A 143367-nucleotide genomic window follows, 5' to 3' on the forward strand; every position below is an offset into this window, starting at 1 on the left:
GCTAAAGTGAGTCCTCCTTTAGGCTGAAATGAAAGGACACTAGTCAGTAACTTGAATACTTGAACCTGTATGAAGGAATAATGAACATGGGTAGAGGTAGCTACCTAAGTAAATATAAAGGGCAGTATTAATTTTTTTTCCTAACTTCTCTTTTTTCCTATATAATTTAAAAAGACAACTGTATAAAGCAATAATTAATATTTAGGTTGAGGCTGGGTGCCACGGCTCACGCCTGTAATCCCAGCACTTTGGGAGGCTGAGGTGGGTGGATCACAAGGTCAGGAGATTGAGACCATCCTGGCCAACATGGTGAAACCTCGTCTCTACTAAAACACAAAAAATTAGCCAGGCATAGTGGCATGTGCCTGTAGTCCTAGCTACTTGGAAGGCTGAGGCAGGGGAATTGCTTAAACCCGGGAGGCGGAGGTTACAATGATCTGAGATCACACCACTGCCCTCCAGCCTGGTGACAGAGTAAGACTCTGTCTCAAAAAAAAAAATTTAGGTTGATGGGCATACAATGTATAAAGATGTAATTTGTGGAAATACAATATAAAGGGGGTGGAACTGAATAAGAACAAAGTGTTTATATATTATTGAAATTAACTTGGTGTTAATCTAAACTAGATTGTTACAAATTAACATATGAATTGTAATCTCCAGGGCAATTATAAAGAAAATAAATAAATAATACATAGTTTACAAAGATACAGATTTAGAATTGTCCTAGAAAAGATGTTTTAACACAAAAGAAAGCAATAATGAAGGAATTGAGGAACAAAAAAGATAAAAGACAGAAAATGAGCAGCAAAATGACAGGAGTAAGCCCTTTTCAGTAATTATATTAAATGTGACTCTTCAATTAAAAGGCAGAGATTGGCCAAATAGATTTTAAAATCATGATCCAACTATTATGATGTCTACAAGAATTTCAGTTTAGATTCAAAGTCACAACAAATAGGTTGAAAATTAAAAGGTGGGAAAGATCTTCCATGAAAGTAACTCAAAGAGTTTGAATGGCTATATTAATACCAGACAAATAGACTTTAACACAAAACTTAAGACAAAGAAGGTCTTTATATTACAATAAAAGTCTAACCTTCATATATTTTTAATGCATTTCAACTCCTGATATGACACACTTTTAGCTTTCTAGTTCTCCTTGAAACTCCTGCCTCCAGCTATACATTGTCCTCCTTCATCTCTGATTATCCCAATTCTATTCATGTTCAAATTTTACCTCATGGCATCCTCTTTATGTGAGGCACTATGGCTTTGGCTAAGTGCCCAGATCCAGAGCAGATAAATTATGTGTTCCAAAAGTGGATGTCTCCACTTACTAGCTCTATAACTTTGGGGAAGTGACTTAACTTTTCTAAGACTGTTGTTTCCTCAACTGTAAAATTCCTTACCTATATCAGGTTTCCAGAAAGATCAAATTAGATCATGCATGTAAATTATAATGTAATTATTGACTCTACAAATAGTCCTTATCATACTATGCTGGGTTCCATGAGGGAAATTGTAACTACCTTTGGGGAAAAAGACAGGCCTATCCCTAAGGTGCTTAAGTGGTACTCATTGTACATTTGGTAGTTTTTTTAAATTTAACAAATACTTTTACTCACTTATCCTTGAATGAGAGACAGAGCTCTCAGGAAAACATCTTTTATAAAGCCCACACCTACTTCTTTGTCTTTTTAGTCCAAGCAGACTAAGAGTATCTGGGCTTCCTGACAGCTTGGGAACAAAGCATGTAAAGTCGCCTACTGTCAGCCTCCACACCACCATGAGACGGATGTGGGCTGGCTTGGGTGTGCAGTTGGTGAAGGAAATGCTATGCTTGACTCTGATTGAGTGCCACGTTCAAATACTCACGTATTAGTTATGATTTGTGTTCAAGCCTCCTTCCAAGGAAAGAACCAGTGGTGGACCTGAAGAGCTCTGCCTTCAAATGGATGATTCACTCAGAACAGGCTGCTGGTGACTAAACCAGCATGTTTAGTCAATGACAGGGTCATCCTTTGCACCCAGCTCTCCAAGGGCACCTTGCTTAGGGAGGCTAAGCTCAGAGCCAAAGTGCCTTTTGGAGTGCTAGCTTCTTTCTACCAACAATGGCAGATTTCCATCTGTGCTGCCAAACAAGTAAGTTCTTTCCTTAAGGAACACTTACAAAGTATGACTTCCAGGCCGGGCACGGTGGCCTGTAATCCCAGCACTTTCGGAGGCCAAGGTGGGTTGATCACCTGAGGTCAGGAGTTTGTAACTAGCCTGGCCAACATGGAGAAACACCATCTCTACTAAAAATACAAAAACTAGCCAGGTATGATGGTGGGTGCTTGTAATCCCAGCTCTGGGAGGCTGAGGCAGGAGAATCACTTGAACCCGGGAGGCTGAGGTTGCAGTGAGCCGAGACCATACCATCGCATGCCAGCCTGGGCAACAAGAGTGAAACTCTGTCTCAAAAAAACACAAAAACAGCCGGACGCGGTGGCTCACGCCTGTAATCCCAGCACTTTGGGAGGCCGAGACGGGTGGATCACGAGGTCAAGAGATCGAGACCATCCTGGTCAACATGGTGAAACCCCGTCTCTACTAAAAATACAAAAAATTAGCTGGGCATGGTGGCGCGTGCTTGTAATCCCAGCTACTCAGGAGGCTGAGGCAGGAGAATTGCCTGAACCCAGGAGGCGGAGGTTGCGGTGAGCCGAGATCGCGCCATCGCACTCCAGCCTGGGTAACAAGAACGAAACTCCGTGTCAAAAAAAAAAAAAAACACACACACACACAAAAAAACCCACAAAAACAAAAAACAGACTTCCTTTTCCCAGAAAACTAAGGCCCCCAAAAGGAAAATTATTTCTCCTTGGCTGTTCAGGAACAATTGCTCATCCCCTTTTGATTTTTTTACTTTTAGCTCCTCCCCAAGGAAGTTAAAGGATGTTTTCTGCTATTAGTAGGTTGTGGTTTTTAGAGGAAAATAGTTCTAGTATTGAGATATAAACTGGGAATTGCTGATTATGCATGGAACAAGAATTTTAAAAACAAGACCAGACCTTGGCTCCCACAGAGGTCATGGTTGATAGCTTAGTACCAAAGAACAAACATTATCTTCTGAGTGGGAAAGCAGGTATGGAGCTTCCTTGCCTACCTGACACCTCAGCCAACATGTGCAGAATTGGAGCCCTCCAAAACTTGGGCCTCTTCCAAGGTTCTCAAAGCCAATTAAGGGCATCATTGTGTCAGCATGGGTCCTCCTAGAGGAGACACCAAGGTAGAATTAAACCTGGAAGAGTTGATTGAGGAGAATGCCTGTGGTGAATAAAGAGGAACCAAAGCAAGAGTAACCAGACAGAATCTCACACCCTAATGCAGGTCTGACCCCTGTGAAAGGGGAGAGGGAAGGAGGGAATAGGAAGAGCCTCATACTGCAGAGCCATTCCAAGAAAGTGCTGGCCAGCCAGGCTGACAGAAAGCCCCAGAGGATGGGTAGCCTAATAGAAAAGTTCCACCTCTGGCATTCCCACTTACAGCATCAGATGCATCTTGTAGCATTTAGGATGGTATTCCGTATTTGACCGATTGTTTTATTACCTCACTCAGGTGTGTTTCCCAAGGGCAGAGACCACATTTATTTTTGCTCATCACTGAAACCCAGCATAAGCAGGATGAGCTGCATTTTGTAGTTGCCACAGAATATTTGTTGAACGAAGTATCTAAAAGGGTTATTTGATTTTTTCATGTTTATCTGAATCACACACCAGGTATGTTTCTTTCCTAACCAATGACTCCTAAGTTAGATGCTCTTTGCACCATGCTTTCATTCCATTTATATCATTCTTCAGCTCTGTTGAGTGATCGTCAGCTGCCCTGCCCCCCTACCCACCCTCTATTGCCTGCTTCTGTAGTAAATGTTGAAAAACACGCACTTTGAATGAAGAGACCTTCCAAACACGCTTTGTGTGAGCAACATGGCTGTTTATTCACCTGGGTGTAGGTGGGCTAAGGCCGAAAAGGGTATTAGCAAAGGAAAGTGGGATAGGAGTTGGTTTTATAGGTTTGGGTAGTTTTTTGGGGGGCGGGGGTGTTGCACAGTAAGTTCAGTTACAGTGGTGGGGGGTAGGGGCAAGGAGTATACAAGTTCAGTTATAATGGCAGGGTTGGGTGAGAGGTATTTACATTATCATAAGAACAGTTAAGATGGCAGGGTTGGGTGAGGGGCTTGTGGGAAGCTCTGCTGGGCGATCAGGGACAATGGCGAGCAAAGGCAGGGGGTGGGAGACTTTAGTGGAGGCAAGCAGGACTTCAGACTTTCAGGCTCCAAGCTTGCATATGGAGACCTGACAGTAAAGTCTTTTAGGACTGGCCTTGGACTTGGATTTTTGCTTCTTTTGTGTCTTCATTGGCTATCATTGCAGGCCTGGATAAAGTGCTTATTGCAGAACTTGCTACTGCACAAACTTTTGTTTCAGGGTTAAATCAGGAAGGGTAGTAAGGAAAACAGAGCTGCCTCCAAAGAGCTGGGATAGAAATCTGTCCTTTAGAAGTTAAATTACAAATCAAGCCAATCAGAGCTGTGGGAAGAGATGGCCAGGGACAGACCTGTGTTACTTATAGTTAAATTATCAGAAGCTTGCTTTGCTTTTTATATACTGAGATTTGTGCCACGGATCATATCCAAACTATGGTGCAGTAAAATAAAAGCAGAGATCAAGTGGAAACAGGAGGTCTACGGTAAAGACCATCAGAGAGCGCCCTACAACTGCAGAACACTGCGGTGTGGTTACAAAGCAGAAAAAACTGCTTTGGTCCCACAACTCTTCTCACCATAGAGTTTCTGTGAAGATCTCTTAAAGGAAGCTTATGCAAAAGACTCTGGCAAGTAATGCAACCTCTGCTCACAAGACTTGGGAGGGTCTTTGTAGATGGGAGCTAGTAAGCAGAGATCACCGAATGCCACAGGCTCTGCCTATGTTCTCAGAATATGGAGCAATTCTGATTGCTCTGCATCCACAGTGCTCGGGAGATAAAAACCCCCTTGATGGACTGTGTGTGGTCTGACCTTATAGTGCCTTATTCACTGCATCCGTCTTGCCAAAACACCTGGATAGCCAATGGGTGGTAAAATCTCAGTGCCCTTAGTTAGCATTTCTTTTTTCTTTTTTTTTTTTTTTAAGACGGAGTTTCGCTGTTGTTACCCAGAGACGGGGTTTCACCTTGTTGATCAGGATGGTCTCGATCTCTTGACCTCGTGATCCACCCGCCTCGGCCTCCCAAAGTGCTGGGATTATAGGCGTGAGCCACTGCGCCCGGCCTTAGTTAGCATTTCTTAGGAGAACCACGTTTGCTATTAAATGCTGCAGACACATGCTCTTCCTCCAGCCGTCTTCCTCCTCAACCCCTCTCCCCACAGCCTGCAAGATCAACAAGATAATGTACCCAATAAAAGCACATGAAGCCCAGAGCTGAATGCCAATAGAGTGTGTTGGACCCCTAGACCTACGCTGTAAAATTCTATTCTTGGGCCGGGCATGGTGGCTCACGCCTGTAATCCCAGCACTTTGGGAGGCCAAGGCGGGCGGATCAGCTGAGGTCAGGAGTTAAAGACCATCATCCTGGACAACATGGTGAAACTCCGTCTCTAAAAAAAAAAAATTCTATTCTTGTATCTTTGTCTTTATTTCTTTTCTCACTCCCTCAGCACCCACATACAGGGTTGGGCTGGTTCCCAGCAAGAGCAAAGATACAAAATGTCTCCATAAAGAAAAATAAGGGCTGCAAGACCTTACTGAGTAATGTTACTCAGTGATGCCTTGCCTATCTAAAAATGTGTCCATCTGAGGAGGGGTGGCCTGGGTACCACAATGAAGAGAGTCTCATCGACACAAACAGATGGTGTCCACCAGGCCCCATCTAGGGAGAAGAGCTGGCCAGGCCAGCAGGGATGAGTGAACAGTCCTCCCTACAGGTTTTGACCTGTGTTGTGGAGAAAGACATCCCACATTGCCGAAACCTGGTATCATTAAACATTTAAGTCAGACAACTCACTCTTCTGATTCTGATTTTAGGCTCACTAAGCCACCTTCTGACTACTGGGCTCCAAACTGCATGGCTACAAGAAGAGAATGTACTCATCAGGTGGCCTCAAGTCCAGTGTTCCTGACAGTCTTGCTTCTAACAGGAATGGCTAAGCTGCAGGTTTTGGGGTCAGATGGCCTTGATTCAAACTCTGCCACTAACATACATAGTAACTGTGTGAACTATGTATGTATGTTGGGATTTCCTTCATCTTTTTTCCCCCAACTGAAAAATAAATAGATTATAATATACCACATGATAGTAGGGAGAATTAAATGAGGTAATGCATGTAATAGCACTTCTGTAGCAAATACTGAAGGAAATCAGTAAGTTGGCATTCTGACTTTATACAACAGTGCTAATCAACTATGGAATACTGGAAGTCAGATGAAATTTTTGGTCCCACAAAGTCAAGGACCAAACCTGGATCTCGGGAAATCGCCAAGACGAAAGACTTCAGGCCAGCCTTTGCCTCCTGATGCTCTCTGTTCACATGTGTGATATCTATAAAAGGTAACCAGGATTTGGCTTATCTGCTTACAGCTCTACCTGTCTTTTCCTCATCTTCATCTTCCCAAATATAGTTTTTATGCAGAAGCAGATTTAACTCTACTTTGCTATCTTGGAGTCAAGAATTGTCCTGTAAGGATGAAGAGGCTCCAATGCTTGCCTTTTTTTATTTTGAGCCAGAGTCTTGCTCTGTTGCCCAGGCTGGAGTGCAATGGCACAGTCTTGGCAACCTCTGCCTCCCAGGTTCAAGCAATTCTCCTGCCTCAGCCTGCCAAGTAGCTGGCTACAGGCGCACGCCGCCACACCCAATTAATTTTTTGTATGTTTAGTAGAGACGGGGTTTTACCACGTTGCCCAGGCTGGTGTCAGACTCCTTACTTCAGGCGATCTGCCTGCCTCAGCCTCCCAAAGTACTGGGATTACAGGCTTGAGTCACCGCGCCTGGCCAAGGCTTGCCTTTTTTGTTTTTCTTTTACCTTCATACTACAGACTAAAAGTATCATCTTTTGGACAGAGAAACAGGCTGTTGTTTTTCGAATGTCATTTGGCCTGCCACACTTTCCCACCTGCTCTTGAGGGAATTATTGCAAGGACACATACAAGCCCCTATATCAGTCACAGACCAGGGCCTCCATCTTGCAAGGAATGTGCCCAAATTACAAACGGGTAAACCAAAGTGACTCTGGCCAGATTTAATAGTTTATTTTGTTTTCTTGTTCCAGTTATAACACACTGCTCTGTGTCTGCTCTATGGCAAACTTTCATGTTTGCTCTGCAATAAATATACACAACACAGCAAACTGTTTGGAGTATGATGTCTTGCCAATGTTTTCTAAAAGCAATAGAAATGCTTGCAAAAATATTTTCAGACCTCAGTGGCCAGTGCTAAACACCGCTGTAGGAATGTCCATCAAACACTGAGGCTGTGCTCTGCTCTAACAAAAACCTGGTTCCGTGGCATAATTGCAGGGACTAGTTGTCAAGGCAAAGTTTGAGACACTTCCAAAAAAAAATTGCAGGGCTTCCTCAGTCCTTAAACTCCAGATAATAATGTCCAAACTTTGACAACTATCCTGTTATCATGGAGACAGCTCCAAGTTGACGGCCTGGCCATTGGAGAATGTCTATCAAACATCCAGATAAACAATGACTTGGCTGCTGCTCTCAAGGAGCCCACCTAGAAGCTGACAGAAATTTCACGTATTTTCTTCCTTCTACTATTTCATTCCTAAAACTCTGGAAGTAATTATGATTATTATCCCCATCCTACAAGGGAAGTAACTAAGTCTAACTAGTTGAATATTTTGCCCCAAATCACAGACAATAACAAACAGCTAGACATTGAACCCTGGAATCTCTAAATCTGTAGATATTGATGGGCACCGCTTAGACCAAGGAGTCCAAACCTGAGGCTTGCTGTTCCAGTTTCTCTTATCGGATGAAGGGACCCGACGTCATTGACTTTTGGTTTCTCCGCTGACCCCAGATGAGGTGCCTGGTACCTCATGGTCAAGATCCCTCCAACGGGGGCCCCTCAGAGGCCTGGTCCCAGCTGCTCAGGCTGGCACTCGCCTCCTCAGGCCAGAGCCCGAGGCGCTGCCAGGGGTCAGGTCCCGGGCTAGCTGCCAGCCACATGCCCAAGTAGACGCTGAATCTCTGAAGGGCAGATGGAGGAACCTGTCCGCGTCGGCCGAGGCGGCGCGGGCGCCTTTCCACTTGCAGCGGGCCTGCCCAGCCCGGGCCAAGGTCCCGCCGAGGCAGGTGTGCGTGGCGGACTCGCTCGCGGGCACTCGGCGGGCCCGGCTCCAGCCCGAATGCCACCGGGCAGGCCACGCGCAGACCCAAGCCCGCCGACCCCGCCTCTGGCTGCCGGCCCGCGCGCTCGCCCCCGGTCCCGCCTCCCGAAGGTTTTCGCTTTCGCTTTCCTGCCAATGTCGTTGAGGAAAATGAAAGCGGTCGTGGCCTGGACTGGCGCAGCTCCCGTTCCCGGCAAGGGGCGCAGAATGCAGCGGCGACCGGCCTGGAGCGTGGGCCCTGAGGCCGCGGCCCGCGCCGGGCGAGGTAAGCGCAACCCCTTCGCGGCCGCCTCGCGGGCTCCTCCTTGCGGACCCGTCGGGCTGGACGCCAGGCGTTTGACGCTGGCAGGGTCGGAGGTCCTGCCGCTGGGGTGGGGAGGGCCTGAGACGCGGCACCGCTAGGTTTCGCGGCTTTGAGCCTCCAAACCGGGCTGGAAGACATGGGAGGCATCAGACAAGCGTGCCAAGGGTCTAGCAGCCCAGGGGGGAGCTGGGACCGTGGCAAGTCGGGCCACCTGAGCACACGTTTCCTTTGTGTAGAGCACCGACCTCCCTGGGTGTTGGTAAAAATCGAAGTGGGAGGATGTAGGTAAAATGCCGAGCAGGTATGCCTAACCTGAGCTCACAATCTACTCCTGCTTACCTGTCAGACGCCTTTTTCCCACTGGGCCGCACCCCATCCCTCGTGTAGTTTGCCTAAGTTTCCTAGATCTGGTGCACCTGGGGGCACTTGGGGTGCCTTCTAAGTGTTCCATGACCTAGCAAGCTGGCAGCTCATCTCCTTTGATCGTGGGCATGGAGAGCAACTAGGCCAGGATTTGGCCTCCTTGTCCTGGCCCTGCCCATGTGAAATGAGGGGCTCACTCTGCTGGGGCCTCCATCCTGGTGCTGGCATAGATGGTCAGGGAAGGGTACACTTACAGATGGAGTCCTTCCCAGACCAGGAAATTTCCAGTCCACTGCATCTGCCAGCAGAAGCATGAAAGATGCGTGCCACCTTGTCTTTGCCCTTTGTCAGGTATAGCCAACTCATTCTTGGTATGCAAGAAGGGGGTTCCACCCCAGGGCTGTGGAAACAGCCCCTGCCCTTAGTGGGTTCCCCATCCTCTGGGGAGAGAAAATGTGTATGCAAGTTACCCATAAGGCAGGTTGTGTAGAACAGGGACAGATGGGTGAAAGAGCTAAGAGCTGAGAGTAAAGTGACTAAATCATCAGGTACTTAACTTACATTTAAGTAATGACAGATTTCACAGGACAATACCAAGAATCCCCTTTAACTCACTTTTTGTCTCAATAATAATAATGAATTCAGCCTAATCTCACAGATCTGATCATAAGGTTTGATTTATGAAACAAAACTTGAATGATCTTAACTTTGAAAAAACCATCTGAATTTGACAAAAGATGGTCTGAGGTCCTAAGTTTTAAAACATGGGGTCCCCTGCCGCCCTACCCCAGGATGGTGTTGAGTACTGATTGCTTTTAGAAAATGCTGCTGTTTTAATGCGCCAGAAAATTAGATTCACTTCTGTTCACATTCCATTGGCATGGTCTAGTCTCATGGGTCTCACCTATTTGTAAGGTGGCTGGGAAATGTAGCCTGGTGGTGTTCCCAGGAGGAAGAGAACAAAGAGATTGGTGAGCACTAATAACTTCTTCCACAATCAACTAAAGTAGTGAATCACTTTATCATGATGTGTTTGTAATATACTTTTGGATTTGATTAGATAATATTTTATTTAGGAGTTTAACATCCATGTTTATAAGCAAAGCTATCCTGTATTTTTCTTTATTTGTACAGTCCATATTCCGCATTTCAAAATTAAGTAACGTCAACTTGGGAAATGTTTTCTCTTTTCTTCTATTTTCTAAAGCAACTCTATTAAGATAGAGATTTTCTGCTCCTTGGAAGTTAGTAGAAGGCACTTGTAAAATCTTCTGGGTCTGAAACTCTATGGGGAAAAGGTTTCAAAATTATTTCAGTCTCTTAAGTGGTTATTCACATTTTCGTGCCAATTTTGGCAATTTTTATTTTCTAGAAATTTATTCATTTCATCTGTATTTTCAAATGTATTATCATATATTTATATTATTTCTTTATAAATTTTAAAATGTCTGTTTTATTTGTCATTTCTTCCTTTTTCTGTAATCTTGTTTTTTTTTCAATCCTCTGTCAGTTATTCTTGATCAGTCTCACTAGAGGTTTATCTGCTTTCAAATAAATGCTTCAGGTTTTGTTAACCACCTTTTGTTTTGGTCCTCTATATCCTCTGTTTCACTGATTCTGCCCTTACATTTATTATTCCATTTTTTCATGTTTCTTTGGAAAACATAACAAACATGCTTTTTGTAATAGATTCAAACAGTGTAGACATTTGTAAAGTGAAAACAGGAAAGTCTACTTCTGCCTCTTGTAAACCCGCTCTCTATGGCCAACCACAGTTATCACATTGGTGTGTTTTTCTGGACCCTTTCCTGTGCTTATACAAATATTTTTCTACAACTTCCTAAACTGTAACTCATGGGCCTCTTTCTGTGGTGTATACACACACATACACATGCATACACACACATACACATCCATTAAAATTGAATGTGTATCATAATTTATCCATTTTCCATTCATGGGCATTTAGGGTGAAAGTCTTGGTCTTTTAATAATGGAATTTAATTCATTCATAATTATTTTGATCAATGATAAATGTGGTCTTATTTTTGCCATCTTGTTTTGCCATGTATTTATCATGTGTTGTTTTTTTTTTTCTTGTGACTCTATGTATTCATCAAAGTGTATTTGTCCCCTGTTTCTTCTTTCTTTCTTTTTATTAAGTGAGTTGAAAGTTCTGTATCTTACAATAGGCCATCATTTGGTTCTTAAGCTTAGATAAACTTGTATTTTCCTCTCTGGCAAAAATTAATCAGAACCTATAACCTCTTTCCAAACATAAGAAATCTTTAAGCATGTTTTTTCACTTCTCTTTTTTCCTCACCTTTTCCCCACAGGCACATACACACATAGGTATCTGCCCAGGAATTATTAAAATAATCTGGACAATTCCAATTGTTATAATTCATCATGCTTCAAAATACACTTTCCTTTTTCTATTTTAGAAATATTAATAATTGCAATATAAACTAACCTATTTGTGCAATTGCCTATTATCTAGGATAGGAAAGTTTAAACATGTATTTCTTTTGGATTTTTCATTGACTTGCTGAAAATTTGTAGCTAATTGTATGTTGAGTAATGCTTCTCGGGGTCTCTTATTTCTCAAAGTATACTTTGGAATCCATGCAGTTCTGATCCTCATTTGACCTTTGCGGCACAAAGGCATTCTGAAATATTTGCAAATGCTAAAGTCACTTCCTCGTGTTTTACAGAGTTTACTTTAGCTTGGTGAAACCAAGTGCAATATCAGTTTGTTGTAAGCTTACCACTAACTGAAGGTTTATAAAATAGTCCTGCCCTAGGGTCAGGAACTAGGTAGAGGAGCATGAAAATAGCCTTTGAAGATTCAGCTGCTGGATATTTTACACTAAAAAGCTGAAACGTTTTAACTATTTTAATATTTTTGTTTATAGTACTTTAATATTTGCGAAGGTGAAGTAAAATGGGCACTCTCATGGTAAAACTAACTTGGATGTGTTTGGGCTCTGGTTATCAGAAGCTCCTTAAAGTATCCATACGTTTTATCCCAGTTCTACTTCAAGAATATGTCCTAAGGCATGTTTTCATGTGGGGTTATTTCAGGTGGCGAAGGGTAATTCTAGTTGGGACCCATTTGCCACATTGTCTAACACTGACTCACAATGAGAAAGTTATTCCCCTGCTCAATTCCTTTTCAGCTTTCTGATCAAGGGAAAGAGAAAAACTTTAGCTTGGTGCTGGTTTGTCTTTAATACCTCTCTAAGCCTCTTTAATCTCCCATTTGATATAAAAGAATGAGCAAAGGGGTAGCAGTATTTTGACTATATTTTAACCACAGTGGTTTTTTATTCCAATGAAACATTCTTATGATTGCGTTCATTTATGGCATATGATGTTGGTTTTCCACTTAAATAAGGTAATAAGGTTTGCTTTTTTTTTTTTTTTTTTTTTTGACAGAATCTTGCCTGTCGTCCAGGCTAGAGTGCAGTGAGTGATCTCGACTCACTGCAACCTCTGCTTCCTGGGTTCAAGTGATTCTTGTGCCTCAGTCTCCTGAGTAGCTGGGACTACAGGCATGTGCCACCATGCCCCAGCTGATTTTTTGTATTTTTAGTATAGACAGGGTTTCACCATTTTTGCCCAAGCTGGTCTCTAACTCCTAATCTCAGGCGATCTGCCTGCCTTGGCCTCCCAAAGTGCTAGGATTACAGGTGTGAGCCACCGTACCCGGTCAGGTTTGCTTTTAAAATACATTTGTTTAAGGACAGAAATGAGTTGATATAAAGAGAAATGTTAAGTTCATTACAGATGGTATTTAATTATAGCAAAATAATAATGGCAATGCATGGATATAGGAAATAGGACCCTAAGGAAATAATCAGAGCTATACACACAAATATTCCTGTAGAAATATGACCCTAAGGAAATAATCAGAGCTATACACACAGATATTCCTGTAGATGAGGGATATTACTGTAATGCGTGTTGAAAAAATGAGCTTCAAACAGGCTTTGTGTGAGCAACATGGCTGTTTATTCACCTGGGTGCGGGTGAACTAAGGCCAAAAAGGGCATTAGCAAAGGGCAGTGGGATAGGAGTTGGTTTTATTGGTTTGGGTAGTTTTTTGGGGGGCGGGGGGTGTTGCAGAGTTAAGTTCAGTTACAGTGGTGGGGGTAGGGGCAAGGAGTATAAAAGTTCAGTTACAATGGCAGGGTTGGGCGAGAGGTATTTACATTATCATAAGAACAGTTAAGATGGCAGGGTTGGGTGAGGGGTTTGTGGGAAGCTCTGCTGGGCGATCAGGGACAATGGGGAATGCAGACAGTGGGTGAGAGACTTCAGCCGGAGGCAAGCAGGACTTTAGACTTTCGGGCTCGAGGCTTGCATATGGAGATCTGACAATAAGGAGGTTCCTCCCAATGATTTATGGTACCGTAAAGTTAGAAACTACTCAGCTGTTCAGCAATTAGGGACTGGTTAAGTGATTTTCATACTTTCATAGGATGGAATACTACCATTATGAAAAACTATATTTAATACATGGAGAATCATATACTGTTACATAAAACTTGTTATAAAAGTATATACAATATCCTAATTTTGTTAAAAATGAAGTGAGTATGAGTGTGTATGTGTGTGTGTGCGTGCATGCGTGCATGTGTGCCAAAATCAATGGGGAGAAAGACTGGAAGAAAATATTTCCAAATGGGTTATCTCTGGATCATTGGACTACAGGAGTTGTGTTTTCCAATAATAGACATATGTCACTTTGTCACCAGAAAATATATATATATATCTATTTTTAAATTAACTTCCTCCTACGCTAACAGGACTGCCTTGTATTTTGTCACCTACAGGCATTCCTGGATCCTTTCATGCTCTTACAATTCAGTTAGGTCCCTGTGACCTGCTTCAAAGTCATGGGGAAAAAGTACCCTTAAGAAGTCCTTGTCATCTCTCAATACAACCCAAGATACTTGGTTTTAGCGTGTGTATATTTATGTTTTTGGAATAGAATGGAGCAGCCAATTGACCATCCCTAGCTCACTTGAATCACTGTAATGGTGTGAGACGTTGACCACTACCTTCGGAGGTGTGGCCTGCAGACCCAGTCTCAACGACAGATGAATAAATGCACTCTCACACCATTACAGTGATTCAAGTGGGCCAGGAAATGTCGTCGGCTGCTTTTAGAGGGCGAAATGCAAGCAAACAACCACGATTCCCTCTACCTCCACACCTTTATTCATAACAGAGGTTCTAAGTCAACCCGCTTGTGGATAATTAACATGATTAAAAGTGGTTTTACGAATGATAAAAGCTTTAGGTTCTGGGCCCAGAGAAAACATTATTAACGGGTAATTTCCCTTTGATCTCCCCCAGAGAGTGTCATCCAGCCCAAAGTTTACATGAAGAAACTGTGTAGAGACAAAGGGAGGTGGGGTAAACAGACTTAAGCCGGGAAAGCCTTTCCTATGCTAATATAAATGAGGCGGCTGCCTTTAGCCTGTCCCAATAAAACCTTTCTGCCTTCCAAAAGGTTTGAGACTAACCTATAACTTTCCCTAATATTTCTTTAATATTTGCCAGCCACCCTGAGTGAATCTCAACAGAATGGGAGAATGTTTCTAAAATTCTTTCAAATAATTTTTATTGCTTTTTCTTCTCAACAGCCCCATTTTTTAAGTAGGTCTGGATTATTAAGCAAGAATAGATGCTGAGAGAGTTTTCTAGTTTCTTGTTTAGTCTTTTTTTTTTTTTTTTTTTTCGAGACGAAGTTTCTCGCTTTTGTTACCCAGGCTGGAGTGCAATGGTGCGATCTCGGCTCACCGCAACCTCCGCCTCCTGGGTTCAAGCAATTCTCCTGCCTCAGCCTCCTGAGTAGCTGGGATTACAGGCACGCGCCACCATGTCCAGCTAATTTTTGTATTTTTAGAAGAGACAGGGTTTCACCATGTTGACCAGGATGGTCTCGATTTCTTGACGTCGTGATCCACCCGCCTCGGCCTCCCAAAGTGCTGGGATTACAGGCTTGAGCCACCGCGCCCAGCGCTGTTTAGTCTTTCTTTACTTTCTGCATTTTCTGCTGACTGTGAAGTTTTTAGATGTTGGATTTAATCATGGTTCTGCTGGGTTGGAGATGTGTATGTTTAAATTTGGACACCTCTCTTCCAGAATTACAAAATCTCCTGGGGGAAAAAAAAAGAGTTCACTGCAAGGCTCAATGCTTGGCAGAAATCATTGCTACCTTTTGCCTAGTAAAAATTCCCAGGTGTTCTTTCTTAGGGCTTGTTCCTGGAGACTCTTGAACTGTTTTGTGGAAATGGGGTTGGCAGGTTAAGTGAGTAAATGGTGTGACTACCTGGGAGTGTTCTACAGCCCTGGTGCAAGCTTCCTCCTTCTGTAGAGGTGCTGGGCTCTAGCCAGGGCCTGAGCCTGAAAGAGGCCTGCTATGGCATTCCAGTAACATCTGCCAGATTGCAGCAAGACCTTTCACTGGCGGGCTCTTCCCCTGCTGGGGTCCTTCAACTCCACCACTCCTCTCCATCCCCACGGCCACCATGGTGGTACAAGCTCTCACACCTCTTGCCTGGATCACAGCAGCGACCTCCAGCTGAGCTCTGTCTCCCCTTGCCCTTATTTCCAGTCTGGTTTTCCACAGGAGCTAGTGTGTCCTATTCTTCTATTGCTGCTGTAACAAATTACCACAAAATCAGTGCCTTAAAATAACACAAATTTACTATTTTAAAAGTCCTGACATCAAGGCTTTGGCAGGGCTGCGTTCTTTCTGGAGGCTCTAGAGAATTGTTTTGTTGCTTTTGCCAGCCTCTAAAGGCTGCATTCCCTGGCTCAGGGCCCCTTCCTCCTCTTCGAAGCCAAATCTTTTTCGTGCCATATCACTCTGAGGCTCCTCTTCTGAAGTCACATCTCTTCCTGCTTCCCTCTTATAAGGACACTTGTGATTACATTGGGCCCACCTGGATAATCTCCCCATCTCAGGACCCTTAACTCAATCACATCTGCAGTGTCCCTTTTACCATGTTAGGAAACATACGCACAGCCTCCAGGGATTCAGACATAGACATCTTTGGCGGGGCCATTACTCAGCCTACATAGATAATCTCTCTCTTTTTTTTTTTTTTGAGATGGAGTTTCACTCTTGTTGCCCAGATTGGAGTGCAGTGGCGCAATCTTGACTCACCGCAATCTCCACCTCCCAGGTTCAAGCAATTCTCCTGCCTCGGCCTCCCGAGTAGCTGGGATTACAGGTATGTGCCACCATGCCCAGCTAATTCTATATTTTTAGTAGAGGCAGGGTTTCTCCATGTTGGTCAGGCTGGTCTGGAACTCCTGACCTCAGGTGATCCGCTCACCTCAGCCTCCCAAAGTGCTGGGATTATGGGCATGAGCCACCTTGCCCAGCCCATAAATAATATTTTAAAAGCACACATCTAAATGTGTTACTCCTCCGCCTAAGACCCTTGTGTGGTGCTCTAGTTCTCCAGGGTTAAGGCTCGAACTCCTCTTGTGGCAGTGAATGTCATGCAAGGGTTGTCACACTGCTTCTTCAGTCTCACCCTGCCTCCTCTCCCTGCTGACTGCCCACGATCCAGCCTGTGTATAGGGTGTGCTTGTGACCAGGGACACTGCTTGATACGGTTTGGATGTGTGCCTCCTCCAAATCTCATGTTGAAATGTGATTGCCAGCACTGGAGGTGGGGCCTAGTGGGAGGTGTCTGGGTCATGGGGCTGGATCCCTCATGAATGGTATGGTGCCCTCCCTGAGATAATGAGTAAGTTCTTACTCTGTTCAGGTGACAGCTGGTTGTTTAAAGGAGCCTTGGCACCTCCTCCCCTTTCTTGCTCCTTCTTGTGCCATGTGACACGACAGCTCCCCCTTTACCTTTTGCCATGATTGTAAGCATCCTGAGGCCTGACCAGAAGCCAAGTAGATGCTGGTGCCATGCTTATACAGTCTACAGAACTGTGAGCCAAATAAACTTCTTTTCTTTTTCTTTCTTTTCTTTTCTTTTTTTTTTTTGAGATGGAGTCCCACTCTGTTACCCAGGCTGGAGTACAGTGGTGTGATCTCTGCTCACTGCAACCTCTGCCTCCCAGGTTCAAGTGATTCTCCTGCCTCGGCCTCCCAAGTAGCTGGGATTACAGGGATGCACTACCACACCAAGCTAATTTTTGTGTTTTTTGTAAAGACAGGATTTCACCATGTTGACCAAGCTGGTCTCAAACTTCTGACCTCAGATCATCCACCCACCTCAGCCTCCCAAAGTGCTGGGATTACAGTCGTAAGCCACTGCACCTCGCCTTAAACCTCTTTTCTTTATAAATTACCCAGCCTCAGGTATTCATTTAGAGCAATGAAAAATGGACTAACACATTGCTGCTCCCCATACTCCATCTCAGGCTCCCCTAGACAAGGTCAGGCCTCCTTGAGATGCTCTCACAGGGACTGCATGCAATTCTGCTATCACACCTATCACAGATTAACATCTTTGCATTTATTTAGGTGAATATTTGACTAATAATAAACGTTCTTCTTATGTAAGTACTCCATACAGGCAGAGACTATGTCTATTTCTTATCCACAATTGCATCCTTGGCACAGTGCCTGGCATTCAACTGTGGGCAAGAAATTATATGGTTAGTAAGTCCTTGGAAATAAGTGCATAAATGAATGGGTATTAACAGCATTGTCATCGTGCTCTCTTTTTCCCTGCTTTTTCTTCTGCATGGCATTTGTCTCCTTTTCTATTGTTGCCTCCTTCCGCTAAAACAGAATCTTCATGAGACCAGGGACTTTGTTTATTTGCTTCTCTCTTCCCAGATCCTAGAGCAGTGTCTGGTCCATAACAAACACCTGATGAATTTTTAGGGAATGAATGTCTGCAGGATGCTGAGAACCTCTCACAGAGTTTCATATTTGACCCCTTTTTGAAACTGGCTATTATCAAGTTCTTCATTTTAATGATTCAGCATAATTCAGTAATCAGGCAAATTGGCAGAGACCTAAAATATTTACCCGTTGTTATGAGGATGAAATAAGTAAACAAGTATAAGTTTTTTAGAGCAGTATCTGGTAACCACAGCCCTGTGTAAGAGTTTGCTGCTGTTGTTAAGAAATGCTTGACTTCTTGATATCTTACAGTTTTTGCTGACTCTGCTGCCTGTGTTGGGATCCCAAGCAGAGACTGTTTGTGGCCCAGCAGGTATTGGCACTGGGTAAGTGCTCCTGGCTCTTGTCCCAGGACCCAGACCCAGGTCTTCCAGCTGCCTGAGGATAGGAGGGGCTTCAGGCAAGTGATTGGAGCCTTCACTTATGTTTTGTCTTTGTTTGACCTGCAGATGGCAGCACACCCTGGCCCACCTGGCAGTCCCTAAGGATGGACAGCAGAGAAACAAGAAAATGGACTCCCTGGCTGCTGGAGAGTTGAATGCCAGCCACCAGCCATGAGTGAGTGGAGAGCCTGACCATAGTTTTTCTCTTACTTGTTTTGCATTATTTGTGTTTTGGTGTATGAATCACATGTGTTCAATTTTGAGGCCATTTGTTTTTTGCGGTTTATTTACAAAAACAAAAAACAGCAGCAATGAAACCAGAATTCTTCCTGGAATGTTGCAGAGAGTATGAGGGACAAGGGCACCTCCTCTGCATTGTGAGTGTGACTTCCCTTCCCTTCTGCATCTTGGGCCCATCCCCTTTGCCATTCAGGGAGGAAGTATCCACCCAGAATAGTTCAACCAGTGTGTGGCAAGCTGGGAGTGTGAGGTGTTCTTTTGGGGGACCCTTCGGTCCTTATTCCAGTTGCTCCCAGGGTGGACTGCTGCTCAGGCCTTGCAGCCCCTTGGTGGACTTCTCCCGCTGACCCTCCCCTCCTCTCACCCATATTAATTTCACAGCTCTATCTTATTTATCCCAAGATCCTATTTGTGCTGCATTCCGAGCACTTGAATTGAGATTGTTTATTTTCTGTTTTGATCACATTTGTTAGCTTTGTGCTCAGAAGAAAATAATTTCCATTTCATAAATGGGAATAAGCATTTATGTCAAGGGCCACGACATCATTTCTTGGTGTCCAGTGAGGAGTCTAGTGAAGAGCTTCCCTGAATTTCAGTACCTTTCAAGGTCTCTCTTGAGAGAATGTGGAATTAATTTGGGTGGAGGCTTGTGCAGGGACTTTTTTCTGAGTGTATTTGGGCAGTGGGCTGGTGGGGAAGCAAAGGCATGGACCAGAGACAGGAACGAGGCAGAAGGAGAAGCTGGGGCTGCAGGATGCCATCTGCTGTTTGTACAGTTTCCCATGGCCATATGAACCCACCGTAGTGGCCACAGGGCACTGCCAGTAATCCTTTGTGTGACTGTTGCTTGCTGTTGGGTGACATGATTCAGAGCTGTGTAGCTCCATGTCCAGTTCTACTCTGCATCTCACTCACAAAGCTCTAGCATTGGGCTGTTGGTTTTTAGTGAAAGCAGGTGCTGTGACGAATGTATTGCAGGACAAATCAGTCCCTAAGGGACTTTGATAGACACAGTCCTAAAAACATTTCCGGGCTGGTTTCTTTTTTTTTTTTTTTAACACCAGTTAACCGTTTTCAGTTTAACTGTGTTTTCCTTCCTGAAACCTTTAAGTGAGACTAATTGGTATGATTTTTTTTTTGTATGCATTTTTTTTTTTTTTGAGACAAAGTCTCGCTTTGTTGCCAGGCTGGAGTGCAGTGGCACGATCTCAACTCACTGCAATCTCCACCTCCCAGCTTCAAGCAATTCTTCTGTCTCAGCCTCCTGTGTAGCTGGGACTACAGGTGTGCACAACCACGCCCAGCTAATTTTTTTATATTTAGTAGACAAGGTTTCACCATATTGACTAGGCTGGTCTCGAACTCCTGATGTCGTGATCCGCCTGCCTTGGCCTCCCAAAGTGTTGGGATTACAGGTGTGAGCCACAGCGCCAGGCCTGTATGTATTGTTTTTAGGGAGTTTGTCTACTCATCAAGTCTGCATTGGAGAGAGAGATGAAATGATTTTTTTTTTCCCACACAGACCAAGCATGCAGAAATGGGAATGATTTAAGTTTGTCTTTAATTTAATTTTTTTATCTTTCTCTTCCTTTCCTTGGGAAATAAAGGAAGTATTTGAGGGCATTTTCACCAAATTGTGACTTGTAACTTCACAGAAGCCCGTCAGCTGGAATTTCTATACATGTTTTAATGCCTGGTTGGGGGAGACATGAAAAGACAACAGATAGTTGCCCTAGAGGATCCTTTGTTCTGGTTGGGGAGTCAAAACTTTGTTCCTGCCTGTAAGTAACACCAAATACTTGAGCCTCAGGGGCAGGTCTCGTTGTGAGCACCCAGTTGTTAGTGCCTAGAAAAACCTGAGTCAGGGAAGACTGTGAGACCTGCCCCTGGGGCTCTAGTAAATTCAAAGAGAAAAGAAGGTGGATGGTGTTTCCAGGCACACAGATGTGAGGAGTAGGAAGCACCTGGGCCCAACTTGACCTTTATTTGGAGGAGTGCAGAGAGATTATATTGGGCAGGTTGGTTAATCAGATTTTAGTGGTCTTGGAGTTTGCCTATCAAGCCAAGGAGTTTGAATTTGATATCATAAAGAATGGGAGGCATGGTTAGCCCTCCATACCAGCAGGTTCTGTGGATATGGAGGGCTGACTGTGCTACGCCATTTTTTGTTTGTTTGTTTTTTGTTTTTGAGATAAAGCCTCACTCTGTCACCCAGGCTGGAGTATGGTGGTGCGATCTCGGCTCACTTCAACCTCTACCTCCTGGGTTCAAGCAATTCTCATGCCTCAGCCTCCTGAGTAGGTGGGACTACAAGCACATGCCACCACACCTAGCTAATTTTTGTGTTTTTAGTGGAGATGGGGTTTCACCAAGTTGGTGAGGCTGGTTTTGAACTCCTGACCTCAAGTGATCCACTCACCTCGGTTTCCTGAAGTGCTGGGATTACAGGCACGAGCCACTGTACCCACCCCTACACCATTTTTTTAAATAAGGGATTTGAGCATCATGGCTTTTGGTATCTGAGGAGATGTCCTAGAACCAATCCCTTGAAGATGCTGAGGGACAACTGTAGTAGGCTTTTGAACAGGGGGCAGACAACTGTTTTAAATAGAAACTTGTATTTCCATTTTACATCTGCTTTTCAAATAATTCTCCAAGGTCACACAGCTGGTGGGTAGGGGCTGGTTCTGCCAGATTCCAGAGTCCATGTACATGCTCCTTCACTGGCTTGCATTATCTTCAGACACAGGTTGGCTTGCATGTGACCAAGGCTCCACTCAGCCCTGACCTCGTATGACTCTGAGTCTATACATAGCTGCATTTGCATGTCAGCCTCACTCCCTGGACTAAACTGTGTATAGGGTGAAAGGGGACTTTGGGTAAGTCACTTCCCTGTCTTTCTGAGGCTCTAAGAAAGCAGGGGCAGGAACTCAGCTAGGCCTCCGTGGTCTGCACTGCAACAGCCCAGATAAATTCCAAGAGCTGCAGAGGCTGTCAGAGGAGCTTCAGAGCTACAGGTCCCTGGGCAAGTCTTTCCTCCAAAGTGAGAGCCTCAGGGCTGATGCAGATCCAGGCAAGGTGACAGCACAGCTGCAGCCACAGCACAAGTTGACTCCTGTTACTGCCCTAATCCTCCAGCATAAGCAGGAGAAGTTGGGGGTTTCAAGTTTGAAGTTCCAGGATTTGAACTTTGAAGTTCTCCATGCATTCCTTTGTCATTCCTTCACAGAGTATTCAGCAGATAGCTAAGTACCTCATTGTTCCAGGTCTGGCTCTGGGCCCTGGGCTTACAGCAACAAACAGAACAACCCAAGTCTCTGCCCTGGTGGCGCTTACACTCCAGTGGGGGAGACAGACAATGTGTAGCACAAGGTCAAGGAGCAGTGAAGTAGAAGAGGAAAGCAGAGAGGGGGATAGAGTACTAGGGCTAGAGACTTAGAGGTCCAGGCAGGCCTCTCTAAGAAGGAGCATTTGAGTAGAATCCTAGCATATGAGCTAGCCAGGGAGCTAGCAACGTGAATGTCTAGGTTGCAGGCAGAGGGAACGGCAAGCTCATAGACCTGAGATGGGATTGCCTGGGAAGCAGCAAGTAGGGCGACGACACATCAGGGAGAGGAGAGTGAGAAGAGCCGAGGCTGCGTGGAGGGCCAGACCTTGCCACCTTGCCAGCCATTGAAGAAAGCTGGGGTTTTGTTCTTTGCCCAGCTGTACGGTGTGTTTCAGGCATTGTTCCTGGCTGGTTGGCTCTAAATATGCAGCCCTCCCAGAGAGCCTTTGATGGACCCAGTATCCTCCTATGTCATCGCTGGCTGAACTAACCACTGTTTGTTCTGTTGTCTGCAATTGTGAACCTGCCTAATACAGAGCTTTGGAGGAAGAGGAGAGCGCCACCTACATTTATAATTGAATATTGACCAGTTTTATAGGGAAACTAAATATGTTTTTAAGGTTGGAAAAGATTCACTTTGATATTATATTAAAATGTTTAAACTTTGGTAGAAAGGGTTCCACCTTGGCCATGGAAAGGGGCTTTTGTCATTACTGTTTCCTCCCCTAGGAGCCAGGAGCCTGGGCTCGGTCTCCTCCTCACCTGCCAGCCAAGGGCCTAAGATGATCACCCCTTGCTTGACCTTCCTGGTCTCACCTGTATAATTCAGTTAGTCATATTATTCCTGCCTGAAGGGAAAGAGGAAGAAAGAAATGACTTACTGAGGTCTTTTCCATGATGGAGGTCTCTGATGCCGCAAATAAGTTCCACATAAGGTTCTTAGGGGGTTAGGACTGTTCCCTGAGTTATGTCCAGTGGCGGGGGGGTGATTTATCTTTATTTTATGCATCTTCCCCCCCGCTTTTTTTGCTTTCAAAACAGTTTTACTTCTGTCCTTGATCTCTGTAAAAGAGCTCTGTTTGCTATAGTGGTTAAGAGCATGGAAAAGCAGATATGGTACTGAGTGCGAGGTCCACCTTTGCTAACTTTGTCACTTTGGGCATATCCCCTAACCAGCCTGTTCCACAGTTTCCTCATCTGAAAATGGGCATGAAAATAGTAGCTATTGCAAAAGGTGCTGTGAGAATAAACGTGATAATGTACCCAGCGCAGTGCCTGGCCCAAGTACAGCCTCCCTGAAGGTCAACTGTAGTGATTATGATATGTAATGATTCCCACCCAACAGGCAGGAAAGCCTAGCCCATGGAGGTTAAGTGACTTGCCTACGGTCACCTGATAAAGCCAGAGATAGAAGCCAGGGCTCATGGAGTCCCAGGCCAGTGGTCTCTCCCCAGGATTCCTGTTGTTTTTTAGGAGGAAATGTTAATATAGACAGATAGTTCTGTCTGTGTCTAACCCCTTAGCAGCTGGTTCTGACTTTTGTAGGGGATTGGGGGGCAGGACTTCCTCAGCACACAAGATCCTCAATCCTAGGCATTGCCACTCTGAGAAGGGCATCCGTGGCAGCAGGGGATGGGGCATGACTCCCTCTTTGTTTTGTGAGTGGCAGAGGGGGTTAGGAGTGGTGTGCTCTCAGGACTCTTTTCCCTCCACTGTCACCTGCTGCCTGCCAGATCCTGCAGTCCTTCCCAGGAATTGTCACAGAGGCCTCTGGGAACCTGGAGTGGGGAGGGAGCAGGACAGGCAGGTCCTCCGTCCCATGGCAGGACTCTGTGGCTCAGGCCCGGGAACTGAGTGTGGGAGGAGGTATGGTCTCCCTAAATAGTTGCTCCCAGCAGGCTGTTTGGAAAGAGAAACAGACTTTTGCCCTAGGGGACAGTGGCAGAGATACCTGTCTGCAGCTGCCCCGGTCACCTTGTTGCCTGAGGACTGTTCCCACAGGTCTTAGATACAGAGTGGTGGCCCTTGCTCCTGTCAGAGTAGGTTTAACGACTACACAGGTGGGTTTCTGCCAGAAACAACAGCACTTAGAATTTTCCTTCAGGCAGCATAGCATAAGGGAGATAGATGACCACACATAATCACACCTGTGTTTGAATCCCGGCTCTGCCTTTTTGCTCGTGGGTGGGTGAGTGGGGGTATGCTTGGGAAATTATTCAGCCTCTTCAATTCTTAGTTTCTACATCTGTAAAATGGGAACAAGAATACTTACCTCAAAGATTTGTGATATGAATTAAACAAAATAACCTGTTTGAACTGCTTAACCTGTGTGCACGTGGTGGCTATATTTATCATCATCATCATCATCATCATTGTTAGGCATGTCGGTGACCTCTACCAGTCTGTGGGTGGAAGCAGCTTTCATATGTGGCTCAGCCTCATGGAGGCTGTGCATTTGCTGTGACTCAGGATTCTACAATGACTAAGCCAAAGATCTCAAACTTCTCTTTGCTATGTTGTTATTTGTAGTCACGCTTAGTTATCCAGGGTGAATAATTAAGTTTCTGTTGATGTGTGGTGCCATGCTGTTTATTTCCCTGTTTCTCTTCTGTTTAGTTCAGTGTCCTTCAGAGGAGACAATAGTTAAGTAGCCAAACTATATTGAGAACTTATTACACTAAAAGTGTTACATAAATTAGCCCCTTTCATTCACATAACCAGATTTAGAAACCTAAGACTACACTGCTGCCATGCAGCAGACCCAGGCTTCACATGTCCCATTCCAGAGCCCACATCGGCCTCTGTACTACCCGCTTTTAAACCGGACAATGGTTAAATTTGGTGACCTTGAGAGATCAGGTGCTCTGGTCTTTCTTACCTCCTTTCCAGACTGAGCTGAGCATCACAGAGGGGGAAATCTGTCCTACTTGAGAAACTTTTCAGTGAAAACTGCTGGCTCTGCCCTTGGTAGCCATTTTTAAGGTCTGGAGGGACAGTGGCTTCTTCCTAGAGCCCCTTGGCAGTGTCCCCTTGAGGCCAGCTGTCCATCCTTGAGAGCAATTAGGAGGTCCATGTTGAGAGTATGCTCAGCCCTCAGGTGGAAACCTGGAAACACAGACCATGAGGGTGGTGTCCCACTGGCACATGGCGGGTAGGGCTTTCTGCCACCCTGGCTGTGTGTGTGGCATCCAGTGCGAGTGGTAGCCAGACCTCATGCCTTCCTGCCTCCAGCAGAGCTGCCTGCCTGCAGCTGGCTCCTTCCTCACAGATCTGCATCCATCCGGCACTGGGGAGCAGAGGAAGTGGTCTGTGGGCCAGCTGGATCACCCAAGGAGCTGAGTCACTGGCCACGTTTGGCCTGCCCTGTAGTCCCTGGGGTGACTGACTGTGGTGATAGGGGAGAGAAATCTGCTTATCTAGGGGCCTTGAAGCTTGAGAACTCACACACTCCGGGAAGTTCCTCCATGCCACAAGCAGTTACTGAGCACCTACTGTGTGCCTAGAGAGGCCATGCAAGAGACCTCAGCATGGGAGTGGGTGTTGGGCTGCCTGGAGCCCAGGTGGCTGGTGGCCACCAGGGAGCTCCACTGCTCTTAGAAGGATCTCAGGCTGGCAGAGGGGCCAGATTGGTGTGCTCCTGTTTATCTGAGTAGATTCCATGACAACCAGGAGATAAATGCCTGAGGTCAAGCAAACCCTGGAACAAGGTTAGATGTCTGGGTAGGGTGGGACCTATACTGTGATTTGGAGGCCCTTAAGTGACCATATGGGTGACTATTAAGCATGCTTAATTAATTTGTTAATTAACTAATGTCCCATCCTACTCCAGAAATGTTTGAAAGTAACTCAATTCAGCAGGTGTCTTAGAGGGAGGAAGGCGTCCTGAGCTTGCAATGAGTGAAAAGCTAGGGTTTATTTAGGCCCCAGGAGGATCATTTACCAGCTGCCAGCCCAGCTCCATGCTCCTAGGGCTGGCTTCCATGAAAGCACAGCCTTTGCTGCCAAAGCTGGTTTGCAGCATTTCTGTGATCGCCTCCTGGTCTCTTTGCAACAAGTGGCCCCAACACCTTCCTGCCTTGACGCAAATCATGTGACTTAAGAGAAACAACCTGACCTCAATTACCAGGTGCAAACATCAGTCACTGAGAGTAAGCAGGAGGCCTCCAGTGTCTCTGGTTGTTTTAGCCTCCAGCATTAAATATTAAGAGTGAACTGTTCAGGGTGTGATAAAGGCTGTCTCCTACTGTTTATGATTTCCAGGAAACCAGAGGACTTAAAGGAAGGGCCAGGGACAGGTGAGAGATTCCAGACCTGGCCCTCTGCTGAGCTGGTAGAACAATTTCTGCAGGAATGGGGGAGGGCAGGGAGTGAGGCCACAGCTAGTAAAGATTTGCCCTGCTCTGTGGCACAGCTAGAGAGCCACGTTGTCTGCCCAGCAGGCCCCAGGAAGTGAGGCCAGTTTCTGCTCCCACCAGGTAGCTATGTGCACTCTCAGCATAGGGATATGGGAAAAGGAAGAAGTGTGTCATGTCCTCGTTGTGCTGGTCACTGTGCCTGCCTCCGGCTGGGCACATTCCTCTGTCAGTGTGGGCAATGGGCAGCTCCAGCTGCTCTCACAGAAAGCTGGAGGAACATTTCTGTATTCAGGGGGCCTGCAGACACATGGCCTGGGGTTGTTTAGCATCTAGCCTCCAATGGGGAAGTCCGGGCCACAAGGAAGCTGCAAGCAGGCAGTATATCCCACCTTGGCCTAGGAAGGGAACTGAGGTCTCCCTCCTACCCTGCATTGTCTTGAGGAGACTCCTCCCCAACTCCCTGTGGGAAGTCCAGCAGGCTCCCAGAGGAGAGGACACCTGAGAGGTCCTGGAGGCTGAGGAATGTTAGCCAGGAGGAGAGAGAGTGTATGTCCCAGGCACAGAGAGTGGCCTGTGCGAAGGACTGGAGGGCAGAGTAAGCAAATGAGAGAAGGATGCCGGAGGGTCTTAGAGATGGAACAGGTGGACAGGACCAATCACAGAAAGCCTGGAATGCTGTGCTCTGGAGCCTGAACCAGACACTGGAGAATAGCTTGTGGAATTAAGACAGATTTCTAAGGGCCCAAGTCAGCAGCTGGTAAAGGCTTGAGGAAAGGACTCTGAGTTTATGAGCCACTGTTCAGATCACTCTCTGGGGCTCCCTTCCCACCTGGGAGCCATCCCACGCGAGGACCAACACACTCCAACCATTTCCCAAATCAGAATAGAACATTCACCTGACCCGGGCACCCAGGCAGGAACACACAAGTATTTAAATATCCAGGTTAACACGTTTGACTACTTGGTTTTGGGGGAGCAGGCATGATGAGTTAAAACCTATTAATCTAGAAGTAAACACTAGGTTTTGCTTTTAGGGCAGGAAGACCTTCCTTGCAAAATCCCTTTCTGGCAAGTCTCACTGGGCTGTAAAATTGCGAACACACTGTTATCACATCCCAGTTAATGTATAATTTGATTTTAAAGTAAAATAATCTTGTGTTCATTCCAGTCTTACAGGGGACATACAGTTTTCTCCATCCTTTTCTCTTACTTAGCCTCCTTCTTCTGTTTCTCTCTGTCATCTCTAATCCCCAGAGTCCCTGGCTGTCTTTTTTATACACTCATTACTCCTTCAGAACACTCCAATATAGATAACAACACTTGATTACTTCAAATTTATCTCAACTATACGTGACCTGATGAAAACCAGGAAGTAAGCAATAAGCAAAACAGGCAGAGTCCAAAGTCCAAAGTAAATTAACATTTGTTGAGGACTTGTGGACTTACTATGTTCCAGGCATTATGCTAAGCTCATCACAGTCTCTATTTTGTTTAATCTTCTATTTGCTCCTGCAGATCCACACTCTATCCTCTCTACCTGCTCTGGGCTGAAAGGCTGACCTGAGTGGGCCACATCACTCATCTCTCTTGCCTCTGGATTCTGGGTTAGATTTGGTCCATGGGGAACGTTGGCAAGAGAGGAAGGACACAGGAAGATGAGATCAGGAGTCCCCCAATCAGGTCAAGTGGTTAAGTTATTCCCCCAGGTCCCCATCAGGTCACTTTAGGCCAACTGCATCCTCCACTGGAGCCCACAGCTCCTGCCAGACACCCTTCCAATAGCTGCCTCCTTTGGATCCCCTTACCCATTTATTCCCTTCTTTCATACCCTCAGGCTAGGAGGGGTAATAGTTCCCCATTGTTACTAGCCTCCAAATGCTTCAGTATCTCGTCTTGATTTCCCTAAGCCCTCCCCACACCTTTGTAAAAAGTCCCAGTTCAAGTTTGCCATCTGTTTCTTACCTGACCTGATGATATGATGAAGAAGCACTGTATTAGCCCATCTGAAGACAAGGAACTTGAGCCCCAAAGAAGTACAACTTGTCCCAGGACACACAGCTGGTAAACCACAGAGCTAGGTCTCAAATCTCAAGTGTTTCTGATTCCAAAGCGTGGACACATTTTATCATTATATCATATTGCTTCCCACACGCTAATGATCATCTCCCCCAGAATTCATGAAACATCAGTTTACGCTGGTATTTTTCCCAATCAACAACCATTTAAAAAGAGCAAACACTAGAAGTAAGTGCTTTCAAATAAATCGTGAGAGGTAACTGGTGGTGGTCTGGATGGAGAAAGACACAACAGCTATTCAAAATAGGCCTATGAACTTCAGAAGCCTGTGGAGTCCACACTTGTCCTCTGCACCTTCCTTCTCTGTGTCTTCCGCAGGGCAGCGGCATTGACATCACCATCTGTGGGAGCTCTCGTAAAGTCCTGAATTTGCCAAAAGACGTAACTTGAGGTTGCCTAACATTACCCCCACATACTCTCCAAATACTGGTTCTTATGTTGGTGGCTGGGTTTCATGTTTAGTTTGTGATACCCCAAAAACATGACAGAGGTTCTTTTTTTTTTTTCAAGTTCTGAAACTGCTGATTCAGTTTGCATGAGGATATTACTTTTTTTTAAGGAACTTTCAAAAACACCTAAAATTTAATTTTAGCCATAGTTTAGTTAGAGAATCCCTGGGTGCAGAATTTTCTCTACTTTCCAGCATTTACAGAATCTGATGTCACTTAGGAGTTGGAGGGAGACTTTTGGGGGAACAGCCAGGAAGTTGCCCTTGGGTCCCTGAGCCACCTAATTGAGGAGAAAGGGCCATTTTTACTCTGAAACCTATTCTATTCATGTACACTGTCCCAAAGTTTTCATGAAGACACTCAGCTCTTGACTGTCTTCATGACTTGTCCGGCCAGCTCTTCAACACCTTGGCCAGACGAGACCATAAAAGGCCTGCTTTACTTATATTTGACTGTTGGTAAGGTTGACCCTGAAATCTTTTACATTTGTATTTCTTTTGATAATTTTGTTCACATGTATGTTAGAAACTGCTCATTGCTCTTCAGTATCCATTCCTTCTTTCTTAGGGAATTTTTTGCTGAGCCCTTTTCTACCCAGCTAAAAACTATATTTCTCTGGCAACTTTGCAGCTAAGTATGACCATGTGGCTGGGTTCTGGACAATGGATGCAAGTGAGTGTCATTGGGACTTCGGAGCTAGCTCCTTAACAGGAGTTGCGGGGACCTCTACTCACCCTCCTTTCTCCATCCTACTTTCTTCAATGAGGATGTGGTGACTATCACTCTGGCAACTACCACGAGCCATGAGAATAAGGGCTGCACTTTAGGAATAGGGGCAGGATGAGCCAGAAGAAATGTGGGTCCCCGGTGACACCTGGAGCCACCAAACCAGCCCTGGACTCACCATTTCTGGACTTTTTTTTCAATGCAAGAGAGAAAGAAACTTCCATCTTGTTTAAGCCACTGTTGTTTTCTGTTTTATGTAACTGAACAAAATTCTAACCAGTACAAAATAATTTTTATAATACAAAATACCGTATTCGATGCTGTTTTTCTTTTTCTTTCTTTTTTTAAGAGACAGGGTCTTGCTTTGTCAATCCAACTGGAATACAGTGGCACAATCAGAGCTCACTGCAGCTTTGAACTCCTGGGCTCAAGCGATCCTTTTACCTCAGCCTCCAGAGTAGCTGGAACTATGAGTGTGTACCACCATAGCAGGCTAATTTGATTTTTATAGAGATGGGATCTTGTTATGTTGCCCAAGCTGGTCTTGAATTCCTGGGCTCAAGCAATCCTCCCACCTTGACCTCCTGAGTAGCTGAGATTACAGACACATACTACCATCTCGCTCCAGTGTTGTTTTTCTTTGGAGAGTGTCTTTTTCATTACTGATTAAAAACTCATCTGTGGGTTTTTTGGGGGGAGGTAATTTGGTTTTTGTGTGTATGTGTTTTTTGTTTTTTTGTTTTTTGATATGAAGTCTCACTCTGTCTCCTGGGCTAGAGTACAGTGGCGCAATCTCTGCTCACTGAAATCTCTGCCTCCCTGGTTTAAGTGATTCTCCTGCCTCAGCCTCCTGAGTAGCTGGCATTACAGGCGCAAGCCACCATGTCCAGCTAAATTTTTGTATTTTAGTAGAGACAAGGTTTCACCATATTGCCCAGGCTGGTCTCAAACTCCTGACCTCAAGTGATCCGCCCATCTTGGCCTCTCAACGTGCTGGGATTACAGGTATGAGCCACTGCGCCCAGCCATATGTTTTTTATATATGAAGGACATTTCCTTTCTGTCAGTGTTGCTGTAAATATAATCCCCTGTTTTTGCTTGCCTTTTGATTTTGTGTATGAGTTCTGTTTTTAAAGTATTTGTGTTTGTTTTTAATATAGTTAAAATTTCTAGTCCTTTAAAATGCTGTTTGCTCTTTTATCCAAAACTCTTCTTCCCTTAGATAAGTATTCACCAATATTTTTCTGGGTTTTTAATGACTTCACTGTTTACAATTAGCATTTTAGTCCATTGGTGAGTACTGTTGGGGAGTTTTTAATCTTTTGTAGGTCATAAATGTTTAGGCCTAAATACTCTCCTGAGTTCTAAAGTGGGAGCCAGCATCACCTCTCGTTTATACACCGTATGCTGGCCTGAGCCTCCTGAAGGCCCACACATTCAGCACAGACCCCTCTCACTCCTACCTTCCACCCACCCTGCTTCTGTGGGTCCCCTGCCCACTACTCAAGATAGCGCTCTTGGCTTCTTCTGGAACTTCTGTCTTCACCACCCTGTGTTCAGCTCTATTCCAGCTCATCTCTAATTTCTGTTTACCTAGACCAGGCCCCTGAGAGCCCTCCCAACTATTCTAGGAGTTTTTAGTTATTTCTTCTCTGGAAATACAATATGAATTGTATATGGATTTCCAAGTAGATATGGAGCTTTTTAAATTAAAACGTTGTGTTCTGACAAGAGAAGTGAACCATATTTATCATTTTAAGAAGTGGAAATATATTACAGAAAAGCACCAAACAAAATAAACACAACATAGAAAATAAAAAGTAAAAGCCCTACCACCTTCAAGAGGTGGCCTCTGTCAACAGTTGATGTATCTCTTTCCAGACTTATTTATGCAAACAAATGTGGATCTTTATAAATATACATATGTACAGTTTTGTTTATGAAAATTGGGAGCATGCTATATACTTTGTACAGCAACTGGCTTTTTATTTTTTATTTTTTGAGATGGAGTCTCGCTCTGTTGCCCAGGCTGGAATGCAGTGGCACTATCTTGGCTCACTGCAACCTCTGCCTCCTGGGTCAAGCAATTCTCCAGCCTCAGCCTCCCAAGTAGCAGGGATTACAGGCATCTACCACCACACATGACTAATTTTTGTATTTTTAGTAGAGACGAGGTTTCATCATGTTGGACAGGCTGGTCTCGAACTCTTGACCTCAGGTGATCCACCTTCCTCAGCCTCCCAAAGTGCTGGGATTACAGGCATGATGTAATGCATATATAAGAGTTTCCTGAAGGGGTTTTTTTGGGCTTTTAAACAGCTTATTTTTGTTTTTGTTTTTGTTTAGTTTTTTTATTTTATTTCATTTTGGAAAGATATGATTGTATTATGTGCAACTCAGTTGCCTACATTATAACTACAAAATATTTTTGGGTTCCTGAAAAAAAAAAAAAGAAAAAAGACTAATAAATGTGTTTGGCTGCTAAGCAAAAAACAAACAAACAAACAAACAAAAACCCTGCTACCCGCTAGCAACTGGCTTTTTACAAATAGCAGTCTATTGTATACCTCTCTGTATGACAGTACATAGAGATCTGCTATATTCTTTTTAAAGGCTGCTTGGTATGTATTCCACCACATGGATGTACTTCTATTTCATCTTCTCCCCTACAGATGACCATGAGGTTTTCCAATGTCCTGATAATATCTATAGGCTACTATAAACGTCCTCACTCTTATACTTTTATACATTTGTGCTAGCGTTTCTATAAAATAGATTTCTAAAATTGAGATTGTTGAGTTAAAGGGTATATACATAGTAAGTCATATATACTTCCAGTTGCACCTTGTTGAAACATTGTACCAATCAGTGCAGTGTCCTTTTAAATGGTCTTTTCATTGCCCGTTGCTTCCCTGTCTCCCCTACCCGCTGGCTCTTCACCCTGATGCTAGAATTGCTTTTATGAAATTCAGATCTGACCATGGCTTTCCCTATTTAAAATACTGCCAGCAAGACCCAAACATTCGTCCAAGCTCCTTCCCAGTTGGAGTCCTCTGGGAAGCAGACACCAAAACAGAATGAGAAATGCAGAAGATTTATTGTGGGGAAGAGGAACTAAAACCTATGAAAGATAAAGGAGAAAGGAGCAGAAGTAGGGAAAGAAAAGATAGCTTTCAAACTGCAGTCCAGATCTAACTCCTGGGACTCAAGAGAGGGAAGGATAGTTCGGTTGAAAGAGCATCAGACTGTGGTGTGGCTATAAGAATGTCTCAACCAGCCCAGCGGGGATCTCCAGCCAAAGATTGCCCAGGGGAAGAGTCCCACTTCAGGCAGAAATGGACAGGCCCAAGCAACACTGCCATTTTCTGCCGCTGGCTAGAAGCCATCCAGGAGGCAACATGGTCTAACTTGAATGGTATGGCGGATCCGAGGCTGCAGCGTGTCAGATGTGTGCACTCCATGCAGCAGGTCCTTTGAATGGCATGTGTTCATGGCTGCCATAAACTGCAGCCTGCCTTTTAGTTTTACGTCCTTTTTTCTTGTTCTCCGACCCCGTATTCTGGCAACACTGGCCTGACTACACACCGTATCACACATGACCAATTGCCCATACCACCCCCAACCCTGACCTTTGCTCAATCGGTTCTTTCTGCCTGGAATGCCACTCCTTCCCAGTTACACCCAGCAAAATCCTAATATGCTTTCAAGACCCAACTTAAAAATCTCACCTTCTCAGCTGGGTGCAGTGGCTCACACCTATAATCCCAGCACTTTGGGAGGCTGAGGGGGGTGGATCACAAGGTCAGGAGATCGAGACCATCCTGGCTAACACGGTGAAACCCCGTCTCTACTGAAAAAACAAAAAATTAACTGGGCGTGGTGTCGTGTGCCTGTAGTCCCAGCTACTTGGGAGACTGAGGCAGGAGAATTGCTTGAACCTGGGAGGCAGAGATTGCAGTGAGCTGAGATTGCACCACTGCACTCCAGCCTGGGCAACAGAGTGAGACTCCATCTCAAAAAAAAAAAAAAATTACCTTCTCTGGGTGACCCCACCATGAGGAATTAATTGTTCCTTGCTCCTATGTGTAGATTAATACTTCCCAGGTTGGAGTATTCTTAGTTGTTTTTTCCTCAGATATTTGTTTCCTCTAAACCTAGCAACACATCAGCACACAGTAAATGTTGACTGAGCTGTTTCCCTACTCCTCTGAAGGCATCTTGAGGTTACATAATTCCAACTCCTGGAATGGTTGGAAGCACATAGTACATGGTCAATAAGTATTTGTTGAGTTGTCTGGGACCTTGTATTGGTGGGGTGAGGTGGGCAGAAGGCTGCTGAGAGTGGATATTTACTCTTGTTGGGGCTCACCCAGTCTAGGGCCTCATATCGGTGGGGTGAGGTGGGCAGAAGGCTGCTGAGGGTGGGTATTTACTGTTGTTGGGGTGCATCCAGTCTGGGGCCACATTGGAGTTTTAAGACTGGAGCATGTCGTCCCGTTTTTATTTTCCTCCATGATTTGGAAAGACCCCAGAGGTGGGGTTTTTTTTTTTTTAAGTAATCATTTTATTGTCTCTGGTCAACAAATGAGAACTTTTATGGGTCTTCCCTTTTTCAATCACATTTTTATATGAGTTGGGAGTTTGCATTTCTTCATTACCCATTCTCCTTATGGGTATAAGAAGAACCATTATGATACCTGGGATGAAAGCTCCGGGTCAGATGGGTAATCATTTTCAGATTGGAGACTCATGGGATAGAGGGAGTTAGGAAGGTAGAAATGATACTTTTACTCTTCCTCTTTCCCACACCCACCAGTTAAAGAACTTCCCTAAGAGTGGACCTGTGGTAAGTGACCAAGGGTTTCTGGGGTGGGCACAGCAGGGAGTGACATCAGAACTTAGTGGGGATGAGGTGGGTGGAGAGAACAAAGAGGGACTCTCCACCTTTGTTTAGATCTGCCAGGATGTCCCTTGGCCACTGTCCCTCAGCAGAGGAGGCTAGAGCTGAGGTGGCCACACCCTTCGCTCATCTTCAACCCCTTCAATCTGTCAGGCCCTGAGAGGAAACCCTAGGGTTTCCCCACCAAGGTATAAGGGCTGTGTGCCTCTGCCTTCTGTCTTAGGGTTCTCGGCACAGGTGGAAGCAGGGAGGTTCTGGGCTGAGGCTTTGGTTGTCAGTGCTAGCTTGACAGCAATTAATAATTCTTTTTTTTGTTTTTGTTTTTTTAAATGTATTTTTCTTTAATTTTTAATGTCGTTAAAATTTATACATAATTGAAACCACTTCAATGTATACATACTGAAACATCCCTATGTACTCCATAAATATGTAAAATTATCATGTATTATCATTGTCTGGGACCTCATAATTATGATGTGTTATAATGATTATACATATTTATGAGGTACATAATGATGTTTCAGTACATACAATGTGTAGTGATCAGATCAGGGTAAAGCAGATCAGGGTAATTAGCATATCCACCATCTCAAACGTTTGTCATCTCTTCCTGTTGGGAACAGTCACTATCCTCCTTCTAGCTATTAGCAGTGGTTAGAGATTTTTAGAGGTTGTATAGTGTGAAGAAGCCTGTGGGCCAGAGGTTCTTATCACAGACTTTTCTTCAGGAGTTATGAACCAGCCTTCCCCAAAGCATTATCAAACTGTGCCTTTGGTGGAGGCATAGCTCTCATCAGATTCTTTTTTTGCCAGGAGGATCTGTGATCCAAACTACTGCTATGTTAAGTCAAAGAACAGCCTCCCCAATAAAGAAGAGAATGGGCTGGGCATGGTGGCTCACACCTATAATCTCAGCACTTTGGGAGGCTGGGCAGGCAGATCATGAGGTCAGAAGATCAAGACCATCCTGGCTAACATGGTGAAACCCCATCTTTTCTAAAAATGCAAAAAATTAGGCAGGCGTGGTGTCACACGCCTGTAGTCCCAGCTACTCGGGAGGCTGAGGCAGGAGAATCGCTTGAACCCGGGAGGCAGAGGTTGCAGTGAGCTGAGATGGCACCACTACACTCCAGCCTGGGTGACAGAGTGAGACTCTGTCTCGAAAAAAAAAAAAAAGAGGATGTGTTCCTGCAAGAGCTGGGTTTTAGTTAGATTGTTAGTGTGAGTGATAAAGACCTCAGAATGGCTCTATAAAGAAGCCTGGATCTCAGCTTTGCACTGTGATTGTCCCCCAGGAACTTTGCATTTCCCCTGTATGGGAATAGGAACCTGTGGATTCTGTTGCCATAGATCCAGAGATTGGACCCAGGAAAGTGAGATCAGGTGGTCTGGCACCCACCTCCAGGGCAGACAACCCAGAGACAGAGCAGGCCCCTGCAAGTGTAGGGGCTAGGGGAAGAGAAGACAGCTATGTTTACCCTCATAGACTAGGAATATCAGTATGAATAGAATGGTCCTAGGCTTTGAAATGAATTTTTAGCATTCGTTATTATTTGGTCATCCTAAAAACCCCTATTGTGAACCTTCACTTCAGAGAGATAGTTCTGATGTTCTCAGAAAATGTCAGGAGTGTATGGTGCACAGCAGTGGACAACAAAGGAAGAGAAAACCAGAAAAGGAGAAAAGTGAATAAAAAGAAACTTCTCAAATTAGAGTAAAATACTGAGCTCAGTTATGCAAGCACACAACTGTAACGTGACAACTTCTCCGATTTGATAGTCCCCCTCCACTTGTATTTTTTAAATCCTGGCCACAATTATAAATAGGGAACCATATCTGTTGAGACTTCCCAAGGGTTACATAAACAGTTTGGATGGTTATATCTTTTTAAACAACAGTTTCTGCAAGCACTGAAAAAATCCCACTTATTTAACAGTCTGGTGCTTGAGCCAACCCTGGGAGTCCCTGGGAGGCCTTGCAGAATCACTTCCTTCTAACTGTGAGTGGGGGCAGGGCCCTGGCTTCTTGAGAGCAGGGGAGGAAGAACCCAGTGTATGTGCAGGGTGCAGAGGGAGGAAGGAGGAGGCCTCAGACTGCTACTCACACAAGCAGCTGTGTCTTGTCACCAGGAGAGAGCAGGAACCCAGGATGGAGCAGACATAGGTCTTCTGGAGACTTGGCCCTCTCAGGAGGGAGCATGTGCTATAGGCATGCCCTTCCCATCTGACAATCTGATAGGATAGTGGAAACAGCGTCCCTGGACCCCTAAGTCATGTTGGGAATGTTTCCTTTTCTCAAGCCGGAAGAACTGAGGTTTATCTGAGAAATGCCCGTGTCTCTTTTGACACATCCTAGTTACCAACTCCTTGTTCCTGCTCCAGGAGCCTCCAAAAAGCCATCAAGACCAGAAAAATTGGTCTTGTGTAGTGGTGGGAGTGTCTTAATGTCATTCTCCCCTACTGAGGTATGAGCCGTACCTCAGTTTTGTCATTAGAAATGTAATTTTAGGTCAGGCGCAGTCGCTCGTGCCTGTAATGCCAGCATTTTGGGAGGCCAAGGCAGGCAGATTACTTGAGGTCAGGAGTTCAAGACCAGCCTGGGCAACATGGTTAAGCCCTGTCTCTACTTAAAAATACAAAAATTAGCTGGGCATGGTGGTGGGCACCTGTAATTCCAGCTACTTGGGAGGCTGAGGCCCAAGAAGCGCATGAACCCAAGAGGTGGAGGTTGCAGTGAGCTGAGATCACGCCACCGCACTCCAGCCTAGCGACAAGAGTGATACTCCATCTCAAAAACAAACAAACAAAAAGAAATATAATTTTAGTTAAGCATTCTCCCTTCCCAGATCCCTTTTTGGAAATGCAGTTAGCTAAAGAGATATAACTCATTACTGTAAATCAACTTTATCAAACTGATCCATGCACTTCTATTTAAAGAGAACTGGGTCCAGTAGGTCTTACCTTTTTTTGAGGTCACACACCCCTTCCAGAATCTAATGGCACACATAGACCCTTTCTCCAGAAAAATTCACAAACATCCAGAATTTTGTATGCCACTAGGGGATTTGAAACACCCCTTTGACTCCACCCTGGGCTTCTGTGTCCTTCTGAGAGGGTGCAGATGGAAAAAGTAGTGATGAGGAGCGAGGAACAGGGACAAACAAGGAACCTGGGTCCCTAAGAGATCACTTGGTTGTTTTACCCAAGATTTGGTGTGCAAAAATATCAGAAATTAATGTCTGCTGCCAACTGAGGTCATTGCATGTCCCAGAGAAAAAGTATGCCTTCATCTGCAGTGACACACAGCCATGGTGTTGGGACTTGTGCACTACATCTCTAAGCTGCCAAGAGCTTGACACTGGATGCTGGAGCTGGCTTTATGCTGGGGAGGTGGATGGCAGCTTGCGTCCATCTGGTAGGTTGAGGTCCTCTTGGAAAGCCTACAACCATCACCTCCCAGCAGAAGAGGTGGGGGTAGGACCCCACACTGCAAACTCGTAAGCTTGAGTCTGAGATCTCTTTTTTTTAATTATTATTTAGAGAAGTCAGTTGTATCATGTAGCTTGTGACTCCCAGGGTATTGTTCTACTCAAACTGGGGAAAACATGGGGAAAGTTTCTGGATTTAGAGTTCATCCACAGCATCACAGGGGATTTTGAAAGTGATACAACATAGCGAAATGAGCATAGGGATCGTTTGGAGTCTAGCGCTTGTTATTTGAAGCTCCTCCTGTCTATGTGGTGACTCAAGGAGGGGAGAATTTCCCCTTTGTGAGCCAGCTGGACAAGTGTCAGCACTGCTGTCTTTGCAGGCTCTGGCACAGAGGAGCAGGGCCTGCACTAAAGGGAATCTCCAGGGTTTAGGGGTCAGACCCAGCTTAACACACATGAAAACGAGTGGTCTTTCTCTTAAGCCAATGAGCCAGGGTCCCCCTACACCCCACAGAGCCATTTCTGCCACCTGGCACAGCTTCTGATCCAAACAGGGCACATGTTTGTTGCCCTGCCGGGAGGCTCAGCTCTCATCCATACTGCATCACAGGACAAGGCCCAGGCTTTGCACAGACAGGCAAGTGAACACACTCTTACGATTGGATGCAGTTCTCCCACACCCACCATCCAATTTTTTCCTTCACTTCTTTGTCTTTTTTAATATTAGTCATGTTTGCTATTATTTCTGTTAACTGGACTTCTTGGAATTAAGATTACTTAAGCAGAATACATTAGCCATAGATGAAAAGAGGGTAAATTGAATATTTATGAACTTTTATTCATAAAAATACTATTAAAGAGTGGAAAGACAAGCCAGAGACTGGGAGAGAAGAGGATATTCTCAACAACATACCCAACAGAGGACTGGGGCTTGTATCCAGAAGGTCCGAAGCAAATAGGCAAAAGTCTTAAACAGAAACATCTTTAAAGTGGATATACAAATAGCCAATAAGCAAATTAAAATGTATAAGATACCACTCTATATCCACAAAAAGGACTAAAATTGAAGATTGATAATACCAAATGTTGGCAAACTCTCATATATTGCTGGTAGGAGTGTACATTGGTACAATCACTTTGGAAAACTATTTGGTAGTATCTACTAAAGCTAAGACTATACCCATTCCATAAACCATCAGTTCCACCTCTAGGTATATACCCAAGAGGAATGAGTGCAAATGTCCACCAGAGGACATAAACCAAAATGTTTCTGTCTTATGTCTAATCATATCTTTTTTTATAAGAGCCCCAAATTAGAAACAACACAAATGGCCATCAACAGTGGAATGGTTAAATTGATTGTATCATATCCATACAATGGGATACAACACAGCAATCTTTAAAAAGAATAAGTTCTTCTACACATAATAGCATACATGGATCGTACAGATAATGTTGACAGAAGAAGCCAGACACCCAAAAGGTACATGGTACGATTCTATTTATATGAAGTTTAAAAACAGATAAAATTGTCCAGGTGTGGTGGCTTATACCTGTAATCCCAGCACTTTGGGAGGTTAAGATGGGAGGAATGCTTGAGACCGGGAGTTTGAGACCAGCCTGGGCGACATAGCAAGGCCCTGTCTCTTTGAAGTTAAAAAAAAAAAAAAAAAACACTGGGTATGGTGGCACATGCCTGTAGTCCTAGCTACTCTAGAGGCTGAGGTGGGAGGATTGCTTGTGTCCAGGCGTTTGAGGCTGCAGTGGGCTATGATCGTGCCACTGCACTCCATCCCAGACGACAGAGCGAGAGTCTGTCTCAAACAAAAACAGGTATAATTAATCTGTGGTGATGGAAGTTCAAACAGAGGTTACGGTTTGGGTAGGTCCCGACAGGGAGGGGCATGAGGGAGCCCCCTGTGGTTGGAAGTATTCTGTCTCAGTGCTACTCAAAGTATTGCAATTGCTGGCCACCTTGCTGTTCTCCACTGGTTCCTGGATGATAAGGATAAGGGTGCACCTTTGTCTGAACCCCAGTGCCTAGCACAGCCCCTGCCATGTAGAGCAGATCCTCAGCGGGCATTTATTCAAAGAAAGAGCGAATTGCACCAGGCACGGTGGCTCACTCCTGTAATCCCAGTACTTTGGGAGGTCAAGGCGGGCAGATCACTTGAGGCCAGGAGTTTGAGACTGAGACCAGCCTGGCCAACATGGGGAAACTCTGTCTCTACTAAAAATACAAAAATTAGCCAGGCATGGTGGCATGGCTTATATTCCCAGCTACTCGGGAAGCTGAGGTGGGAAGATGGCATGAGCCCAGGAGTCAGAGTACATCAAGATGAGTGTGATCTTGTAGGGAGACCTCCTGGCCCATAGCTGGAGATAGGCCAGCTCCTGAGCAGGTGCTCTGCAGCCACCATCCCGCTGCTGGGGCCACGATAGTCAACTCTGGGCTGCAGATCCCAGTCCCCTTGCTGGCTGGACTACACACCAATAGAGGGAACCTGGGGGCCTGCTTTGTGTCAGCCTATGCCAAACCAGAGGCTTCGGGGTCACAGCTACAGCATGCACAATGATCCACAGGGAGACTGGATGGGGCTGAGGTGAGTGCAGTGCCCTGCCACCTCCCCGGGCACCTCCTTCTTCTCAGAGTTCTGCCTGCCTTCTCCCATGGGGACACGAGAATTGGTTCACTTTCTTCTCACCCCCAACTCCCTTTTGCAAGAGAATCACCTGGAATAGAACTGTCAGTAAAACTGTAAAATATTTGAAGAGATTTATTATGAGCCAAATATGAGTAACCAATGGCCTGTGAAATAGCCCTTTGAGAACAAATGCCCGAGGTGGTCAGGCCACAGACTGGTTTTATACATTTTAGACATAGCCATCAATCAATGCATGTAAGATGTACATTGGTTCTGTCCAAAAAGGCAGGACAACTAGGTTGGTGGATAGAGGTGGTTTCAAGTCATAGATAGATTCAGAGATTTTCAGATTGACAAATGGTTGAAAGAGTTATTATCAATAGAAAGCAACAGAAAGGAATGTCTGGGTTATGATAAGGGGCTGTGGAGACCAAGGTTTTATTATGCAGATGAAACCTCCAGGTAGCAGGCTTCAGAGAGAATGGATTGTAAATGTTTCTTTTCAGTCTTAAAGAGTCAGTAATTCCAAAAGGGAAGAGGGAATAATGAGGCATGTCTGGCTGTCCCTTCCCATCATGGCCTGAGCTAGTTTTTCAGGTTAACTTTGGAATGCCCTTGGCCAAGAGGAGGGCTCCATTCAGATGGTTGGGGGTGCCTTGGAATTTTACTTTTGGCTTAGAGAGCACGGGCCTAGGAATGAGAACCATGTACTCTCCTAATCCCCGCTGTGTGACATGGGCAAGGCATCTAATCTTTCTAAGCCTCAGCTTTCTCATTTGTAGAATGGAAATAATGCCCCTGGTTACTTCATAGTGTCATTCAGAGGCACAGACGATAGAGAGGCAAAATTCTTGTCTTTAATTGCTCTGAAGCTTCATGGAGGAGTTGGACAAGTATACACACAATGCGTTGCATACTACACCAGAGGTATGTCTGGGGTGTGGTAGTAGCAGACTGGAGGCAAACTAGTCCTGCCCAACAAGAGGAAACTGCAAAGCATGGGGGATGGTGAAAGTAGTCCTCCAGGGCTTTGGACTCTAATGTTTCTTAAAACATTAAACACTAGCGTGTTGGCTGTATTAAGTTTTATTTGGTCCCCACAACAAATCTGTGAGGTAGGTATCATCATCTCCATTTTACATATGAGCAACTGAGGCTCTGAAAGGACCATACATTGGCCTGGCCTGGTATTTATGGAGCCCCTATTGAATGCTAAGTGGTGCAAATCTAAGTTCCTTCCTTGCGGAGCTCACATTCCACAGGTGAAATCACTTCCCCAAGACAAGATTGGAATGTCAGAGCCAGGATTCAAACCCTCATCTGGTGGCATCCCACCTTACCCCCAGAACTCACTAGCCCTCAGGACATCCTCTTACAGAAAACATAGATTCTCCCTGCCAGCCCCTGCCAGGAATTTGAGGATTTAGGAGCAAGCCTGGGTCAAAGATAGGAGAGGCTCTGCTATTCCTATGGAATCTTCTGTTTCCCTAGCATTGCCTAGGCAGCCCTGCCCCAACAAGAGATTGAAGGCCTTAACACACCAATGTTTTCCCCAGGGAGGGAGGCAGGAGAAGCTTCCCCAGGGGATTTCAAGGGAGGATGGAGGAGGTCTCTGTTCTGGGGTCAGAGTGACACCGTCTTCCTGCTGAGGTGGGGAATCCCCTTGGATTTCTCTGGGTTTATGGCAGAGACCTATTGTTTTCCTACAGATCAGGCCCTCAGGGGAGGAAAACTCAAGACTACTACGGCAGGTCATAGGACTAAATCAGCCTCGGGCGTCTGAGTGGCTCCTTAGGTTTGGGGCTCATTCCTGCCCTCCAATGCCCTCAGCCTCAGGCTGCCATGAGACCCGTGGCACTGCCACTGGGCAGTGATATCCTCTTTTAATCCAAGGAAACAAGAGATTGGCAAACCCCCTTCTCCAAGGAAAAAAAGACAGGATTGTTCATTAGAGCATTTGCTCATAGTAACAATCATGGGAAACAATGTAAATGGCTGATGTTTATGAATTAAATAAAATATGGTAAAAATCTACATGTAATGAAATACTGTGTAGCCATTAAAACTCATTATGTAGAAGAAAATTAGTTTCATGAGAAGAGTGCTTTATAACAGATTTAGTCAAAATTCAGATCATAAAATAATGTACATGATCTCATTTTAAAAATACATACACACACACACACACACACACACACACACATATGCATAGAAAAATGTCCAAAGATGCATCCAAAGTTAATTGTAGTTATCTCTGGGTAGTAGAATTATATGTTTTCTCCTATTTTCAATATTTCCAAGTTTTCTTCAGTGAAAATGCATGCATTTCGTAATCATAAAGGAAAAGTTCCCACAGTATGTATTGGCAAGAGAAGAGAAGGATTGTTTCCTTTTGGCCTTGCACTTAGATGGCCCAAGGCCCCAGCCTTGTACCAGGAATGCAGGTAGAAGCCTTGTTCCAGGAATGCAGGGGAAGGCTGGGAGCAGCAGAGGAAAGGCTAGCTTGAGGAGAATAAGCTGGGCATGGCTGTCCCGGTCTCATCCTAAATGTCATCTCCCAGAGAGGCACCTGACCACACAGCCTAGCAGAAGGAGATTACTCACACACTTACTCTCTACCTTTCACCCCAGCTTACTGTCTTCATAGCATCTGTCCACATCTGAAGTTACCTGCCTGCATAACCATTTCCTTGGTGATTATTTATCTCCTGCACAGAAGGCAAGCTCTCCAAGAGCAGAGTCCCTGTCTGTCTTGCTCACCCTGACTTCCCGTCAGGAGAAAGGACCCAAGCCAGATCTCGGTTGGCAAGCAACTCAGCAGCCCCAAGCTATGGGCGTTTATTCTAAGGCTACCCACAGCAGTGAGAAAAGGGAAATAACTTCATGGGAATCTAGAAATGGGTGGAGAGCTGGCTTACAGGACCTGACCTGGGTGGTGCTCAGCAACCTGGAGGACCTGGCCCAGTGTTAGTAATAACAGTGGCCATGTACAGGTGTTGAGGAAGTGCCAGCTTTCTGTTTTCCATTTTACAAATAAGGAAAGTGAAGGTAGAACCAATGTAGCTTAGATCCCTCTCCCCTCTGCTTCCAGCCCTCTTGCTGCCACCAGCCAACTCCATCCCTCAGCTCCCAACTTCAGCTCCTCTTTAGAAGCTGCTATCGTTAGGTTCTCATCCCAGCCGTTCCACTGAACCAGCCCTGACCAGGATCACCTGTGACTTCAAGATGCTAAATCCAATGGTTAGTTCTCTGTCTTCATGTTATTAGATAGTTGCCTATCACAGTGGACTACTCCATCCTCCTCGGAAGTCTTTCTCCAGGTTTCCCTCCTACTGTATTTGCTAGTCCTTTTCAGTCTCTTTTGCTGAGCTACCAAATGGGGCTCAGTCCTTGGACAGCTTCGCTATTGACATCCACCCTCTTGGTGATCTCATCCTGTGTCACAGCTTTAAAGAACTATGTGCTTGTGCTGAGCACTGACAAATACTCATTTCCAGCCTGGAGCTTTCCCCAGACTCACAGATTCACCTGCTTACAGGCTTCTCCACTTAAGTGTCCAAAAGGCGTCCAAAACTGCATTCCTTATCTTCCCATAAAACATGCTCCATCTGTAGGCTTCAGTTCAGAAAATGGCAATTCCATCCTCCTAGTTGCTCAGGCCACAACTGGGAATCTTCCTGCTTTGGTTCAGAAAATGGCAATTCCATCCTCCTAGTTGCTCAGGCCACAACTGGGAATCTTCCTGCTGCTCCCAGCCAACTCTGTCCGCTAGGTCACAGCTTCAGCTCCTTTCTTTTTAACCTGCCCCAGTCAGGTTCTCATCCCATTCTTTTTAATCTCTCACTTCCAATCCATCAGCAAGTCCTCCATGCTACTGCTCTGGTCCAAGCCACCATTGTCTCATGCTGAGATTTCTGCCATAGTCTCCTAACTGGTTCTAACCTTTCGTTCAGTTTATTCTCAACACAGCATCCAGAGTGATCCTGTTAAAATGTGAGTCACATCATGTCACTTCTCTGTAAAAAAAAAACCCAAAATCCTCTAGTGGCTCCTGTCTCAGAATCAGAGCCCAAGTTCACACAAGGACTTCCCTTGAATGCCGTGAACACTGTGGAGCCTCTCGCCACCTCTCTGATCCCCTCTTCTACTTCTCCCTTATTCACTCGACTCTGGCTGCACCACCCTCCTCACTGATCTGTTAACACGTCAGACAGGCCCTCACCACCAGGCTTTTGCACTTGCCATTCCCTCCACCTGAGAAGCTTCTTCCCTGTTAATTCTCAGGGCTCATGTCCTCACTTCTTTCAGGTAACTTTGTTCATAAGTTACCTTCTCAGGTGTCTAGCCTTCTCTGGACACACATTTTAGAATTTTGACACCCCTTCTCATCTCCTGCCCCAACATTCCCTACCTCTCTCTCCTGTCTTATTTTTTTCTCCCTAGGACTTAGCACTTCTGACTCCTATATTTTTAATTCATGTATGTTAGTTTTTGGTCTCTTCACCACCACCACCCACTTGCCCCCTCTGCCCAGTAGACTGCAAGCTCCATGAGGGCACAGGTGTTTTTTGTCCAATGCTGTATTCCCAGAGCCCTAGGACGATGCCTGGCATATAGTAGGTACTCAGTAAATATCTGATGATTGGATGTATCCATAGAAATGAATAGACTACTAACTGTTTATACAAGGCCTTGAGACGAAGTGAAAAGGGCACTGAGGTTTCTGCCAGTATAGGAGCATTAACAGCTCGAATGAGAAAGAAAGCCTCTGAGTGGAGAATGCCCCTGGGTGGAAGTGCTGGTGCCTGTGTCTGGCCTGGGCCAGCATGCTGCCAACTCACACCTCAGTGGCTTTCAAAGAACTCGCCACAAATGGGCTCTCATCTTTCAACTTCCATCCAGGCCCACCTTCAGTGCCTTGCTTTCCTTGTTTTTTGCAGGTGCCAGAGTTTGTAGCCTATTGGAGGAAAAGAACATCAAGGTAAGAAAACAATAAGACCATGTCTAGTTCGGGACTTCCCAATACTTAGCCTTGGAAAGTGTCCAAGGAAGACCAGGACACTAAATGTTGGCAGCTGGATAAAGGGAAAGCCCAAGGGACTTGTGTCGACTTTCTGGATAGAGTGAGAGTCCTGGGGACAGTGGGGCAGCTCAGTATAGTCAGTGATGGCTGTGAGGTCTTTAGACCTAGCAAGACAATGTTTCGCTTGGAAAAATGTGGCAGCCTCCCCCAAGCCAGTTGGTTGTAGGACCACAGCATGGGCTACCTGCCCTGCCTTCCCTCTCTCCCTCCAGGTCTCCCCTTCCTCACTTGCCCAGAAGTGCTGCCTGGACCACTGAAGACATAGCAGGCTGCTGCAGAGGGTCTAGGGCTTTTTTTTTTTTTTTTTAAGCATGACTGGTTTAGCTCTAGATCAAGAGGACTATACTAAGATCTTTCCAGCATAGGGCTTCTCTGATTCTGTGTGTTAAATCGCAGTCCAAATTTTGTTAAGATCCTCAGCAAATAAGTGGATGTGGGAAATGTGTGGTTGGGAAAGAGGCGGCTTTTAAAAATGTGTCTGGCCTTTGACCAAGCAATTTCATTTTCCAGAATTTATTCTAGGAAAATACTCATATTCGTGCAAAGTTTATGTACAAAGATGGTTATAACTGCATTGTTTATCAACTGCATTGTTTACAAAAAGGAAACATCCGAAAGCCTGACAAAAAGGAATTGGTTATTCCATGTTGGCACATCCATATGAGGGAATGTCGTTAGGCAGAATGATGAAGATACATATTCATTGATGAGAAAGATATTTAGATATATTATTTTTTAAAAAGAAGAAATGGAAAAATCTTATAAAACATTCAAAGAAAGTAGCTTTGGATTCAGCCTGAAGGGTTGAAATCCAGCTCAGTCTCTAAACCAACTTGGGAACTCAGGCAAGTAATGTGATCTCCCTAAACTTGTTTCCTGCCTGCACATTAGGCATAATAACACCTAGCTTGTGAAGTTGGAAGGATTAAGAGAGATTAACACATCTAAAGGCCTCAGGACAGACCAGTAGGTGATGATTGCTCAGTAGCTGGGTGCTTAGATGAGACACGGACTGTGATCCTATAAGCCTGGAAACATTCTGGAAATTCATATGCGAACAGTGGAGTTTTCTGACTGATCGAATCATGGGTGATTTTTAATATTTTCTTATTTTTCTACAAGACATTATCTCCTACTTATCTAAGGATAATGTAGTTTTAAAAAATTTAAAGATTAAAAAAGAAGCAGTGAATTTCAGCAAGTAAGTTTGCTAAGTAGTCCCTGCACAGAGCTCTGGAGAACTGAGGGAGAGGCGGGAAAGAAAGTGAATAGGAAGGACAGTGGGTGAAGGAAAAGAAAGAAGGGGAGGTCAGACCTCAGGGCTAGTGGCTAAGGAGATGTACCTCAGCAGTAATGCTGGAACCCCAGCAAGCATGTGTGTATCCTCCCATCCCCCATGATTGGCACCTCCCTGGGAAGCTCCAGGTAGATCTGGTAACCCAAGGCTCATCTGTCCCAGCTTCTGATGACATGAGTAATGAATGGAGGAAACTGGTTGAAATCCTCCCCAGGTCTCACCTCCTCACCCTGTCCCACACAGCTGGAGACAAATACACTGATCAGGAGAGAGACAGGCTGGAGGGAGGGCAGATGAATACAGGGATGAAAACAGGAAGGTAAGGAAAAAGTCTGAAGACTGAAGAGTGGGACTCAGCGTCCTACCCACTTACCTTGCCCCATCCTGCCCCAGGTATATATCACCCTGGATGAGAGTATGGTGAATTTAAAAGATGGTTGCAGATTCTTTGACATTTCTCCAATGGAGAGGTGGGTCTATGTCTCCTTCCCTGAACCTGCATGGATTTCTGACTACAGTGGAAATGAGTTATGTGACTTCCAAGGTTGGGACATACACAGCCATGTAGCTTCCATCTTCCTGGCCAGAATACTCACACCAGAGACTTGAGCTGCCTCGTAAGAGGTCCAATGACCAGACCACGGTGCTGGAGAGACCATGTGTAATCTCTCTGGTCAACAGTTCCAGCTGAGCCCAGCCTTCCAGCTCTCCTTGCCAAGTGAACAACCATCTTACAAGTGGACCCTTCAGCCCCAGCTATTCCAACTCCCAGTCATTCCAGTCACCTCCAGTCATTCCAGTCATCCCAGCCACTGTAGAGCAGAGAAGAGCTGTGCCCTTCTGAATCCTTGACTGTGGCCCCCCAAAATTATTGTTGTTTTATGCTACTAAGTTTTGGGGTGGTTTGTTATGCAGTGATTGATAACTGGAACTGGGAGTTAGAATGCTTCTCTTGAGAATCTGAATGTCTTCAGGGTGGTGGTTCTCAACAGGGTGACTTTGTCCCCGGGACATTTGGCAATGCTTACAGACATTTTGGTTATCACAACTCTGGGAGAGGGGTTACTACCGGCATTTAGTAGGTAGAATTCACTGCTGCTGTGAAACATTCTACAATGCACAAGACAGCCTCTGACCACAAGGAATTCTTTGACCCAACGTGTCACTAGTACCAAGGCTGAGGAACCTAGCTCTAGAGAAAAGGTGCTCATTAAAGGCTTGTTAACTAAAAGACTGGCTTGCTTCCTATAGTGAAGGTCCAGTTGATAAATTCTTCCCAAGCACACACAGAGTTTAGTTCAGCTTCTTATTGCTCCATTAATACCAAGATATTTGGCATTTAAGGAAAGCCTGCAGCAAGAAGAGATGGAGAGACAGAGAGAGAGAGAGAGAGAGAGAGGGAGAACAGGAAGAAGGAAGAAGAGGAGGAAGAAGAAGGAGGAGGAGGAAGTAGAAAAGAAAAAGAAGGAGGAGGAGGAGGAAGAGGAGGAGGAGGAGAAGGAGAAGCCACTGCCTCCTCCAAGCAGAAACAAAAACAAAATAGAGAATAGAATAATATTAAGACAAATGGACAAATAAAAAAAAATAGTTCTCAAGAGGAGTAAGATAGAGACAGTATATGCATAAAAAAGAATTTGATGTTTTTGAAAAAGAACAGGCAGAACAAGAATGAGTACTAGGATATTAAAAAAAGCAAGCCAAAATTAAAAACAAAATCAGCAGAAGGGTTGGAGTATGAAGTCTACTTTTCCCAAGAAAGTAGACCAAAAAGGCAAAGAGATGAAAAATAGGTGAGAAAATGTAGGGAAACTAAAACATTAATCCATATGATCCAATAGATAAAACAGAGGGAAGAAAATTATTAAAGAAATAAGTAAGAAAATCTTCCAGAACTCAAGGATGCTACATAACTCAGCAGTGATGAATATCTCCACATTCACTATTGAGTTAGCCACAAATTGTGTTATATTCTTATTAGGAGGATGGAGGGAGGAAAAGTGGGGATGGTTCTGTAGGAAACTTCAGTCCTCATCTATTACAAGAAGTCAGCAAATGCCTAAAATTGGTAGATCAAAAAATAGTATAAACAGAAATGGAAACTAATAAATGGTTGAAAGAGGCAGCCTGTAGAGAGGGGACTAAGAAAGGTGGGGAAGGATTTTTATTATGAACTTCTCAGTACAACTGATATTTAAATCATATGTATGGATTATTTTTTATTTTGTTTTTAATGGATACATAATAATTGTACATATTTATGCAGTGCAGTGTGATGTTTCTAGACCTACATGTAGTGTGTCACAATCAAATCAGGGTAATTAGCATATCTATCACCCTAAACACTTGTCATTTCTTTGCAGTTGACAACATTCAAAATCATCTCTTCCAGCTATTTTGAATTTTTGCATTATTTTGATAAATATGATAAAATAGAAATTAATTAAAAATGGGTACAATTTTAAAACTGCAATGTGATAGGAGCAAATTTAATAATTTGGAAAATTCACTTATATAGAAAAGCCATGCCCCTCTAAGAATGCTCAATGAACTGGCATGGGTGGGTACAAGCACCACCAGCATGGAAGCATTCCTCCTGATGTCACTGGCCACTAAGGTGGTTGGTGGGGTGGGGGTGGGGATGAGAGCCAGGCATGGCAGCCCTTAGGTGGTCACCGTTTCCCTTTCCTGGCAGGCTGTATTTGCTTGGGAGACCTGTCTCTTGGGTATAGATCCTACTTGGCTGCCAAAGAAGAGAGGTACTAATTCTTTTAGGAAAACTTCTGGGAATTCACTAGGATGCCCTCCCTGTCCTACTCAGGACATGGAAAAAAATTCTGGGTTTACCAAAGGTAGATGAGCCAGGCCCAGGACTAGAGTCCCAGGGCCTCTCCCTGGATGTGCTATAGTTAGGCTATGTCAGCAACTAAAAGAGGCTACACACATTTATTGTCATCAGAAGCTGGGACAATGAGCCTTGGGTCACCAGATCTCCTACCTGGAGCTTCCCAGGGAGGTGCCAATCATGGAGGATGGGAGGACACACACATGCTTGCTGGAATGGACACATACCTGCTTGTGGATGGTGGGGCTGCTGTACCTTAGTCCCACTATCCACAACACCTGGTCTTCCCAAGTCTGAGCTCCTCCTGCAGGGTTCCAGGGGTGAAGTGGCTTGCCTCCTGTCAGCATGACCCTCTATAAGCCCTTCAGAGACTTGCTTCCTCTATGTCAGTATCTTCCACCGCCTTCCAGCTTCCTGTAGTTTGCAGAACTCTTTCAGCCATTCATGTCTCCTTTACCATTCTCTTTGCCTTTGAGAGTTAATACTATTTGATTTTTTGTTTGTGACAGAGTCTCGCTTTGTCACCCAAGCTGGAGTGCAGTGGCACAATCTGGACTCACTGCAACCTCTGCCTCCTGGATTCAAGCGATTCTCATACCTCAGCCTCCGGAGTAGCTAGGACTACAGGAATGCGCCATCATGCCCAGCTACTTTTCGTATTTTTAGTAGAGATGGGTTTCACTACGTTGGCCAGGCTTGAACTTCTGACCTCAAGTTATCCACCCTCCTTGGCCTCCTAAAGTGCTGGGATTATAGGCGTGAGCCCCTGCACCCAGCCCCATTTGATTTTTTTGTTTGTTTGTTTGAGACAGAATCCCCCTCTATTGCCCAGGCTGGAGTGTAGTGGCGTGATCTCAGCTCACTGCAACTTTCACCTCCCAGGTTTAAGCGATTCTCCTACTTCAGCCTCCTGATTAGCTGGGATTACAGGGACATGCCACCACACCTGGCTAATATTTGTATTTTTAGTAGAGATGGGGTTTCACCATGTTGGTCAGCCTGGTTTTGATCTCCTGACCTTGTGATCTGCCCACCTTGGCCTCCCAAAGTGCTGGGCTTACAGGTGTGAGCCACTGCACCCTGCCCCATTTGACTTTTTTTTTTTTTTGAGACGTAGTCTCACTTGGTCACCCAGACTGGAGTGCAATGGTGTGGTCTCAGCTTACTACAACCTCCACCTCCCAGGTTCAGGTGATTCTCCTGCTTCAGCCTCCCAAGTAGCTGGGACTACAAGTGTTTGCCACCACACCCAGCTAATTTTTGTATTTTTAGTAGAGAGATGGAGTTTCACTATGTTGGCCAGGCTGATCTTGAGCTCCCGACCTCATGATCCACCTTGGCCTCCCAAAGTGCTGGGATTACAGGCATGAACCACCATGCCTGGCCCCCATTTGATTTTTTTTTTAAAGATAGGATATTGCTTCATCACCCAGGCTGGAGTACAGTGGTGTGACCATAGCTCACTGCAGCCTCGAACTCCTGGGCTCAAGTGATCCTCCCACCTCAGCCTCCTGAGTAGCTGAGACTACAGGTACATACCACCACACCCAGCTAGTTTAGTTTTTTTTTAGAGACTGAGTTTTGCTATGTTGCCCAGGCTGGTCTTGAACTCCTGGCCTCAAATGATCCTCCTGCCTTGGCCTCCCAAAGTGCTGGAATTATAGGCGTGAGCCATTGCACCTGGCCCTATTTGACTTCTAGACTAGCATTTTAGTGGTGCTTTAGGAGAGAAAGGAAACTGGAAATATAAATAACTGACACGTTGAACTGGAAGCCCTGTTGTACCTCTCTTGTACAGATCTATCTCTACATTGTGTTATAGTCTTCCCTGTCCTGTAACAGCTCGGTGAAGCAGTACAGTGACATTTAACCTTTTGTTGATCATTCAGAGTCCACTTTATGAAAATACTTGTTTACCATAGAATTATTAAGCTATTAAGCTATTACCTTGGAATTATTAAGTAGAGCTATTTGTTCCTCCATGATGAGGACCCCAGTCATTTTGCTGAAATTCTTTAAACCTTTCTTCATGGCCGCCTCTGTCCTTCCCTGCCTCTCATCTTATGTATTTGTGCTGAGGGTGCTGCATTACAGCACATTAGCTTCTAATGTACTCTTTCTAAATGGTCAGCCCAGGTGACTCTGCTGGCCATTCTTTGTTTGCCATCCGCCCACGCAGCCCTGTTCCTGTTCATTTTCTGCCCTTTCCCACACCTCCCAGGATTTGACCTTTGTGGATTCCATCAGCCAGGCTTCAGGTCCCCTTGCTTCCAGTTGGGTTTGGCCAATCAAAGAGCCTTCTCCCAACCAGAGGTTGGAGGATGTGAGGGAAATGGGAGGTGCTTTATCCCCCCAGCTCCCTCCCTTTCCAGGCCTCAGGTCAAAAGTGCCTGTGCTTTTCACCCCAAAATCACAGCCCCTGCCGGCAGCCACCTCCTACAGGTCTCTCTGGGTTCCAGGGGCCCTCCCGCCTCCTCCCTGGGGTTGGTGGTCACAGCTGTCACTGTTGCTGGCTTCAGGATGCTTCACTTTTCCTTGCGGGTTTCTCTTCATCCTGCTCACGCTTGGAAACAGTCCCTTCCTCAATCTCTCTTATTACCAGTGGAGAGTGCATGTGTTTCCTGCTGGGACTGTGATCAATACAGGAACCTTTTCTGATTTGCATCTAAACCAAGGATACTCAACTGGAGAGGGTATCAACATTTAAAAAAATAAAATAAAACAAGAATAAATAGTCCCTGAGTGAGCCCTGAGAGCCTGAGAGATACTGTCAGGCGAGAGTCTGGGTATGAGTTTTGTGACTTCTCTAGGTTACTTAAGGGCTTTTGTTTATTTGTTTGTTCATGTCCCATGTTTTTACCTATAATGCAGATAATAGAGGGCAATAGATTAGTGACTTCTCTTCTTACTGGGGTGATTTGAGAAGGAAAATAAGCATGTAAATAAAGGGAAGCCAGGAGAGAGAATTTATGATGACTCAAAATTACATGACAGGGTCAGGTGCGGTGGCTCACACCTGTAATCCCAGCAATTTGGGAGGTTGAGGTGGGTAGATCACCTGAGGTCAGAAGTTCAAGACCACCCTGACCAACATGGTGAAACCTCGTCTCTACTAAAAATACAAAAATTAGCTCGGTGTGGTGGTGCAAGCTGGTAATCCCAGCTACTCAGGAGGCTGAGGCAGGAGAATCGCTTGATCCTGGGAGGTGGAGTTTGCAGTGAGCTGAGATTGCGCCACTGCACTCCAGCCTGGGCGTCAAGAGCAAAACTCTGTCTCAAAAAACAAAAAGGAAGTTACATGACAAGCTTTAAAATATCAATTGTTTGGAGAAAGGACTAAATAGCTTCCTGGATAGCAGATCTCTGCTGAAAGGGTCAAATCTGGGTCTGGAAGGTGAAGTTGGATGTTTAGATTCTACCAGACCTGATATTAGGAGTCCCTTAGGTGGGACCCACCCCACTTACATGTTTCCAGGTCAGTTTTGCTTCATGATGCAAAAGTGTCATGTGCTTGTCTGTCCATGGGGATGACAGACAAACACATCAAAGCCCGGAGGCCCAGGCCTTGCCCACAGTCATTATTCACACACCCCAGATACCCGCAAGGAGCAGCTGGAGCCCCGCTCCCTGCACCACTCTCTTGCAAGGACATTCCCTGGATTCTCCTGCCTCCCTCCCTCTCCTGGCCCCAGTCAGCCCTCACTTTTGTTTAATTTGTGTATTTTGAAGCACATATATCTCTTCTATCTTATATCTCTAGGGAAAAAAACAAAATCAAGAACTCCTCCTGGCCACCTGTTTCCTGAAGCATGAAAAGGAAACATTTCATAAATGCTTCATAAAGAAGACAACAGGAAGGGGTAGTGTCACTGGCTGTCAAGAGTTGCTGTTGTGGTATTTCACAGACAAGGGAGGTGACGTGGCACATGAGGGCTGAGGTCCCAGCCAGGGGCCACACAAGTAGACTCCCCAGGGCCCAGGCCTCCCTCTGGCCTGTGGACCCTCAGCCCTACTGGACAGGAGGAAAAGGCCTGGGAGTCATTGCCCCCATTTCACAGAGAGGAGGCTGAAGCCAGTGAAGCAGAGAGTTGCAGCTTCAGTGGAGAGACACTGTTATGCCCCACCTGTCTTATTCATGCTTCTTGTACCTGTAGGAATTTTTTTACATGCCTACCCTTGAGTGATATAGCCTTCATCAGCTTAGCTTGTCCTCTTGCAGCCTATGCCACTTTGTGCCCTTTAGCCAAGCAAGCCCAAGTGAGGCTCCACAGCGTCCCTACCCAGCAGAGCTACAGGGCACCCCAGGCCCCTTCCTTTTCACTTTTGCTATATAGACGCCATGCAGGAACACTACCTGAAGACCCAGCCTGCAGCTCAGCCCCATGTACTGTGGATGGTGGAGGTCCTGGAGGGCCAAGGGAAGCTTATTGAGTTATCTCTGCACTGCCCCTCCCACAGCAGGAGGTCATGGTCCATGCATTTCTGGAAGGGTTGATAGGGCCCAGGTGAGTGGAATATCTATCTGTGAGCCCCATGTCCTGGCCTGTCCCAGCTGCCAGTAGTTTTACCCGAGTATGCTAGAGGTCAGCCATTGCTAGGGAAGCTGCCACTTACCACACAGAGAGGAAGGAAAATTCTCAGCCACAGCACTTAGAGCTGAACCCAATGTGGTCCTCAGCAAGATGTTGCAAGTTCCTAATCTGAACACAGAGGCCAGGGAGTAAGCATCATCTGGAGCCCAGAGCTGACTGTCACTACCCACAAACATAAACACCCTGAGTCAGGCCTTCTCCCTACTCTGCCGAGGTTGTCAGAGCCTCAGCACTGCCTCTGCCCTGGGTGGCAGCCCCTGGAAGCCCAGCTGCTACCTCTCTACAAATGGCCCTGTAGAAGCTGTGCTCAGCAATCCACTTCTCTAGAGCTGGACTGGGCCCACCTTGTTGCCATTACACCTCATTACAAACTGACGCAACCAGCTTTCAACAGACATTGCCAAGGAAGATACACATTACAGCAGCATGCTGCAATACCTCTGCCTGTGCAAGAGGCCCGCCCACATCCAAAAGATGGACATCTTCCCACCCTGGAGTCTCACTCCACTGAGCTGGAAATGGCCTTTGTCAGGACCCTTTGAGGCCTTGAATGGATTTGCTTTTCCCAAGATATTAAACCAGTGACCTTCAATCCTGGCTGCACATCACAATCATCTGGGGTGTTAAAAAATACTAATGCCTGGACCTTGCTCCCACCCAATAGAGTCTGACTGAATTGATGTGGGTTTCAAAAATTTTTTAAGGTTTTGTTAAAGGATGACATATATGCAAAAAAAAAAAAGCACGAACCATAAGTGTCAAGCTCAGTGAATTTTCACAAAATGAATTTACCCCAAGTAACCAGCATTCAAGTCATGAAACAGAACATCACCAGCAACCCCTGTCACCCCTTCCATTTACCACCTGGCTCCAAAGGCTAACATCCATCTGGCTTCTAATGGGGTGGAATCATGAAGTATATATCCTTTTGTTATGTTTGTGAGATGATTCGTTCAAGTCGTTACTTATAGCTGTAGTTTATTCACTCTTCTAGCTATAGAGTATCCCACACTATGGATATTCCTCAGTTTCTCTATCCATTCTACTTCAATGGATATTTGGATATTCGAGTTGCTATTTTTAGTTTGGAACTATTATGACTATGACATTCTAGTGTGTATTTTTGGAGCACATTTATATCCACTGCTGGGCAAGCATGGCTATGAGTATGCTCACCGTTAGTACCTTATGCCATATAATGTTCCCAGGTGGCTGCACCAATTTACACTCCCTCCAGCAATGTATGAGAGTTCTGGTTGCTTCACATCTTTGCCAACCATTGGTATTTTCTATCTTTTTCATGTTAGCCATTCTAGTGGATATGTAGTGGTATCACAGTGTGGTTTGAATTTGCCTTTCCCTGATGACTAATACAGCTGAGCACCTTTTCATATGTTTATTAGCCATTTAGATCTTCTCTTTGCAAAGTGCCTGTTGGAATGTTTGGACATGAGTATGTTTTTTTTTTTTTTTTGCGACAGAGTCTCCCTCTGTTGCCCAGTCTGGAATGCAGTGGCACAAGCTCGGCTCACTGCAACCTCCGCCTCCCGGGTTCAAGGGATTCTCCTGCCTCAGCCTCCCAAGTAGCTGGGACTACAGGTGCATGCCACCACGCCTGGCTAATTTTTTGTATTTTCAGTAGAGATGGGGTTTCACCATGTTGGCCAGAATGATCTTGCTCCCCTGATCTCATGATCCGCCCACCTCGGCTTCCCAAAGTCCTGGGATTACAGGTGAGAGCCAACGTGCCCAGCCCTATGAGTATTTTTTAAAAGCTTCTTAGGTAACTCTACTGTACAGCCAACATGGAAAACCACTGAGCTAAACCACAAATTAGTATCTGCAGCTCCCTTTCTTCATGCTTTGCCCTTAAACTTAGAGCATTATGGATCTAAAAGGACTTCATGGAGCTGAGGAAAGATGATCTCCACTCCCTACTAAGATGAGCCTATCAGGAAGAAGCAAGAGATTGGAGCTGGCAGTTAAGAATCTTTAGGAATGTGACCTCTGCTTCAGAAGGGTCCAGGGAGAGCCTGTGGTGTCCACAGCTGCCACAGACATTTCCTAACCACAAAAATGGCCCCTTGCTGGTCTCCCCAGAGCTCCAGGCAGTCATGGGGAGGAAGTGGAGGGCCCCATGCCAGGTACTTCCCAGTTTCTAGGCCAACATGAATGGGACACAGCTCATATGGGGTTGTGGTTAGACTAGGGACAGTGGAGCATGTGTTCTGGAGACCTGGGTGTGGCCAAGGGAGGCCTGCTGTCTGTGGCCTTTGTCCGGATGGGAAATCAGCCAGTGGGGCTCTCCTACATGGGTCCAGGCCTGGCTAGCTCTTGAATTCTGTGAGTTTGCAAGTGGGACCTTATGCATGCATCCTAGAGCAGGGTCCCGGGGGGCTACCCCATCCCTCCTTGACCCGTCACTTCTCTGAGCTGGGCAACACAGGGCATGAAATCACACACTGTGGCTTCTAATGACATTATGCCTTGATTACATCCTCATTGCATCATCTTAGCTCATCTCCCCACCTCTGGACTGTGACATCATCCCAGGGACTGCGACAGAGCTCCTCTGTGCTCCCCCACAGCAAATATAGTGCCATTTGGTAATTCAGTATAGCCTCTTCCTACTTGAGAAAGAAGAAGCAGTAAAAATACAGATCACACATGGAGTCAGCATTTCCTTCCCTAAATCTTGAGCTGTGCAAGCGTCATGCTGAGCTGCCCCATGTGGGCTCATGTTGGCACATGTCGGTTGTAAGGGGCTCTGCGCAGTGAGTCTGGAGTTAAACCACCAGCTGGGGGCTGGGATGCTAGTGCCTAGACTGAGGGTGCACAGAGGCCCCTCAGGCAGAGCCACATTGGGCGCTGAACCTCCTGGTGGAGTTCACTGCAGTAACCAGAGTTCAGTGGGAGGGGCTGGCTTATCAGCACCTGTCTAGTGTGCTTTTTGAAAAAAAGCAGGGTCCACCTTCTGTCAACTGAAGTACTGCCAGCTGCATGGCATGAGATGAGGGACAAGGTGGCATGTGAGCAAAGTTGACATTTTGGAGGCTGGTAGGCTCTGAGCCAACCCTGGGTGCTGTGTAATACCATGACTCATGGATTCAGGCCCATCTTGGAAATTGCTCTGGGCATAGAGCACTCATTTCTGATAGTCCAAGTGCAGATGTTGGGGTTCCCCTGATCAGCCCAAATGGTGGCCTGCACCAACCAGCAACCAGAGTGCTGTCTGAACCTGAAATGATAACAGGAAGAGCATGCCTCCAGCAGTGTAGGAGAGTTCCCCGTGCAGTGTGCTTCCCGTTCTTAACAACAGTTGGTATCTCTGTCTTTTTCACATTGGGTATCTGAGTCTCATAAAAAGACTCACCTGGGTGCAGTGGCTCACGCCTGTAATCTCAACACTTTGGGAGGCTGAGGCAGGCAGATCACGAGGTCAAGAGATTGAGACCATCCTGGCCAACATGGTGAAACCCCATCTCTAAAATAAAATTTAAAAATTAGCTGAGTGTGGTGGCGCATGCCTGTAGTCCCACCTAGTTGGGAGGCTAAGGCAGGAGAATCCCTTGAACCCGGGAGGTAGAGGTTGCAGTGAGCCAAGATCGTGCCACTGTACTCCAGCCTGGTGACAGAGCCAGACTCTGTCTCAAAAAAAAAAAAAAAAAGACTTGTCTCCTTCCACTGAGCCTGCATCCTAGCCTCTCCCCTTTCTGCATGCATCTCATGCCATGCAGCTGGCAGTACTTCAGTTGACAGAAGGTGGACCCTGCTTTTTTTCAAAAAAGGGGCCTCTCCCCAGCAATTACACCCTTCCATTTTCTCAACCAGGGCGTCTTCAGACTCTCCTTCTCCACTGGCTCCTGCCATGCTCCTGTCTCCACTTCCCGCCACCCTGCCTTCTCCATGGAGTACAGCCATGCTGTCTGCTTCTCACAGCCAAGATTCTAGAAAGAGACGTCTCCTTTTTCCTGGTCATCAACCACTCATTTATTCAGCAAGTTTCTTTTACACTTACCTGTGCTGGACATGGCAGCGATGCAGCAGTGAACAAAACCACCAACCCTGCTCTCATGCAGCTTATAATCAAGTAAGGAGACAAATGTTCCTGTAATGGCAGTTGTGAGGTGTGCTGCCACAGCCCAGCCACACGCCAATTCCCTTCTCTGTACACGTGGGGTCTGCTCACCCTTCCCACCTGAATTCACATGCCACCTCACCTATGCCCCTTCCAATGGCCGTACCCATACAACAGGGTGCCCTTTTGTGCCCACAGCAACCCTTGGGTGTAACTGCTCCCCACAGAGGCTGAACCCTGAGGGCAGAGTCCAGGCCACACTCACCTCGGAGCCCCCTGCCTGGCACAGAGCCCAGCCCAGCAGAGGTGTTCAGAGGATGAATGAAAGTCCCTGCTGAGATTGATCCAGTCTGCATGTGAACATCTCTGGGGGCTGAGAGTTCATGGCTTTCTTTTTCTTTAGATGGCCTTTTGGGTTTTTTTTGCCGTTATAAACTATATTTGGGTTAGGGAAAAACAATGTGAATATACTTAATACTGAACTCTACACTTGAAAATGGTTAAGATGGTGTAGTTTTAATTTATGTGTATTTTGCCAACAATTTTTTAAAATGCAGAGAATAAGTACAAAGAAGGGTAAAAAGGGAGCAAGGTCCATTTTATTGAGAAATAAAGAACAAAGGGTTTGTTTCAGATAGGATTGGATTTTAAAAAGTAATTTAGATTAGGGAAAGCAAATGAGAACCATAATAAGAAAGATACCACTTCACACCTCTTAGGATAGCTATTGTAAAACAACAACAACAACCTGAAAATAAATGTTGGCAAGGATATGAAGAAATAGGTACCCTGGCGCATTGCTGATGGGAACGTAAACTCATGCAGCCACTGTTGAAAACAGTGTGGTGGTTCCTCAAAAACTTAATTATCATATGATCCAGCAGTTCCACTTCTAGGAATATACCCAAAAGAATTGAAAACAGGGACTCGAAGTGGTATTTGTACACCAGTGTTTGTAGCAGTATTATTCACAATAGCCGAAAGGTGGAAACAACCCAAAGCCAAGATGAGTGGATAAGCAAAATATGGTGTGTGCATACAATGGAACATTATTCAGCTTTAAAAAGGAAGGAAATTCTGATACATGTTATAACATGGATAAACCTTAAAAACATTATGCCAAGTGAAATAAGCCAGACACAGAAGGACAAATGCCACATGATCCCACTTATATGAGGTACCTAGAATAGTGAAATTCATAGATACAGAAAGGAGATGGATGGTTGCCAGGGACTGGAAGGAGGAGAAACAGAGAGATATTGCTTAGTGGATGCTGACTTGATATTGAGGGTGATGAAAAAGTTCTGGAGATGGATGGTGGTGATGGCTGTACAGCAGTGAGAATGTACTTCATACTATGGAACTGTGCACTTAAAAATGATTAAAATAGACATAGATATTTTGGGTCTACTTTGCCATAACAAGAAAGTAATTTGGGAGTATTTTAGAGATTTTAGAAAATATCATAAGCGCAAGAGGAAAAAAATTAAAATCATTTCCAATCACCAGGTAGAGACAGTAACTGTTAAAAGTTCAGTGTGTAGGCTGAGCACGGTGGCTCACGCCTGTAATCCCAACACTTACTTTGGGAGGCCAAGGCAGGTGGATCACGAGGTCAGGAGTTCAAGACCAGCCTGGCCAAGATGGTGAAACCCATCTCTACTAAATATACAAAAAAAATTACCTGGGTGTAGTGGCAGGTGCCGCTAATCCCAGCTACTCAGGAGGCTGAGGCAGAGAATTGCTTGAACCCAGGAGACGGAGGTTGCAGTTAGCTGAGACCACGCCACTGCACTCCAGTGTGGGTGACAGAGTGAGACTCCATCTCAACAAAAAAAAAAATTAGGTGTGTATCTTTTCATTCTCGTTTTCTCTCTCAAAAAAATTGTGTGTGTATGTATGTATGTGTCTTCGGAGGCCACACTGGACTTTCAAGAAAGATCCCCTCACATTTGTCTCTGCTGCTTCCCTGCTTGGTGCCATCAAGAGCAAGTCTATCCATGTTCCAGATGTCAGTGCTTTGAACAATTTCTCATGGCTGAGTTCACTCCCCTGCACCTCCAGGGTTGCACTTCTCTGAAAATACTTATTTCTTTTATGTGTCTAAAAACATGGCGCCTGTGACTCAATAATATGTTGGAAGGGGTTGGAGACAAAAGCAAGTGCCTCTCACACCTTCTCACACACCGCACATCTTAGCGATGGCCAAGTGAGCATGTTGGCTCTCTGGACTCCTCAGTCTGTTGGTCTGGGCTGCACTAGGCTTACGCTCCCTGCCTCAACCCCAGCCTTGATCCTATTGCTTCTTGAACCTGATACTGGGCCTCACATTCCTCTGCTGATTCTAGCTGTTAGATCCTGCTACTCCAGCTTGTCAGGAAGCTGTGCCCTCATGCTCCCAAGAGCAGATCTGCCCTCTCCACTGAGAGGGAAGGAGTGAAGGCCGCACGGCCTCTGACCCCTGCTGGGCCCAGGGGAGGAACAGCTGCTTGCTTTATTTCTCCTGGGAGAAGTGTGTCTCCTCTTTGTCTCAGGCACCCCTTCTGCTCTGTACAGCAGCAAGTCAGCAGGAATAAGCTGAGTCGTCCAAGTAGTGGCTCCCTCCAGTATGGGGGCTCTATGGTCCTGGGAGCTGTCCTGCCTCCACTGCCACACACCTGGCCCCAGAGCATGCTGCAGCTGTCACACCCTGTGGAGGTGCCCTCAGGCCCCCACATTTGGGCCCAACTACAGCCTCCTTCCCCAGTTTTGCCACTTGGCCTGGGAGCCAGGGCACTTGCCAGCTCCGTTGGCAGGGAGAGGTGAAGAAAGAGGCCATGGCCGCTCAGGTGGCTGAAGTTCATGTTCATGCACACCAATTAGAGGTGGACAGTGCCTTCATTTACCTCCAAATTCAGTCACAGACACATGGCCCTTTTCTCTTGGCTGTGAGGCCTCTACAGAAGGGTTTTTTTTAAAGGTTGCAGCCAGGACCTTTACAGCCCAGTCTTGAGAAGATTATCTTTTTATTGCAACTTTGATTAATGATTGATCAAAAACTGATACTAGAAACACCAAAGAACAAATTTGCTGTAGACATTAGGAAAGGTCTACATCTGGCAGGCCTGGAGACCTGCCCACCTGCTCCCTGCAAGGTCAAACCAGGGCAAAGGTACACTGGAAGACCCAACCCCCACACACTCTTACATGTGCCCTCACACACACACACACACACACTGAGGGGAAAGAAAGATTTAATTGTCCTTAAATCCTCTTGGATTAGGCTATAAATTGCAAATAAATGGAGCAAAAGACAGACCAAAAGTACATAACGGCCTTTAATAGAATTTCTCTTTCTTGTTCTATGAATGCCTGTTACAATTAGCAGCTTAAAGGGAAACCTGGAGTGTGGGAAAGAGAGACCTTTGTGTGAAGACCACACCTGGGCTTCCTACAGACCTCAGGTCCCAGAGAGCATCTAAGATGCCTCCAACACCAGGTGGAGGAAGACAAGGGCTGCGGCACAGAGAAGCAGCACTTCCCTAGCATTTGTGGCAGGAAGTGGCTTGGAGAGGGATGAGGTTGTGCCTCAGGTGTGCTCTGGCTGTTCCAATGGTTTCTAGGGCCGTGACTGCCATAGTGAGGTCCATAGGCTGCGTCACAATCACCAAAGGGCCCAAACCTATGGCCTCAGAGCCTGGAGAGCCAGGAGTCTGCATTGCAACAACTCCCTGTTCAGTGGGTTCTACCAGTCCAGTGCCCGCCCTCTGAGGGCGCCCAGGGAACAGAGTGCCTGCTGGCTGGAACACTTTTTCCTGCCCTTCAGCTCCTCTGTGGTGCCCTGAGGCACAGGCAGTGGAAAGCTGGCAGAGCTGCTTCTAAATTGAAATTGGAAAAGGAAACTGGAAATCACAGTTTCGTTTTCCAGTTTCACTTGCACCCTCTAGTGTTGGGGTTTCTTTTCCACAAGGGGAGTCCCCCAGGGAGAAACAAGCAGGAGTGGGAGTGAGGGAGCATGTTGGGTAAAGGCAGTGAAGGTATCCGGTCTGCAGCTTGGCATGGAGGGGCCCCAGCACTGCACTCGCTTCCTCTAAAGCTGGCCCGCTTGCTGTCAGCCCTGGGGGGTTACCTCTCTAGGAAAAGCTAATGTCATGCTTATGCTGAAAAACTTTTCAGAGGTACTTTAGGAGGGGCCCTGGCTCTCGGTTAATCTGGGCCATTTCATACTGGCTGTGGTCACCCAAGCACAAACACTGAAAGCCACAGCTGGCAAAGGCATCGCTTTGGAGCAGCTTGGAAAACACCAGCAAAGAAGCTTTCATGGAAGCGGCAGATTTCCTGGAGCAACTGGAATGTGGGGAAAGAGGGCAATGAGGGAGAACCGAGAATTGGCCCCCACTGCCGACTCAACTCCATTCCTCTCCTCACCTGAAATGCCTCTTCCTTGGGAACAGCTGCCCTAACCCCTTATCCCACATACTCCTTTGTAGGTTAAGACCCCTGAAGTTGCACCCTCTCATAGCAGCTGTGTTTTTCAGAGATCAGTGTGATTATTTGCCTGATGTCTGCCTCCCTCAGGGAAGTAAACTCTGAGGCATGGCTCTGGTCTGTGTTGTTCACTGTGTGTCCCCAGTGCCTGGGTGTGCCTGGCATGCAGGAAGTACACACAAAAAACGTGTGCATGAGTAAGGGCAGGCCTGAAGAGCCCAAGAGAAGGACAGTGTTCCGGAGAGGGGTGTGCACTGGGCTGGCCAGAGTCTGGACTGCATCCCATCCTCTGAGCAACTTCACAGGAGGATTCTGTGGACAGATGCCCCAGCTCTTCTGCCCACAGCTCCTACCCCCAGCCTGAGGAATGCTTTGACTGTCCCCAGTGTGTGCAGGCAGTGGGGAGGTGGTAGGGGGAGGTGTCCCATGTGGCACACTCTCCCTAGCCCTGGCTTTGCCCCCCTTACCTACAAAGATGGTCTTCACAGCCTCTTCCAAATAGGCAGGGCACTGAGCTCCATGGACCACCCCTAAAAGGAAAGGCCACTTTCAGCCTGTGGGTCAGGAGGAGGCAAGCTGGTGCTGGGGGCACGACAGTGGTTTTTAAAGTGAGGAGGGCAGATGAAGGACGTTGGTAGACCATCCTCTGAGGGGAGATGTAGACTGAGGAAGCAACCCTGACCTCAGGCCCCACACCACCCTTTCACCTTAGCCTTGCTTTCTCATCGGTGAATGGGACTCATTCCTGTGTGTGTGCCATGGAGGCAATGTAGCAGAAGAGAATAGAGCACACTTAGGAACTCAGCCATCTGGGAGAAAATCTCAGTTCTGTGATGACCTTGAGCCAATGACTGAATTTCTCTTTGTCTCATTTTCTCTTCTGTAAAATGGGAACAATTACAGTGAATTCTTTGAATTCATTAATGTACCTGACACATGGTGTGAGCTCAGTCATTACCTTTGCCAGGGTTGCAAGGATCTAATGAGATGGCAGATGTGAGCGCTCCCGGACCCGAAGGGGTTATATGAATGAGAGGAAGCAGTGGGTATTATTCGGGAAATATTGAAGGCACAACTTCCCTCCCACATTTGTCTGGGGTGGAGCAACAGTTTTATTTATTTAATGTTAAGCTGGAAGATGCACCAAAGGGAGGTAAAAAACTGAAACCGCCAACTGTTTGAGCTCCAGACTGCACCGAAGCGGTGTGGCTGGTGCAGATGGCGAGAGCCCCAGCGCAGGCCCACTTCCTCCGCGAGTGCCACGTACCTTCCTCACGCTAGCCGTCTTCCCAGGCTGCAGGAAGTGGGGCCAGGAACAGGCCCTCCGGCTGTGTAGGGGGAGGCTTGGGCAGGGGTTGGCAGTTGCTGGGTGTGAACGGAAGCCTTGGAGGTCCTTGCTGGGTCCTGGAGCCGCCTGTGTGGCAGCCCCTACCCTCTCCCTGTCCAGGCCTGTCCAGGACTAGTTTGTAGCAGGCTCTTATAACCTAGGCTCTTGTCTCTTGCAGTAGTGAGCCACTATACAAAAGGCATCCAGCGGAGGGAGGCAGGCTGGAGACGAGGAGAGCTGAATCTTTTCTCAAAGGAAATGCAGTTGCGGTTTTGAGATGTTCATATTTCACATCTGTGGTTGGCGTTTCCCAGGGTTCTCAGAGGTGAATGAAGGGTCAGCCCCATATCGCCAAATAAGGCTCACAGTGACCTTAGCAACAAGCTTTGCTGCCCATTGGCTGCCACTGCTGCTGCCTGCCAGTGTGGCCTCCTGAAGGCCAGCACTGATGCTGAGCTGAAACCTTCTGCATGTGCTGAGGTCCAGCTGCCTCTGTCAGAAATCACTGCCCTTGGAAGCAGCCACAGATAGGTAGAGAGCTCCTGACAAAGGTGGACAAGGTCGGTGGGAGAACTGCCCAGGAGCCCACGTTTCAGAGTCTACCTGGCCAGTGTTCCATCCTCACGCAGAGCCAGACCAGCACCTTGGGCTTGGTGGCCTGGTGCCAGCTTGCCAGGACAACCCCCATACCCCTCCCTGTCAACCTTGGACTCTACAGTGGTCATCATTTCATTTCATTTCTGTTCATTTTAGTTCCACTGTGTCCTCCCTTGCTCCAGGCGCTTGGCTAAGCTCCTTCTCCACATTATGTCTTTCACCTCTCTCAACAACCCTGTGAGACAATTAGCCCCATTTTACAGGTGTAGAAACTGACACCAAGGGAGGTCAGGTAATGGTCCAGGTGACTGCACCACTAATAAGTGGGGAAGTCAGAATTTAAACCCAATTTAAACAGGGCCAGATCCCATGCTATTAACCATTGCACTGTATTGCCAGACACTCAATGTCCGTGCAGCTCAGTGTCTTCATTCTGTGACATGGGGATGACAGTACGTACCTCACAGGGTTGGGGTGAGCATTGCATGGAGTGAGTGTGTTCAGAGGCACACCTTTGCACCAGTGGCCTTGGCACCTCCAAGGCATGCTCCACAAGCAGCTTGCACAGTCCTCTCCCACAGTGTGTGCTGCTGAAACATTGAGGTTTGTGGACCGGACTTCACTGTAGCCCTTGTATTTGGTTTTCACTTCCTCTTTCTTGACCTCCTCCCACCCCCACCCAACTGCAAGGTAGGGAGGCTACTGAGGGGCCAGCCTGTGGGTTCCAGAGGGCACAGGGGTGTCTGTGATGGAGGGGACAGGGTTCTGAAGACAGAAGGTGGGAAGGTCACACTGTAAGGGCAGACATACCCCATTTCTTCTACCCAGACAATGGGGTGTGATACTACTGTTTCCCTGAGAAACATTTTCAGGATTAAAAATATATAAGTAAAGAAAAAAAAGTATATAAGTGATCTGGTAAAGATGAAAACATGGCTCGAGTGAAGGTAGTGAATTATCTCAATTGACTTCACAGTCAGTTACAGATTGAACTCCTTGTTCTGCTCTTTTCACCCTTCTCACTACTGTACTTGACTAGTCTTTAAAAAAATAAATAATATAAAAAATTTAAAAAGATGAAAACATATATATATATACACCGTATAACCCTAGAGTCCCACTCCTCAGAATCTGCTCTAACCACACTCTTACCCATGTGCACCAGAATATCCACATAGCACCAGGAAGAGTCTAAATGACCATCCACAGTATAGAGTACAAATAAATTGTGCAGTGTTCCTGGAGTGAAATGAACTACATTGACTTGCAACAACTGTAATGTTCTCATATTGGATAATAATATTGTAATAATGAATGACTCATCAACATAATGAGTAAAACCTACAAAAGAATGCATACAGTATAATTCCTTTTAGCAAAAATCTAACAGCTGGCAAAACTGAACTGTATTGTTAAGGATACATGCAGAGGAGGTCACACTACAAAAAGCACAGAATTATTATTACAAATGTCTATTTACTCATGCACAAGGGAGGGTTGGGGTTGTGATTAGCAGGGGAACACAGGGGTGCTTTGGGGGTGCTAGCATTGTTTTATCTCTTAAATGTGGGAGATTACCCTGGATTATTGGGTGGGCCCAATGTAATCATAAGCATTCTTAAATGGAGAAGAGGGAGGTGGAAGGGTCAGAACCAGAGAGATTGCAATATGTGAAAGACCTGACCAGCCAGTGCAGGCTTTGAAGGTGGAGGAAGGGGCCACAGGCCAAGGAATGCAGGCAGCCTCTAAAAGCTGGAAGAGGGAAGGAAGATAAGGGATTCTCTACTAGAGGCCCCAGGAAGGAATGCAGCTCTGCTGACACCTTCAGTTTAGCCCAGTGAGACCTGTTTTGGACTTCTGACCTACAGAACGATAAGAAATTCGTGTTCTTTTAACCGCCTAAGCTTATGATAACTTGTTAGAGCAGCAACAGGAAACTAATCCACTGGGAAACCATCTGGGGGATGCAGCCGCCCAAAATCCCTGCACATGGTTAGATTCAGCGTCACAAGGCTCCACAGTCCCTCTGCAAAAGACTCCATTCCCTCTTGGAGAAGCTCAGACTCTAGAGCCCTGGGCAGGGAATGGGCCTCCATGGCATGGGGGCATCAAGAAGGATGCCCCCAGGACAGTGCCTCTGCTGGACATCTCTACAGGAAACAGTGTATCCCTCAGTGGCGTGAGAAGATCCAATAGGGTCACTATACTCCACAGCTCCAGGGGACACTGTTCACATTTTAGTCTATATAGCCTCTGGTGACCTAAGATTAAATGAGAACACTTGCTGTGTGACCTGAAGTTCATGGTCAATAAGTTGTAGCTATTGTTATGCACAATTTAGGGGGAAGCAGGTCACTGCAGACCAGCAGTGGTTTTATAGAGTTTTGCTATATGATTATTTGTTAAACTGAACATATGTTCTGTGTATTTTTTTGCATAATTATTGTTTCACAGTTTTTAAAAAGTATACACACATGAATCTTCTCTAGCCCTGAACAGCACAGAATGGACAGGGCAGCAGACTGAGCTCTGCCCCACGCCGGCCCTGTTTCAGAACAGCACTCCAGAGTCGCACTGCTTGCTGAACCACAGCTGTTACTGCAGATTGAGGAGCCTCAGAGGAAACAGAAGATAAAGATCATTATGGAATTTAGGATTGCAGGACATTCTTTGACATGTCATAACAGCCAGGGAAGATCAACTGTGGTTAGGGGAACAGGGGCAGGAAGAAACCATGGCCAAGGCCTGTCTGGCAGGACTTGAAGGGGCAGAGGGACCCCTGCAAATGACCCTGCCTGGGACCCAGCCACACCTGGCCCCTGTACAGCACTGATTCAGCTGGGGCATTTATCCCAGGAGCCCTTCTTGAGGGAGGCCTGTATTTGTTGATTATCTGCCATATGCCTGGTCCCTGCAGAATACAAGGAAGAAAATGGCCTTCAGCAGAGGCTGAGACAGGAGCCTACAGGATGCACAGTAAGTAGGAGTCCAAGGCTCAGGAGGAGGCTTTCCTGACTCTCTCTCCCAGGGGACTGACATTCTCTACTGATACACACCTTGTGTCTGGGTGACAGGTGTTAAAATAAGTGTCAAGTGAGCAAGTGTGTGGAGCATACGCTGTACAGAGTAAAGTCTCTATAGGATCCTGCTGGAGAGGCAGTCCACTGGGTCACCACTTCTCCAGAGAAGGGACTGGTTGCTCGTCAGTCAGCCCTGCCAGCTGGAGCAGGCTTCCTCAGGGGTGCCTGGGGCTTTTGCCCACTGACTCCTCTTGGGAAGAGCAACCTGTCAGGCATTAAAGACAGTTTTCCTTTCTCTTCTCTAAACTAAACATGACCAGTTTCCATCTCATCATCTTGCCCTCAGCAGAGGTTATCTAGTCTGGAGAGGCAACAGTAGTATCCAATGTGATCTGTACAGGCAGAACCATGGATGCAGATGGGAAATTCAGGTTTATGTGCTTCAGCAGTCAGTATATGCAAGTTGTAATGGGGACAGTGGCTGGCATGGCCTCCAGCACTGTGGGAAGGATCAGGGTTTCTGATAATCATTTTTCTTTCTTTGGTAGACACTTTTTACATAGACACTGTTTTGGTGTAAAACTCCACATTGTAGCCCTTGTCAACAGTGTTATGTTTCCCCTCAACTGTACTGGAAACTCCCTGAGGTGGCTGGCTTGTGGTAGGCACTCCATACCTGTTAGCTAGTATTATTTATTTATTGTTTTGTTATTTGAATGGACAATCATTCATGTCATTTAATGAGGATGGGCTAAGTGCCAGAATACGGCGCTGAACTAGAATAGACCCGTCCCTGGCCCCCAGAGCTCCCAGACACACTAGGAAGACTTGTTGATTGAATGATAAACCTTAATTGAACTCATAATTAACATCTTTACCACCAGTTGTCATTGAGTGCTCTCTGTGTGTTCAACTTAGAACATACCCTTCCTGCCCTCAGATGCTGGAATGTGAGAATCGTTAAGGGAGACACCACTGTGTGAGTGAGAAAATCCTGGACTTGGAGGGAACTAACTAGGGATCACCTCCCAGCTCTGCCATGGACCCACTGTGTGACCATGGGCGAGTTACTTGACCTCTCTGAGCCTCAGTTATCAGTGAAATTGAGTTAATAATATATCCCTCAGTGGCTGGGTGCAGTGGCTCATGCCTGTAATCCCAGCACCTTGGGAAGCCAAGGCGGGTAGATCACGAGGTCAGGAGTTCGAGACCAGCCTGGCCAACATGGTGAAACCCCATCTCTACTAAAAATGCAAAAGTTAGCCAGGTGTGGTGGCAGAAGCCTATAATCCTCAACAACTCAGGAGGCTGAGGCAGGAGAATTGCTTGAACCCGGGAGGTGAAGGTTGCAGTGAGCCAAGATCACACTACTGCACTCCAGCCTGGGTGACAGAGCAAGACTCTGTCTTGGAAAAAAAAACAAACTCAGTATTTTATATTGAGATATATATATGTATCAGTGGCACAAGAGGATCAAATAGGGTCACCACACTCCGCAACTTCAGGGGATACTGTTCACATTTTAGTCTATGGATCCTCCGGTGGCGTAAGATTTAAATGAGAGCACTTTTGCTGAGTGACCTGAAGTCAATGTCAGTAAGTTATAGCTATTGTTATGTACGACGTAGGGGGAACCAAGGGTCACTGCAGGCCAGCAGGCTGACACGATTTGACCATGCTTGTTCAAGGAAGGGCAGGGCTCTGAGAAGTGCAGACTGTGATGCAGGTGAGGGCCGGGAGGACTCCCAGCGCAGGTCTGGAAGGAGTGAGGCTGGTGAGGGAAGTGGTAAGCAACCTCAAGGCAGGAATAAAGTGCTTGCCCTTCTCTCCAGGCACAGAGGAGCCGCTGGAAGCTGGGCACAGAGCTGACATGGAGAAGACCAAGGCAAACACTTTACTTCTTAAGCTGCAAAGGATCCTAGGGATCATCTTGTGCAGCATCTTGTCTTACCAGGCAAAGGCCAGGGAGGGAAAGTAGTCAGTCTCCGGGGTCACACAGCAAGGACCAGGACCCAGGCCAAGACTCCCACCCTTGCAGAGCCCAGCTCAAATGATTCCTTGAGCCCAGTTTGTGGCTCCACAAAAGAAAGTTCCTGGCACTTTTCTTATTTATATATATTTTTTCTGATTATAAAAGCAATTATAGCCCAGTCAGGTGGCTTATGCCTATAATCCCAGTACTTTGGGAGGCCAAGGCAGGAGGATCACTTGAGCTCAGGAGTTCGGGACCAATGTGAACAACATGGCGAAATCTTGCCTCTACAAAAAATTAGCTGGGTATGGTGGCACACACCTGTAGTCCCAGCTACTCAGGAGGCTAAGGTGGGAGGATCACTTGAGCCTGTGAGATCAAGGCTGCAGTGAGCTGAGATTGCACCACTGCACTCCAGCCTGGGCAACAGGGTGAGACCCTGTCTCAAAAAATAAATAAATAAGTAAAAGTAATTATAGGTCATCATGGAGCATTTTTAAGCTATAGAAATATCAAGAAAGTATAATCACCTGCAATCCCACCACCCATAATCACCTTTAGTATTGTGATGTATTCCCTCCATCTGTATTCCACAAAACATTATATATTAGATTAGATTTGAATTGTGTTGCATATAGTTTGACTTCCCCCTTTTTCCCTGTAAAATTATGCTTTATGAGAAGGAGGGACTGTTTTTAATATAGAAGAAACTCTAGAAAACCTTTTTCTTAAAAAAAGCAAAGCCCCACCATCTGCAGTGGTTGGAGGACATCCTGTGGGGCTGCTCATTGGCTCTGTCACACATCCGGTGTGAGCTGCAGGGTGGTGGCAGTGGCTGACTCCTCTTCCCTGGCCAGGCTACACCCTCCCGCCTATGGGTGAGACAGAGTTTGAAGCGTCTGTGCTCACCCTTCCCTCCCTAACACAGGATGCTGTGATCACCCACCCCATCAAAAGGCATGTGGGGTTGTGATTGTTACTGTTTGCATCTCAAGCTGTGAAGCACAACGTTTTCTCGTGTGTTATCTCACCTGAGACTTACACACCCTGTGAGGCAGATAAGACAAATGATGTTATACCCATTTTACAGATGAAGAAACTAAGGCTATAAAAGGTCTAGTGGCTTATTTGATGCCACACAGCTAGTAAGTGGCAGAGCAGGGACTTTATGCAGATCTGGCTGGCATCCAGTAACTTTTTTCTTTTTTTTTTAAGACGAAGTTTCACTCTCGTTGCCCAGGCTGGAGTGCAATGGCACAAGCTTGGCTCACCGCAAACTCTACCTCCCGGGTTCAAGCGATTCTCCTGCCTCAGCCTCCTGAGTAGTTGGGATTACTGGCATGCACCACCATGCCCGGCTAATTTTCTATTTTTGGTAGAGACATGGTTTCTCCATGTCGGTCAGGTTAGTCTCGAAATCCTGACTTCAGGTGATCCACCCGTCTCAGCCTCCCAAAGTGCTTTTCCAGAGCTAAACTTAGTGCCCTTAGTAACGCCAAGGACTGAGAGTGTTATGAGAATTATGGATGTGTGGAGGGGACATGCAACTACCCTGGCAGTCTTAAGCCAAGCTCTGTAGCCTCTTACTAGCTGCTAGGTGGCCTGACCTCAGGGAAGCCCCTCTAGGACCACTCAGAGCCATCACCTCAGCTCACTGAGGTGTAGGGAGGGGGTTCAGAAGAGTAGCTGCTTCCTGCAGCAGAGGCACTGTCCTGGGGGGCATCCTTCTTGACCTCCCCATGCCATGGAGGCCCATTCCCTGCCCAGGCCTCTAGAGTCTGAGCTTTTCCCAGTGGGAATGGAGTCTTTCACAGAGAGGCTGGAGAGCCTTGTGGTGCTGAGTCTAACCCATGCACAGGAATTTTGGGCGGCTGCATCTCTAAGATGGTTTCCCAGTGGATCAGTTTCCTATTGCTGCTCTAACAAATTATCATAAACTTAGGGGCTTAAAACAACACTTTTTTTTTTTGAGATGGGGTCTTACTCTGTCACTCAGGCTAGAGTACAGTGGTGCAAACTTGACTCACTGCAATCTCTGCCTCCCGGGCTCAGACCATCCTCCTACCTCAGCCTCCCAAGTTGTCAGTACTAAAGGCACGTGCCACCACACTGGCTAGTTTTTTGTATATTTTATAGAGACAGGATCTTACTGTGTTGCCTCAGCTTGTCTTGAACTCCTGGGCTCAAGCAATCTGCCTGCCTCAGCCTCCCAAAGTGCTAGGATTCCAAGTGTGAGCCTCTGCACCTGGCCCCAATTTTCTTATAGTTCTGTAGTCAGAAGTCCAAAACGGGTCTCACTGGGCTAAACGGAAGGTGTCAGCACAGCTGCATTCCTTCCTGGGGCCTCTATTAGAGAATTGCTTTCCTTCTTTCCACTTTCCAGCTTTTAGAGGCTGCCTGCATTCCTTGGCCTGCGGGCCCCTTCCTCCACTTTCAAAGTCAGCACTGCTGGTCAGGTCTTTCACATGATGCAATCGCTCTGGTTCTGACCCTTCTGCCTCCTTCTTCTTCATTTAAGAACCCTTGTGATTAGGCTGGGCATGGCGGTTCATGCCTGTAATCCCAGCATTATAGGAGTCCAGGGTGGGTGGATCACCTGAGGTCAGGAATTCAAGACCAGCCTGGTCAACACAGTGAAACCCCGCCTCTACTAAAAATAAAAAATTAGCTGGGTGTGGTGACCTACACCTGTAGTCCCAGCAGCTTGGGAGGCTGAGCCAGGAGAATCACATTGTATTTTCATTTTCATTTATCTTAAAATATTTTGTAGGCCAGGCACAGTGGCTTACACTTGTAATCCCAGCACTTCAGGAGGCCAAGGGGGCGGATCACGAGGTCAGGAGATCAAGACCATCCTGGCCAACACAGTGAAACCCCATTTCTACCAAAAATCCAAAAATTAGCTGGGCATGGTGACGCATGCCTGTAGTCCCAGCTATTTGGGAGGCTGAGGTAGGAGAATTGCTTGAACCTGGGATGCAGAGGTGGCAGTGATCTGAGATCGCACTGTGCACTCCAGGAAGGGCGACAGAGTGAGACTTTGTCTCAAAATTAAAACAAAACAAAACAAAACAAAAAAACACCCTTGTGATTACACTGGACCCACACCAATAACCCAGGGTAACCTCTATTTGAAAGTGAGCTGATTAGCAATCTTAATTCTATCTGCAGCTTTAATTCCTCTTTGTCATGTAGCGACATATTCATAGGTTCATGCATTAGGACATGGACATCTTTATTCCACTGTGGACCAACATTCTGCCTTCCACACCCAGCCTCTCTTCTGAGTTTTCCAAGGGTCCCCATCCTCAGGCATAGACAGCAGGCTGGGCCAGACCACAGTCAGGGTGTTCCCGCCACTATCAGAGAGGTCCTTTCTGCCCTGGTCCCCTCCCACCCGCCTGCTCCTCTTTCAGCTCAGTCTGTCCTGGACTCCTCTTCCTTCATCCTCTGCTCCAAGTCTTAGATAGAGAGGAGCGGGGCAGGAAGTGCCAGGGGGTGTGCAGATGGAGGAAAGGGAAGGTAAGGCCTGAGGCACCAGGGCTGTGGGAGCCCCGGGAGCTGAGGCCTTCTCATCCAGACACCCTGCACTTCTCGGGGTCCAGGGCCCCTGAGGACCACACACTCAGTTCCAGGACTGGAGAAGTGGCCAGCCAAGTGGTGGAGCCCTTCCACCTGTGCATCCCTAGCTGCACTTAACAGCCATAGTTCACTTGGCCCTTTTCTTGGTTGATGACTGTCTCCCTTCATTTATTCCCTTTCCCCTGTCCTTCCCTAGGCCTCAGGCAGCAACGTTGGGGGCTTCCAGGGGAGGCAGGGCCTCAGCCACACCTCTGTCCCTGGGCTGCTTGGAGTGGGCATGGGGAATCCAGAACCCCAGCAGGAGGGCCAATGGGGAGCACAGAGCAGGAAAGCCTGGACAAAGCCTTTGGCCCTCAGGAGGGTGACCAACTGGCCCTGGTTTGCCTGGGACTTTCCCAGCTCTAGCACTGAAAGTCCCAAATCCTTGGAAGCTCCTCAGTCCTAAGCAGACTGGGACAGTTGGTCAGCCTATCTCCAAGCCCTTTTGCACCTCCTAATCTACTCTAGATCACCTCTGCAGCCTGCGCAGCTGGCCCTTTGGACGCCTTGATGCTAGAGAGACCTGTGCGCTAAGGAAAGGCCCCAAGCCAGTACCAGGAAAGTATAGACTCCTGCTTGCAGCATTCCCAGCAGAGGCATTGCCTGTGGACACCGCATCTGTGTCTGCATATGGCAGAGCTCCCAGATATATGCATAAGGCAGTGAAAAAATGTATTTGCACCCAGTCTCTAAAAATTCAACAGCCTGGTTACTTCTGGGTGGTATATGGCAGGTGGCTTTAATATGTGGTTTTATTTACTCATCTGTATTTCTTACTCTTTGTACAATTAAACCATGTTCCTTTTACTTATGTATATTTTTAATAAAAGAAAGTTGTTAATGACTCAGCCTTCTATCTTCAGTCCTGCTGAAGGTGACGAGCAGTCATGCTGCATGTTGTGCACACTCTGGCTCTTGTTCTGGGGCCTTTGACCTTGGCTGCTGGTTGGTGGTGGCCTGTTCTGCCCAGGGCTCTACTGCAGGGGCAGGGTTGGTTACTCCTCTGTTCCCTTTCTGCCTCTCAGCCTGTTTGCTCCCCTGGACCCCAGAGTCTAGCCTGGTTCCCCCAGGGAGGGACTCAGAAAATGCTACTATAGAGAGATGCTAACTACATCTCTGCTGATCAACAGGAGATGCTCTGAAGTGCCAGTCATGGCTGAGCACTGTGAGAATATGGAAGAGATGAACTGCTTGCCCCTGGGGAGCTTACAATCTGGTTGGCGAGACTGGGTACCCTGCAGACCCCATGGGGACTGGCACACAGAAAGGGACAGGCCCTAGATGGTGAGGCTTTGCCTGTGAGGGCCGTCACAGTTCAGAGAAGGGAGGGCCCCAGGGCTCCATTGCACATGTCTTAGGATGGCCAGAGATTAGAAATGGGGTCCTCTTCAGTGACCTGAGGCACAAGCTTGGGGGTAGATGGTCTCCTAGGCCCACAACTCTGGCTGCTGGCCATCTATGACAGAAGAGTGGTGATGAACACTCACCAGGCTGTTCCAAGTCTCGGAAAGTTCAACACCCCTTCAGGTCCTCCTTTCTGCCCTGCCCCACCCACCCCCCCACCCCATACGGGAATACCAGGCTGTGACCCATCCAACTCCAGCTCCTCTCCCCATCCCAATAAGCCAAGCAGGAGCACTTGGAGGGTAGCCCTGGGTCCCCGGCAGAAACAGCCCTCCTCTGCCCCCACAATCAGGTCATCAGCCACCACCCCAGTCCACCCCAGTCCCTACCAGTGCCCTGGTATGGCCGACATGACAGGGCTTCTTGTAATTCTGGCCTAATGGTTCCTTCTCTCTCAAACCCACATCCCCATACACCAACTCCATGTCCATATGCCTCCCTTGTTCCACAAAATCAGCTTTCTTCAAGAAACCAGAGAAGCACATGATGGTTGCCAATCCCCACCATGCCTCCCCTGGGGCCTCCCTCCTGATCTGAGATCCTGGGTATATCCCTCAGACTCTCTGAGCAAAGGTGTAGCTGAGTTGTGTGGGTGTTTTGTTTTGTTTTGTTTTGTTTTTTCTGTGTAAGAATTCACTACTTGGGCCCCAATTCTGGACAAATTCCAGATTGACAGTATGAGGGCGAGGTGGTAGCAGAACTGGACACCCCCACAACACTGTTGCTTTGAAGGAAAGAAGGAGGGTAGAAACAGGAGGGGACCCAGCCAATCCAAGTCATTTGGCCTGAAATGGATGCAAGGGCCTCACCCAGGCTGCCCCTCTGGGCTGGCACAGGAGGGCAGGGGAGGACTTTCCCAAAAGGAAGCCTGCAGGTGAATCCCAGTGCCTGCCTGATGTAGGACAGCAACTGACCAGCCGCAAGAGGTGCCAGGTGTTCTCAGGGATCAAGAAACCAGGAATTAGGCCCACCAGAGCCACAGGATCTGACCCCAGCCTGGTGGCTGGGAGTGAGGATGTGTCATTGAGTGGTCCTGAGTCTCACAGTCAGCCACCCAGAGTCCAGACCTCTGAGGAACCCCAGGACCCAACAGAGGGTCTGGTTTAAAGCAGGGGAATGGGAAACTGGGTTGTCTTGCTCAGATAGAAACATGGCTGAAAAGTCCTCTTTGATCCTGGGAGCTGAGATAAGGCCTCGCAGGCCAGAGTCCCCTGTTTGCTCCAAACAGGCTGGTGTGACCAAGCTGCCCCCTGCACTGAGGTCAAGTTACAATCCTTTCTGTGTCCCAACCCCCTGGGGCCCCACCCTTCGAAACTGCAGGTGGCCTCCAAGACATAGGTGGGGCATCGCTTCCCTGGAGGACCAAGCCAAACCCTACCCCGTTGGGGCCCTGGAGCCTATAGCAGCAGAGCCATGTTGCCTGGGGTGTCGGAGGGTGTGTGTGCTGGGGGGAAGGGAGGGGAGCTGAAGGCAAGGGCAGCACAGCAGCTGCAGCTTTTGCCGCCTTCCCTCAGTGTCCACAAGTGCTTGCTTGGCTTAAGACGCTGGGGCCCTGGCCCTTGCTAGTTCTCCCCAGCTTCTTGTGCAGGCCTCAGTTTTTTTCTCTCAGGCAGCCTGATGTGGAGCCAGCCTGGATTCTGGGCACAGGTATGTGTTGGAACCAAGGCTCCATACTGATTAGGTGGTGAGAGTTAGTTTCCTGGTCTGTGAACAAGGGCCATGGTAGGGTGCCAGTCCCAGGGTGCACATGGGGTGCTCGGCATAGCACCCAGCACAAAGTGAGCACTCCAGGCCTGTGTTGCCGTTATCCAGCCAGACTTTAAGGTCTTTTCCAATTCTGCTCATTATCATCTCCCTGGTGAGGAATGGAGGGCTGGATGTCTGCCTCTCCTCTTTCATTCAGTCACCATGTCCTTGCTCCATAGCCTCCAGTATCTCCCCAGTTGAAGTTTCACTCAGTACAGACTCTGCAGGCCTGTGTCTTACCACTGAGCCAGCAGAGGTAGGCTTCTGTAACTCCTCACCCTCAGAAAACCAGCATAAATGGGTGTCTTGAGAGCTGCCTGGAGCTAGGAAAACCAAGTGGCCAGCCAGCTGTACCCTTCTGCTGCCTTAGACTTGGCTCCACAAGGGAGCTCCAGATGACAAAACCAAGCTCTACCCTTCCAAGTACTTTCACCCCTGGAAAAAGAGGGCACTACCTCAGCCCTTCTCCCATCCCAGGCCTCCTTCCTCTGTAACAGCTGGCAGAACTGGGGAAAGGTTAGTGCTGAGTTCTAATGAATTAGAGGACTAGTTGTGCCCATGTTAAGGAATAGCATTACATCTGACAAAGACGAAAGCTTCCTGTAGGGTCACTGTATTAGCCCTGGGTGATGCCTGGAGGACATCTCTACCCCCTTTTCCCTCCAAGTTATACTTGGGCAGATTTTTGGATCTGTGCACAGTGTGAAAGACCAAATAGTGCCAGAGAATGACAACCTGGTTGCTTCCCAGCCCCACCAACCAGGAGGTATCACTCCTAGAGAAAAGAACTCCACCTCCCAAGGATGCCCCAGGATTTCAATTCCCTCTTTTGGCAGGCCCCACTGGAGACTTCCAGAAAAATCAGAGAAAGCTCTTACCTTCGGAGTTGTAATGGTCACAACACCCGGCATACAGTGCAGTGAAAGATGTTGAAAGCTGATACACCAAGAAGGGGTGGTTTGCATATTAGCTTCTAGCTTTCTTTCTGTTGCCAAGTGAGCTGAATGAATAAACCAGCCCAATGAAAGTGGCACCTTTGGAGTTAAGGCAAGGAAACCCAACTAACCACAAATGCCCTTGAATGTCTGTAAACTTGGCCCAACATAGGAAATCTAGCTGTGTGGCTGAGCCCCACTTTGTCAGTTTACCCCAGTGGAAAGTGATCCTTGATGACAATGGTATCATCACAACCCCAACAAAACAGATCTTTCAGCAACCTCCTAGCTCCCTCAACCTAGAACTTCCACCATTAGTGCTTACACTGAAACTCTTGAGAATGACCCAAGAAGCATTGTCGGGTCCTTAGAATGATCTGTTTATTAAGCACAAACTTGGCTCAGATCTTCCTGATACTGCTCTGTTTCAGGCAGTGTTTGGTTAATGACTTGGTAGTGTCAGCTGCTATCATCTTTAGGCGAGCTATCAGACCTTATTTAGTTTCTTTTCCTAGGAAAAGGCTGAGGTCTTTGTAGGATGTCATAGACAGCTCTCCATCCTGAAAGGTTTGGCTCTATCCCACACTACTCCAGGCTGGGGAAAGTTTTGCGGTTCCTCCCTGGACATTCCAAGGAGTTGCTACCAACCATTTAGGACTCCTGGGATCGGAGGGGATAGGGAAGTTCAGGACTCCATCTTGGTTGTGGAGATTGGAAGCTGATGGACATAATTCCTCTCACGTTTTGGTAATTTACAAGCAATGGACTTTGCTTTTAGAACTTGAGAGATTTCCACAGCTGCCTAAGACTTCACATACCCACTGCCTACCTTCCATCAGGGATTAGATTGAAGGACAGGAGAAAGAGAAGTCAGAGCCACTGCTTGTTCTGGGTGGTGGCTCGTTCCTCCCATCAGTCCACTCTACCTTGCTCCACACCACCACCTGCCATCACCCACTAGGAGACCCCAGATGGAAGCCACAGGAGGCTAGCCACCTCAATCCAAATCTTCTTAAAAGGGGCTGATCCCTGAAGGAGCTGGAAAAGACCATCCTGTCTATCCCTCTGTTACCAGGTGAAGCTATTCTTGAGAAAACCAAGTGGAGCTTCTCTTTTTTTTTTTTTTTTTTTTTTTTTGAGACAGAGTCTCACTCTCCTGCCCAGGCTGGAGCGCAGTGACACAGTCTTGACTCACCGCAACCTCCCTCCTGGGTTGAAGCGATTCTTCTGCCTCAGCCTCCCTAGTAGCTGGAATTACAGGTGTGCACCACCACACCTGGTTAGTTTTTTTGTATTTTAGTAGAGATGGGGTTTTACCATGCTGCCAAGCCTTGTCTCAAACTCCTGAACTCAGACAATCCACCCACCTTGTCCTCCCAAAGTGTCAAGACAACAGGCGTGAGCCATCGCACTCAGCCCAAGGGGAGCTTCTGACAAGCAGGGCCTGTCAGGCATCCACATATAGAATATTCAGGGACCAATACTTCCCGAGCTTGACAGAGATTCAATGTGTCAGACTGACTTCTGCCCATTTTGTAGTTTTCTCATCATTTTCTCACTCAATCTTCCCTTTTCAAGGGCCCACACTCTTCCAGAGGGCTGCACCTAGTGAGTGAAGTCACAGTCCATATGGTTTCTGGGACTGAGAATGTGGATGTGTCCATAGGGTTTTTGTTTCCTGCGCAACATAGTACTGCCATGATTCCATTCCCAAGACGATGTTGGTGATGCAGGCTGGCTTCTCTTGGCCAGCCTATCTACTGCTGGGTAGTATTTATGCCCCATGGCCAGACCCTGAAGAGGGAGACAGGGAAAGCACATATCCAGACCTTCCATCCTCAGACATTCCTGTCTTGGGCTTATCTGAAGGGGGCATTGTCATATGTCAGGGGTTCCCAAACTATGGTCTTCAGAAATACTGTTCTGATCAAATATAGCCCCGCATAGAGATTGTGTGCATCAGCCAGGTAGAATCCTGAAAAGATGCAGAGGAAAGAATCCTGCTTCATGTAAGGTCAGTTTTCCTAACACATGTGGATGGACCTCTCTCATACTACACTGTAGGTCTGGTATTCAGCACCAAGTTATTGTTGGCTATTAAAATAGCAAACTACTCAAAATGGCAAGTAAATAGCCCCAAGCCCCTATCCCCAGTGTCCTCCAGCTACTCAAACCCTCCCTCAGATCTGCCCCCAGCCCAGTATCTACCTGTAGTGTTCAATATGGCAACCACTGACCACATGTGACTATTTACATAGTTTATTAAATGAAATGAAAAGTTCAATTCCTCATTGCACTGGCTACATGTGAGGTGCTTAGTTGGCACAGGTGGCTAGTGCCAGTGCCTACTGTATTGACCAGTACAGAGAGAGCATTTCCATCACTCTAGAAACTGGAACGGCAAGTGCTGCCCAGCACAGCAGCTGTGGGGACCTTTCTTGGGCTGGTGACTGTTCTGTCTGTGACTGTGTCATATCAACTAACTTTTTGGAGCAGTATCTGTGTGTTAGCAGGACACATCACCTATGGCACATTCCCCCAAACCTAACACTCCTTAGGCCCCAGGAGCCCAGAATCCACTGACAACCATGGCTGTAAAGTCAAGGACAGGTGACTATGTTTACATGAGCATGTTTCTGTGACATGACTGTCCCCATCTTCTGCCATCGTCTATGTGAACATAAACAAAAGGATTTTTTAAGACGATGTCTCACTTTTGTTCCCCAGGCTGGAGTGCAGTGGCACGGTCTCGGCTCACTGCAACCTCCACCTACAGGGTTCAAGTGATTCTCGTGCCTCAGCCTCCTGAGTATCTGGGATTACAGGCGCCTGCCATTAGGCTGGCTAATTTTTGTATTTTTAGTAGAGACAGGGTTTCAACATGTTGGCCAGGCTAGTCTCAAACTGCTGACCTCAGGTGACCCTCCCATCTCAGCCTCCCAACGTGCTGGGATTACAGGCGTGAGCTACCATGCCTGGCCAAATGAAAGGATTTTATTTTTTTGAGACAGAGTTTCGCTCTTGTTGCCCAGGCTGGAGTGCAAGAGCACAGTCTCGGCTCACTGCAACCTACACCTCCCGGGTTCAAGTGATTCTCGTGCCTCAGCCTCCCTAGTAACTGGGATTACAGGCACCCGTGACCATGCCCTGCTAATTTTTATATTTTTAGTAGAGGGCTTCACCATGTTGGCCAGGCTGGTCTTGAACTCCTGACCTCAGGTGATCCACCCATCTCGGCCTCCCAAAGTGCTGGGATTACAGGCGTGAACAATCTCGCCAAGCCAAAAGGATTTTATAATAGATAATAGATGCATGTCCCTGTTCACCCAAAAGTCAGGCTCAGGCAAGATGCCAATAATGAGTCCATCAGACTGTTTTCATAAAAAGTAAAACCATCTTCAAATTAAATTTCTCTCTAAATAAAAGGCCACACCCCAATGAACAATTTACTTTTTATAAAAAGACAAATGTACATATTTACACATGTCCTTATGTGTTCACACATGACTTAATGGTTAGATGACATTTCCAATTTTAAGTCATACCAAGGCACTCACACTTCCCTCCCTGGGCCTGCTGAGGGCTGCTGGGGCTTGAGGGGGTGGTGGGCACCGAGCAAGGCACTGTATAAATAAATGCAAAGGCCAAGAGCTCGGGGGAAACGTTAGTGTACATCTCTGATCAGAAATGTGGCAAGATCCACAAGAAAAAGTGCCAAGTTTTTTCCCAAGCCCCTCGGCCAAAGCAGGGAGCACTGTAGAGCTCCTCTGAGGCTGAGGAACACCGCCCCGAAGGACTCCACTTTCCTTCACATTTCACTGGCTTTGCAACAGTCCCCAGGGCTCAGCTGAAAAGCGGGTAGTTCTTTGGGAACGAGATTTACTTAGTGCAACTATCTCTTAGTGCAGAGCCAGCCCTGGGATTGGTGCTTTTCTGGGGTCACTGGTCTGTTCCCCTAGGGGCCAGTCAGTGACAGCAAGACCCTCTCCAGGCAGCTGGGCTCAGAGGAAAAAGCCAGACACTGACTCCTGTCCAAGTTCCCGACCTGACATGCCAGTCTCAGAACCTCATCTTCCCAGGAGGCAGAGCCAGCTTTACCCCACAGGACAAACTCAGATGCTGGCCGGCCAGGTCCTGAGAGGCCACTGACCCAAGGAGGGAGGCCATATCCCCACTTGGCAGTGGGGTCACACTTGGCTGTTGAGGGACCCACAGAAGTCCAGCTTCTCTGCACCATTATCTACCATGATGCCAGGACCTGCTTGCCTAGGGGAGTAAGAGGGGTCCAGGAGCCCCGCTACGGTGCACAGGGAATAGCCTGGATGGAGGGCAACCGGACTGGAGTAAACAGGCTGTCCAGCCAGGTGGTATCCATGTTCTTCAGATCTGTGAAGACGCGCTGTAGACTCAGCCCAATATCACCTAGAAAATGTGAAAAAGGTTGTATGAGGGCAGGGGATGGGGGCATAAGGTGTGCTTTCCCTTAGGCCACACACATGGCCTCTGCTCTTCACACCACAGCAGCCAACATCCACTCAGCTTCATGCACACCTTAAGGCATGGCAGCAGCAGCTAATTCACAATGTGTCAGCACCCCAATTGCTTTATCGCATTGCTCCCTGTCCCTGCCCCCAAGCCTTCCCCATCCCTACCTGGTTCTCCCTCCTATAAGAAGCCATAAGGATCCAGGGCCTTCTTACCCCCTGGGCTGTCAACTTCTGGCTCCTCCTTGCAGCTAAAGTCTCCATAGACAGAGGTGGGCTGGACTCCAGGTTCATTGAGTAGGTACCCCTTCCCATCCACGTTTGTCGGCTGCCACTCTGACTGCTCCAAGAGCTGGGGACAGAAGAGAAAGAAGCCATCAACTCCCTTCCAGTGCAGACTCATCCTGTGGCCCTGCCTTCAATGAGCCAGCTCCTCTCAGCCAGGAATCACACCCTTGGCCATTTCACATTCTCAGATGGGATGCAGACGTGCACTGCAGTCAGGACAGGGCCCGGGAGGGAGGAGGAAGAAATGCATGTTGGCACTGGGCCTCAATTCATTTTCCCACCCCTCCCATGGCCACTCTCTGGCACAGTATTTCCACGACTTCCCTCTCAACTGTGTAAGGACATAGCAACAGGGAACGTGGCTTAAAACAAAGGTTATCATAACAAGTCAAGAAAAGATGACTAGAAAAGCTAGAGATAAGGAATTTTGCCCATGTCTCAATTTTCTGGGCTGATGGTACAAAGCTGGGGTACAACTACTGCAAACTTTTTTTTTTTTTTTGAGACAGAGTTGTGCTCTTGTTGCCCAGGCTGGAGTGCAATGGCATAATCAGCTCACTGCAACCTCCACCTCCCAGGTTCAAGCGATTCTCCTGCCTCAGCCTCCCGAGTAGCTAAGATTACAGGTGCATGCCACCAGCCCTGGCTAATTTTTGCACTTTTAGTAGACACAGGTTTTCACCATGTTAGTCAGACTGGTCTTGAACTCCTGACCTCAGGTGATCCACCTGCCTCAGCCTCCCAAAGTGCTGGGATTACAAGCGTGAGCCATGGTGCCCAGCTGCAAAAACTTTTTTATATTCACTTTTTTTTTTTTTTTTTGAGATGGAGTCTCGCTCTTGTCACTCAGGCTAGAGTGCAATGGTGTGATCTTAACTCACTGCAACCTCCACCTCCCAAGTTCCAGCAATTCTCCTGCCTCAGCCTCTCGAATAGCTGGGATTACAGGCACCTGCCACTACGTCTGGATAATTTTTTTTCTTTTTTTTTTTTCTAATACTGCATGCTGTAAATAATTTTTGTATTTTTAGTAGACACGGGATTTCACCATGCGGGCCAGGCTGGTCTCGAACTCCTGACCTCCGGTGATCCACCCACCTCAGCCTCTCAAAGTGCTGGGATTACAGGCATGAGCCACCACGCCTGGCCTTTTATATTCACTTTTAAAACTGAAGCAGAAAAAATACCTGGAGGATAATTTGCTAAATTTTTCTTTAAAGCCATCATATTACAGATCCTAATGACTGATTATTGAAACCTGATGTGCATTTCCCGAACTAGCAGGGCTGGGGCATGTTGGGGCGGAGGATGCAGGCCAGGGACCCATCACTGATAGTGCCTGACTCACAGAACTGTCTGATGCCCCAAGGCTTGCAGGATGGCCTGTTGGAAGCCAGGTCTCCCACCTGCCTTCCCCACCCATGGTGACTTTCCCATCAGTCAAGCCACATGAAGGTGGCACTTATGGGATGATGCAAGCAGCCAGGTGACAACAGCAGCTGCCCATACTCTGATTTGGAAGCTCTACTGGTTCTCTCTCCTCACTGAGAAATGGCCACTTCAAGAGTGCCCAGATAGGAAGGAGCTTTACCTTCATGATGTCCTCAGGTAATTTCCCTTCCTCATCCTCATCTGTTGCAGCTGTGGATGGGGAAAGCAGAGACGTTGGCTGCCAGTCAGCCACACTCACCCTACAGTTCTAGTTCCAGCCCACGAGATCCCCGTGCCCTTCCTGTCTCTCTCTGACACACACACACACACACACACACACACACACACACAGATTCCAGATTCCAGAACAGGACACTGGTCTGGTGACTCAGCCTCTCAAACCCTGAAGCCACGCCTCTTCCCACCCCCACCCCACTTCCTTCCTCACCCTCAGATGCTAGGCTGCAGAGGAGGAAGGAGAACCAGCACCCCAAAATGCAGCCCTTGGCCCCCCTCCCGCCTCTCACCAGCCCCCACTGCACTGCAGCCCACTCTGAACTGCCCTCCTAGTGTCCCCATTGCTTGCCTCCCCCCACAGGGGCTAAGAGTGGGCAATGCCCGGCTCAATCAGCTCAGCGCCAGGTGGAGTTCTGAGCATCTTTTCTCCCTCAGGAAGCCCTGCCCAGGACCCAGACAGTCAAGCAGGCAGGCCAGGCCCCAGGAGCACCAACCTTCAGAGGTGGAGGGCATGGGTGACACCTGGAAGTTGTACAGATCACTGGTGCTGTCCGGCACAACTTCCACTGGGATGTGCCAGTCAGGGAGAGTGCTGCTGACACCACAGGACGACAGTGCTGGGGGACAGCAGAAGCCATGGGTCAAGCCTGTGTGTTTTTTTGGTTTGCAAGACATCCAGCGCCCCCGACCCTGCAGCCTGCACTAACGGGCCACCATCTGCCAGCACCATGCCTCCAGGACCCAAGAGAAAGAGCTATCCCACTGATCTGTGGGGTCCCCTACCAGACCTGGACCAGCTCACCTGGAGTCAGGGCCCGCTCCACCTCCAAGTCCTGCATGTAGCCCGGAGTTGTATAGCTGCTGTGGTCATCAGGCAGAGTGGAGCTGCTGAGTCCATCAGAGAAGGTATCAGGGCTGGAATCCCCACATAACTGTGGAGGGAGAAAGCAGCTTAGGCCCAGGCCCACCTTAGCATTTCTTCCACTGCTCACCGTGACCCACAGATGACCAAAGGCCTGGCTGCTTAGGACCACACTCACCTTCCTCTTGGCCTTGCTCTTAGCATCTCGGCTGGACTTCGACTTTCTTTCTGTGGGGCAGACAGGCTGTCAGCCTTAGTACACACTCGCCAGCCCCAGTTGATCTTCTTCCACCCTCCTTCCCTGAGGGCTACCCGAGGACCCAGAGTCTTTGGATACCTTTTCTCTGGTTCTTGTTGAGAGGTGGAAGCATCCGGTATACCCGCACAGCTGAGCTGCCCTTGTTCCTGCTCTGGTCTTTCACCTCCTCAATATCTGGCAGGGAGTTCATGGCACAGCGAAAGTTGGCCTTCCATGTCTTGGGGTCTGGCTCCTTTTCCCCTGCTTTGTATCGACCTAGAGGGCAGGAGAAAAAAAGAGGATCGTCAGGGCCATGGGATAATCAGCTGCCCCTGGCCTGGAGGAAGAAGGCAAGGGTATCCCTGAGCTCTCATGCTACCAGAGAGCCACAGTGGTCAAACCAGCAGGTACTCCCGGTGACACTCCAAGGGTCCTAGGCCCTGGGCCTTCTCAAATGCCCAGGCTTGGCTTAAACACATCCAGCAGGCCTCAGTGAAGGGCCCAGCCAGAAGTACTAGAGTCCTCATGTCCCAAAAGTGTACTGTCTATGTCCCAGACCATGCTCAGTCTTCCTCCTTGGGCTATCAGCAGCCAGAGGGTAGGGGCTGGGATTTACCTGATATTTCCAAACATGGGAGTGGGCACAGATCGGGTAGCAGAGAACAGTTACTAACAGGTGGGCTGACTGTTCTGAGATGGGCCTAGAGCTCCATCCCTCAAGGATAAAGGAGGCCACTAACCACAAGAGCCTTAGACCAAGGGCCTTGGGCAACATGATGGCAAAGGCAGGCCTGGGTCTCTTTCGGTGCCCTGGCTTACACCTGCTTTTCACAGAGGCTTTTGCAGGGAGAACTTTGATCTAGCCATAAACTCCCTGAAGCCACACACTTTCTAAGATCTTGGCTTTATAAATCCCTTTAAGAATCTGCTGAAATGATGGACTCTCTTCTCTAGAACCACAGGTCTGCCGCCAGCCCCTCTTCCCAGTAATTCTGCATGCTGTCTCAGGGAGCTCAGGCACCCCAGTGAAGAGCCTCTGTGTTAAGGTTAGCGCCTTCCCTTGTCTCTACCCTGGACTTCCTAGGCCTGAGTCCCAGGTACACACCTGTGTGAATGGCCCAGCTCCGGAACAAACAGGCATCCTTGTTGATGTCCCAGCCATGCTTGGCAGCATGCTTCCATGGGATCTGGAAGATCATCTCCTCCTGAACGACATACACATAAACACGAGGCTGTGTCAGCTCAGAGACCACAGACTTTGGGGCTGAATCTCAGACCCAGGCATGCCCAGCCAGACAGGTGTGAGAAAAGGCTGACTTCTCCTTTTCCCCGACATCTGGCTTGGACTGACCTGTCTTGAAACTGGCTTAAATAGACCACTCTGGATCTCTCAGAAGGGATTCCTAGTTCTGAGCTACAGTACTATTAGCTCACAAAGACCTCCCTCTGCCTGTTACAGATGTGCTAGGACCCATAGAGGGCACCCTCCCCTGAAGCCCTGGTTTTGAAGCTCTGGGATGTTTCTCTCTGGCTTGTAAGCACCAACATGGAAGTAAGAACTTCTTCCATTAGAAAGGACTCCTCAGGACACCTGGGACCACAGGCTCCTACACAGGGGGTCCTGGTCATACCACTGAGGGAGCTCTGAGCTAGACTTCAATGATGAACACTGTGTGACCCTGGCACTGTCACTGTATCTCTTTGCCCTGCAGTTTTGTCTTCTCTGAAATGAGAAAACATACCCAACAAAATTTTGAGGATAAAAACCAGAGGATGTGTAGGGACACAGTGACAAATATGAAGTCTAAGGTCTTACTGTGATTATCACTGGTGACTAGCAGCATGGATTTCTGAGTCAGACTATTCAAATATTGGCTTCATCACTTTTTGTGTGATCTTATGATCTACCTCTCAGTGTCTGTTTCCTTATCTGAAAATGATGGCATTAATAGGATCTACCCCACAGGACTATTTCGAGGATTAAATGACACAATGTAAGTAACATACTTAGCAGCTGCCAGGCACACACTATAATATAATTATTATTATGAATACTATCATTGCTACCAAGTCTATAGGGTCTATGTTGCCCCAAGTGCACCAGCTATAGGCTTCTTGGGCCAGAGTGACTGGTACAAGATTAATTCGTTTGTCCTCTGCTAAGCCAGCCACCTTTCTACCCAGCGGTGCCCACTTCGCAGTCTTGTATGTGTTCGATTGGAGCCCTGCAGGATGCTGTGTATGTTTGTAAGGGTTTCCCTCAGAGGAGATCAGAACTCCAGCTCTGCAGATGCTGGGAAAGTCGTGCTGCTGGAAACTGGAAGTGCCTTCAGGTGAGTGCCCTGCCTCAGGAAGGGAAGAAGACAGAAGTCGTGCAAGTGAGGCCCAGGCTGGGCCTTGCACACTCCCTGCATGCAGGACCCACTGGGAAAAACATCTGCCTGTCCCCTTATCACTTCCCTTTTTGAGCCGCATCTGAAGCTTTGGTCCCTCCGTAAGTACATGGGTTAAAAAAGTGGCAGGAAAACCCAAAGAGTTACACTCACTTTATTAATCCAGATGAGCCCCGGGATTTGGTTGGAATTAATCTGCATCTCTAGCCAGGGTCTCATGCGCATCCGAGTGATGGGCATGTTGGCTGTAAAGAGAAGACAGAAGGCTCCAGTCTGGAATCTGTTGAACAATACCTGGACACTGACCTGCCCCACCCGAGGTCACTTAGTTACCCTCCCTTCCCCTGAGCCAGCTACTAGGTACTACACTTAGCGGGGAGGGTAGCTGCGCTGGAATAAATCTGCTCTCCAAATTTTTTCAGCATCTTAGGCAAAAATGCTTCTGCCCCTTCTTTCTGCTCCTCCCAGCCAGTCTCTGGAGGAGACAAGCATGCAAGTTGATGGCTTCAGAATTCATGTTCAGGAAAAGAGACAAAATGCACAGAAATTCTAATTCCAGAACTTTTTGCTCAAAATTCAAATCCTTTGGGAAGGGAAGGACTTCTTTTGCTTGGTGCCAAGAAGAAATTCCCTTGACTTGAGTGGTCACCACTAGCAAGCAAACGGCTAGCTGTAACCCTGGACAGTCCCCTCCCGACCCCGTTCTACGCCTTCCTGACAGCCACAGCGCCCGCAACGCTGAGGCCAGGACGCTAACCCTTCCGGCTCGGTTTCCCCTCCTCAGGAGAAGTGACCCAAGGAACACCTGTGGCGCCTCTTCCTGCAATCTCTATAGGTCACGACTCCCTCCAGCCACCTGGGCAGTAAGCCAGCCCTTGCCACCAGCACAGGGAGTCCAAAACCCTGGTGCCTGGGCGCGGAGCTGGGACCGCCGAAAGCCGGGAGCACTGGGCACCCACGCGTGGGCGGACACTCGGTCCCCTGCAAGGCGTGTGGATGCGCGGGATGAACGTAGCGGGCCACCTACAGGCCCCCGGCGGCTTCGCGCACGCAGATCTGCGAAAGCTGCCGGGCGCCGGCAGGCTGGTCCGGGTGGGCGGTCCACGCCGCGGCCCGCCCTCCCCGCGCCGCCGCGCGCAGCTCCTAGGGCACCCGCCGGAGCCCGCGCGGGGGCCCGGGCAACGCCGCGCGCCAGCGAGTCTCCAGCCTGGGGCTTTGGAGCCCCCACTTCCTGGTGCCCCGCGCGCCTTTTGTTCGACGCCGCCGATCCCCCGCGCCGCAAAGGCAGACTCACCTCTGCTGCAGGAGCGATCTGGCGGCGCTCGAGGGTCCCGGCGACGCGGGGGCTGCCGTGCCACGCGACTCCGGGTGGAAGAGGGAAGAAGGCAGCGGCTGCTGGGGTCTCAAGGCCCTCGGGCACGGCCGGCGTGGACTGGGCACGGCTCCGGGTGGCCTCGGCTCGGTGGTGCTCGAGTGCACGTCCTGCCTAGAGGAAGGAGTGGCGCGCTCTGCCAGGGTAGCGGCGCCGCGGTACAGTCTAAACACTTAGCGGGATTCCCCAGCCCCGGACAGCCCCGCCCCCGGACAGCCGCGCGGGCGCCCATTGGCCTGCTGTGCGCCGTCATTTCGGAGAAATCAGGCTGTTGTAGAGCTAGCGGAGGAGAAGGGGAAGTACAGGGCGGCTGCTCCGCCCCACCCTCTCCGGCCCGGCGCCACCGCCCCGGGGCCACCGCGGGCCCGCCCCGCGCGCTCCCACTGCACCCGGCTCCTGCTCGCCCGGAGGAGGGCTGTCCTGGACAGCCCAACGCCCCCAGCCCCAGCCTCTCCCCTCACTCCGCCTTCTCCCAGCAGGCTGGCTCCTTTTCACCCTCCTGGCGGGGCGGGGCGGGGGCGGGGGCCTATCTCCCGAAAGCAGGTGAGGGTATCGCCCGGGCACTTGCCGCCCTCTCCAGCGGGAACACCGGGCCGAACCTCCCGACTGGCAGCCTGGCTCCTCAAGCTCGCCAATGGGGTATCAAGAAGGGAGGGTTTCAGCCCTAGCACTACCCCTGTTTTTAGGGACGGCCCCCTCCCTCCAGGTCACTCACCTGCCCTGGGGAAGTTAAGGAGGCACAAAGCCTACTGCCCCGTGTGCTGCCTGGGGCTGGTGGACAAGGGGAAATCCAAACTTGGCCGTTGCTGGCACAGCCCCCAAGGGACTCGGGACCTCAGGTTTTCAACCATAAAATAACAGTAGCCCTACCTTGATGGTTTGCGGTGATGGGAAGAGATTGTAAAGCACTATGTTCCACTCGGGCAGCAGACGCCGAGTAGTTTTCAAGGTCGCTGTTCCAGGGTCTAATAGTGACCAGGATGACACCACGCCCCTTTTCGGTCTGCCTCCCTGGGACTCCCCCTGGCTGGCCTTAGGGAACCGGAGGAGGAGAAGGGGTTCAAAGAAGCCCAGACCAGACGGCTGAGTGAGGGTGGGAGTGGGGTAGCTCCGATCCCTCCTAGCACTCTTGCCTCGGGCCGCCTCCAGAGCTTTGCTATCGCCCTTGTATGAGAGTTCCTTAATGGAAGCATTGGTGTCATCTCTGGGTCCCCAGAGCTTGGCCCAGAGAGGTTCTGGGTAGCATGGAAGAATTCGCTCAGGACTGGTCAACGCCATGAGTCTAGTCAAAGGGTTGGGGAGCCCAGGTCCCGTGTTCCTTGGTAAGTGCCCCTACTTAACTCTTGCTCACAAGTAGTCCCCCCCCACAACTTATAGTCCTAGAGACTTGGCTGGGTGTTCATTTTCCATCCAAAACTCTGGCCCAGGAGGCTCCTTCCTTTGTCTCCCTAAAGCTGCTGACTCAGAAGGAAGTTTCTCTCCCAGGCATGTCTTTTCCTTCACCCCAGCTCTCTCTCCAGGGCAGCACCCCATTTTGCAGGCTATAGACACATTGATGCAAAATTCGACCTGTCAGTTACTCTACTACCTCCCTCCCATAGAGGAAATGCATGAGTTAATCCCATTCTGGTGCATTGGAATCTGAGTGCTGTGATCAATGCCAAACCTGGTTCCCAGGATACCAGCAGGAATGGGCAGAACTGTCTCCCAGATAGGGGCGGGGCAGGAGCTAGGAGAGGAAAGGAGGTAGAAGAAACTGAGGAAAGAGCCTAGCTGAGTGTTAAGCAAAATGGAGGGCACTGACACTCTGGAATGGAAAGATAGGGTGCGGGGTACTTCAAGTGACAAATGGGAGTGGGGACTTGTTACAGGGACCAAGACCTTCTGAGCAAGAATAAGAGAAAACAAGTGACTCCTGAGTTGTGGAATCCTTTCCTGGTACAGCAAATAGATGCTTGTCCTGCCCCTGAGAACCTGAAAAACCCACTGGAAAATTCAGGATGAGATTAGGGAAAGGAAGTTTGCATCCTTGTGGCCTGGTAAGTTGACCACAGTGACCCTGTAAAGGCAACAGGAGACTGTAAAAAGTGCTTTAAAACAAAAACTTAATTTTAATTCACAGATACAGGTATCAATATACATGTATACGCAGACATAACAAGCATCTTTCCATGTCATGAAATGTACTCATGCAATATCATTTGTAATAGGTGTATATTATTCTTTCATAAGGGTAAATAAAAATTTACCCAATTATCCCCTATTGTAGGACAGTTAGGTTATTTCCATTTTTTCATAATACAAGCAACACTATTAGCTAAATCTTTATGCACATCAGTAACTTTTTGCTTAGGAGAAATTCCCCAGTCAGGATTTACCAATGAAACTGCCATTTACATTTACATCTTTGACCTTTTTTTTTTTTAATCTTAGGGATTCTAATTTTATTTTGAGGCCTGTAAGAATCTGCTTATTATGACTAGGTGTTCTATACTCCAAATCAGTGAAATAAAGCTAAGCCATGTTTAAGTACCAACATTTTTATGGTAATGGCTTTTGATGAATATCATTTTAAGATGTATCACATTCTCAGATGTAGAACGTTCCCTGTGATCCTCAGCAGAACACAAAGGCTCTTGTAGGCTCTTAGTAATTCGGAGCCAGCCCTTTTCTTTCCCACCTGGTCTTCTGGGTCTTCCTTCCCTGCATCAGGTTGTGATTTCACAGTCCAGGACCAGACTATTGCCCCAACCTCCCCTTGGGCCTCCCTCCTATCAGTCCTGCCCAGGAAGATGGGGAAGATGGTGCCTCTGCACTAGAATGATCTCCCTAACTCTAATGATCCCTCTAACACTCGGGTCCACCCAGGAGCCTTCTGAGCTCCCCTACCATCAGCCCCACATTCAAATCTCTGCTCAGTCTGGACCTGGGGTCCCATTCCAACCTTCTCTCCCAGACAGCTTCCCTACCCTTGGCAGTAGGGAAGATGAAACTCAAGGAGGGTGAAAAGAGAACATAGGATTTGAGTCTGAAAGCCGGGGTTCTTGTGCTTTTTCCACTTGCTGTGTGATCTTAGCAAGTTACTGTCCCTCTCTGGGCCTCAGTTTCCTCATCTGTAAAATAGAGATAATCTCTCTCCGTCTTTCCTAATTATAAATTTAGACTATCAAAATTATTTCTAAACTGTAAGACATGAGTCAAATGAAACATATGAACAGGAATGTATGAACCTTTCACTGCATTTCCATTCTCTGAACACACTCTGTGTTTGTCCCCTCATCCCTGTCTTCTCAGGATACTTGGCAACACTCTCCCTCTCTGAATCTCCCTCTTCCTTGCCCACCCCACCACTTCAATCTCTGTGTCTTTTTTAAGGTCCAGAGCAAATGCTTGATCTCTTCAAAGTGCCCAGAAAGCAACCAACCGGAAGTCCTTTCTTTTCCCTCCTTGGATCATTTTGGTCCTTAACATTCGTAGGTTGCCTTTTCACCACTGGTCACTTTCTAGGTGGTGGGAACAAACTCTACATTTTTTTCTGTGAGAAACAAATTCTGCATTTTTTTCTGTAAGAAATCTGAGCAGGTTCCTCATGCCCAGCAGTTGAAGTGAGCTAGGGGTTAGCTGAGGGTAGCCAGCACTCTGCACTGGTGCAAGGTCTTCCTCACAGGATGCCTCTCATCCTACCTTCACTCGTTGAGGGTCAATTCATTGTGCAGCCTCTCTGTTTTGGGGCCTGGAGTTTTCTGGGCACTCAGAAAATCGCGTAGTTAAGTTGATGTGTGACCCCTCTTCCTCCAGAGTTTAATGTTTCTTCTATCTCAGATTATGAATTCTGCCTGATACAGACATTTCTTGGCAACCTGTGGTCAAATCCTCTGCTGATAGAAATGAGTGTGTGAAAGCTGGGGTACAGATGCCAGTGAGATTTAAACTAGGTTTTTTTTCTTTTCTTTCTTTCTTTCTTTTTTTTTTTTTTGAGATGGAGTCTCACTCTTGTTGTCCAGGCTGGAGTGCAGTGGTGCAATTTCAGCTCAACCTCTGCCTCCTGGATTCAAGTGATTCTCCTGCCTCAGCCTCTCAGGTAGCTGGGATTACAGGCACATGCCACCACACCTGGATAATTTCTGTATTTTTAATAGAGGCGGGGTTTCACCATGTTGGCCAGGCTGGTCTCAAACTCCTGACCTCAAGTAATCTGCCTGGCCTTGGCCTCCCAAAGTGATAAGATTACAGATGTGAACCACTGCGCCCGACCTGACTAGTTTTTTTCTTTCTTTCTTTCTTTTCTTTCATTCATTTTTTTTTTTTTTTTGAGATGATTTCTCACTCTTGTCACCCAGGCTGGAGTGCAATGATGTGATCTCAACTCACTGCAACTTCCACCTCCCAGGTTCAGCAATTATCCTGCCTCAGCCTCCCAAGTAGTTGGGATTACAGGCGCCCGCCACCATGCCCAGCTAATTTTTGTATTTTTAGTAGAGATAGGGTTTCACCATGTTGGCCAGCCTGGTCTCAAACTCCTGACCTCAGGTGATCCACTGTTTTGGTCTCCCAAAGTGCTGGGATTACAGGTGTGAGCCACTGTGCCCAACCTGAACTAGGTTTTTGATTGGGAAACCTGCTACCTGTGGAGCCTGCTACCCAGAGAGGGGGCCACAGTCCCCAAAGTAGACAAACCCCCAGCATGCCATCCAGCTTTCCAGGTCCAGAAGTAGTAGGGCTCTCTGAAATGCTCAAAGCCTTTTATCTCTATTTTCACAGAAAGCTGGGAGGCAGGCAGTACTAAACTGTGAATTGCAGAACACAAGCAAGGCATAAAAGCATCCAAAAGCTTGAAGATAGAATCCAAGAGTCATCACCCTGCCTGCAAGGAGCCTAATTGGAGAGAAAGAAAGTCTCTTAATTCATTCAACACATATGAATTGCAGGCAGGCCTGCTTTTCCGCCAACTCAGGTTTGGCCCTGGAGATACACTGGGGCACCAGACCAGCTCCTCCTCTCTCAATGCTTTGGCAAAAATGCTGTATGACACAGCAGAATAAACGTTGCACTGTTATAAAATTCCTAAATGCAGAATAGGAGGCTGAAGCTGGCTGGAAAATCACTAGGGGGTCCTGATAGAATAATGGGCCAAGGAATTACTCCAGTGCTCAGGGCTGTTCCGGAACCCCTTGAGAGGGAGGCGGGGTGACAGTGTGGGCTGCCGCTGATGGCCGCTGCGGAGCTTCATTTCTTATAAACACCGCGTTGGGAGGAAAGAGAACTCAGCTCCGCGTCAGTCTCATGGGGCCCCGAGGCCGGGGGAGGCTCCCAGCCCAGGCCCAGCAGTCGCGACCTGGAGCGGGGCTTGATGGGATCAGCGCCCTCCTCCCCCGCGCCAGTGGGTGCTGCAGAACGGCCCACGCCCACTGCCGTTCGCCTGGGGAGCCCCTGGCAGGCTTGTTGGTCCTTGTGGGGGCTGCAGCACCTCCACTTCGTCATGATGTGTAGGCCTTCGCCCCCAGGTGACCCACACTCCACAGCCCCGGCCAGAACTTGGTGGGGTGCGGGGGGTGTTTGACGGGGAGGGGGCACAGTCCTTTCGGGCCAACTTCCACATTCCTGCTCCGCCCCGGCGGGGGGTGAATCGGGGTGAGCAGCCGGCTCCAGGCTGGCAGGCTTCCTGGAAAGGGAGGGCCAGCGGGAGAACTGCAAAGCCTCCCAGCCCCGGTGGCTGCCCTCCTCCTCCCTACTCATTCCTCCCCACCCCCACCTCCAGCAAGCTGGCAGCCCCGCCCATGCCAGGCGGCTCACCTGCCCTCTACCAGGGCACTTCCTCCTTCCCCGCCCAGCCTCACGCTGCAGGCCAAGGGTTTGCAGCCGGGTCAGCAAGTACAGGCTGTGTGACCTCGGGCAAGTTGCTAAACAACTCCGTGCCCATTATTTCCCCAGGCGAGATGCAGCTGGCAACAATCGGGGTGCAGAGCTTCCCGCGACCACCTCTGCGCTTCCCTCTTCCCTGCTCTCCCACCTTCCCCTTCTGCTCGGTTTGGCAGGGACTCGGGGACGCACAGATGAGGCGCCCGCCAGTGAAGTGCCGCAGGGGAAGGCCGCGTTGCATCTCTCGCCTGGGCACTGCCATCAGATGCAGCTTGAGATTTGGGTTAGACCCGCGGCTTTCCCGTTGGAGGAGCGGGTGGTGCTGAGCGGCTGGACGGATGCTGCTCGCCGGGGGTCGGCGCGCAGGCACTCACATGGCTCCTACCTCCGCCCGGGCCTTGCAGCCGGCGGTGGGGCGGGGCTCAGCGGCCGGGGCGAGGAGGACTTGGGACCGGCCACCCAGTGGGGGTCAGCCCCAGCTACAGGCTCCGCGGGGCCGCGCTGGAGGGGCGGAGCCTGGGTTTCGGTTTCTTGCAAACGCAGAGGCCCAGGGAAATCGAGGAGTTTCCGGGAACCGCGCCGGGAGCGCTGAGGTCTGAGCAGCCGCGGCGGCCAGGGAACAGGCGGGCGTCCAGTGTTACCGGCCAGTGGCCAGCTGGAAGTTCCAGCGGGAGCCGGGGAAAACCGGCCCCGGAAAAGCCCCACCTGAATGCACCTGCCCCCAGCCCTCTCCGGATGGTGTTCACGACGAGGGTGGGGGTGTGAAGGATGGACCTGCCTGCAGGGGTGGCCTCTGGGGAATAAGGGAGGAGTTCTACAAGCTGAGGGGTTTGTGGGTGTGCACGCGGGGAAAGAGGGAACTGTGAGCAAGCAGGTGGGATCTGAGGAATTGGGGTATCCCCTCAAATGGCTGAGGTCCCCAGCTGTCCCCCCACTGTCACATCCCATCTTATTGTCCTTATTTGATGAGGTCTCTTTACTGAGATCATGTCGGTAGTGTTCTCTTTTGCTTATTTGTTAGAGGATCTTCCGCAACACGACCTGGAGCCCTTGAGAGTGGGCCGTGACTGTCTGGTCTAGAAGCCGATAACCTCCACAAGGGGCTTGTGACTGTTTATTAAGTGAGGGAAGGAGTAGGATGAATTTGAGGCATCTGTGGGGGCCATATGCCTTCTGACTTGCTCCCACAGGACCCTTAGCCCAGTCAGGTCCTGTCATGTCCGCAGTTGAAGGAAGCCTCATTCTGCAGGAGGGGCCTTGGCTTTTGTGGGAGGGGCTTCCCTTGTGGTTCCTTGAGAACTGCCTTCCAGCTAGGGTGGCTGGGCAGAAAGCGGACTGAAGTCATCACAGAGGAATGCTGGCCACGGGGTCAGCCACTTCCTTCCCTCCCCAGGGCTTGGAGCTCAGGCCAGGGATGATGGTGGGTTGACCCTGGATCTGAGCCAAGAAGGCTGGGAGTTTGGGCTATGGAGGGAGAGTCCAGTACCCTCCCTGATCTCTGCAGCCCACAGCAGTACCAGTGGTCAAGGTGGACAGTGTCACCTGCAAGCCCATGTTTTCTAAATGCATGCCTTTGAGACCACAAGTCTATGGTAAGGATCTCTTTCCTTATGGCCCTGAGACTGTGGCTCTTGGAAAGACATAAGTCAGACCAAGTGGAGCTCCCTCAGTCCAGAAGAGCTGGGGCTGGGGCAGGTAGCAGTAGTGGCCATTCTGGAAGCAGCCAGCTAGCCAGTGGAAGGAGAGGCAGAAAGACCTCCCTAGCCTCCCTGTACAGACCAACATTGACTTTCACCACCCCAGGCTTAGGATTAGGGTAGCTGGACTGGGAGAGGGCCAGGGAAAGTCCAAATACTGAAAGAGTGGAGCCTGTACTATGAGCGCCTGGCAATCCTGGTGACTCAGCCTGGGAATCCCAACTCTAGGGGCAGCCCTGGAAATGAGGCTCAGGACAGCAAATGAATGCCATTGAGGGTCCCAGCAACCACAGCAGCTTTTAGTGGGGCCCCAGATCAAATAGGTTGTTGTCCCTTCTTTCTCCTGTGGCCCAGGGCGAGACCCATGATGCTGGTCCTCTGCCCAGTCCAAATAGTATTTTTGATTCAAAGAACCCAACCCTAATCCTAGCCCATAAATTTGACGTGGGAGAGGACCTGGTCCTCAGAATGTCTGTGTTGGGCTCCGTTTAATGTTACATCTTAGAAACAGTAGATATAGCTCAAGCTAATAAATACCCACAGGAATGTGTCTTTGTGGTTTGGACTCAGCAAATGCTGTTATTGGTATATTTATGGAAAGAAAGGTGGGCAGAGGTGGGAGAACAGGTGTCCCTATGGGTGCTCGGCCCTGTTCACTGCTGTAGCCTCAGGAGCCAGCCTCAGCTGAGCAGAGAGCAGGTGTCCCATGAACCAGTATGGCATGGTTGGATGGATGGATGGATGGATGGACAGACAGATGGATAGATGGGAAGGTGGATAGTGGATTCAGATGGTCTCAGCAGCATGCATATTTTCCCCAAGATGGTCTTAGCAATAAGACAATTTCCACAGAAACTGGTGGGTGGTCCAGAGGGAGGAAAGGAAGGACGTGACTTCTCCAAGCAGCACTGTGGTTGTTTCTGCCAGGTTCTATCCCTCCAAGGGGACCTCTTTCCCTTTCCCATAGCGCTGTTGACATGTGTGGCCCCTTACAGTCCTGCAGAGACTGGAAGCCTAGTGGCAAGAGCCACCCAGACGCAGAACAGGGGAAAGGGGCTGTTAATATCAGGCGGTTGTTATCTTTCTCACCTGAAAGATAGGTCCACAAAGAGATTCAATTTACATAGGACCTCAGTCAGATGTGAGAGATTTCAGTTTTTTCTCTGCATGAGTAAGTCCTCAGGAAAGCGTCTGTTGACCAAGTGACTGGCCACAGGGGATAGAGAGAAGGAGGCCTAATTGAGAGCAGAATTCGATGACTGGAAAGAGGAGCGAAGAGTCAGCAGAGACCCACCTGCCTGGATGGTGTGGGAGAAAGCATGACTCTGCCCTCCACCTTGACAGGTGACAAACCACAGTGGATGTGTCAGCACATCAGATAGCCAGCATGAAGTGCTGCACTTGGAGTGTTTAGAGGTCTGGCTGTATAACTGGAGACAAAATGGACAAGGGTATGCTGGGGACTTTGAGCCAGGAGGCCTCTGGTGACTAGTCACCTCCAGGAAGCAAAAGCCATTCTTCCTTTTTTGAGAACCCTCGTGAATATTGGAGAGGGCTTCCTACAGCCTCATGGGCTGGGGCATGAGTGTGTTATGCTTTGCTTTTAGTGGAGGAGGTGACTCTAGAAGGCTAAAGACTTAGAGACAGCTGATGGTCGTGGAATGTTTCTCAGCCTAGGGCCTACGCTGGCCCTGTGAGGGGACTTAGAAGTAAGCACCATAGTCTCCACTACTAACCTGCATGTGTGCTCTCCAAGGGCAGAGGATGCTCAGAGATGCCCCCGTACCCCCGCTCTGGCACCCAGCACATTGCTCTCAGGCAGTAGGCACTTTGTAAGTGTGCTCCAATTGCAGAGTGACAGACGTGTGTCATACCTTGAGTATGAGGCAAAGAGGCAGAGATGCTGGGAGTATGGAGACTGAGCAGGTTATTTCAGTCATGTTCATAAATGGTTACTCGGAGGAGACGGTTCAGCAAAGCCTCAAAAGATAAGTCAAAGGTTAACAGGCTACTAATAGGGAAGGGCATTCCAGAATGTGAAACTGGCCCAAGGAAAGGCTTGGCCACTCAAAAGTGCAGAACGGATCTCACTTTTGATGTGGCCTGGAGTAGCTGCCCCAGAAGCTGAGGCTGGACCAGCCAGTAGGGGCCACGCTCTGAAGAGCCTGAGTGCTGTGCTCAGGAGTGGACTCTATCCCAGTAGATAGAGGTGGCTCAGGGCAGGACTGATGGTGCCTCCCTTTCTGGAGCCAAGGCCCAGACCAGGGTCGGTCATCAGATGTCTGTTGAATTAAATTCTAGGGCAGGTCTTGGGAGGGCCACTAAGGCCTGACCTATGCTTTAGAAAACTTTCTGTGGCTGCTACAGAAGATAACACCCGTGGCACACCAGGACAGGACTAGGGTGAGATAGTCTCCTAAAGGTACAACATTTAAGGAGGCACTTGCTCTCAAGGGCCAACTCTATACTTGCATGATCCTGATGGTGAGTGCCTCCTTAAAGGTTTTGCCTTAAGCACCTGGCCTGCCTGCTTGCCCTATGCTATCCGGTCCTTTCTGCACACTGGAGGTTGGGAGGTAGACAAGAGGCAGCTCAAATGATCCAGGCATATTAAGGCTGTGGCCACAGGGGACAGAGAGAGGTGGGCCTAGTTGAAAGTAGAATCAGATGACAGGATTTGCCAGGACATGAGACTAGCTGGAACAGGACCCTTCTCAGGCCCTTCCCAGGCGCCCCATTCTGGGAGAAGTGCAGGAGACCCCCTACTCTGCCTAGGAGTCTGTATGTCCACAGCCAGGGCCAAAACAAGACCTTGGGCCTTGGCTTCTGTCCTAGGTTATGAGTCTAGGGAGCCAAGGACACTGAGCTAAAGAGAGTAGGGCAGCGGGTGAAAAGCCACAGGCTGCCCCAGGAAGGCCCAGGCCACTGGAGACCACACTTAGAACCCAAAACCATGTCCTGAGACCGCTTGGCCTTGCCCTTTGGACACTGGATGCCTGGACACAGCAGGCAGGGAGGAGGTGATAAGGGTGCCTCCACTGCTGGATGGGGTGTGTCCGTCAGTCCATTGTCCTCCTGCTCTCTGTCCAGCAAAACCAGGGTCCACCCCTAGGTGCCCCCCAGGGGATTAGCAGCTTGGTTCCCTAAGCCCAGACCTTTGGAAGCTCTGACCCTATGGCAACAGCACCCCCTGCTGGCTAATATGGAAAACCAACCCCTTCCCCTCCTCTTGCAGGTGGAAGTTTAGGGGTCCTGGAGAAAGAGAAGGATGCAGGCACAATGCTACGGGAAAGGGTGGGTCAGGGTTTCAGGATGGACTTTGGCTACAGCAGATAGGCAGGTGCCACCTGGTAAACAGAGCACCTGTTTCCTGATCAGTAGCCTTTGAACAGATGCCAGAGAGGCCAGGACCCAAGCAAAGGCAGAGATGGGGGTTTCTAAGATGACTGCTGAGCGAGGCTGGCTCTCATGGGAGTCCCTGCCTTCTCCCACGGCATCATGACCCAGGAAGGCCTGCATCCTCTGCTGAGCACTGTTCTCCTCAGGTGGGCTCAGGAACTCCCTCAGATTCCCACTGAACAAACCTCCTGGCCCCACAGAGGATTTGGCCTGGGATTGAGGGCTGAGAGCTAAGCCTGAGAAAGGGTGGTGCCCTAGGCACCCTAAAAAAGAGAATTTGTTCCAAGAATTACCCCCACAACTATCCAAGGCTAGGAATGGAGGCAGGGACATGTCAGCAGAACAAAATCCAAGAGCGTTCTGCCTGGCTCTTCAGATGCAAACCTGGTTAGACGCACTCTTCTCCTGAGCTCCAGGCTGGTGCCTCAGGCACAAGGACCACCTCTGAGTGCTGGAGGAGGTGCCCGTGGACAGAGGAGCAAGAGTACCCAGTGCACGTCACCTGGACCCTTCATCTGTGAGCCAGGAAGTCCAAGCAGACACAGCCACAAGCAGGACCATGCCCTGGGCAGCCACTTCCCAGAAAAGTTTCCACCACAAAACAGAGAGGGCGGCCTTCCCTGCCAAGCCTTGCCCTGCATGACCCTGGCTCCTGGAGTCTCCACCTCTGAAAAGAAGCCAGTGCTGGGCCAGGCACAGTGGCTCATGCCTGTAATCCCAGCACTTTGGGAGGCCGAGGCAGGTGGATCACAAGGTCAGGAATTCAAAACCATCCTGGTCAACATGATGAAACCCCGTCGCTACTAAAAATACAAAAATTAGTTGGGCGTAGTGGCAGGCACCTGTAATCCCAGCTACTGGGGAGGCTGAGGCAGGAGAATTGCTTGAACCCAGGAGGCGGAGGTTGCAGTGAGCTGAGATCACACCATTTTACTCCAGCCTGGGTGACAGAGCAAGACTCCGTCTCCAAAAAAAAAAAGCCAGTGCTTCTAGGAGTTTGCTTACATCATGGCTCTTGATTACAGATTCAGACTGGGGTCTCACCCTACCCCAAGGAAACTTCTCTCCCAAGCCAACGGTGTGGATGGGTGTTCTCCTTAGGACTCAGTGCAGGCCTGGTGCTCAGGAGAGCTGCTCCTTCCTGTGGCCTGGACATGGGCTCTGCAGCCATCTTGATTCACCTGGGCGAAGTGAGCTCCACATACCATCCTCAGACCCTCACCTGCTGGGCTCTCAGGGAGAGCTGGGGCCTCCTGGAGAGTCCATAAAGAGAAAAAACTAGCTTGGCTGCCAAAAGTGCCCACACACCCCAGGTGCCATGCTCAGCTAGCAGCCCTGGTGTTACACAGCCTGAGAGCAGGTGGAAGCCATAGAAGCAACAAGCTGTCATCAGGCATGGGAGGGCCGGCCTGCCACCTGAGGCTGGTAGGGTGGGAAAATCAACCTGCAGCCACCAGGAAGGGCAGGAGCAGAGTAAACAACTGGTGAGGTCAAAAAGGTTCAATTTCCTTTGACAAGCAGGACTAGGAAGGCCTTTCAGCTCCACTGCCAACTGTATCGTATCCTTGAGTATGTTCTGTATGGACCTGACAGCCCCAGAGGCCAAGGGAAGCCTAACCCTCCCTTGGGAGGCATTTGTGTCATAAAGCTCCCAAGACACTTCTGGAGGAATCAATCTTCTCTTTTAGTCGTGTCTGCTCATTTTTTCTTGTCATTTTCCTGTACGTGTGTCTTTTCCCTCTCTCTTCATCCCAGAGATGCTTACTGACTCCTGGTGACATGGGAGTAGATCACTTGACACATTCACATTACTTTGTGCCCAGGTGCCAGGCACAGAAGTAAGTGCTATGGACACAGGCATTCAACAAGAATTTATTGAGCCCATACTATGCCCCAGGCATGGCTCTGGACTCTTGGGATATAGAAATGAATAAGGCAACACCCCTGCTCTTATGAAATTCATGTACTGGTGGAGGCAGACAACACACAACTAAACCAGGAAAGTGTCACATAGTGATAACGATTCTGAGAAATAAATAGCATGACGTCATACAGAGTACAGAGGTGGTCCCATTAGATTTGGCCTTCTAGGACTATCTGAGGAGGTGGCATTTTAGCTCTCTAAGTGACAGAGGGGGCAACAATGTGCAGAACAAGGGGAAGGCAGAGGGAATACCTCCAAGGCCTTGGGAAAAGAATAAGCTCAGTCTGTTTGTGGGAAAAGATTGGTGTGGCTGCAGCATGGTGGGCAAGGAGGTGAATGACAGAAGATGCAGCTCATAAGGTAGGCAGGGGTCAGATAAGGTGAGCATTTGGGGCCTCTGGTCAGGGGCTTGGGCCTTATGGCACAGGTATGGAGAGTCTTTGAAAGATGTTATGCACTGGGGTGAAATGGGCCAGTGTGCATTTTACTTATTTTTAAACTTTAAAATTTTCTGTTTTTCTTTTCTTTTTTTTTTTTAGATGGAAAAATATTGCCCAGGCTGGTCTTGAACTCCTGAACGCAAGCATTTCTCCTGCCTCAGCCTCCTGAGTAGTTGGGATTACAGGTGCTCATCACTGTGCCTGGCTCAGTGTGTGTTTTAGAAAGCTCACTGGCTACCCTTGTTTGCAGACTGGGCTGCAGTGGGGCAAGTGTGGAAATAAGGAGATTGGAGTAGGAGGGTTTAACCAGAGTGGTGGTGGTAGCGATGATGGGAATGGAGAATTAACCTAGGCAGAGTATGGAGGGGAAGACACACAGAGATGAATAAAATGTGCCAGCTCCAAATGGGAGAAAATATTTGCAAAACATGTATCTAGTAAAGGACACATATCTAGAATATGTAAATGCTTACAACTCAATAAGACAACCCAACTTTTTTTTTTTTTTGATGGAGTCTCACTCTGTCACCAGGCTGGAGTGCAGTGGTGTGATCACAGCTCACTGCAACCTCCACCTCCCAAATTCAACCAATTCTCCTGCCTCAGCCCCCTGTGTAGCTGGGACTACAGGCATGCGTCACTACACCCAGCTAATTTTTGTATTTTTAGTAGAAACTGGGTCTCACCATGTTGGCCAGGATGATCTCTATCTCCTGACCTCATGATCCACCTGCCTCAGCCTTCCAAAGTGCTGGGATTACAGGTGTGAGCCACTGTGCCCAGCCAACAACCCAACTTTTTTTAATGGACAGAAGATTTGAATGGATTTTTTTTTTTTTTGCCAAAAAGGATATGCAAATAGTAGATACACATATGTAAAGATACTCAACATCGTTAATCATTAGGGACATACAAGTGAAAACCACAATGAAACACCACTACACATCCACCTGGATGGCTAAAATGAAAAAGACTGATGGTGGCAAGTGTTGGCAATGACATGGGACAACTGGGACGCTCCTAAGCTGCTAGTGGGAATGTCAAATATTTATTTATTTTTCTTGACTTTTTAATTAAAAAAAAATAGAGATAGGGTCTCACTATGTTACCTAGGCTGGTCTTGAACTCCTGAGCTCAAGTAATCTTTCCACTTTGGCCTCCCAAAGTGCTGGGATAACAGGCATGAGTAACCATGCCCAGCTGGGAATGTAAAATAATACAAATATAGCCACATGTTGCATAATGAGTTTTGGTCTAGGACAGACTGCATATATGACAATGATCTCATGAGATTATAATAGTGTATTTTTAGTGTGCCTTTTCTGTGTTTAGATATGCTTAGACACACAAATATTTACCATTGCGTGGTAGTTGCCTGCAATGTTCAGTAGAGTTACTTGCTGTACAAGCTTGTACCCTAGGAGCAATCAGCTATACCTTACAGCCTAGTGCTTGGTGGGTTATACCATCTAGATTGGTGTAAGTACACTCTATGATATTTACACAAGGACAAAATTACCTAATGAAGCATTTCTCAGACTGTATCCCTGTTATTAAGCAATGCACGACCATACATTGGAAATCAATTTGGCAGTTTTTTAAACAGCTAAACATATACCTATCATACGACCTAGCCATTCAATCCCAGGTATTTATCCACAGTAAAGGAAAGTGTGTGTTCACACAAATATTTGTATATGAATGCTCACAGCAGCTTAATCTGTGGTAGCCAAAACTTGGAAACAACCAAAATGACCATCAACAAGAGAGTGATAAATAGCTTATGGTATCTATGGAGTGGATTACCACCAGGTTCCAGGTTTAGGTAGGATAGAGTAAATATACTCAACCCTGTCTCTTCCACTAAGTAAATCAATAGAACCTATATAGAATGCATGAAGGACTCTGAAGAGTAAATAGTAGCAGATGAATTACAAAAGAAAAATCACAATTTGAAGTACCACTGAATTGGAGGAGTTTGCCATTTTTCCCTTTAGTACTCCCTGGGCTAGACTCAAAGCAGCCTGAAACCTGGAAGTAAGCAACAGGCACAGACAGTGGGAATCCCAGGAGCCCTCTAGATCTGCTTTGAGGAGTGGGGAGGGAAGTCCTAGTGCTCAGAAAGAGTGAGAAAATACCCACCCTCCACGCCACCTTTTTTTTCTTTTCTCCATTCTCTCATGCCTCAGACCCCTGGCATTCTTGTTGCAATGGCATGAGAGGCCTGAAGGCATCTAAAATTCCAAGGGAGAGAAAACTCTCTGTTGGACAAGTCCCAAGAGGATCTCCTTCCTCCCTTCTCTCTCTCTCTCTCTCTCTCTCTCTCTCTCTCTCTGTCAATGTCTCTCTCCTTTTGCCAGTTGATCCTAGCTGAGTGCACAGTGGCGGGAAGTACATAGCAGAGCAAGGTAGCTAAAATTCCAGCTTTCTGGCCAGAGGACCAAAAGGACCCAGAGAATCAGAAAGTACAAGGGAGATCATGGAAAGGGAAGAACGCTGGAAACTGAACCCACAAAGTCGTTTGTGAACCCTGGGCTGAACTCCAAACTGAGCTTGTATGGATCCAGCATAACAAAGACTTAAGAACTGAACCTAAGGATAAGCTACTACCCTGTTCTCAAGCTGACCACTGGAGGGCGCACACACAGGCTAGATCTGAACAGCACAGTAAAGGCTTTGAAAATGGAATAGCATTGAAACCACAATCCACAGAAGGCTAGTCACAACTTCGTGGCCTAAGCCCAGCTAGATTGATTGCCTGCTAAAATATAAACATCAACACTCTCCACAGTGTTCAGCTAATACCCAGAGTCTCATAAAATTTAAAATCTCCAGGATACAAAACAAATTATGATCTTCTTGGCCTATGATAGGAAAAATCTCGTTTTGCTTGGGAAAAGGCAATCAAAAGAGACCAATGATGAGATACTGGAATTAACAAAGACTTTAAAGCATTACTACGAAAATGCTCCAAGTAAACACTCTTGGAATGAATAGAAGATGGACAGTCTCAGCAAAGAAATAGAAGATATAAAGAAGAAGGAAGTGAAAGTTTTGGAACTTAAAAATATAACGGCATAGTGGTTCACATCTGTAATCCAATTGAGAGGCCAAGGTAGGAGTATCACTTGAGCCCAAGAGTTCGAAGCAAGCCTGAGCTACAAAATGAGACCCCATCTCAAAAAAACAAAAACAAAAACAAAAAACTTAGTTAGATGTGGTAGCATGAATCTGTGGTCCTAGCTACTTGGGAGGCTGAGGGAGGAGATCGCTCAAGCCTGAGGGCTCGAGGCTGCAATGAGACGTGATCACACCACTGCACTCCAGCCTGGGTGACAAAGCAAGACCCTGTCTCAATAAATACATGAAATATAAGAATCAAAATTTCAGCACTCACTAGGTAACTCAAGAGCAGAATGAAAATGAAAAGAAAGAAGAAGCCAGTAACTGAAAGATAGACCAACAGAAATTATCCAATCAGAATAACAGTTAGAAAAAGTTTTTAAAAAATGAATAGCGCCTCAGAGACTAGTGAGACAAATACCAAAAGTTCTAATATTCATGTCACTGGAGTTCCAGAAGGAAAGAGGAAAGAGTGCAGTGAAGACAAAAATGTTTGAAGAAATATTGACTAAAAACATCTTGAATTTGGAAAAGGAAATAAAACTAAAGAATATATGTACATATGTACACACACATACATATACACATACATGTATCATTGCTAAAGACAAATGACACATCCTGCGTAGGAGAACAATTCAAATGACTTCAGTTTTCTCATAGGAGAGAAAGAAGTCTCATTGTAGAGACCAGTAGGAAGTGGAATCACATCTTTAAAATGAAGGAAAAGAACCATCAACCCCCCATTCTCCTCACAATTTCAAGAATATCCAATGAAATTCATTTCAGGAGAGTGAAATAAAGACATTTTCAGATGAAGGAAAACTAAGAGAGTTCTTTGACGACAGACCTGTCCTAAAATATTGCTAATAGAAGTTTTTCAGACAGATGAGAAATGGCAAGAGAAGTTAACTTGGAATATCAGGAACAAAAAAGACCAACAGAAATGGTAAGGAGCTGAGTTAATGCAGCATTCTGTTCTGCTCTTGAGTTCTTTTTTTTTTTTTTTTTTTTTTTTTTTTTTGAGGAAAATAGGGAGGAGGAAAAAGGAAGAGAAAGAGAGAGACAGAATGGGGAGGAGGGAGAAGGAAAAGAAAGACGGAGAGAGAATGGGAGTATTGATTTCTTGCCCAGGCTAGAATGCAATTTAGTAATGGGTATTGAAAACCTCTTTTATACTGATAATTATACTTAATGATGTAGTCAGGAAGGAATAAGGGAAGAAGATAACAAACAAACAGCCAACCAATATTTAATTTAAACCTATGAAATGCTATGCGATTACTGAGGAGTGATTTACTTCCAATTATATAGTCACCTTTGGAATAGGTGTGAGGTGGTAATGTATGTTTTGTGTATTTGAAGTGGAGAGATCTATAAATGTTTATTAAGTTTACTTGTTCCGGGTCTGAGTTCAAGTTCTGAATATCCTTGTTAATTTTCTATCTCGTTGATCTATGGAATCGTTAGCTCTTCTTGTTGCATTGATCCTTTTGCCATTATGTAATGTCATTCCTCGCCTCTTTTGATCTTTGTTGCTTTAAAGTCTACTTTATCAGAGGCGAGAATTGCATCTCCTGCTTTTTGTTTATTGGTTTATTTTTACTCTCTGTTTGATTGGTAAATCTTCCTCCTTCTCTCTGAGTCTTTGTGTATTGTTGCATGTAAGATGGGCCCGGATGCACCATACCGATGGGTTTTGGCTTTTTATCCAATTAAAATATATATAAGTTTAATACCGGCGTTTGATGCTAGCTGGCTGTTTTGCCCATTAGTTGATGTAAATTTTTTATTGTGTTAAAGTTCTTTGCTTTTTGATATATTTTTGGAAAGGCTGATATTGGTTGTTCCTTTATATGTATAGTGCTTCTTTCAGAAGCTCTTGTAAAGCAGGCCTGGTGGTGGTGAACTCTCTAAGTACTTGTTTGTTCACAAAAGATTTAATTTTTCCTTCACTCATAAAGCTTAGTTTGGCTGGATAGGAAATTCTGGGTTGAAAGTTCTTTTCTTTAAGGATGTTAAATATTGGTCCCCACTCTTTTCTGGCTTGTAGGGTTTCTGCTGAGAGATCTGCTGTAAGTCTGATAGGTTTCCCTTTATGGGTAACCTGACCTTTCTCTCTGGCTGCCCTTAGTATTTTCTCCTTCATTTCAACCCTAATAAATCTGGCGATTATGTGCCTTGGGGTTGGTCTTCTTGAAGAATATCTTTGTGGTGTTCTCTGTATTACCTGGAGTTGAATATTACCCTGCCTTGCCAGGTTGGGAAAATTTTCCTGAATGATATCCTGAAGAGTATTTTCCAACTTGGATTCATTCTCTTCATCACATTCAGGTACACCTATCAAACGTAAATTAGGTCTTTTCACATAGTCCCATATTTCCTGGAGACTTTGCTCATTCCTTTTCATCCTTTTTTCTCCAATCATGTCTTCTCGTTTCATTTCACTGAGCTGGTCCTCGACTTCTGATATCTTTCCTTCTGCTTGATCAATTCGACTGTTTAAACTTGTGCATGCTTCGCGAAGTTCTCGTGTTGTGTTTTTCAGCTCCATCAATTCACTTATATTCTTCTCTAAATTGTCCATTCTCGTTAACATTTCATCAAACCTTTTTTCAAGGTTCTTAGTTTCTTTGCATTGGGTTAGAACAAGTTCTTTTAATTCACAGAAGTTTCTTATCACCCACGTTTTGAAACCTGCTTCTGTTATTGGAACACACGTGTAATCTATTAAGCCTTGTTCCGTTACTGATGAGGAATTGCAATCCCCTGTAGAGGGAGAGGCATTCTGATTTTGAGTATTCTCTACCTTTTTACGCTGATTTCTTCCCTTCATTATATATTTGTCTGTCTGTCGTCTTTATAATTACCGACTTTCTAACTGGGTCTCTGACGTCCAACTTGTTGATTCCCAGTGCCGAAATCTGAGCAATCCACTGAGCCGGCCAAAACAGCGGTGTTAAGATTGATGGTGCTTTTCTGCCCGGGAATCTCCGGACTCTGCACCAAGAACTGGCGTGCTAAGGCACCAGCAAAACCGCCACGCCGGCCACAAGAGTCGCCCTGGCGACCCGTGGGGCTCTTCCACTGGGAATCTCCTGGTCCGTGAGTAACTAATATTCGTCTGAAAGTGTGGCGTCCACTCGTTCTTTGCGCTTTCACTGGGAGGTACGTGCCCGAGCTGCTAATCATCAGCCATCTTGGATCTCTCTCTCCTCTTGAGTTCTTTAAGGCACGATTTATGGTTAAAAAAATTATAACTTTTTAATGGTGTTTTCAACGTTATGTGTAGGTAGCACATAAGACAACTACAACATAAACAGGATAGAATAAAATAAGGCTTTACATTGCACTTAAAATGGTAAAATAGTGATTCTAAATAGACCGTGAAAAGGTAAACATATGTTGTAATCCCTAGAGCAACCACTAAAAACAGAAACAAACAGAAATATACAAGTAGATAGAAACACAATAAATGTGCTTAAAATGGTAGACACAAATCCACCATATCAGTAATTCTATCAAATGTACATGATCTAGGAATGGTATCAGCAAAATTGAAGTAGAGAAGTCCAAAACTCCTTCCTCCATAAAAACAGTGAAAAAAACTGGCAAAATCAATTTTATTAGAACTCTGGAAACTAATAAAAAGTTTGCAGCAACCAAATAATTTTTTTTTTTTTGAGACAGAGTCTCAGTCTGTTGCCCCAGCTAGAGTGCAGTGGTGCAATCTCGGCTCACTGCAACCCCCACCTCCCAGGTTCAAGCGATTCTCCTGCCTCAGCCTTCTGAGTAGCTGGAACTACAGGTGCCTGCCACCATGCCTGGCTAATTTTTGTACTTCTAGAAGAAGCGAGGTTTCACCATGTTGGCTGGGCTGATCTTGAACTCCTGACACCTTGGCCTCTCAAAGTGTTGGGATTACAGGCATGAGCCACCACGCCTGGCCAAATTCTTTAACAACAACAACAACAAACAAAAAACAAACACACAAAAAACTGGCTAAATCTCAGTAGGAAAACACTGTGGTGTTTTTTTTGTTTGTTTTTTTGAGATGAAGTCTCACTCTTGTAGCCCTGGCTGGAGTATAATGGTGCGATCTTGGCTCACTGCAACCTCCACCTCCTGAGTTCAAGTGATTCTCCTGCCTCAGCCTCCCAAGTAGCTGGGATTATAGGCACCTGCCACCACGTCTGACTAATTTTTGTATTTTTAGTAGAGACGGGGTTTCACCATGTTGGTCAGGCTGGTCTCAAACTCCTGACCTCAGGTGATCCACCCGCCTTGGCTTCCCAAAGTGCTGGGATTATAGGCATAAGCCACTGTGCCCAGTCAACACTGTGGTGTTTTAACATACTTTGGCTCCATTCTCCTCTTTCCCAGCTTGGTGGCAGCCTTGAAGACAACAGTCTGCATTCTTGATATGGTTCTTTTTTTTTTTTTTTTTTTTTTTTTTTGGTGTGGGTTCTTAGTATCAGAGGGAGCAAAATGAAACTTACTCTCAAAGAATTGTGGTTGCCTGTTTTGACCTGTCTGTTGGCTCCCTGAAGGATGAGCACAAATGATTTATTTTAATTTCACCTATCTTAGAACTCTCCCAGGGCTGAAGCAGGTACCTGGGGCATTTGGAAAACACACACACTCACATGTGTGCACACACATACATACACAGTAAAAGACAAATGCATTCACTAATGATAACAGTTGGGGAAAATAATAGGCAAACGAAAAGCTTAGGGAAAAAGGCTGGAGAGGGAGACACTTTAAGAAATAAGGGCTTTGAAAAGCCTTCTAGGTATCTAAGAAGGTCACACATACGCCCAGGGCTGGGCATATGCTCAGAAAATATCCTAGAAGGCTCTACACTCTCACTCCTGACTGACCTCCAGACTCTGTGCAAGCAGAAAAGGAAGGTTAAGGCAGATTTGTAAATTGCCTGCTAAGTGTTAAAGCCACACCTCAAAACACAGACAGAGCCCATCTGAAGATACTGGGAAATTTTTTTATGTTGTTCCAGGTATAAAGGAAGTTTCTGTCAAATCACTAGCCAACCATTAGTGGAAAAGTTTAATAGAAAAGTCACTTCAGTGGCCACATGTGACAAAGAATACAGACTTTAAAAAATTAATTCAGAAAGGTCACTAAGTAAACAACAACCAAAACCAAAACAAACAAACAAAAACCCAGCAAACAATGACAGCAAACCTGGAAGGGGAGTAGAATGTGATTTCCAGAGCTGTCACATTGTAACAGTAAAAATGTCTAGTTTTCAACAAAAAAATTAATGGCATGAAAAGACAGAAAAAAGTGTGGTTCATATACAGTAGAAATAATTAATAGAAACTGTCCTTGACGAAGCCCAGGCATTGAATTTAATAGACTAAGACTTTAAATCAATATTTTAAAATGTGCTTAAGGTGCTAAGAGAAACCATATGCAAAGAACTAAAGGGAAGCATGAGAACAGTGTCTCACCTAATAGCAGATATCGATAAAAGAATAGAAATTATAAAAAAAGAACTTAGAAACTTTAGAGTTAAGAAGTAAAATAAGTGAAATGAGCAATCCACTAGAAGGGGCCAACAGCTATGTAAGCAGGCAAAGGATAAACCAGTGAATTTGAAGACAGGTCTAATGAGATTACCCAGTCTGAAGCCTAAGTGGTCTGTGGGATACCACTGATGGTACCAACATATGCATATCAGGAGACCCAGGGAGGGAGGAAAGAAAGAAAGGGGACAAAAGAATATTTGAAGAAACAATGGCTCAAAACTTCCCAAATTTGGTAAAGGACATGAATTAACACATGCAAGAAGCTCAACAAATCCCAAGTAGGATAAACTCAGATATTCTATTGTAATACATTATAATCAAATGGTCAAAAGATATATACAAAGAAAGAATCCTGAAAGCAGTCAGAGAGAAGTGATGAATCACATACAAGGATACTTAATGTAATTAATGGCTAATTTCCCACCAGAAACCACAGGGGCCAGAAGGCAATATAATGACATATTCAAAGAGCTGAAAGAAAAACTGACAACCAAAAATTCCATATTTGGCAAAACTATTCTTCAAATATGAAGAAGTTAAGCCATTCCCAGATAAACAAAAACTAACAGAGTTCTTTGCTAGTACGTCTGTTGTACAAAAGTTGCTAAAGGGAGTCCTTCGGGCTGAAATGAAAGAACACTTGTGATGATTAATTTTATGTATCAACTTGACTGAGCCACAGGGTGCTTGGATGTTTGGTCAAACATTACTCTGGATGCTTCTGTGAGGATGTTTACAGGTGATATTAACATTTAAATTGGTAGACTGCGTAAAGGAGAATACTCTCCTTAATATAGGTGGGCCTCATTCAATCAGTTAAAGGCCTGAACAGAACAAAATTACTGACCCTTCCCCAGTAAAAGAGTTTCCCCTGACTGCCTATCTTTGAATTGGAACATTGACTTTTTCCTGCCTTCAGACTCAGACCGAAACATTGGTTCTTTCTTTGTCTGGAATATGCTGGCCTTCAGACTAGAATTAAGTTTTTAACTCTCCTGGGTCTCCAGCTTGCCAAGTCACCCTGGAGATTTTGGTGCTTGTCAGTCTCTGTAATCATGAGTGTTGGAAACGGGTTTATAACATCAGGAAAAATCCACTCCGAGACAATGGATCACTCAGCAAAGCTAGTTTACTTCCTGCAGGAAGGGTGCAACTCTGGCTGTCTTGCCATGAGAGCAGGCATGAACAAGGGAGACAGGGACATTTATAACTTTCATAACCTGATGCAATTGCTCTACTGCTGTGTCCAGCTTCTATTGGCTGGAACAGGACCTCACATTCTGTGCTTGAGCCAACTGGTTAAAAACTTGGAAATTTCCTGAATAGATTATGATAACTATGTAGGTAAATATAAACATTAGTTTTAATGATATATTTTTTGTTTTAAGCTCTTTATTTTCTATATGATTTTAAATACAATTACATAAATCAATAATTGTAAAACTGTGTTGATGGGCATATAGGTTGCATAATGATGGTTTGGTGATTTTGTTTTTTGTTTCTTGGGTGTGTTTTTTTTATAGGCAGAGTCTCACTCTGTCACCCAGGCTGGAGTGCGGTGGCACAATCTCGGCTCACTGCAACCTCCACCTCCCAGGTTCAAGCAATTCTTGTGCCTCAGCCTCCCAAGTAGCTGGAATTACAGGCACACACCACCACACTCAGCTAATTTTTTGTATTTTAGAAGAGATAGGGTTTCATCATGTTGACCAGGCTGGTCTTGAACTCCTGGCCTCAAGGGATCTGCCTGCCTCAGCCTCCTAAAGTCCTGGGATTATAGGCATGAGCCACCACACCCAGTCATGTTACATAAAGATGTGATCTGTGACATTAACAACAAAAGTTAGGGATGGAGTTATACAGCAGTAAAGTTTTTGCCATTGAAACTAAGTTGTTATTAATTTAAATTAGAGTGTTATAAATTAAGATGTTAATTGTAACCCCCAGGACAAATGCTAAGAAAATAATATGTAGTAAAATAAATGAGAAGAGAATCAAAAGAGTATATTAGAAAATATCTATCTTACATAAAAGAAGACAGCAATGAAGGAACTGAGGAACATAAATGATAAAAGACATAATAGAAAACAAATAGCAAAATGACAGAAGTAAGTCCTCTCATCAGTAATTATATTAAATGTAAATGAATTAAGCTCTTCAATAAAAAGGCAGAGATTGGCAGAATGGATTTTAAAAAGAACCATGATCCAACTATATGCTCTCTGTAAGAGACTTATTTTAGATTCAATGACACAAATAAGTTCCCAGTTTACAGCTGGAAAGCACACCATGCAAACAGTAACCAAAAATGAGCTGAAGTGACTATGCTAATATCAGACAAAATGGATATCAACACAAAAATGTTATAAAAGACAAAGAAGGACATTAATATGATAAAATGCTCAACACATTAAGAAGATACTGCAATTATAAACAATTGTGCACTCAACAACAGAGGCCAAAAACCTATGATACAAAGACTAACAGAACTGAATGAAAAGTCAAAAAATAATTGGAGGCAAAGTGCAGTGGCTCACACCTATAATCCCAGCACTTTTGGAAGCCAAGGCAGGTGGATCACTTGAGGTCTGGAGTTCGAGACCACCCTGGCAAACATGGCAAAACCTGGTCTCTACTAAAAATGCAAAAAGTATCCAGGAGGCTGAGGCATGAGAATCACTTGAACCCAGGAGGCAGAGGTTGCAGTGAGCCAAGATCGAGCCACTGCACTCAAACCTATATGACGGAGTGGGATTTTATCTCAAAAAAACAAAAAAGTTGGAGACTTAATACTCATGCTCAATAATGGCTAGAATAGACAAAAGATAAACAAAGAAATAGAAGATTTGAACAACAATAAAAACCACTAAACCTAACAGACATCCGTAGAACACTTTACACAATGATAGCAGAATACATATTCTTCTCTGCACGTAGAAGTATTCTATAGAATAGACATTGTGTTAGGCCACAAAACAAGTCTCAATAAATTAGACAAGACTAAAATAAAACAAAATATCTTCTCCTACCGAAATGGAATGAAATTAGAAACAATAACAAAAAGAAATATGGAAAATACACAAATGTGTGGAAATTAAACAATGTAGTTTTAAACAACCCATAGGGCAAATGATAAATCAAAAGGGAAATTACAATTTTTTTTTTTTGAGACAGAGTCTCGCTCTGTCAGCTAGGCTGGACTGCAGTGGCGTGATCTCAAGTCACTGCAACCTCTGCCTCCCGATTCAAGCGATTCTCCTGCCTCAGTCTCCTGAGTAGCTGGGGTGAGAGGCATGCACCACCATGCCCAGCTAATTTTTGTATTTTTAGTAGAGGTGGTGCTTCACCATGTTGACCAGGCTGGTCTCAAACTCCTGACCTTGTGATCCACCCACCTCATGGCTTCCCAAAGTTCTGGGATTACAGGTGTGAGCCACTGTGCCCAGCCTACAAATCATTTTAAGATGAATAAAAACGAAAATACAATGTACCCAAATTGATAGAACACAGAAAAGCAGGGTTCAGAGGAAAATTTACATTTTTACAGCTACATTTTTAAAAAAGAAAGATCTCAAATTAATAAACTAACCTTCCATTTTAAGGTGCCAGAAAAAGAATAGCAAACTAAACCTAAAGCAAGAAGAAAAAAGGAAATAATAATAATTAGAGCAGAGATAAATGAAATAGAGACTAGAAAAACAATAGAAAATTTAAAAATTGATGAACCTATAGTTTGACCAAAAGAAAGAGAGAGAGAGAGAAGACTCAAACTACTAAAATCAGAAATGAAAGTGGGGACGTTACTACAGAACTTACCAACAAAAGATTCTAAGAGAATACTATGAACAATTGTATACCAAAAAAATTAGATAACTTAGATAACATTGACAAATTCCTAGAAACACATAAACTACCAAAACTGACTCAAAAGAAAATAGAAAACTACAGACCACTAAACTTTATGAACATAGATGATAAAGTCCTTAATAAAATACTAGTGAACCAAATACAGCAGCATATTAAAAGGATTGTATTCCATTTTTGGATGTTTAACCACTCTTACATTCTCCCAGGAATGAAAGAATTGTTAAAACATACAAAAATTAATCTGCGTAATCCACCATGCTAAATGAATGAAGAGAAAAAATCTCTTTACATAATCACCTTTGACTGACGCAGATATCAATGCAGAAAACACATTTGACAGAATCCAATAGTTGGATATAATTTTTAAAAATACTCAATGAAGCTCCTCTTTCCACCATCTTTCCATGCCACTGCAATGGTGTGCATGAATGTCCTGGCTGATGCTCTCAAGAGCATCAACAATGCCGAAAAGAGAGGCAAACGCCAGGTGCTTATTAGGCCGTGCTCCAAAGTCATTGTCCGGTTTCTCACTGTGATGATGAAGCATGGTTACATTGGCGAATTTGAAATCATTGACTATCACAGAGCTGGGAAAATTGTTGTGAACCTCACAGGCAGACTAAACAAGTGTGGTGTGATCAGCCCCAGATTTGATGTGCAACTCAAAGATCTAGAAAAATGGCAGAGTAATCTGCTTCCGTCCCGACAGTTTGGTTTCATTGTATTGACAACCTCAGCTGGCATGATGGACCATGAAGAAGCAAGGCGAAAACACACAGGAGGGAAAATCCTGGGATTCTTTTTCTAGGGCTATAATACATATATTTACAAATAAAATGGCTCATGGACTCTGGAAAAAAAAAATACTCAATGAACTACAAATAGAAGGGAACTCTTCAACCTGATCAAAGATAAGATTAATGCCATTATAAAAGAGCAAGTTTGGGCTCCTTCTGCCTCTTTGCCCTTCCACCTTCTGCCATGTGATGAGGTAGCAGGTACCTTGCTGGCACCTTGATCTTGGACTTCCCAGCCTCCAGAACTACGGGAAAATAAATGTCCATTCACTATAAATTACCCAGTCTCAGGTATGCTGTTATAGCAGCACAAAACAGATTTATTCCTTACTGAATAGAGATGCAAAATCCTCCATAAAACATTAGTAAATTAAATCCAGCAACGTATATGAAGGGACATACACCATCACCAAATGGGATTATTTCAGGAATTTGATGAAATTTAATACCCCACACGAATAGAACAGAGTAAAGGACAAAAACCATATGATCAGGTTGGACTGGGTGGCTCATGCTTGTAATCTCAGCCCTTTGGGAGGCTGAGGTGGGCGGATCACCTGAGGTCAGGAGTTCAATACCAGCCCGGCCAACATGGCAAAACCCCATTTCTACTAAAAATACAAAAATTGGCTGGGTGTGGTGATGCATGCCTGTAACCCCACCTACTCGGGAGGCTGAGGCAGGAGGATTGCTTGGACTGGGAGGCAGAGGTTGCAGTGAGTTGAGATCACACCATTGCACTCCAGCCTGGGCAACAAGAGCAAAACTCCAATTCAAAAGAAAAAAAAAGATCATCTTAGTAGATACAGAAAAAGCATCTGACCAAATCTAATATCCATTCATGATTTAACAAAAACAAAAATGAAACAAAAAAAATTCTTTCAACGAGCCAGAAATAGAAGGGAATTTCTTCAACCTGATAAAAGGCATTTATGAAAAGCCTGTAGCTAACGTATTTGCTGGATGTTTGAGAACAATGCAAGGAAGTCATTTTTTTGCTACTTATATTCAACATTGCATGGGGGTTCTAGCCAATGCATCAAGACAAGAAAAATAAATAAAAGGCTCATAGATTGGAAGGGAAGAGGTAAAACTGTTGCAGACAATAGGATCCTGTATGTAGAAAATCCTAAGGCTTCACACATGAGAAAAACTTACTACAACAATAAACAGGTTCATCAAGTTTTCAGAATAGTAAATCAATATATAAAAATCAATTATATTTATATATACTAGCAATTCAAAAATGAAATTAAGACAACGATTCCATTCATAATAGCATCAAAGAGACTACTTAGGAATAATACAACAAAAAGATACCAAATTTATACACTCAAACCTACAAAATGTTGATGAGAGAAATTAAAGATGACATAAATAAATGGAGAGACATTTCATGTTTAAAAATTGAAAGTCTCAATATTATTAAATTGGCAAGTCTTCCTAAATTAATCTATATTCAACACAATCCCTGTGAAAATCCCAGTAGGCTTCTTATGGAAATTGACAAGCTGATCATAAAATTCCTGTGAAAGAGATCCAAAATAGTGAAAAGAATATTTAAAAAGAGCAAAGTTGGAGGACTCACACTTACCTATTTAAAGGCCTACTATAAAGCTATAATAATCAAAACAGTGTGGCAGTAACGTAAAGATATATTTATATGGAAAAGAACTAACAGTACCAAAATAAACCTTCACATTTATAGTCAGTTCGTTTTCTTTTTCTTTTCTTTCTTTTTTCTTTCTTTTTTTTTTTTTTTTTTGACAGAGTCTCACTCTATAACCTAGCCTGGAGTGCAGTGGTGCAATCTCAGCTCACTGCAACCTCCGCCTTCTGGATTCAAGTGATTCTCCTGCCTCAACCTACTGAGTAGCTGGAATTACAGGTGCGTGCCACCATGCCTTGCTGATTTTTTGTATTTTTAGTAAGGACAGGGTTTCACCATGTTGGTCAGACTGGTCTCGAACTCCTGACCTCATGATCCACCCGCCTCAGCCTCTCAAAGTATGAGATTACAAGCATGAGCCACTGCACCCACTGTCAGTTCATTTTCAGTAAAGATCTTGAGGCAATTCAATTGTATTTTCAACAAATTGTGCTGGGACAATTGAGTATCTACATATAAAAAGAATTTATACACTTACCCCACATCATACACAAAAATTATTTCCAAATGCATCATAAATGTAAGAGCAAATGCTACAAGATATTTAGAAGAAAACATAGAAGAATATTTTTGTGACCTTGGGTTAAGCACAGATTTTTTTAGCTGCAGCATCAAAATCATAATTCATACATGAACAATTGACAAATTAGACTTCAATATTTAAAATTTGTTCTTATCAAAAGACAACATCAAGAAAATGAGAAGTCAAGGGCCAGGGATGGTGGCTCATGACTGTAATCCCAGCACTTTGGGAGGCGGAGGCGGGCAGATCATGAGGTCAAGAGATTGAGACCATCCTGGCCAACATGGTGAAATCCTGTCTCTACTAAAAATACAAAAATTAGGTGGGCATCGTGGCGTGTGCCTGTAGTCTCAGCTACTCAGGAGGCTGAGGCAGGAGAATCACTTGAACCCAGGAGGCAGAAGTTGCAGTAAGCAGAGATTGCACCACTGAACTCCAGTCTGGCGACAAAGTGAGACTCTGTCTCAAAAAAAAAAAAAAAAAAAAAAAGAGAAGTCAAGCCACAGATTCGGAGAAAAGAGCAAATCCTATAATGGATAAAGGACTTATAGAAAGAATGCTTGCCTGCCTGCCTGCCTGCCTTCCCTCCCTCCTTCCTTCTTTCAGATGGAGTCTGGCTCTGTCACCCAGGCTGGAGTGCAGTGACACAATCTTGGCTCACTGCAACTGCCACCTCCCAGGTTCAAGCGATTCTCCTGCCTTAGCCTCCAGAGTAGCTGGGACTACAGTTGTGCACCATCACACCAGGCTAATTTTTGTATTTTTTGCAGAGACAGGGTTTCATCATGTTGGCCAGGCTGGTCTCGGACTCCTGACCTCAGATGATCTGCCTACCTCGGCCTCCCAAAGTGCTGGGATTAGAGGCTTGAGCCACTGCACCCAGCCAACTTACAGGTCAATAATAAGAAAAATAACCCCATTTTAAATGGGTAAAATGTTTGAATCATCATTTTACCAAAGAAGATACTTAAATGACCAATGTTTAAGTAACCCATAGGAAGGCAGAATAAAGCAATGAGAAATGAGAAAACAAAAGGAAACAAAAAATAAACTGACAGACGTAAGCCATAATATATCAACCATTAAATTAAATACAAATGTTTCAACATTATTAGCTGTTAGGCAAATGCAAATTAAAACTGTGATGAGATACACTACACATCTATTAGAATGGTTAAAATAAAAAAATACTGGCAAGGCCAAGGCTATGGAGCAGCTGGAGCTCTCATGCGTTACAGATGCAAATACAAAATGGCAGTCACTTTTTTTTGAGACAAGGTCTCACTCACCCAGGCTGACCTTGGTGCACTGCAACCTCCATTTCCCAGGCTCAAGGGATCCTTCAGCCTCAGCCTCCTGAGTAGCTGGGACTACAGGAATGAGTCACTATGCCTGGCTAAATTTTGTATTTTTTTGTAGAGATGGAGTTTCGCCATGTTGCCCAGGGTGGTCTTGAACTCTTGAGCTCAAAGTGACTATCCACCCGCCTTAGCCTCCCAAAGTATTGGGATTACAGGTGTGAGCCACCACCCCAGGCCAGCAGCCACTTTGGAAAACAATTTGGCAGTTTCTTATAAACATACACTTATTATGTGATCCAGCAATTCTACTCCAGGTATTTATTTTAGAGAAATAAAAACATATGATCACACAAATACCTGTACACAAATGTTTATAGCAGCTCTATTCCTAATTGTCAAATACTGGAAGCAACCTCAGTATCACTCAACCCATGGATAAACAAATTGTAATACATCCATGCAGTAGAAAACTACTAAGCAAAAAAGGAGCAAACACACAATTTGGGAGACTTCCCAAGTCATTATGATGAGTAAAAAAGTCAGTCTCATTAATATGATATTCCTGAGAAAACAAAACTAGATTGGTGGAAAACAGTTCAGTGGTTGCCAGGGTACTGGTTAGAGGGAGCCAGGACTACAAAAGGATAGCATGAGAGAGTTTTTTGGGTTAATGCAACTGTCCTGTATCCTGATTGTGGTGGATACATGACATGAGTTAATCCATACATGAATTAAAATTTGTAGAACTGTTTACCAAAAGATATTTTCTTTAAACTATATGTTAAAAAATATAATAAACCAAATAGAGAATAAAGTTTTGATATATGCAACAACATGGATGCATCTCAAAATAATTATTCCAAGTCAATGAAGCCAGACTAGCCGGGAACAATGGCTCATACCTGTAATTCCAGCAGTTTGGGAGGCTGAGGTGGGAAAATCACCTGAGGTCAGGAGTTTGAGACCAGCCTGGCCAACATGGTGAAACCTCGTCTCTACTAAAAATACAAAAATTAGGCAGGCTTGGTGGCATGTGTCTGTAATCCTAGCTACTCAGGAGGCTGAGGCAGGAGAATCGCTTGAACTCAGGAGGCAGAGGTTGCAGTGAGCCATCATTGTGCCACTTCACTCCAGCCTGGGCAACAGAATAAGACTCTGTCTCAAAAAAAAAAAAAAGCCAGTCTAGAAAATGCCAACTAATCTATAGTGATGGAAACCAGGTCAGTGATTGCCTGTGAAGAAGGAATTGCTAAAAGGCATGAGGACATTTTGGGGGTGATCAGTATGTTTGGTATCTTGATTGTGGTGATAGTTTCACAGGTGTATGCATATTCTAAACTTATTGAATTGTGCACTTTAACTATGGCCAACTTTTCATATATTAATTACACCTCAGTAAAGCGGAAAGATAAAATACAATGGCTGCCCTCAAGGAATGCAGGATCCAGTGACAAGGAAAGTAAACCAGAGTTATAGGAACTGTGGGGGCCCAAAGCAGAAATCACTCTCCCCCACCTCCGCCCAACTCAGAAATCCTCCTGTGATTGATTACACACAGTTGATGTTTTTAACTTGCATCCACAGCCTGAGTGACAGAAATCACAAGGTCAGCTTATGATAAAGCCAAGCATTGGAGAAAACTTCATTTTTTTCAGAATGCTCTCCACGCACTTCATCTTATGTCTTCCTGTGGTACGACAGCCTACCATTCACAGCACGTGACCTTGGGCAAGTTCCTTGGCCTCTCTAGTCCTCTCTAATTCTCGCTTTCATCATATGAAACATGGTGATATTGTGCTTCCACCCAAATCTCATCTTGAATTGTAATTCCCATAATCCCCACCTGTGGAGGGTGGGACCTGGTGGGAGGTGATTGGATTGGGGGGAGGTTTTTCCCATGCTGTTCTCGTGATAATAAGTGAATTCTCACAGGATCTGATGGTTTTATAAGGGGCTCTTCCCACTTGGCTCATTTGTGCTCTCTCTGGTCTGCCTCCCTGTAAGATGTGCCTTGGCTTCTCCCTTGCCTTCCATCATGATTGTAAGTTTCCTGAGGCCTCCCCAGCCATATGGAACTGTGAGTCAATTAAGCCTCTTTCCTTTATGAATTGCCTACTCTCAGGTATGTCTTTATAGCAGTGTGAGAATGAACTAATACACATGGATAATCCACATACCCAGCTGCCAGGGTTGGTATAAGGAGTGAAGGAATCATCTGTAACATAACAACAGATCCCCAACTGACAAAGGATACTTCTGGGAGGACTCAGTTTTATACCTTTATGAGTGTGAGTGTGTGTTTAGGATAACAGGCATGTAACAATCCTGACACTGAAAAAAGAAAAGAGAGCACTGAAACTCTGGGTCAGGACACCACAGTCTTAAGTGAGATTGGGTACTTTTCCATCCCATGTATATCCTGAGGTCAAGAGAAAATCCCATTCCAGTTTACAGATGGGGCCATGAGACTCAAAGGGCTACTGACAACAAATCTGGTACTCCTGACTCCTAGCCCAGTGCTCTGACAAGGGCAGATTTGGCAGACAAAGGCCAGGGGGGAACCAAAAATGGGGGCAGGAAATTGAGTATAGGAGGTAATTGTAAAGTTTAAATGAGAGGCAACGGAGGCCAGTTATTGGAATGAAGATATTTAATCGGCTCCTGGGCGAGGTTCTGCGGTCCGACAGAAGGGGTGGAGAAGTCATGAGGACTCCTCTTAGACATGGGGTTTTATAGGGAGTGGAGGCGTTCTGATTGGCTGTGGGGAAAGCGAACATGGACAGGGCCAGCTGCCATTGGCAAGTAGGCGGGATTTCTGGTGAGCGGGCTGCCTGGGGCAGTGGGGCCTGGACGGGACAAAATGCTACTGGGCAGGTTCTGGCGGGGCTTCTTTAAAATTTTGGCGGGATTCTTCAACGGCTGGCTAGGTCCTGAGTGCAGAGCCTAGTGCCGAGTGCAGAAATGGGCGTGGGATGATGACGTGGTTTCTAGGCATGGAGGGGGGCGTGTCCAAGCTCCCGGAGGGGGAGTGGGTGTGTCCGAGCTCCTGGCGGGGGGGGAGGTGTCCGAGCTCCCAGGGAGGGAGGGGGTTGTGTCTGAACTCCCAAGGCAACCGGCCTTACAGTAATAGGGTGAGAAACTCTAAAAAGCTGTAGCAAGCCAGGCACAGTGGCTCCACCTATAATCCCAACACTTTGGAAGGCCAAGGTAGGAGGATGACTTGAAGCCAGGAGTTTGAGACCAGCCTGAGTAACATAGTGAGACCCTTCTACAAAAACTAAAAAATTAGCCCAGTATAATGGCACACAATTTTGTTCCCAGCAGGAGGCTGAGGCAGGAGGATCCCTTGAGCCTGGGAGGTGGAGGATGCAGTGAACCATGATCACACTGCTATACTCCAGCCTGGGCAACAGAGCAAGACCTCATCTCAAAAAAAAAGCAATGGCAACAAAAGTCAAAATAGACAAATGGGATCTAATTAAACTTAAGAGTTTCTGCACAGCAAAATAAACAATCATTACAGTGAACTGGCAACCAACAGAATGAGAAAAAAATTCAGCAATCTACCCATCTGACAAAGGACGAATATTCAGAATCTACAAAGAACTAAAGCAGATTTACAAGAAAAAAACAAACCCATTCAGAAGCGGGTGAAGGATATGAACAGACACTCTTCAAAAGAAGACATTTATGAGGCCAACAAACATATGAAAAAATGCTCATCATCACTGGTCATTAGAGAAATGCAAATCAAAACCACATTGACGTACCATCTCATACCAGTTAGAATGGAGATCATTAAAAAATCTGTAGACAACAGATGCTGGAGAGGATGTGGGGAAATAGGAACAGTTTTACACTGTTGGTGGGAGTGTAAATTAGTTCAACCATTGTGGAAGACAGTGTGGCGATTCCTCAAGGACCTAGAAATAGAAATTCCATTTGACCCAGCAATCCCATTACTGAGTATATACCCAAAGGATTATAAATCGTTCTATTATAAAGACACATGCACATGTATATTCATTGTGGCACTGTTTACAATAGCAAAGACCTGGAACCAACTCAAATGCCCATCAATGATAGACTGGATAAAGAAAATGTGGCACATATACACCATGGACTATTACACAGCCATAAAAAAGGATGGGTTCATGTCCTTTGTAGGGACATGGATGAATCTGGAACCCATCATTCTCAGCAAACTGACACAAGAACAGAAAACCAAACACTGCATATTCTCACTCACAGACGAGTGTTGAACAATGAGAACACATGGGCACAGGGAGGGGAACATCACACACTGGGGTCTGTTGGAGTGTGGGGGGCTAGGGGAGGGACAGCAGGGGGTGGGGAGGTTGGGGAGGAATAACATTGGGAGAAATGCCTGATGTGGGTGATGGGGAGATGGAGGCAGCAAACTACCATGGCATGTGTATACCTATGCAACAATCCTGCAAGATCTGCACATGTACCCTAGAACTTAAAAGTACAACTAAAAAAAAAAAAAAAGCCATAGCATTCTGCCCTCTAGGGGCAGGATGCGAAGGTAGGTGGCAGTGAAGGAGCAGCGTTCATTACATTCATCCCTCCCTCTATCATTCTGCTGCTGATATGCATGGATGGCTCCATAGGACAACAGTGTGCTGGGGTCTGAGAGATGAGTAAGACAAGCCCCTTTCTATGCAGAGCTCACACTGATGCGGGCCTGAGGGATGAGGACATAAAACATGGTGTTTCGACACAATGAGCTTGGCCTCAGCTTAGCCTGTCACCCTGGCTTGTTCTTGCTGCCCACTGGGCCAAATGCAAGGGTGAGGAGCAAGAAGCTGCGAGGTGTGGCATGGTCTGGAGAAGGAGTGGCGGCGGAGGATGGGTACTCTCCAGTTCCTGTAGCCTTCGGAGCTCAGAGTCCCTCCCACCTGCCCTCTTTCCTTGATGGGTGGGCTGGGGTCGACTCCCAGAAGTCGAAGGACTCCTGCGCAGAAGGTAGAACTGGAGCAGAGGGCTTGGCTCTTATCTGTACCCTGTGAGCCCGGTGTAAGGGCTTTCGGGGACCCAGATGGGGAAGCTTGTGTTCAGGCGCTTCACATCTGAGGTGGGACAGGAGGATTTTAGGATTAACATCTCCCGGCCACCAGAGGCCAGTGTGGGGACATGCTGACCACCCAGGAAACCGTCTCTGCCCTGGGACAGTACACTGAGCGTGGCATCCCTCAGCCCAGGCTTCCGTGTCAGACAAGCGTCCTTTCCTTTTCTGGTATGGTAAGCACCTTAACCTCTTAGAACCACTGTGGGAAGGGGCAGGGGCAGCACTGGGCAGACGTGAGGCCAGCCCCGGGATCCCGCTGTAGTAGGACTTTTTTTGGAAATACCTGCATCAGCCACCAGAGGGAAGTAGAAAGCCAAGATCTTGGGTCCGTGGGTGAGCAAGGAATTGTTGCAAAAGGGCTGTAGAAATTGCTGTGTGTATTAGAAACAAATTGGAATTGGGTGAAGAAAGAGGGGAAGATGCCAAGATGGCAGAAGGCTGCAGACAAGGAGAATGGAAAGGGGGTGAAGAGAAAGCTCTACCACTGTGGGGTGACCACAGGACTTCAAATAGGAGTGCTAGCGCTCACTTTGAAGTTGCTTCTGCCAAAGGCAGATGGGGTGAGTGGTCAGCTTGGCTGTGTGAATAGGACTCCGTGGAAAGGGCTGCCTTCTGTGGGGTGCAGAACGGGGGCATTACTTGTCGAATGTCTTGATGAGCCACATACACACAGCTAACCACGCTGTATCAGTAGAGTCAGCGCTAGTCATGCACAAGCCCCTGGGAACTTGCAAACACCCTGACAAAAGCTTTGCACTTGCACGTGGGCAAATAGGAGCTTGAGCCTGTCGTCCAGGTCTTAGGAGCCTGAGAGAGCCCGACTGATTCTCTGTGTCACACGAGAGAGCTCTAGGGCCACGAGGCAGTAAGTTAGGAGGAAGAAGGCGGGAATCCCAGGTCCAGGGAGCCCCCACCACGTGCAAACAAAAAAATGGGGAAGGAGGGCTTTCCCACCAGAAGGTAGAATTTGGGTCTGGATTCTGAGGACAGAGAAGCAGCTGCATGGAGATGGGAGAAGAGAGAGATCAGATGCCCACTACAATGTGCTGCACTGTAGGATTCTGCCTTCTCCTCCAGCCCATCCTGCACCATTCACCCTGTGTGACCATGCCACTCACCGTGGAGCAATGGCATCCTCACTTGTTTCCTTGATCAAACATTACAACCTCATCTGTGCCCATACAAAAGCTAGAGATCTTTTAAGAATATAAGTTGCTGGGTGCAGTGGCACGCACCTGTAATCCCAGCACTTTGGGAGGCCAAGGTAGGCAGATCGCTTGAGCCTAGAAATTTGAGACCAGCCTAGGAAACATGGAGAAATCCCATCTCTACAAAAAGTAGCTGGGCATGGTGGCATGTGCCTATAGTGCCGGCTACCCAAGAGGCTGAGATGGGAGGATCACCTGAGCCTGGGAGGTTGACACTGCAGTGAGCTGCGCTGGTGCCACTGCATTCCAGACTGGATGACAGAGTAAGACCCTGTCTCAAAAATAAAAAAAAAAGAGAGAGAGAGAACATAAGTCAGATAATGACCCTCCTCTGCTTTAAACCTTCAGGGACTTCCCATTATTAGAATAAAATGCAAAGTCCTTTCTCTGACCTGCATGAGTCTGCATGAGCCCTCTCTTCCCTCCCCAGCCTCATTTCCTACCTCCCTGCTAATGTGCTCTAGCCGGCTGTCTTCCTGCTATTCTTCAACCACACCAACTTCTTGCTACTGCGCTTTCACACTTGCTTCCCTCTGTTTAGCTATCGCCAGCCCCCAGGCTTTCACATAGTTGGCTCCTTTTCGTCATTTCGCTCTCAAATGTCACGTTGTCAGACATATAAAGTGGACTTCTCTCCCTAGAACTTCCTGAATCTCCCTGGATCCTATTAGTCCCTAGCCCTTATCACATTGGAAATGGCTTTTGCTTGTCCAGTGACAATTCCTCCACTATCATGTATGTTCCTAGAGGGCAGGACCTTGTCTGTCACCTTCACTATTAATCCTTAGTGCCTGGCATGGTGCCTGACACATAGTGGTGCTCAATAAATATTTTTGGAAAGAGTAAATCTTCAATCAATTCTATTCAGCAGGTTTGATGATCACTTCCAATCTATAGAAAAGAAAACTGACTCCTAGAAAGGTTAATTAACTTGCCCAATGGCAAGTAGCAGTAGAAGCAGACCTTAAACCCAGGTAGCCTGACTTTAGCATCTTAGCACTGGGTTATTTTACCTCTACTTTCACTGAAAGCACTTACCACAATTTATAGTTGTTTTATTTGTTTGTTGTCTGACCCTCCTACTGAGTCGATGCTGCTAGAGCAGGGTTATGTCCTGCTCTCTGCTGTGTCGCCTGTACTTAGAACAGTGCCTGGCACATTGCAGCTGTGTGAGTATTTGCTGAGTGAATGAATAAACAACCAAATGAACAGACAAGTGAGGGATGACTGTGGAGGAATAGGGGCTGCCAGTGTGGCAGTTTCCCAGGCCCCACGGAGCCCAGTGCCCAGTCCAGCAGTACCTGGGTAAAGGGATCTGCTGAGAGGTGGCCTTTTGCTGTTGCAGAAGGTGTCTCTTGGGTCTGATGATGGTGGATCTCTCACGCTTAACAGCAAGAGTCACCCTACTCCATGAATCTTCAAACTTGGTGTCATTTCCCACCTAGAGGCAGGGGTTTGGTCTTTGTTCCCAAGCACAGCTGAGAGTCCAGCCTGCCCCTCGGGTGACACCCATGGCTCTGGGCAGATCCATGTATACGGCCTTGATTCTACTCATTACATTATGTCAGCACCTTTTTCAGCTTCTGAGAAACAGGAAGCATCATGATGTGTGATGGGGGTTGAAGAAGATGATAAGAGACATAATCACATTTCTTTGGTTGGGGCACAGAGGGCTGGGGTTCCTGTTTGCTCTGACTCTAAATTGTCACCTTTTCCCTTAAGCCAGAATGTTGGAGGATGAGGACTGTTTAGACAATATGCTTTCAAGGGGAAAGAAAAGAGCAGGGATCAGAGCCTTTAAAATTATTATTATAAAACGTCATACATACAAAAGAATTATAATCTCTATGTGTGGTTTAAAACACAACAAAAATCCATGTGCCCACCACCCAACTGAAGAAAACATTCCCTCTCCCCATGAAGGTGTCCCTCCCATAGAATCCATGTCCCTCCCACCAGATGTAACCATTTTCCTGATTTTTTTTTTGGTTAATCATTTATTTGCTATTCTTAATAGTTGTATTATATATGTAAATATCCTCTAATTATATAAGGTTTTTTTTCCTATTTTTGCCCTTTTTATAAATGGAATCATGTTGGATGTATTTATTTAAGATTTGCTTTTATTGCTCAACAAAATGTTTTCAGACTCATCCATGTTGATATATAACTGTAGTTTATTTATTTACTGTATTTACTTTATTATAATCCTCTAAATGAGTAAGCCATAATTTATTTATCTATTTTACTACTGATGGACATTTTGGGGATTTTTTTTTTGAGACAGAGTTTCATTCTTGTTGCCCATGCTAGAAAGCAATGGTACTGTCTCAGCTCACTGCAACCTCCACCTCCTGGGATCCTCCTGCCTCAGCCTCCCAAGTAGCTGGGATTACAGGCATGTGCCACCACGCCTGGCTAATTTTTTTGTATTTTTAGTAGAGAAGGGGTTTTACCATATTGGCCAGGCTGGTGTTGAAGTCCTGACCTCAGGTGATCCATTCACCTCGGCCTCCCAAAGTGCTGGGATTGCAGGTGTGGGCCACCGCGCCTGGCCCATTTTGAGGATTTGAAAATTTTAGTTGTTAAGAACATTGTTGCAAAAAGACTGTAAATAAAACTAAAGAAATCTGAATAAGATACGGACTTTAGTTAATAATAGTGTATCCATATTGATTCATCAGTGTGACGTGTATATCATACTAACGTGAGACATTAAGAATAGGGAAAATTGGGTATGGAGTACATGGAAACTTTCTGTGCTATCGTCACCATTTTTCTGTAAATCTAAATTTTTTTCTAAAATAAAAAGTTTATTTAAGAAAACAGTTCTGCTATGATTATGATTGTTTATCTCTCCTGATGTTCATCAGCAAGAATTTCTTTAGAATATGCACTAGGTTGAAATTCGGGGTCATAGGGTACATGCACGCTCAATTTTTTACTAGGAACTGCATTTCAAAAGTATCATTTTACTCTTTGGTAGACAATGTGTAAGAATTCCTTTTACTTTACATCCTGGGCAATAATTGTAATGTCTGACTTTTTAATTTCTGCCAGTCTGGTGGGTGTGAAATGTTATCTCATTGCGGTTTAATTTTGCATTTTCCTGATTACTAACAAGATTAAACATCTCTTTATATGTTTATTGGCCATTATGTGTTTCCTGTTCTAAGAAATGCTTATTCATGTCATTTACCTTTTTTTTTCTACTGGGTTATCTTTTTCTTACTGATTATGAGGACTTTCTTGAAACTAATGCTTAGTCATTTATATGTGAAACAAATATTTGTCCTAGCTTTCGGTTTGTCTTTTCACTCTCCTTATGGTAAATTTGATGAATTTTGAATGTATCAATCTTTTCCTTGGTGAGCTCCTCTTTGTGGGTTTTATTTATGAAATCCTTCCATTCTGACTGGAAAGCTCCTATTTTCCTCTCCAGATCCACTCTGGACCCCTCTTTAGCCTCTGTGTCCCGGGAGGCTGGCCAGTATGAACTACATTAGTAGCTTCTTTGCCCACAGGTTCCCATTGGGTTTGACCATGGGAGCACTGACAGGTGACCAAAAGGTAGGAGGTGAATGAAGCCAGCTATGTATCCCTTAGCTCTCTCCTTGCAAGGATGCTGCAGGCTGGTTGTGTCCCTTGACTTAAGGTCCCAGCTCTTGCCAACTGGCGGTCTGCATGTACTGCTCTGTAGCTCTGAGTTTCAATAAATAGTCCCTCTCCTCTTGCAGTTCCTGTTACTAGCCCCCAAGGACTTTGTTTTCCCTACACTCTGTTCTCACTTTTATAATGGTCCCTTTATTAAATAAACTGTCCTTAAGTTACTCAATATGAGTGTCCCATCTGTTTCCTGCTGGATATGCCCACTCCCAGGTCATATTTTCTGTTTTTTAAATTAGTTTTTTTAGTAGTCTATCTCTCTACCCCTAGGATTTCTTAACCTTGCCACTACTGACACTTTGGATGGGAGAATTCTGTTGTGGAGGGCCACTGGGTGTACTGCAGGATGTTTAGCAGCATCCCTGGCCTCTACCCACTAGATGCCAGTAGCCTCCCCTCCTTCCCCTCCAATTATGACAACGCAAAATTGCCAAATGTTCCCTTAGGGTGGGGGAGTCACCCTCTGTTGAGAACTACTGTCATAACCTCTTGTCAATACCACAATAACTTAGTAATTAAAACGTGATATCTAGCAAGGCACGTTCTCTCATTTTGGAATTTTTGTTTGTTTGTTTGTTTATTTGTTTGTTTGTTTTTGAGACAGGGTCTCATTCTATTGCCTAGGCTGGAGTCCAGTGGTGCAACCTCAGCTCACTTCAACCTCTGCCTCCTGGGCTCAAACAATTCTCTTGCCTTGGCTTCCCAAGTAGCTGGGACTATGGGTGTGTGCCACTATGCCTGGCTAATTTTTTTTATTTTTAGTAGAGACAGAGTTTCACCATGTTGCTTAGGCTGGTCTTGACCTTCTTAGCTCAGACAGTCTGCCCGCCTTGACCTCCCAAAGTGCTAGGATTATAGGCCAGGTTCTCCCATTTTGAACTCCTTCTTTGGAACTGTATTGGCTATTCTTGGTCTCTCATTCTTCCATGTACATTTTAGAAACAGCATAGTACATATCATGAAAAAAATTGTTGAGATTTTGATAGGAGTCTCATTAAATGTATAAATCAGTTTCTAAATTACAGTGTCAAATCTTGATCCATGGACATAGTAGGTTTTTGCATTTGCTGGTGTTAATATCTTTCAATAAAGTTTTTAAATGCTTTCCATATTTTGTTAGCATTATACTTTGGTACTTTATATTCCTTTATTTTCTTTTAGCGAGATGGGATCTCACTATGTTGCCTAGGCTGGAGTACAGCCTCGAACTTCTGGCCTCAAAATATCCTCCTGCCTTAGCCTTTACTAAGCAGTTGAGACTACAAGCATGTGCCCCCATACCCTGTTCTTTGGGACTTTATAGTCTTATAAGTATTACAATAATGCTTATACTTACTTGTAATGATGTCTTCTTTAAAATTACATTATCTATTTTTTGGTAAAGTATAATGTTGTAATTGACTTTGCATATTGATCCAGCAACTTGCTGAACTCTCTTATTTCTTATAGCCATTTGACTGACTCTACATGTTTTTGAGTTCCATTTTTATCATAGTGTATCATCTGCATATATATATAACTTTTTTCTTCCTTTACAATCCTCATATTTATTAGTTCTATTAACATGAATGGTCTTTTTGCAAAGGTTGGGACCTTTGGTCAGTTTTTAATTGAAATAAAGTTAGTCTCCAGGGCCACTACTACATCATATAAAGCCTCTGTGCAAATTGGAAAAAGATACCTGAAACTGTCATACATATTCAAATATATAATATCTCTAATGTAAATGGTGCTTCCTGGAATTGCACAGTGTACACAGAGTGGTCCTTCAGGAATTCTTGCATTATTCTTCTTTTAAAGAGATGATTTGAACATATTACTATTGAGCACAGTATTCTCTATAAGTTTTTCAGGTTAAAAATTTCCTTTCTATTTTGACTTTGTTAAAAAGTAATTATCATAAATGAATGTAAAATTTCAGTGATGCTTTTCGTGCATTGATATCATCATGGGATTCTTCTCTCTCTTTCTCTCCCTCTCTTATGTCTTTTGTATTTTTGAGGCTGAGTTTCCCTCTTGTCACCCAGGCTGGAGTGCAATGGATCGATCTCAGCTCACTGCAACTTCCACCTCCCAGGTTCAAGCAATTCTCCTGCCTCAGTCTCCTAAGTATCTGGGATTACAGGGCCTGCCACCATGCCCAGCTAATTATAGGATTTTAGTATTGATGGGTTTTCATCATCTTGGCCAGGCTAGTCTCAAACTCCTGACCTCAGGTGATCCATCCACTTCGGCCTCCCGAAGTGCTGGGATTATAGAGATGTGAGCCACTGTGCCCAGCCTGATTCTTCTCCTTAAAAAAGAGAAGAATTAATGTGGTAAATTATATTAATAGATTTTCTGACATTTAATTTTATATTCCTGAAACTCATTTTATATTCCTGAAAGAAATATTTCATATTCCTGACATTTAATTATATATTTCTGAAAGAAAGACATTGCATTGATTGTTATATAATGTCTTTTTATACATGCTGGACTTTGATTGATAACACGTTGGTAACAATGTTTATATCCACATTCATGAGTGAGTATGGGATCATAATTTTTCTTTCCTATATTTTCCTCTTCTGACTTTAGGATGCTGTGTGTTAGCTTCACAACATGAGCTGGGAAATATCCCATTTTATTTATTTTCTATAAGAGTTTATACATGTTTGGAATTATATGTGACCTGAAAGTTTAGGACTCATCTATAAAACTATCCGGACTTGATGTATTCTTTCAGGAAAGATTTTAAATGACTGGTTTAATTTCTTTAGTGGTTCTAGATCTGATTTTTCTATATCTTCTTGTATCAGTTGTGGAAATTTATATTTGTATAGGATACGTATTTGTGTACCTTCTCAGTTTGCCCTCACAGCCTCCTATCTGTCTCTTTGTCAGCACCACACCAACACCAAGTCACCCCTTGACTTCCAGGCATAGAAGGCAAGCAGAGCCTGACCTCAGGCTCTGCTTTCTGAAGAGACCTGGCTATGACATTTAGTATCAGATGCAGTTTTAGGTAGCAAACACTTGGAAATGGAACCTCGACATTGGATTATTAGCTCCTTAAAATAATATGAACCTATTGCTGAGAATAAGTAGGTTGATAATAACTTCTGGCATGCAGTGGCTTTGCAATTTCTTAAGCTCTTAGCTCTGGTTAATTTAGATTAGGGGCAGGTGGACAGCAAGAGAATGAAAGATAAAGTGGCAGAGTTATATGAGAACCACGTTAATTATAAAGATTGCAGAGTACAATGACTCTTCTGACATCAATGAAGACCTTACCAAAAGAAAATGATAGGCTCATGGCACTCTAGTTCTAACTTAACATATTATCTGAATGCTTGACAACTCCTGTGGCAACTTTAAAGGAGTCTCTTATTTCCAGCAACTGCAGGGCAGACCTATCTGACAATTAGGCTTGGGATCTAATTATTTGCAGGCCTTTGAAGAGCTTCAAAGGAGGAGAGTGGATTTTGGACATTCTGTGTCAAAGTCAGGGCTCTAATGAGAAAAGGGTGAGACCATGAGAACTGGGATAGAAACATCTGGGTAGACAAACCTAAGACTCTTGAACCTCCAAATTCTCTGAGCCTTCCTTAACTGGTAGAAGCAGACCTTTCCTTCTTGCCAGAGTAGACTAACATCTCCTTGCCTAGAGACAGAATAATTATTTTTACTTGAAACATATGCTTCACAAGATGACATTTGTTCTGCCCACGACCCTCCCTCAACACTCCTCGTTGCCTCAAGGTCAATAATTAAAATCAGATCTCAGAACATCTTGTGTTAACTAGGCACCAACCAGGAGACACAAACTATACCAGTTATTTTAACAAACAGAGTTGAATATAAAGAATTGTTAGCCAGGGGCTGGAAAAGTAGGCAGGCAAAAAGGGAAAAATAATGTATCAAGGAGGTGGCAATTGTGGGAAGCAGCTATCACTTCTATGGCTGGGAAGCAAAGGGAACAGGTGAAAATTATTAAAACTTATAAATTTGGAGGAGGGGCTTTGTGGACCTGAAACTCAAGACGTCTATGGAGGGGACACTTGTCTGCATGCAGTGCAGTTCCTGAGCTCAGAAAAGGCGTCCTATGGGAATGGGATCCAGACCTATGTGGGGACGCTGGTTGGCTGATGCTGGGGTCTCAGAGGGAAATGAGGTGTGCTAAGGTTGGTTCTATGAATGGTGGAAAAACTGCAAACTATAATCAAATGTTGCTACTAGAGTCAACTGCTGCTGCCATGTTTAATGTTAGGATTTGGATTAGGAATAGGAATATAAGAGGACAGGAACAGGAAACAAAAACAAAGACTAGGTAGCAACAGGAAGAAACAAATCCTCTTCTCTTCCTCCAGCCTCCTAGTCTACATCTCCTACTGACAGATCCTAACAGGGATTCAGCTGGCAAGGGAGCAATTGGTTTGCCGAATCCCAGCTGCAGCAGAGTATAGTATAGTGAGCTTGAAGTTGAGAGACAATAGCTTCACAGCTGACATACATTCTTGGCAGGGAACTGTAAGGTGTGCAGGAGTTTACTAATATGTATTGTCAGAATCCAGAATCGAGTGCATCCTGTGGCTGTTTGTCCAGAAGAATATAGAGTTGAATGGGATTGGATTCCTTGGCAAGGGTATATTTATGACTCAGAATTTTAAGTTTTCACAAGAACAACTGAAGCTTGTCCTAACAGTTTGCTGGAGTGGCTCCTTGAAGCCTGATACTGATGATGGTGTACAGAATACACAGTGGAGACACCTGAACTTCCTCTCATAGTGTTGAAAAAGAGAGCAGATAGCTCAGAGATGTAGGAATACTAAAATGGATTTATTGTATCTGGTCTGAGAACCCACTGTCTGACTATGTTCCTGGAAGACACAGAGTATTCTCCTTTTACTAACACAGCAACAAATGCACTAGTGAAGAGAAGCAGGCATCATTGCAAACACTGGTGGTGGATGTCCCCTGTAAGTGGGGTTGAAGGTGAGAAATGCTGCTAATGACATGGAATCCCTAATATCAATAGGCAAGATGAGATCCCCAGAGTGGCAGAGCTCAGGTCAGAAGCACTTAAACATTAGAGGCAAGGGGGACATAATTACCAACACAAACAGCAAGGACATGGTGCCAACCAGGGTGCTTGACTCTTAACCTTCGGAGATCTATTGTGGTGGCTAAGAAATTAAAGTGTTCCTAGAGACGTGGATAATCAACTAGCATGTACATGTAATCAGGTAAAGGGCTGACATCAGCCACCACAGTGGAAAAGCAGGCTCTTCATCCGGTTCCCAGATCTAAGGCATTCATAAACCCAATGTCCACTGATTGAACGGAAGGACTCTACAATCCCACCATGTATACATGCAGTAAACTTTCTTTAATCCTTTACCAAAGAAACCTAGACCCATCCATTAGGTTAAGTACATGCTAGTATAGGAGGTACTCAGACTTTTCGAGCATTGTTAGATATGAGGGCTGAGCTAATATTGACACCTGGAAAACCAAAATCTGCCATGATTCTTTGGTTAGAATGGGACTTCCATAGGGCAAGTAATAAATGAAGCCTCTTAGGTTTGAGTCTTTTATACCCTGGGACTGTTTTTCTAGTTTTTTTATTGTATAAATGGAATAAACATTCTTAGCACCTGGCAGAACCTTCATGTGGCTTTGAAACTTTTGTAACATCTCATTACATTTATAGGCCTGTGCATTTTACTCTCTCTATGTCATGATCCTGATGATAAATGCATACAGTGATGTGAGACCGGGAAAGCAGTAAGTCAGCTGGTCACAGGTAGGTACATTGAGATTAAAAAAACTGCTGGGCATGATGGCACTTGCCTATAGTTCCAGCTACTCAGGAGGCTGAGATGAAAGGATCACTTGAGCCCAAGAGTTTGAATCCAGCCTGGCCAACATGGCAAGACTCTCTCTTAAAAAAATAAAAAATAAGGCCAGGTGCAGTGGCTCATACCTGTAATCCCAGCACTTTGGAAGGCCAAAGCGGGTGGATTGTTTGAGGTCAGGAGTTCAAGACAAGCCTGACCAAGGTTTTTCACAGAGGTGGGGGTCAGGCATGGTGGTGCACACCTGTAGTCCCAGCTACTCGGGAGGCTGAGGCAGGAGAATCACTGGAACCCAGGAGTGGAAGTTACAGTAAGCCAAGATCGTGCCACTACACTCCAGCCTGGGTGACAAAGTGAGACTCTGTCTCAATAAATAAATAAATAAAGAGGTCAGTGTGGTGGCTCATACTTGTAATCCTAGCACTTTGAGAGGCCAAAGTAGGAGGATCACTTGAGGCCAGAAGTTTGAGACTAGCCCAGGTCACATAGTGAAACCTCATCCCTAGAAAACAATCTTAAAAGATATTAACTAGGCATGGGAGTAAGTGTCTGTAGACCCAGCTACCGGGGAGGCTGAGACAGGAGAATCACTTGAGCCCAGGAGTTCAGAGCTTCAGTGAGCAATGATCAAGCCACTGCACTCCAGCCTGGGTGACAGAGCAAGACTGTCTCTTAAATAAAAAATAAAAATAAAAAAAAAAGGAGGGGGTGGGCATGGTGACTCACGCCTGTAATCCCAGCTCTTTGGAAGGCTGAGGCGGCTGGATCATGAGGTCAGGAGATGGAGACCATCCTGGCCAACGTGGTGAAACCCCGTCTCTACTAAAAATACAAAAAATTAGCTGAGCATGGTGGCATGTGGCTGAGGGAGGAGAATCGCTTGAACCTAGGAGGAAATGGTTGCAGTGAGCCTAGATCGTGCCACTGCACTCAAGTCTGGGTGACAGGACGAGACTTGGTCTCAAAAAAAAGGTGGGGGTGGTGAATGAAAACATCTAAAGGGCAATTACAAGTTTGTTGGGTGAAAAAGAACAAAGATACTGAAGCAGAGGATATAGTGTGGACCAAGGCATAGAGTAATGAAAATTCATGGGTATTCTGGGAAGAATAAGAGCCTAGTATTCTCTACAGAACATCTCTCTCTCTCTTCCCTCTCTCTCTCTGTCTCTCTCTCTCTCTCTCTCTTTTGAAACAGGGCCTCACACTGTTGCCCAGAGTGGCACAATCAGGGCTTATTGCAGCCTCACCTCCTGGGCTCAGGTGATCCTCCCACCTCAGCCATCTGTGTAGTTGGGACAACAGGCATGCACCACCATGCCTGGCTACTTTTCTTTCTTTTTGTGGAGACATAGCCTTGCTATGTTGCCCAGGCTAGTCTCGAACTCCTGGACTCAAGTGATCCTCCTGCCTCAGCTTCCCAAGGTGCTGGGATTACAGGCATGAGCCACCACGCCTGGCCTAAACATCTCCACAATTAATGTTTTCCACGTAGAGCACTTCTTCATAGAATATGTCTCTCGATACAACGCTTTCCCACCAGTATTTATACTGGAAAAACATTTATGTTCCCCAAACATAACAAATTTTTTAACAAAGTAATGGGGGAGTCAATGGATAAAGTCTCTAGGTTTCTTCCAAATACAGTTGGTAGCAAATCAGAGTTCACAGAAGACAATCGGAAAGACTCTGAATGTTAACGAAGGGGACATGCAGCGCGTTATACGGACCAAGCAACATTATATTAACTGCTGAGTGATCAGGAAGTACTATTTTAAATATCTTATCTCCCCATTTTACTACAATTAAATAAATAAATGCAAAATATTTTGTTTAAATTTTTACACCCTAATGTGTTTGTTGCTTATGTATTTACTAAGTTTTATATGTTTTAAGAAGTTGGTTGAAGACTTTGGGTTGAGACATAATGCATTAAAATTTTTCCCACTTAAAATGATGGGAATGAGGCACCTGGTTAATATTTTCTTGCCAAGGATGTTACGTGGACGATGCTGATATTTTTGTATGGCAGAGGTTAGAGGAGGCAGAGGTAGACCTCGAATGACCCGTGAAGGAGCCGGGACTTCGATGGTAGTGAGTCAGAGGTTTTTATGCACAGCAGTGACATGTGGACGTGTGTGTGTTGTCAACAGGCTTGACACGAGTTTGAGTCAAGTTTTATTTCAGTTAGTTGCAAACAGCCCTGGTTGCTTTTAGCTTCTCTGGGACCTAGCAGATTGGTAAGGGCTCATTAGTGGGAATTTAGATGTGATATTCCAGTCTTGTTTTGTTTGTTTTGTTTTTGAGTCAGAGTCTTGCTCTGTCACCAGGCTGGAGTGCAGTGGCGCAATTTTGGCTCACTGCAACCTTCACCTTTTGGGTTCAAGCAATTCTCCTTCCTCAGCCTCCCAAGTAGCTGGGACTACAGGCACGCACCACTACACCCAGCTAATTTTTGTATTTTTAGTAGAAATGGGGTTTCACCACACGTTGGCCAGGATGGTCTTGAACTCCTGACCTTGTGATCCACCTGCTTTGGCCTCCCAAAGTGCTGGTAGACTTCACAGGCATGAGCCACCGCGCCCAGCCCAATATTCCAGTCTTAAGTCCTTATTAACTATATTGGACCCTTATAAGGAAGAGGGAAAATGAGCTTTTTTGAGAGAATATAAGTGTACAAGGGAAAGGATTTTGTATTTTATTCACTGTTGAATCCTAGCCCCTAGAATAGTCCTGGAGCATACTGGAACTCAGAATCTGCCGAATTAAATTAAGTTGAGATAAAGTCTTTTTGCAAGTCAAGTTTCCTGTTTCTGTCTCCTGCCTTTTTCTAGAGCAGTCAGCACAGTGCTGGGCTCATCCACTTCCTCCCTCACTGGCTCTGCTCCCAATCCTGGGGCTTGGTGTGTGCACAAGTTGGGGACCTGGTGCATGGTCCTGACCACCATGCCTTGGTGTGTGCTGGAAGGAAAACACGTCATTTTCTTTGGAAGAAGTTGCATTCTCCTGCCTGGGAATCTGTGTCTGACTGCTCTGGCCCCTCTCCCATGGCCAGAAAGAGCAGGAGCAGTTGCTTCACACAGCAGTGGAGCCCAACACTGCTGCAATCCATGCAGATAAAGCACAGGCTAGGGGTACTGGCCTCTAAGGACCTCCAGCACAGGCCCACAGCTGCATCCCACACCCAGCATAGAGCCCATGATCAATAAATATTTGTGGAATGAAAGAATGACAGAATGAACGATATAGCTGAATATTGTTACTGGGTCTCTTCTTTGGGTCTGTATCAGTTTTAAAATATTTTAAAGAGCATATTTTCTGGATCCTTGAGAAGTTTTCTCAAACAGAAGAATCTCTAGTGATACTACTGATAGTTGTAAGGAGGCAGATTGGAGTGTTGCATGGCCTGCCCCCGGGAATACAGAACTCAGCCTTTCTAATGGGACTGCCCTACCAGTGTCTCTCTGCTCCTTTTGTTGTGCTGCAGGGTCAGGTGGGATAAGAACCCCTGTAGTCTTGCCAGAGGGTCTCTGGCTTCCTCTCTATACTGGCAATGGGATTGGTCTGCCAAATTCTTCTCATAGACTCAAAGGGAACCTAGTTACAGGTTCCCACACTGACCTTTTACAAGGGAAAGCCTTACAACTCATTTTAATTCTACAATCAGTCTTGGAAAGCACATTCATTCATTTGTTCCCTACAATTTACCCTGTACCATCCCAGGTTCTGAGTCTACTGTAGAGAGGAAACCAGGTTCACCTCCTGCCCGTGTCCCTGCTCTCCACATCCCCACTAAGTCCTGCTAGATCACTTCCACCTCTGGTGTGCTTTACAACCCCAAGACTTTTCCAAGGAGATGGGGATGCTCAGCTACATGTGCTCAGACCTTCTCTCCAAACTGGGCATGTGTTCAATGGACCGTGCTACCTTCAACTGCTAAAGCAGAGGCCAGCAGCCAAATTAAACAGTTGTCTATTTTTGTTTTATTGGAACACAATATAACATGAAATAAATATTAATTTACCAAATTCTTAACAATTTCATAAATATTATTAACAGACATTTTACAGAATGTTAAGTTAAATAAGAAAAAAGTATATATCAATTTTCCCTGGAGGAAAATACTTCAATGATTCTGATATCTAAAATATATTTTAAATATTTTATGCTTTCTGGCAAAGTGTCAGTGTGCATGAAATATTTACTTTCCCTCTGAAGTTTAATTACACTGAAAATTAAGGCCTAACCCTTCATTGGCCATCATTCTCATTGCAGTAAAATGTCCTCCTCTAAAATCTTTGTCTACAACAAACCAGTTTAGTCTCAACTTTCTATTATCCACTCGGTGTTTATTACACCAAGAAATTCTTGCAGGTAGTCTAGGAATTGCTTTACTCTTCGTCTTTCTTGTCCACACTTTTTCTGTGAAAAAAGAAAAATGGCAGTAGGTATTATAGGAAACTGTCAATTCCATAGAATTAGGCACAGCCAGACAAACACAGTTTCCACTGAATGTGTATAACTTACTTTTTGGCGGTCGATGTGTTCCTTTATTAAAGACAAGTTTTGGAATAGTTTTTCCACACCACTCCCTTGCACAATTTGGTTCTCCAGTGTGCCTATTCCCTGAAAGATTTCTTCAGTGCACAGTTGGTGCTAAATGAGGAAAATTTTTAAAATGCAAGTAATCAAAACAAGGTATAAAATATTGATCCATTGGCCATTCTACAATGAATACATATTTCAAAACATCATATTGTACACAATAAACATATATATGTTTTAATTTATCGATGAAAAAATAATTACTTAAAATAATTTGGTCCACAAATTTTGGCTTTGTTTGTGGTATGAATTCCCTTCTCCAAAGAGTTTTTTGTTTGTTTTCTAGGCAACAAACCACCACATATTCAGGCCGGGTGAGGTGGCTCACACCTGTAATCCCAGCACTTTGGGAGGCTGAGGCAGGTGGATTATGAGGTCAGGAGTTCCAGATCAGCCTGGCCAACATGGTGAAACCCTATCTCTACTAAAAATATAAAAATTAGCAGGGCATGGTGGTGGGTGCCTGTAATCCCAGCTGCTCAGGAGGCTGAGGCAGGAGAATCACTTGAACCCGGGAGGCGGAGGTTGCGGTGAGCCGAGATCATGCAACTTCACTCCAGCCTGGGCGACAGAGCAAGCCTCTGTCTCAGAAGCAACAATAACAACAAAAACCACCACATATTGAGATAAAATTTTCAAAAAGTAGATGAAGCTTGTATGATTACTGAGGAGTTTTATAAAGAATATAACTTAATTATGTGACCAGAAAAAAATGTTTTGGAAGTGTAATACATTATGTGTTAAACTCACCTCAGTGTGATTTTACAGTTCTAGCTGCCAATTTTATTCTATTTAAACTAATAAAATTATATATTTTAGATTTTAATATGACCAGGACATAGTCAAATGCATACATTATCATCATATAATCATAATTAAGTATGTAGACATTATTAATATAGGGCATTTGTTATATATTTCAATGTCTACTGCTCATGGTTCTAAACACGTAATTCTAAGTTGCTAATACTTTCAGAAAGACATTACAATGAGGAAGACCAGAGTCAGAACGGCACAGAGACGAGCAGGCACCTCTCACTCAGTGTGGAATCCTTCTGGAAAGAATCCCTGAGATAAGGCTCTTTGGGAGGCAAACTAACAACATCCCCAAAGAGCCTGAACCACTTGTTGAAAGGATTCTACTTGTTAAAAAGTCATTCCTCATATTTATAAGTACAGACATTCACAACCACCCATATGAAAACAAAAGTATAGAAAATTAAATAGTTCCAATCATAACCAATGATTTACAGCTTAAAATAGGGAATTTACTTATTCACGAAATCATTTTATTGAATCATAATTTAACTTACATTTTTATGTGCAGGAACAGGAATCCTCAGGGTCTGAAAAGGAAAGAAAATATAATCACTTTTTATAGCACACTGGCATTCATAAATTTTAATGGAATGTTTGCTAGTGATATACTTATCACCCATGTACTAACATGCACAGAATTTTATTTATAACATATCTCTCTGTATAGTAAAGGAACCATCACAAATGATTACCTATGCACTTTAAAGACTGTAGGAATCAGAAAGAAAATTACCTCATTGACCATCAGCAGAGTTCGATGAGTAGAAAGCAGTGCCAAAGTCTCTTTCACCAATGCACTTGTGGGACGTGCTGTGGGGTTGGCACACACGTGGGCAGCTCCAAGAGCTAGCAAACTCAAATGCAGAAGCATCCTCATGGCTCTAAAATGTTCTGCGTTTGCCTTTGGCAAAGAAAGCGCATAGTACAAGTGTGCATCCCCAATCAATTTATTCTCTGTCTTTGAGGAAATGAATAATTTCTAACAATCAGATAGAGAGTGCCTTATAATGGCATATTGTGAAACTAAATGTTTCCAATGCCTTGTATCTTAAAAAATAAATTTACTTTTATCTTTTAATAATAAAAATCCCTATTTTTCCCCTTTAAAAACATTTCCTATTACAAAGAAAATCTTTGGGTTGATACATCATTGCCCTATTTGCATTTCTTAAAATCAGAAGATTGAGTTCCTCTTAAAAGATGTGTACAAAAAGGAGAAGTATAAGGTAGACCACTAAACAGAATTTTATGCTAAAATATGTAAATATTGGGAATGTTTTTTCAGATTGGCTATGTTCTACCATCACTGTAGCTAGATTAATCTGTCTTAAAAGAAATTGAAAATACTGATGGGAAGATAGTGACTAAAACGGAGACTGCCAAGCCTTGGCAGGGTCAAGTTCTGTTCAGTGGGGTCTTGATTAGGATCCTGTCTGTTGCCAGTGACTAGAAACCTAACCTAAAGTGGTTGAAGATAAACAGGGAATGTATTGGGTCATAGAACCAAACAATCCAGAAATGGAGGCTCTTTTACATTTTGATGGCTTCAGTGACTCTTCCTTGACTCCATTCTTGGGCAGCTTTCCCACTGAGGTCCCAAGATGATGTCCAGACTTCTAGATCTATATGTATTCTGTTCATGAGCAGCAGGAAAAAGTAAGCTGTGCTTTTCTGATTGTTTAATCAAAAGCTTTTGAATTCAGTCTCTTTCTGACAGGGGTCGCATGTTCATCCTTGATCTGTGATCAGGGAGATTAGCTCTCCCTGGAGCTAGAGGTGACCCTCATCCCACCTCAACTGCATAGCTGAGAAATGTGGGGTCCCAGGTAGTAGTAACAGGGACACAGATGCTGGGAAGGCAACCAATAAATATCTGTCACAGATTCATAACACATGGATGTGTTCTCTCCTTTATGTCCCACAAGCATGGGGGTGTCCTTTCACACCTTGGGCGGGCCATCAAATTAGGGGAATCAGCTTTTGTTCCTTAGGCTCAGACCTGTAATCCCAGAAAGGTGCAAATGAGGCCACCTCCTAGACCACACACTTCCTTTTTCCCTGGCCTGAGCAGACATGATGGAGGTGCATGTGGGCCATTGTTTTTAATAGAGTGCTTCTCTGAGCCTCCCAGAGTGGCTCTATGTTGGCAGCCTAGAAGCCTGACTTTAGGCCTGTCTTGAGTATTGATAACAGATGACACCAAACACAAATTGTTGCCCAGAACACTTTTCCAAAGCTAGATACAGTTCTGTATGAGTAGAGGCAGCTGGGAAGTAGACACACCTTTAATACACATGCAATCCTAGCTCTGCACTGGAAGGATAGAGATAGTCTTGGATTTCAGTGGCAGCCTTCTTGTACCATGTCTGGTTTTGTTTGTGCTGAAGTTTTGGGCTTTTGGTTAGACGTGTCTGATTTGCACATTTGAGAAATGTTTTCCTTGAGACTGCAGAAGAAGAAAATCTGTCAGGAGTGAGGTAGGAATCACAATAGGCTTGGTCAAAGTGCTCTTAAAATGGTGTTCTCAGAAAAGAAGCAGAGTTCTGGCAGAAGCCTTCTCTTCCCAGAGAATATGAGAGAGTTCTCTGTCATTCCCCCTGACACCTTTGTGTTACACTGAGGAAGTTAGGGCTTAGATGAAAGTTTCAGAGGAATTGCCAAATAACTTGTTCTTTTAGTACCTTAAATACACAAAGTTCTGAATGCTTAAATTATACCATAGGAGGCGGGGCAAGGTGGCTCATGCTTGTAATCCCAGCACTTTGGGAGGCTGAAGCAGGAGGATTGCTTGAGCCCAGGAGTTTAAGACCAGCCTGGGCAACATAGTGAGGTGCCATCTCTACAAAAAATAAAAAATTAGGCTGAGCACAGTGGCTCATGCCTATAATCCCAGCACTTTGGTAAACCCAGGCAGTGGATCCTTTGATTTTAGGAGTTCAAGACCAGTGAGTGAAATGGGCAGGGTGTAACACATCAAAGCTGGTGGGGGTCACGTGAAATCACAGCATGCATGATCTGTCTAAAGGTAGCAGGTGCTGCTTAGCTCCAGCTGATGGTTGCCAGGTGACACCCTTGGGCCTACATTACCAGATCATTCAATTTTTCAAAGAAGACTTTACAAAAATTAGCCGAGCGTGATGATGTGTGCCAAGTAGTAATCCTAGCTACTCGGGAGGCTAAGGCAGGAGAATTGCTTGAACTCAGGAGGCAGAGCTTGCAGTGAGCTG

The 143367-nt window shown here is 46.0% G+C and overlaps 3 protein-coding genes and 1 long non-coding RNA gene across 8 annotated transcripts; 2 read left to right on the top strand and 2 right to left on the bottom strand.

Moving 5' to 3' along the window:
- The first annotated feature begins 8617 nt into the window (after positions 1-8617).
- On the top strand, positions 8618-74220 carry LOC105712198 (uncharacterized). Of its 2 annotated transcripts, XR_010338764.1 has the most exons (5): positions 8618-8649; positions 16179-16301; positions 18394-18502; positions 45417-45457; positions 58122-74220. It is a non-coding gene; the product is annotated as an uncharacterized LOC105712198 (long non-coding RNA). The 2 variants fall into 2 exon arrangements; XR_002477484.2 differs by lacking the exons at positions 8618-8649; positions 16179-16301 and adding an exon at positions 17092-18270.
- Positions 74221-81661: 7441 nt separating this feature from the next.
- Positions 81662-88900, bottom strand: IRF1 (interferon regulatory factor 1). 4 transcript variants are annotated; one of them, XM_012444775.2, is made up of 10 exons: positions 88685-88900; positions 87544-87635; positions 86103-86202; positions 85097-85273; positions 84938-84987; positions 84700-84829; positions 84392-84514; positions 83821-83870; positions 82158-82293; positions 81662-81879 (listed from the first exon to the last, which is right to left on the bottom strand). In XM_012444775.2, exons 2-10 carry the CDS (start codon positions 87628-87630, stop codon positions 81755-81757), a joined length of 978 nt encoding a protein of 325 aa, XP_012300198.1. In that variant the 5' UTR covers positions 87631-87635; positions 88685-88900; the 3' UTR covers positions 81662-81754. The 4 variants fall into 4 exon arrangements, with proteins under 4 accessions (XP_012300198.1, XP_012300247.1, XP_064222374.1 ...); XM_012444824.3 differs by lacking the exon at positions 88685-88900 and having other exon boundaries at positions 87544-88200; XM_064366303.1 differs by lacking the exon at positions 88685-88900 and having other exon boundaries at positions 81791-81879; positions 82110-82293; positions 87544-88210.
- Positions 88901-112683: 23783 nt separating this feature from the next.
- LOC135270599 (small ribosomal subunit protein uS8-like) lies at positions 112684-115949 on the top strand. Its single transcript, XM_064366236.1, has one exon. It carries the CDS (start codon positions 115000-115002, stop codon positions 115429-115431), a length of 432 nt encoding a protein of 143 aa, XP_064222306.1. The 5' UTR covers positions 112684-114999; the 3' UTR covers positions 115432-115949.
- A 22730-nt stretch (positions 115950-138679) lies between these two features.
- Positions 138680-141061, bottom strand: IL5 (interleukin 5). The gene is made up of 4 exons (XM_012444988.2): positions 140874-141061; positions 140635-140667; positions 139244-139372; positions 138680-139138 (listed from the first exon to the last, which is right to left on the bottom strand). Exons 1-4 carry the CDS (start codon positions 141015-141017, stop codon positions 139040-139042), a joined length of 405 nt encoding a protein of 134 aa, XP_012300411.1. The 5' UTR covers positions 141018-141061; the 3' UTR covers positions 138680-139039.
- Positions 141062-143367: the final 2306 nt, after the last annotated feature.

The sequence above is a fragment of the Aotus nancymaae genome, unplaced genomic scaffold, assembly GCF_030222135.1.
Source record: "Aotus nancymaae isolate 86718 unplaced genomic scaffold, 86718_ANA_hifiasm-v0.15.2.pri h1tg000064l_1, whole genome shotgun sequence".
NCBI classification, from domain to species: Eukaryota; Metazoa; Chordata; class Mammalia; order Primates; family Aotidae; genus Aotus; species Aotus nancymaae.

Bases quoted from the DNA above. Each gene is read 5' to 3' on its own strand.
- IRF1 (XM_012444775.2), bottom strand. From the start codon at position 87,630: ATGCCCATCACTCGGATGCGCATGAGACCCTGGCTAGAGATGCAGATT. The intron at 84,515-84,699 runs GTGAGCTGGTCC...GCTGTCCCCCAG, and splicing joins GGAGCGGGCCCTGACTCCAG to CACTGTCGTCCTGTGGTGTC. The intron at 82,294-83,820 runs GTAAAGCTCCTT...TTCTGTCCCCAG, and splicing joins TACCTGAGGACATCATGAAG to CTCTTGGAGCAGTCAGAGTG.
- LOC135270599 (XM_064366236.1), top strand. From the start codon at position 115,000: ATGAAGCTCCTCTTTCCACCATCTTTCCATGCCACTGCAATGGTGTGC.
- IL5 (XM_012444988.2), bottom strand. From the start codon at position 141,017: ATGAGGATGCTTCTGCATTTGAGTTTGCTAGCTCTTGGAGCTGCCCAC. The intron at 139,373-140,634 runs GTAAGTTAAATT...TTCCTCATTTAG, and splicing joins CTGTTCCTGCACATAAAAAT to CACCAACTGTGCACTGAAGA. The intron at 139,139-139,243 runs GTAAGTTATACA...CTTTTTTCACAG, and splicing joins AACACATCGACCGCCAAAAA to AAAAAGTGTGGACAAGAAAG.